The 114443-nt window shown below is 41.8% G+C and overlaps 10 protein-coding genes across 19 annotated transcripts; 7 read left to right on the forward strand and 3 right to left on the reverse strand.

The window, feature by feature from the left end:
• The first annotated feature begins 3180 nt into the window (after nt 1–3180).
• Nucleotides 3181–23635, forward strand: chd4b (chromodomain helicase DNA binding protein 4b). 5 transcript variants are annotated; one of them, XM_041941873.1, is made up of 40 exons: nt 3181–3315; nt 3619–3828; nt 4273–4397; nt 5295–5549; nt 5661–5776; nt 5911–6010; nt 6142–6346; nt 6542–6663; nt 6849–6972; nt 7175–7347; nt 7905–8150; nt 8442–8645; nt 8778–8989; nt 9307–9438; nt 9524–9623; nt 9849–10040; nt 10555–10755; nt 11051–11188; nt 11548–11669; nt 11778–11951; nt 12104–12245; nt 12380–12629; nt 12748–12872; nt 12973–13065; nt 13170–13311; nt 14907–15076; nt 15242–15431; nt 16912–16998; nt 17855–17946; nt 18117–18250; nt 18576–18720; nt 18810–18966; nt 19496–19578; nt 19677–19935; nt 20020–20076; nt 20237–20407; nt 20501–20609; nt 20855–20987; nt 21084–21279; nt 22381–23635. In XM_041941873.1, exons 2-40 carry the CDS (start codon nt 3765–3767, stop codon nt 22581–22583), a joined length of 5943 nt encoding a protein of 1980 aa, XP_041797807.1. In that variant the 5' UTR covers nt 3181–3315; nt 3619–3764; the 3' UTR covers nt 22584–23635. The 5 variants fall into 5 exon arrangements, with proteins under 5 accessions (XP_041797807.1, XP_041797805.1, XP_041797808.1 ...); XM_041941871.1 differs by having other exon boundaries at nt 3182–3315; nt 19493–19578; XM_041941874.1 differs by having other exon boundaries at nt 3182–3315; nt 15242–15419; nt 19493–19578.
• A 985-nt stretch (nt 23636–24620) lies between these two features.
• Nucleotides 24621–44704, forward strand: ptpn6 (protein tyrosine phosphatase non-receptor type 6). Of its 5 annotated transcripts, none has more exons than XM_041941965.1 (16): nt 26544–27083; nt 27479–27504; nt 29474–29596; nt 31802–31996; nt 35709–35892; nt 36808–36924; nt 37233–37361; nt 38605–38701; nt 38831–38910; nt 39003–39149; nt 39452–39583; nt 39674–39828; nt 41761–41828; nt 41925–42076; nt 42377–42441; nt 43831–44704. In XM_041941965.1, exons 2-16 carry the CDS (start codon nt 27497–27499, stop codon nt 43925–43927), a joined length of 1749 nt encoding a protein of 582 aa, XP_041797899.1. In that variant the 5' UTR covers nt 26544–27083; nt 27479–27496; the 3' UTR covers nt 43928–44704. The 5 variants fall into 5 exon arrangements, with proteins under 5 accessions (XP_041797896.1, XP_041797899.1, XP_041797898.1 ...); XM_041941964.1 differs by having other exon boundaries at nt 27482–27504; XM_041941966.1 differs by lacking the exon at nt 26544–27083 and adding an exon at nt 27158–27179 and having other exon boundaries at nt 27482–27504.
• A 604-nt stretch (nt 44705–45308) lies between these two features.
• rbp5 (retinol binding protein 1a, cellular) lies at nt 45309–48270 on the forward strand. Its single transcript, XM_041942134.1, has 4 exons — nt 45309–45716; nt 46058–46242; nt 46956–47057; nt 47943–48270. Exons 1-4 carry the CDS (start codon nt 45641–45643, stop codon nt 47994–47996), a joined length of 417 nt encoding a protein of 138 aa, XP_041798068.1. The 5' UTR covers nt 45309–45640; the 3' UTR covers nt 47997–48270.
• Nucleotides 48271–48278: 8 nt separating this feature from the next.
• On the reverse strand, nt 48279–58548 carry LOC121610115 (tumor necrosis factor receptor superfamily member 5). Of its 2 annotated transcripts, none has more exons than XM_041942061.1 (8): nt 58083–58548; nt 57795–57920; nt 56488–56634; nt 56292–56385; nt 55857–55933; nt 53727–53834; nt 50325–50468; nt 48279–49565 (listed from the first exon to the last, which is right to left on the reverse strand). In XM_041942061.1, exons 1-8 carry the CDS (start codon nt 58156–58158, stop codon nt 49384–49386), a joined length of 954 nt encoding a protein of 317 aa, XP_041797995.1. In that variant the 5' UTR covers nt 58159–58548; the 3' UTR covers nt 48279–49383. The 2 variants fall into 2 exon arrangements, with proteins under 2 accessions (XP_041797995.1, XP_041797994.1); XM_041942060.1 differs by having other exon boundaries at nt 53727–53837.
• Nucleotides 58549–58926: 378 nt separating this feature from the next.
• On the forward strand, nt 58927–64807 carry LOC121610041 (complement C1s subcomponent-like). The gene is made up of 11 exons (XM_041941938.1): nt 58927–59055; nt 59333–59531; nt 59651–59831; nt 61062–61187; nt 61396–61589; nt 62506–62656; nt 62751–62866; nt 62955–63036; nt 63124–63258; nt 63360–63434; nt 63533–64807. Exons 1-11 carry the CDS (start codon nt 59039–59041, stop codon nt 64333–64335), a joined length of 2079 nt encoding a protein of 692 aa, XP_041797872.1. The 5' UTR covers nt 58927–59038; the 3' UTR covers nt 64336–64807.
• A 1041-nt stretch (nt 64808–65848) lies between these two features.
• Nucleotides 65849–83191, forward strand: LOC121610282. Its single transcript, XM_041942317.1, has 27 exons — nt 65849–66007; nt 66782–66965; nt 67061–67195; nt 67283–67488; nt 67607–67754; nt 67957–68075; nt 68199–68277; nt 69251–69456; nt 69548–69762; nt 73923–74136; nt 75505–75618; nt 75723–75870; nt 76529–76734; nt 76822–77036; nt 77240–77611; nt 78379–78592; nt 79341–79518; nt 80411–80551; nt 80715–80920; nt 81025–81172; nt 81273–81391; nt 81545–81623; nt 81745–81867; nt 81949–82020; nt 82112–82317; nt 82400–82614; nt 82825–83191. Exons 1-27 carry the CDS (start codon nt 65849–65851, stop codon nt 83189–83191), a joined length of 4788 nt encoding a protein of 1595 aa, XP_041798251.1.
• A 1641-nt stretch (nt 83192–84832) lies between these two features.
• LOC121610051 (complement C1r subcomponent-like) lies at nt 84833–89237 on the forward strand. The gene is made up of 13 exons (XM_041941953.1): nt 84833–84855; nt 85162–85375; nt 85958–86123; nt 86367–86507; nt 86685–86890; nt 86995–87142; nt 87238–87356; nt 87466–87544; nt 87736–87870; nt 87978–88055; nt 88149–88351; nt 88443–88657; nt 88871–89237. Exons 1-13 carry the CDS (start codon nt 84833–84835, stop codon nt 89235–89237), a joined length of 2094 nt encoding a protein of 697 aa, XP_041797887.1.
• A 1352-nt stretch (nt 89238–90589) lies between these two features.
• Nucleotides 90590–96234, forward strand: tapbpl (TAP binding protein like). Its single transcript, XM_041942014.1, has 9 exons — nt 90590–90731; nt 90856–90933; nt 91632–91853; nt 91943–92212; nt 92354–92554; nt 93359–93526; nt 93609–93706; nt 94019–94244; nt 95145–96234. Exons 2-9 carry the CDS (start codon nt 90885–90887, stop codon nt 95210–95212), a joined length of 1302 nt encoding a protein of 433 aa, XP_041797948.1. The 5' UTR covers nt 90590–90731; nt 90856–90884; the 3' UTR covers nt 95213–96234.
• A 155-nt stretch (nt 96235–96389) lies between these two features.
• On the reverse strand, nt 96390–101130 carry zgc:92912 (uncharacterized protein LOC436805 homolog). Its single transcript, XM_041942139.1, has 5 exons — nt 100994–101130; nt 99935–100079; nt 99409–99567; nt 98846–98897; nt 96390–98374 (listed from the first exon to the last, which is right to left on the reverse strand). Coding segments are annotated over exons 1-5 (375 nt in total). The 5' UTR covers nt 100996–101130; the 3' UTR covers nt 96390–98357.
• Nucleotides 101131–103105: 1975 nt separating this feature from the next.
• On the reverse strand, nt 103106–106143 carry mrpl51 (mitochondrial ribosomal protein L51). The gene is made up of 4 exons (XM_041942135.1): nt 105986–106143; nt 105653–105755; nt 104237–104344; nt 103106–103728 (listed from the first exon to the last, which is right to left on the reverse strand). The coding sequence occupies exons 2-4, from the start codon at nt 105741–105743 to the stop codon at nt 103532–103534; spliced, it is 396 nt and encodes a 131-aa protein (XP_041798069.1). The 5' UTR covers nt 105744–105755; nt 105986–106143; the 3' UTR covers nt 103106–103531.
• Between the last annotated feature and the right edge of the window lie 8300 nt (nt 106144–114443).

Below are 114443 nucleotides of genomic sequence, written 5' to 3' on the forward strand. Positions count from 1 at the left end.
AAACAGAACGCAGTCATTAGCAAATGGATTGTGTTTACCAACAATGGTCCCTAGCCCATGTAGCAATATCATTTAAATCAGTCATTTGTTCACAAAGTGTTGAACCTCGCTCCATCCTCACTTGTGAACGGCTGAGCCTTTTGATGCACCTTTCATACCCAATGATGACACTATCACCTGTTACCAATGAACCTGTTTACCTGTGGGATGTTCCAAACCGGTGTTTTTGGAGCATTCCACAACTTTCCCAGTCTTTTGTTGTTCCTGTCACAACTTGTTTGAACCCTGCTGCTGCATCAAATTCAGAATAAGCAGATATTTACAAAAATCAATGAAGCTGATGAGGTCAGACATTAAATATATTGTGTTTGTGCTGTTTTCAATTGTGTATATGTCAAAAAGGATTAACAAGTTATCACATTCTGTTTTATTTATGCTTTACACAGCAACCCATTGTTTTTGGAATCAGATTTTTACTATATATGATATTGACAGTGTGGGATGAAGTAATTTAACTATCTAAGAAGCCACTTAAGGAGAGCCACAATTAAAGTCAAACATTTTTTGTTAAGGTTTTTTTTTTTTAAAGATTTTGTTTGATAGCAGCCAAAATGTCCCTGTATAGACAAATGTCTCTTTCTCTCTCTCTCTCTCTCTCTGTGTGTACGTGCGTGTGTGCGTGGTGCGCACACTGTACATGTCCAAATCAGATTCAGTGCGATTAAGAAGTGCAGTTCAAAGAGGTATATTATAAACAACTGAATGCCTCTCACAGTGTTTTATTATGCGGCATCATGATTAGACTCACGTGTGGCCTTCAAGTGCTCCTTCTAGGCTCTTATTTGAGTTCAAACGCTTGAAATAGCACTTGTTGAACATTCAAGTGTTTTCTTTATATTATAGGTAAGAACAAAACAAACCCTGCAAACCTGCAAAGTTTAGAAATCAAGCAGCATTAAACTACGATGTGCTGCAGCACCAGAACAAAGGATCCAAACAGTAGGCCTGTAATGGGCGTTTTAGTTAATTTATTAAACACTTTTTCTTTTGTACAGTATGATTATCTCCTGTAGTTCTATATCATGTCTTGGCACTTCTAGTACCATAGAAAAAAACATTTAATCTCAGTTTACTGTTACGATCCAATGTGCAGCAGCTCAAGTCTTATTTAATGTACCCCAAACAGACCCTGAAGGCAGCAGTTGTGTATATGTCTTTTTGCATCAACTTTAGCACTTTAGAGAAACGTTTGACCCTGTTATGGATGTTTTCATGAATTCATTTTGTACAGTATATGTTACTTATGCTATTAGCAGTTGACATGGCTTCTGTGCTGTCGGATCCTTCATGCCACATTTTGCCAATTTTAGTACAGTGAACAAAAAAAAACATTCATATTTACTGTTTTGATATGTATCTTGTGTGCAGCAGCTCAAGTCTTATTTACTGCATTACAAACTCAAATTGAAGGCAACATTTTGCATCCCACAATATCAGACCAAGATCCTGCTATGATGTACATCTGCCATCACTCTTGTGCCTTTGCACCCCTGTTGGCTTTTGTTGCACTTAAAGGACTTGACCATGGACAGTCCAGTCCAAGTCCTCTTGATCAATGAGACATGCAGTATGTGTTGCCGTCTATCTGTAATAACACCATTGTGACAGAGGGCCTCAGCTTACTTCAGGGTTGCTGAGCAGGGTTGTAAGCATCATTATTGCACACACCTAAATCTGATTTAGTGTGAGGAAGAAGAGCAATTCACAGAGGGGAAAACGTGTGTGCCTCTCTCACTGTGTATCAATAAATCTGGATTCAGAATGAGGAGACTCACGTGTGGCTTTGGCTCTCATTTCAACTTGTTGCACGTTCAAGTGCTTTTCCTTTGGAATAGTGGTATGAACAAAACAGACCCTGCTGAGCCAAATGACCATTTAGCCCATTTTTATTTTTAAAAGATTTGAGAAAGTAAGCAGCATAAAGCTACAGTGTGCTCCAGCACCAGAACTACGTGTAGAAATATGCGGCTGACATAGTCATGTAATGGATGGTTTAGTTGATTTATTTGACTTTTTTTTTCTTCTGAACAGCATAATTGCCATCTGCAGTTGATGTGGTGCCTCTGTTCAGATCCTTGAATGTCACATTTTGGCAGTTCTCATACCATTTCAGTCATAGTTACTGTTTTAGCAATATCTATTTACTGCATTACAAACTAAACTTGAAGGCAACATTTTGTGTGCTTTTTTGTGTGGATCCCTTCATTCACCTTTGACCTGCATCCCATAACATCAGACCAAGATACTGGTATGATGCACACCTGCATTCACTCGTGTCTTTGCACACCTGTTGGCCTTCGTCACACTTGAAGGACTCAACCAAACGTAAACAACCTTCTTGGTCGCGGAGACAGATGTGGTGCAGTCTAGCTGTAACAACACCATTGTGACAGGAGGCCTCAGCCTCCATCAGGGATGCTGAGCAGAGCTGTAGGCATCATCAAAGTATTTGACACACATTCAGTTGTGTTTGCCGCCAGGCTCAGCAGACATGTTTGGCCTGCGCACAGCACAAGTAAGCATGTAGTCTACCTGCGTGTGGATTGCATGGGAACAAAAGTATTTGACTTCTTGGCATACTCCTGCTCACTCCCAGGTGGATGCTCAGTGAGTATTATGGTCTGTCACCAGTGGACTTGAGCTCCCTTGGAGACCATGTGACTGATATTTTTTCTTTCTTGTCTTTTTAGGAGTTGTATATTATGGGATGTATGCGGCTCCTGCTGGAGTATTATGGTCTGCCATGGAGCGCAGGGAGGGGGTGTCACCATGACAACGGGGTTGCTAAGGGGGCTGGGACTTCTAGTGGAAATGGGAAGAAGTGTGCATGCAATGAGCCTGGTGCATGCATGTCTAGTAGGCTAGTGTACGTGCGTACGTGCGTGCGCTCGCGCGCGTGGTGGAGGGGGTGGGGGCAGGCCGAGTATTATGGTCTGTCCGTTGCGAGGTAACTATGCAGAGTCCTGTGTGAGTGTGGGAGGGGGGATTATTATGGGATGTCTGCCCCCTTTGTGTGTTTGTGAGGATGTTAGCTAAGCTCTGCCTGTAAGGTTGGGAGAGAGAGAAGAGGGGGACGGAGCAACGTGTTTTGGGTCATTTGACGGCTCATTTTTAAAATTTCGCTGATCATTGATTCAGTCGTCCTTTATGAATGAACACTTACTGACAACAACTGACGCACTAACAGCCTGACTTGTATTAATTCTTGCACCGAGAGAGAGCACACCTCGATCCGGGACTATTGCACACACTACAGTAAGTTTCTAATCTGTGAAGGTAAGGTTTCAATGCTTAAACTTTTCTTTGGTGCATTGTTTTAACTCGACAGGGCGAATTTGCCGCTCATACTTGAAATAATGATGGATGCCATACTTAACTTCATTCACTCCTGTGTAGAGAAATGCCTGCAAGTCAACAACAGATCATGTCAAAGCGTAGATAATCTAGTTATCCAACTTGTTTGAACACGCAGGTGGTCAATTAGATGCAATGTAAATAACTAGAAATAAGCAAGGGATAGCTACCAACCAATGCCATTTATTTATTTATTTTTTTCAGCACCCACCACCCCCTCCCTTCCTGGACACCCCCGGTCCATTCTCCAACAGTCCCACGTCATTTTCCCTCCTCCCTCGCCGACCGAGGAGCAAGGTTTAGGGGGGATTAATTCGACCAGCAAGAAATAAAATTAAAACGCAGGGAAAATGTCGGGCAGCGAGGATGACAGGGAAGACTTTGGAGCCGCGGACGAGCACTCACTTCTTCGCGGTAAGCTCGCCGTTTTCCTCTGAAGAAGGTCCATCTCTGTCACTTGAGCTCGTCGAGGCTAACGTTAGCTTAAGCTAGCCAGGAGTAGTCGGCTCGGGCCGTCCGTTACTCGCCTTAATAGATTAGCTTACTTAGCTAACTTGTCGAGCAAGTGTCGATAGTTATGTCTTTCATTTTTTTAGCCCCTCTTATTCCTTAAGCCTCACGTGTGTGTTCCCGAGTGCGGGCATGAACTGTCAAAGTTTCAGAGACAGAGAACAGACAAGTTTCAACCTGTACTGTTGTGGCTATCACCGTGCATGTGTGTGTGTGCGTGCGTGCACGAATATTTGCCAAGTCGTGCCAGCACGCGGTCTTGCTCTCTCCCCCCCCCCCCCCGGCCTGCAGCAGTGACTCCTGTCCGTTTGTACTCTTCTCTTACTAATTAAAGCATGTCACCCGCAGGTGAGGAAGAGCCGGAGGATGCTGTGTCTGAAGTAGACGAGGTACCCAAGTCGAAGAAGAAGAAGAAAGCCAAGAAAAGCAGCCGAGAGAGCAGGAGCAGCAAGAGGCAGAGACCCATCAGAGAGGTTAGTTTGCTGGGTTTTGCCAAACTTTTCATGATGAAATTAGATTGTTATGGCTGTTGCAGGAAAGGCCATGGTATGAGATTTTTGTCAGATTTGGCCCAAGTAAAACAGTTCTACAACTGTCAACTCACCACTTGGGGTCACAACTGGGGGAGTTTATTGGCTGCCTATTGGTGCACGCTAAACCAATTACAAGGACCCCTGTCAGTCATTGGGCTCAGTTTAGGATCCACATATAGACAGGACTTTTACAAAGCATCCCAAAGTGATGTTCTTTTTGCAGCTACACATTGAGCTGGTACACTAGTTCACAGTGAAGCAAAAACACCTGTGAAAAAGAACCATTAATCACTATGTCTGTGCATATATGCCTTGTATGTTTTCCCAAAACCCAAGATGACACATGCAAAATGCTTATTTATCTGACAGGTCAAGAGTCCAAAACTCAAAATAGTAAGTTTACAGTGATATGATATGATGTGATATAGAGGTGCAACGATAAGTCAATCAACAGAAACTTAATCTTGAACTATTTTAATCAATTCAGCATTTTTTTAAGAAAAAATACCAAACTCTCCTGGTTTTAGTTTTTCAAATGTGATTTTTTTTCCCTAGTCGGTGACAGTAAACACATTTTTGCTTTAACAGTGATTAAAAACATGAATGATTAAAATTGTCGTCAACTAATTCCTGTCAATCGACCAGTAGATTTAGGGACTGATTTGAGGTGAACCATGCACTGACCAATGCAGCCCCATGGATGACTTTCCCATCTCAATAGACTGACCTAATAATCACTAGAAAACAAAGGATGACACTTTACTTTATGATCTGTATGAAACGTGTATATGCACCAGTATCTTCTTGTTATTTTCAAAGTGGCTCTATATCTTGCAGGAGTTGCCAGTCAGCTCCCCAGAGCACCTGATTGGAGTAGAAGCAGCAGAGAGAGATGCAGATGAGGGAGGTGTGCGGTCAGAGAGTGAAGGAAGTGATTATGCTCCTGGGAGGAAAAAGAAGAAACGCTCCAGCTCTGCCAAAGATAAGAAGAAAGGAGGTGCGGCAGCAGAGAAAGGAGGCACGTCCAGCTCGAAGAGCAAACGCAAAGACCCTGAACCAGAAGATGATGAGGATGATGACGATGATTGCCAGGTAAAGATTCATTCAGACTCACCTGCAGAGTGGATAGTTAATCCCTTTAAGGCTAACATGCCTAACTAACCCCCCTGGCTGTTCTTCTCAACACCTCTCCTCCTGCCTCAGCCTAAAAGCTCCACCCAGCTGCTGGAGGCCTGGGGCATGAAAGACATCGACCACGTCTTTACTCAGGAAGACTACAGCTCCCTCACTAATTACAAGGCCTTCAGCCAGTTTGTCAGGTGAGAAAACCCCTTTTATGTTAACAGTAGATATTATTATTTTCCTCTACCTGATTATAAATGGTATATGGTAAACTGTGTATATATGAAAATAAAAATAATCACTGTATGTCTTTTAACTTTTATGTCCTTAGGCCTTTAATTGCAGCTAAGAACCCCAAAATTGCTGTGTCCAAGATGATGACTTTAATGATGGCTAAGTGGAGAGAATTCAGCACCAACAACCCTCTGAAGGTATTACAGTTATGAACAAGGTTGGAAGTCTGACTTATAATGAACGAGGCTTGTCAATCATAATTGCTGTCCTCTTGTGAGTTTGACAGCAGAGAGCAGAATTTCTCAATCTGTGCTGTGTCCTCTTTTAGGGTTGTGCCACTGCCAATGCAGCCCTGGCAGCTGCCAATGTGGCTGCAGCTGTGGAGAGCATGGTGGTGGCCGGGACAGACGGAGGGACAGAGACCGGTGCTGCTGCTTCACCTGCACCTACTCCTGCCACTGCTCCTGCACCTGCTCCCCCTCCAGCGGCCCCAGCACCTCCACTCCGCAAGGCCAAGACCAAAGAGGGCAAAGGTAAAGCAGTATAAATGTGAACATGATTATTAAGCTTGGCATGATCGTGTGTGAGGATCAAGGTGGTTCTGTAAGAACAAAATAGAAATGCTAATTATATTATTGTGTTTATTATATGGAAAGCTGCTATTTAAATATTTGTCTAAATACTTACATTGTTTTCTTGATTTGACTTAAATTTCCGTGTCTTCTCAGGTCCCAACGCACGCAAGAAGTCGAAGCCTGCACCTAAGCCTCCGCCAAAACCCAAACCTAAGAAAGTGGCTCCACTCAAGATCAAGCTCGGGGGCCTTAATAGCAAGAGGAAGCGCTCCTCTGTAAGATAATTTATGTGCCGCCCTATTTTTCTGTTAGGCAGTTTTTGGGTTCTCTCTCTGTTCAAGAATTAAATGATCCTTAAATCTGAATATATATTATGTATAGTACATTTTATTGTTATTATTATTGTAGCCAGGTATTCCTCTCGTTTTCATCGTCTTCTCTCTCATCGTTTCGCTGTCAGAGTGATGAAGATGAACCAGATGTTGACAGTGACTTTGACGATGGGAGTTTCTCCGTATCAGATGGCTCCAACCGCAGCAGCCGTCCGAAGAAGAAGCCCAAGAGTGCAAAGAAAAAGAAGAAAGGTTGGCGAGGAAACAGTAGCAAAATAAAAATTCTGTTCTGTTATCAGAGGATCAGTGCTGGACTAAGCTTTAAGACCAGACGGCAGCTTAATGCTGGAAGATTTGTTTTGTCGATTAATATCTAAATCAATGCCAAAATGAAGGCCACGTCCCGGCCTCTGAATCTCATTTTCTCTCATTTCCTATGGACACGTTCTTCCAGTGGAGACGGAGGACGGCGACGGCTATGAGACAGACCACCAGGACTACTGTGAAGTGTGCCAGCAGGGAGGAGAGATCATTCTGTGTGACACCTGTCCCAGAGCTTATCACATGGTCTGTCTGGACCCTGACATGGAGAAAGCACCTGAGGGCAAGTGGAGCTGCCCACACTGTGTGAGTACCGTAAGCTCACCCCTCAGTGCTGTGCAGGGAAGGCCATTATATTGTGTGTAAGAGAAGATTGGGCCTGATTCCTGGAGAATGAAACAGCAGGCCAAAAATTACACCTGTCCGTAAAATACTGTTGAAGTGCATTACTGGAAAGTTGTGCTGACAGGGGGGTCGGTTGTTGGCAAATGGACTTGGTTAATGGTGATTTTAACAAATGTTCATGTTCTCTTTGTCCTCTGCTGCCCCCCCAACCCTTTTACTCATGTTCCTGTCTATCCTCTCCTATTCCCCACCACACGTCTCACCGACCCCCCCATCCCCCATTTCCTCTTCTTTTCCCTCCCACTCCCTCTCTCCCTCCACTATGGCTCCACACGCAAACATGCACATGCACGCAATGCACACCCCCCCACCCCCCTCCCTACTCCTGGCGCTCTTGAAAATCACCCCACACCCCTCCCTTTTTTTCCTTTCATTCCGTTCCGCATACCTTCCCTGCCTGTCTGCCCCCCCCTCCCCTCACACACACCACCTCCCTCTGTCTGTAATTCTGCCACCAGGAGAAGGAGGGGATCCAGTGGGAGGCCAGAGATGATCTCTCTGAGGCCGAAGGGGAGGATGATGAAGACAGGCGGGATGAAGGGGTGGAAGAGGAAGACGACCACCACATTGAGTTCTGCCGGGTGTGCAAGGATGGAGGGGAGCTGCTTTGCTGTGACACCTGCCCCTCCTCCTACCACATCCACTGCCTCAACCCTCCTCTCCCTGAAATCCCCAATGGAGAATGGATCTGCCCCCGCTGCAAGGTGAGCGGTGTGCACTGGTGCATGTGAGTCTGCGTGTGCACATGCTCACGTGGGTGTGCGTGGGGATGCAGATCCCATCTTGTGCACACCTACAGTATTTTAGATAAACCACGGCTATGTTTTATTATTATTATTGTTTTGCTGTTTCCTCATGTCACTAAATAATGTAACTTAAATCATGACACTTTTTAATTTTTTAGAACAAAATTTGTTATTAGTGGCAAATTGCTTCTGTTCGTTAATGAGCATCCTATCTGAAATTATTTCCTCACCTTTCCTACTTCCTACCAGTGTCCACCGATGAAGGGCAAAGTCCAGAAGGTTTTAACATGGCGATGGGGGGAGCCGCCAGCCCCCACGCCTGTCCCTCGGCCTGCTGACCTCCCTGCTGATGCTCCTGATCCCCCTCCGCTGGCAGGCCGCAGGGAGAGGGAGTTTTTTGTCAAATGGTGCAATATGTCCTACTGGCACTGCTCGTGGGTGCTGGAGCTACAGGTACCACACGCTTTCTGAAACTATCCACCTGTAGTTGAGAAGGTGGATTTTTCTGTGCACTTACCTCACACACACAAAAGACACACACAAACCCTCTGGTCCTTTCTCTACCTCCCCGCCGCTCCTCCACAGTTGGAGCTGAACTGCCAGGTGATGTTCCGTAACTACCAGAGGAAAACTGACATGGACGAACCTCCTCCTGTGGATTTTGGAGGCGAGGGTGATGATGACAAAAGCACCAAGAGGAAGAACAAAGATCCTCTCTTTGTCCATATGGAGGAGGAGTTTTACCGTTATGGAGTCAAAATGGAGTGGCTGATGATTCACCGCATCCTCAACCACAGGTAGGACACATACCATCTCATATGACATACACAGTTCTCCGATAAACAGACTTAAAGATACGTTTAATTTGAAGGTGTGTAATTACTGGTTTAAAGATTTTATGCTTTGTTACTAATAATTCATAAAATGAGAAACAGTATGGAAGACTGAAACAACAAAAACTACATTGCAACATTGCAATAAATTTGAACTCCATAAGAGAGACTAATAAAAATATCACAAATATCATCTTATCAAGACAAAAATGCATGTTTGAAAACGTATTTTGGCCACAGTAAGAGTGCTTTATCATAACCCCATATTTTTTTCATTATAGTGTTGACAAAAAGAACAATGTGCATTACTTAATCAAATGGAGAGATCTGCCCTATGACCAGTCCACCTGGGAGAGTGAAGACATGGACATCCCAGAGTTTGACACCTACAAACAGACATACTGGAATCACAGGTATGGAGAGATTTACAAAATGTGAGATGATTCTTCTCATGGTACATACAAATGCAGTTTAATGTACGTCTTTCTTTTTTTAAAGAGAGTTGATGGTGGGTGAGGAGGGTAGACCTGGTAAGAAGCTGAAGAAGGCAGTCAAAGTCAAGAAAGCAGAGCGACCTCCTGCTAATCCTGTTGTAGATGTAAGTATACTGAAGTACTGAATAAAACGAAAAGAAACTTTATTTCCAAACACAGCCCTGGTTAATGTGAACCTGATTCTGCCATATATCATTTTTGCAACAGACAAATGGATTATTAATGATAAAATGAAGCATTGCTGTCAAGCCTATTCCCTTGGCAGAATAAAAGTAGCCTGAATTAGGACAGATGTGGAATTGATATTCTTCTTGGTTTCTTGCTTCCAGCCCACCATCAAGTTTGATCGGCAGCCCGACTATCTGGACAGCACAGGAGGCACTCTGCATCCCTACCAGCTGGAGGGGTTGAACTGGCTGAGGTTTTCTTGGGCTCAGGCCACAGACACAATCCTGGCTGATGAAATGGGTTTAGGCAAGACTGTGCAGACTGCTGTCTTCCTCTACTCATTGTACAAGGAGGTAAGAACAGTATATATGTTTGTTTTGCATACTTACTTCCTTACTTTTGTGTAATTTTTTAGGCGAAAACTTAATTTAAGACAACTTATGCAAAAATGTAAAATATAACATGAAATGCAATTTATTGCCTGCCACTATTTTGTCCAGTCTGCCCTCCCCTGTCAATCAGTGTTAGTGGGTTTGGTTTCAGACATGTGACACAAAGTAACTGTCCATAAAAGGGGATGAATTCCAAGGAAGGAACTCAATCCTAAAGGCAGGGCAAGACAAATGCAGTTGTTCACATATCTCGTAGTTTATCTAATAAACTGCAGCTGTGGCTCAGAAGGTAACCTGGCTTGTCTGCTGATCACAGGGGGGTTGGCTGTTCGACCCACACGGCAAGACACAGAACCCCAAATTGCTCCCAATGGCAAGGCCAGCACCTGTAAAGCTGTTTGGATAAAAGTGCTATATAAATGCATCTATATATAGCATCTTTACTTGTTAATGCTGACTGTCTTTCTTTTTATAGGGTCACTCCAAAGGTCCCTTCCTGGTTAGTGCTCCTCTGTCCACCATCATTAACTGGGAAAGAGAGTTTGAGATGTGGGCCCCTGACATGTACGTGGTGACCTACGTAGGAGACAAAGACAGCAGGGCTGTCATCAGAGAAAACGAGTTCTCCTTTGAGGGAAATGCCATCCGAGGTGGGAAAAAAGCATCCAAGATGAAGGCAAGGACAAAGTAGAAAACAAGGATGACATCAAAAGAGAACATTGAAGAGAGTGATGATGTACTTTGAATTGGTGCTTTGCATCCCAGCGCTTGCTGTCTTGTAATGTATTAATAGCAATGTAGGAATTTGCATTACAAAAATGTGAACGCTGCCAAATTCTACAAACGCTCAGCAAAACGTTTTCGTTTGTGGCACCAGTCTAAACAATTACTTGTCGCCCTGGTAATTCTGTTTCTACTTATTTCTCTGTTTGGCAACTTAACTGATGTCCTTCTCTCTCTGTTCTTTACAGAAAGACTCACCGGTCAAGTTCCATGTCCTGCTGACATCCTATGAGTTGATTACTATCGATCAGGCCGTGCTGGGCTCCATTGAGTGGGCCTGTCTGGTTGTGGATGAGGCTCACAGACTAAAAAACAACCAATCCAAGGTGATAACGTACAATATTTTGTACAAGTGGTTGTTTGTCCAGTAATTCCGATCAAAAATTAGTTTGTGGATGTAAGATTCTAGATTGATTTAGGATTCAAGATTGCCTTTATTGTCATTGAGCATGGACATGTCAACAAAAATTTGCATTACAACCCCTGTGTTAGGAACAAGATAATAACAAAGATAATAAAATAAAATAAAGATAATAGAATAAAATGAACTAACCTGCATCACTGTTGTGTTGCACATTATAACACAAACCACTGTTTCTTTTTGTGTTTTTGTAACTATTATTATAAGTCCAGTGGCCAAAATATAATGTTTTCTTTCTTTGTCTTTGTCTGTGCCTGTTCTTAGTTCTTCCGAGTGCTGAACAACTACCCGTTGCAACACAAGCTGCTGCTAACTGGCACTCCTCTTCAGAACAACCTGGAGGAGCTCTTCCACTTGCTGAACTTCCTGACTCCAGAGAGATTCAAGTCAGTAGCCCCATTTGTGGCCATAGCACATGTGGCTGTATTACAGATAAAATGAAAACATCAACACTGACCCGATATTTATGTTTTGTTTTTCTTTTTTCTCTTCAGCAACCTGGAAGGGTTTCTGGAGGAGTTTGCAGACATTGCCAAAGAGGACCAGATCAAGAAGCTCCATGACATGCTGGGACCACACATGCTCAGGAGGCTGAAGGCTGATGTTTTCAAACACATGCCTTCAAAGACGGAGCTCATTGTGAGAGTGGAGCTGAGCCCCATGCAGAAGTAAGCTAAGAGACGATGAGTAGCAATATATTTAACAGTTGTTAAGTGTGTTCTCATGAAATATTGAGCAGTCTGACTTCTGAACACTTGTTTATTTTCCTTTGTCTGATCTCTGAAATTTATTTTGCCATTTTTTCTGTGTTTTAACTCAGGAAGTACTACAAGTTCATCCTGACAAGAAACTTTGAGGCTCTGAACACTCGTGGAGGAGGAAACCAAGTCTCTCTACTGAACGTGGTGATGGACCTGAAAAAGTGCTGCAATCACCCCTACCTCTTTCCTGCAGCAGCCACAGTACGATCTAAGTCTTTTTACACAATCAAACTGTAAAGTTTCCTTTGGAGGTGCATGTTGTGTTGTAGCACTAAACGGTGTCTGCGTATTGAAACATGCAGTCAGTTTATTTAGATTTCTTTTCTGGATTGTAGGAGGCCCCGAAACTTCCAAATGGCATGTATGAGGGCAATGCTCTGACCAAGTCTTCAGGAAAACTGATGCTGCTCCAGAAGATGATGAGGAAGCTGAAGGAGGGTGGGCACAGGGTTCTGGTCTTCTCCCAGATGACCAAAATGCTGGACCTGTTGGAGGACTTCCTGGAGAACGAGGGATACAAATATGAGAGAATTGATGGAGGAGTCACTGGCAACTTGAGACAGGAGGCCATCGACCGCTTTAATGGTGAGACATTTATGTTCATACACATTTTGTATTGCTTAAAAACAGCTGCTATGGTATGCCATCAGTGTTCTAACTTTTCTTCTCTCTGTGCTTCTTTTTCTGTTGCTCATCCTAACAGCTCCTGGTGCTCCTCAGTTTGCTTTCCTCCTCTCTACCAGAGCTGGTGGTTTGGGCATCAATCTCGCCTCTGCTGACACTGTCATCATCTACGACTCTGACTGGAATCCCCACAATGACATCCAGGTTTGCAGACCCCAGGCATAACCTAACATCCATGTCAGCATGTTTGTTTATTTGGATGATTTGGTGATTATGTTATTTGTTTCGTGCTTGGGCTCTATAGGCTTTCAGCAGAGCTCACCGAATCGGCCAGAACAGGAAAGTGATGATTTATCGCTTTGTTACCAAAGCCTCTGTGGAGGAGAGGATCACACAGGTCTGTTGAGGGGACACTGCAGGAGGTGACACATTGACCATGTCAGGATTTTGTGGTCACCTGCTCACCGCTTGTTTGTTTTCCCACCTACTTACCTCTACCAGGTGGCGAAGAAGAAGATGATGCTCACCCATCTGGTGGTGAGACCCGGTCTCGGCTCCAAGACAGGCTCCATGTCCAAACAGGAGCTCGATGACATCCTTAAGTTTGGAACTGAAGAGCTGTTCAAGGATGAAGTCGGAGACGGTGAGTCAACTTTAGCCCACATTAATCTGTTTTCAATCATTTCTTTTATCTGCCTTTTACTATAAACATTTTTCAAACATTGGAAAGGCAGCTAGATAATTTCAGAATGTTGTGAAAACAAGAGGCTTCAATTTGTAAATCAGCGTTTCCCCTATATATATATATTCAACAGCAGTGCAGCACCTTTGCTAAATGATTAGTGCCGCTGTTATTTAAAAATCTCCCTAAAATGCAGTATATTTGCTATCTTAAGCATCTGTCTATCTACATAAATCAGCCACAGTTGGGGCTGAGTTACTGTTTGCTTGAAAGCACACCTGTAAGTAATGAAGGCTTCGCTACCAACCTATTTCACACAAGTTCAGTGAAGACACAGAGACGACATGGAACAGTTCAACGGTCGGCCACTCCTCTTTATCAAAGGGACTGCCATACTTTTATTTTATTTAGCTAACTGTATAGTAAGGGAGATAGTACATACATATCAAAAGGATCAGATATCTTAAAGGACCAGTGTGTAAGATTTATGGGAATCTATTGACAGAATATCGCAGAAATGGGGTATAATAATTAGAATTAAGTTTTCTTTAGTGTATAATCACCTGAAAATAAGAGTCATTGTGTTACCTTAGAATGAGGTCTTTATGTCCACAGAGGGAGCGGGTCCTCTTGGAGTCTGCCAGGTTGCACCACCATGTTTCTACAGTAGCCCAGAGTGGACAAACCAAACACTGGCCTTTTGTGTTTTTTGTTTCATGGCCACCGTAGGGAGGGGTATTCAGTTAGTTGCAATTTACAGCCTCACCCTAGGTGGCACTAAATTCTTCACATTTGTCCTTTAAGGACCACTAAACTATAATCTGAAAATATTAAATTCACGCACACACACCCCCCAAACGACGAGTTCACCATTCCCATCAGGCACATCAATAATCTTCACCAATTTCCTCCAAGCATGGCTTTTCTTGTCATTGTTGTTGTATTGGGAAAGGTAGATCAAATGGTTCAGAAACCTGAAACTGCTGTAGTATGTTGAGTTGCCCAAGGATTTTGGGCAAGTTACTGAACTTGGACCACCAACGCTGTGATCAGTTGGCAAACTGCTCTCCTGAGGCACAGCCACCCCACTCATTTGTCCCTAAGAATGATTCGGTCGTGGATCCAATCATGGCAAACTGTAGATGTTATTAGCTGTATCAAGCTAATTTGCTTATTTTACACCATTTTGGTGTGTCTACACCAGCTGTCAGTGGTAAGCCAACATTATTTGTGAAAGTAACTACTAATATTTTAATGTTTGCTTGAATTTGTGAAAAAAAAAAAGAAAAAACAGTAGTAAAAATCTGTAAAGCACATTGTTTTGTCAATGGACATATGCAGTTGTTTGAGACATTGAACCTAAATTTATCCACCAGGTTTTACCCCCTGGTTTTCCCACTGTTTGGATGAGGAGTTGGAGATAGAGGCTGAAAGAGACACTGAGGTGGAAAGATCATTCCACCGTTGGGACGCCTGATGTCTGATCTGACAGATGTTACAGGGAGTAACCATAGCTTATGCTTTCTTCCTTTTTGTTTGACTCATCCTGCTTTCAGGGGACAACAAGGAGGATGACAGCAGTGTGATCCACTACGACGACCAAGCAATTGACCGTTTGCTAGACAGGAACCAGGATGCCACAGATGACACTGAGCTCCAGAGCATGAACGAGTACCTCAGCTCCTTTAAAGTAGCCCAGTACGTGGTCAAAGATGAAGACGATGAGGTATGATCATGTCTACAAAATGCGTCTGGATGAACGTATATCTTAATGTAACTTAATTGTGTTGTTTCAACTTTTTGACACTTAGGTAGGACATGTCTGCCTAAAAAGGTCCTGAAATTGTTGCATTTTAGTCTTTTCAGCTTATTACTCTTCCCTTTCTTTGAGGAGGAGGAGGTGGAAAGAGAGGTGATCAAGCAGGAGGAAAGTGTTGATCCTGATTACTGGGAGAAGCTGCTCCGTCATCACTATGAGCAGCAGCAAGAGGATCTCGCCCGAAATCTGGGCAAAGGCAAAAGAACTCGAAAGCCAGTCAACTACAATGACGGCTCCCAGGAGGACCGAGGTATTAGACAGGGTACAGAACAATATATAATGCAACCTCTTCTTGTGTGCACGTGCTGTGCAGTGGTGTTGGTGGACTTGTGTTTGTGTGGTGTTGGTGTAGGAGAGCTAGTGAGTGCATGGCATGAAGTTTTATTTTTGTTTTGTGTTGAATGTTGAAATTTAGATGTTTTTCTCAGACCAAGCATGTTTAAAACAATTAGAAACCAGGGGACAGTCTCATAAAGGAACATTACAAAGTTGCCTGAGTATATTTTGCTCTATAACCCCAGAATGTCCTCAAGACTGGAACATAGAGAGATGAGTCAAGAGCTGGTTGGACTTTCTTCAGTACAGCTATCCGGCTAACTTTGTAATCGTGCCTTATGAGATGAGTGCACACTAAACAACTAGAATAAGACAGACAATTGTGGTCCTACTTGAATGATCCAAACCAACTACAGAAAGGACACGAAGTTAGTTGATAATATAGTGCTGCTGTTAGCTTAGCCTGTTTGATTGTTGCCATCAAAAACAACAAGGAGCAGTGCCAGATTTAGCAGATTTCAGAAAGGGATTCAGCATCAGCCCACTAGTTGGTACAGAGATTGCTGATTCACTTTCAAGTGCTTATCTTAAATGTGTGGTAAAGTTTGACTTCAGAAAAACATAATGGCAGGACTCTTCTCTAAACCCAAAGCAACCAGCCATTGCATTTGGCTTTTACCAAGGCTTTGCTCAAATCTGTAAGGAGAATAGGTCTCCATTCACTTCTAATGTGTAAAGATTCAGTAATACTGTGCAAAAATATGCAATGCTGCTGGATGTTTATATGTGCTCTAAAAGTCGAGCAATAAAGTAGGCCTGTGAAAGCATGTGAAACTTTACTGATGAAAACCCAGAATGAAATAAAACAAAACTAAACCCTCTGTCTCCCCCATCATCCCCTTTGTTCCAATTCATACACACTTACTGGAGCAAAGTGAAGACAGTTTTACAAGTACAGCAGCAGTGCACTATTAAAAGATATTTATATCTTAATATATATACAAAAATATCAGATCCTTAATTGAAAAGAAATCAAATCGTCAACTATAAAGACAGTACTGTATGTTTTTTGTGTTATGTTGAATGTTGTGACTTGTGATTTTTTTTTTCCATTCTGTTTTATTTTTAACTGGGCAAAGAACCCATATTAGGCAAAAATCACTGTTGTTCAGATCAAAGGATACAAACAACAGTCGTAATTGATTTCAACATGTTAAGAATAAGTTCTGCCGTTTTATATATTTCGTTCAGTCTCAGCCCATCAGTTACGCTGGATTTAAATGATAAAACTGTTCCCTTGATCATGAAATATTTAGTAAAAATGTAGATCTGAAGCAGTGGCTCCCCCTCCTGGCTAAAAGTTTGTTTGGCATGAATATAGTGGCTCCACAGCAGCTCTTCAAGGAGTTTGGATACACTATGTCTCATCTCCCCCCTCAAGATGTCTCTGTCTGTGTTCCCTTTAGACTGGCAGGAGGATCAGTCTGACAACCAGTCTGACTACTCGGTGGCCTCGGAGGAGGGTGACGAGGACTTTGATGAACGGAGTGAAGGTCAGGCTCACTGTTTTCATCACTGCTCCATTTAAGTTGTTTGAAGTTAGTCATGAAGATGTATTTGAGTTTAAGAGTTGGTCCCAACAAAGCTTGAGACACGGCTGTACACCTTCCTGTTAATAAGGAATCTCTACTGTTTGAGCCACAGTTGTTTCGTCCACTAACATCCCTCAAACCACTTCTGCCTATTCAGATGACAGCGATTTTATCCTCACTGACAACTTTGCATTGAGGGTACTGAGGCAAGAAACGACAGAAAGAAAAAGAAAAAGGAAGAAAAGAGAAGGAAGAAGTAAAAGAAACTGGAAGAAAGCAGTAGGAAACAGGGAAAGAACATTAAATCCATGTCTCAGTTGCAGCACTGTCCGCTTGCACTTGAAATCGCGTGTGTGCATATGTTGATGTTGATTAAGTTGTTGTGAAATGCACTTAACGTTTGTTTTAGAATGAATTGTTTTCTTACACAATTTTCATATTCTACAGTTCATTTATAAGCGCATAGTAATGTATATGTTTTGATTTAGCTGTATTTTGGTTTTCTTTATGTATGGCTCTGTTACTTCAGTTTCATTAAATGTTCTATACCATAATACTGCTTTTAGTTGTTAATGTCCTGAAAGCTTTATGCTTCAAGATAAAGCATTTAATGTAGGAGTGCTGACAGGTTGTGAGGACGGATAGCTTCAGGATCAGAGTGTGCCGTGATGAGCTGTAAGTGGAACATCTTCATGGAACCACTTTAGGATGTTAAGAACACACATGACGATACATGAGAATTTCCACGGCTTCAGTGAAACTGCCTATAATGTGCATTGAATCTCAGGTGGACTAACTGTGGGCATTTCGTTTTTAGCTAACGCCCGCAGACCAAATCGTAAAGGGCTGAGGAACGATCGGGACAAACCTCTGCCTCCACTGTTGGCCAGAGTGGGCGGGAACATCGAGGTGAGTTCCTACAGATGAAAAATGAGTCAGCACCGGAAGATAAATGCCCTGAAAGTGACTGTTTATTAAATATCCATTTTCATGACCTTTCTTTCTATTGTTTCTTTAAAGCACTTAATTTTCAAACATCTCAACCTCTTTCTTTTTTTTTTTTTTTTTTAACCTCTCAGGTTTTGGGCTTCAATGCACGACAGAGGAAGGCTTTCCTGAACGCAGTGATGCGCTATGGGATGCCTCCCCAGGATGCTTTCACCAACCAGTGGCTGGTCAGGGACCTCCGAGGGAAGTCTGAGAAAGAATTCAAGTGAGTCTCAATGTGACATATTTAACCTCAGTGCTTTTTGGTATTATAACATACAATGGGTTTGTAGCACAGAGTACTGAAAACTGTCAAGGACTGAAAATTAGCAAAGGTTAGATTTGAAACCTTTTCTACTCAGTCTTCTTATTCTTCATCAGTAGTGTTACAGCTTACTTGTCTGGACTGTTTGCTCTAGAAGCCCCTTCACGCTATTTAGCATTCACAAGTTATTTTGTTTGATTTGCAGTGTATTTTCTTTTGTCTTTGATGTTTTTCAAATATATTTTTGGTGACATCCCTCCGCTTTCTCCTTCACACGTGTTTGCAGGGCCTATGTGTCTCTGTTCATGCGTCACCTTTGTGAGCCGGGGGCTGATGGAGCTGAGACCTTTGCGGATGGTGTCCCACGCGAGGGTCTATCAAGGCAGCACGTGCTCACCCGTATTGGCGTGATGTCACTTATAAGGAAAAAGGTTATGATTTACCAGTCACAAAAGAAACTGAACAAAAGTATTTAATCACTTATAGGCTGATTGGTAACCTGATAACCTTTGGTTAACAGGTGCAGGAGTTTGAGCATGTGAACGGTCAGTGGTCAATGCCCTGGATGGCAGAGCTGGAGGAGAACAAAAGGGCTGCAGCTTTGGCTGCAGGAGAAGACCCAAAGACTCCATCTACTGGAACCCCTGCAGATACACAGCCCAACACTCCTGTCCCAGGTATACACACATACACATCCACACTTCATACTTGATTATTGATTATTAACATAAAATATAAGATTCCCTTTTATTTCCTACAATTTCATCTCAGCTTCATGATGCAGTTAGACTCTAGGAAAGAGACTTCTTCGTAATGAGAACCATCAAAGACACATATACTGTATGTTGTAACACTGACCTCTTGGGGATCTTTTTCCTTTTACTCTGTGCTCTAACCCCAGCACCACATGTTTTGCCTCAACTTTTACCCTAACCGAAGCTTAATAACTTGAAATTTAAATAATTATAATCATAAATCCAGAAGTTTTGAGCAATTTGTTTCTCTCTGTTGCACTGAAAGATATCCTGTTATCATTTAGTAGTATTTCTTTACTGGCAGCTTATTTACTGGCCATAAAAACATGATACAAGTGATAACTGGCCATGAGACACACTTTTTTAGCTTATTCAACCACCAAGCTTCAGAGACAGAATATAAATACTGTCTTTGCATAGCTGTTGTTGACATGTGTTTGTTTTTCAGAAGATTTGTCTAAATCAGAGGACAAGGAAGACGTGAAGAAGGAGGCTGACGATGGCAAAGGAGCCAAGAAAGCAGATGATCCAGAGGTATATTCTGCTTTTATATTCATCGTACCCATTTTCGTTTTTACAGTACAGTCTAATAATTTGATAATTTGAAACTGGCTACCCCCTCTCTCCCCTAGATTATTGAAATCCCAGATGAGTCTGAAAAATCCCCTGTCCTTGAAAAGAAAGAAGGAGAGGTAGACTCCGCTATGGGGAAGGAGGAGAAAGAGACGGAGACAGGAAATGGACATGAAGGGAAGGAGAAGGAAGCTGAAGATGGGAGCAAGGAGAAGGACGAGAAGGACAAGACTTCAGAGACGGAGAAGGATACTCCTGCTGAGGTCAAGGGTGAAGGTTCGGAGGGCAAGATGGATTCAGAGGAGGACAAGACTAAAGGTGGGGCAGCTGTTCCAACTCTTTTGCATTGTGTCTTTTTTTCCTTTATTTTCTGTTATTCAAACAGTGCTTCTCTTGCTGCAGCTGAAGAAGGAAAAGATGAGAAGATGGACACCAGTTCTGCACCAGAGGAGAAAAAAGGTGCACACTTTGTAAAATGTTTATCTGAGTGAAGGAGCCATCCCCAATCAATTTGTGAAGTAAAGCTAAATGTCTAAATGTAAATTTACTGAACATAATTTAAACAATTGAATTTCACTCATGTCTTAATTGGTGACATGTTTCTGTCGTTTCCTCACAGAGCAAAAAGAGGAGAAGGAGGGCGTGAAAACAGACGAGTCTGGCAAATTGCAGAACGGAGAGAACACCAAAGAAGGAGCAACAGCTGCGCCAGTGGTTAACGTCAGTGAAGAGAAGAAAAAAGCCACCAAGCAGAGGTTTATGTTCAACATTGCTGATGGAGGATTCACAGGTGGACGAACTCACACACTCAAACACATTTTTTCCTCTCTTTCTTTTTTGTCTTTAGCTTCTGTGTTTTGACCTTTTTTGTCCTCCTTTCCAGAACTCCACTCTCTCTGGCAAAACGAAGAGAGGGCCGCCACCGTCACCAAGAAGACCTTTGAGATTTGGCACCGTCGCCATGACTACTGGCTGCTGGCTGGCATCATACAGTATCCTTTGAAACTGACAGTTTCTTAGATGCATAGATCCTGTTAAATTCTGATTTGTGATTGCTGTTTTCCCATCACATTAAAGAAATGACTACTTGACTAATCAATGAGTTGGTTGTCTGTGTTATCCATGCACAATAATCAGCATTTACTGTCCTTAAATCTTGCTTGAAAAATGCCATATTATAATCCTCAGACTCTCACAAGACAATAATGTTGTTACACTTGACCCCAGCGCCTCTCAGACACGGCTACGCTCGGTGGCAGGATGTGCAGAACGATGTGAGGTTTGCCATCCTCAATGAGCCCTTCAAAGGGGAGATGAGCAGAGGAAACTTCTTGGAGATCAAAAACAAGTTTCTGGCCCGCAGGTTCAAGGTGAACTGAGCGCGCTCACTATCATCACGCGTTTCCCCTAAGCATATGTGTTTCTGTCCTCACCGGACATGTTGTGTTTCTCTGTTTCCCGTGTAGTTGTTGGAGCAGGCTTTGGTGATCGAGGAGCAGTTGCGCAGGGCGGCTTACCTGAACATGACAGAGGACCCGGCCCACCCCTCCATGGCCCTCAACACTCGCTTCAGTGAGGTGGAGTGTCTGGCCGAGTCCCACCAGCACCTGAGCAAAGAGTCCATGTCTGGAAACAAGCCTGCTAATGCAGTTCTGCATAAAGGTAAAACATATGGAAGATGTAGTGATGGTTCTTATGGACCTGAAATATATACAAATTGGTCATACTTTGTTGTAGCATTATGAGATTTTCACAGTACAATAACTTAAAAATATCAATATACTCGTTTAACAGTATATGCTATTACACAGTTATTATTACCAATTAGAATGACCCTAAAGGGAGTGAAAACAGAACGCTTATAATTTCACAAAATACTATGTCCTGACAGACATGAAACCTTCTTTTAGTAACACTAATACAGAAGAATTCATTAGTGTTCATAAGCAAATGTACATGGTTTTACAACTGTCAATTTTCATACTACTCTGCAAGCTTACTTTATTTAGATCTTGGCAGGAGAAGAGTTTTAGATATTCTGTCCTGTCGTCTCACAATAGTCCTTTAGCTTGAATTTTAACAATCAGTCATGTGTAAGGCAACAGTTTCTATTCCTGTAAGAAGCTGCTGAACAAGAAGAGCTTGTGCTTGTGTCAGAGAGAACAAGATGTTTGCCGTCATTAGGAGAAGAGAAAAGGGAGCTATTATGTGAACAAAAGTGTTAAAATTTGTGGGCCCTAATTGTGGCTGCTAATGTAACGGGCAACAAACAGCAGCTTCCATGTTTGAACAAGGTCAGCTTTTCATTACCTCCTCAGGAAACAAACACTACAACCACCCGGCACAATCTAAAACACAAACATCTTCACTTTGCAATAGTATAAAACAGAGAAAAGCAGAAAATCAGCACATCTGAGAGGCTGAAACCAACAAATGTTTTGCTTGAAAAATGACAAATGATTAAATAAATAAACAATTAAATAACTGCTTTACAACTTTGTGGACTGCTCTTGTTAGCCTGTTAGCCCTGGTGGCTGCCGTTGTTTACAACCCTGCCCACACTATTTCCTGTCCCCTCCGGCTTTTTGCTACACCACTTGAGTAACACCAGGCAGAATCTGGTCAGACTGCAGCTTGATGCTAAAATATGGTTATTTTCAATCCTTAAATTTTACCAGACACAAACTGACTAAAAACCTAAAACGATCCTTCATTTAGATTATCACGGTGGTGCTCATAGCAAATTTATGTGTTGTACACCAGTTCTCAAACAGCTCGAGGAACTCCTGAGTGACATGAAGGCTGACGTCACACGTCTCCCGGCCACCATCGCCAGGATACCCCCTGTTGCTGTGCGGCTGCAAATGTCCGAGAGGAACATCCTCAGCCGATTGGCCAGCCGGGGCCCAGAGGTCACCGCTCAGAACCAATCACAGACCTCACAACAGATGCAGGTGCCGCGCTGACCAGTCACCTCGCACGTTTCACTCTTACTGACTGAGGCCAGCGTTCACCTCACCGCCATGTAGCAGACGTCCTCCCCCTCAACCACCATGTACAGCACAGTCAGGTTAGTCCTCCTCGTTCTGCACCCACAACCCATCTCCGGACTCAGAAGAGCATCAGGTGTGCTGCTGAACTTTGATTTGAAAAGACTGGAACTGTAGATGTAGGATGGGAGTGAATGGAAGAATCACTTCTTCCTGTGGCAGACTTCAGACAAATCCACTGGGATTCAGATTTAACTCCTGTAACCTCAGCACTGTCGAACTGCGGGAAGCTCCACTGACCTGTCCTGGTCTGTCTTTACAGCAGGGTCAAACGTGTGTATGTAATTATCTGTAACATGAAGCTGAAGAAGCTAGACAGGAGAAGAAGCAGCATGTTTGGAGTCTACTGGTGCTTTGTAGTAATTTTTTGGATTATTAAAGAATTCAAAGGATTTTATTGTGCTCATTTTCACCTTTAGAAAATTGTGAAAGTTGTTTTTTTTTAATAATTCAACTCTAATGTCCTCACCTGTATGCGTGTGTGTGGAGAAAGAATGTGTGAGTGTGTGTTTCCTGTATGTATGTTTGTATAAAACAGGGCATATTAATGTGCACCTCTACTGCAGAATGCCCCTGACAGTGAAAAACTGTTACTGTCACTTTTCTATCAGTCTGTCAGATCTGTTACCTCCTCCTGCATCATTACACTCCATCCCAAACCTCCACCTCTCTCGTCGGGTGTCCCGATCCAGGATCAGCTCTCTGTGCTCACGCCCCAGCCAGCACCTTCACATTCCTAAGTACACCACAGATTTGCTCCCTGGAAACTCACCTGTGTTTGCCCGAAATACAGACATGCAAAGCTCCACAGCTTTTAGGTACATGGGATGGTTCTGAGAATGATGGCAATCTTAAGTTAATTTAATTTCTTACTGTCCGTTGTTATGTTGTTTTACATTATTGAATATTATTACCACCTGTTGTTTTTATCATTGCTGTTTGTTTTTATGGACTACAATAAAAAGTCAGCAGTTTTTCAAGGTTTTTGTCAATTTTTTAAAGCACTTCTGAATGTATGTTTAGCCATGCTAGCGTCATAACCCTGGGGACGTTTCCTCTAGCTGGGTTAAATGGTAAAATCCCACCAGCCTCAGCTGTACTTTGTGTTTAGTGCAAATTAGCGAATGTTAGCATGCTATCATGCAAAACTAAGATGGTGAACATGATAAACATTATACCTGCTAAACAGCATGTTGCATTACCAGTATGAGCATGTTAGCATGCTGATGTTAGCATTTAGCTGAAACCACCACTATGCTTAAGTAAAGCCTCATCGAGCTGCATCTTCAGACTTTTTTCAAAAATATGAGGTGACAAAGGAAACAAAAAGTGTCTTGATAGGCTGTTGGGCCCCCTTTAGCTGCCAGAAGAGCTTCAACGCTCACATCATAGAATCAAGGGATATGCCCTCACTTGATGTTTTAGTGATGATAGTGGCGAGCACTGTCTAAAACACTGCTCCTAATCTTTCCCATAGACGTTCAAGTGGATTGTGAGGTGGAGGCTGTGATAGCTATGACATATGAATCATATAATTCTTACACTTGTCAAGCCTGCATTTGCGGTATTTTTGTGTATATTTAACGGGTCTCCCTTGTTTATGTAAGAAAGATTTCTGTCTGAGATGAGTTTAGGAGAGTTTAGCTGTTCAAACAAAACAAATGACGAGCATAAAGAGCGTGGCGTACTTTGCATGCAGCCTTGAAAGACAAGGTGGAACATTTACATAGAGGCAAATGTTGATTTTCAGGGGAAATGTGAACACAGGAGATCCTTTGCTCATGGAAGGGGTCGTGAGAGGAGGAGCAGGGGAAGAAGGGGACAGGAACAGGCACATTTTCTCCCATAGATAGTATGGTAATTAAGAAAATTGGAGTAAATTACAGGGTGGGACGATTGGCTGGGCTGGTAAAGAAGCCTGATATCTTATCATGAGAGAGAGTTGGAGGCTAATCACGAGCAAGGCTGGGCGCAAGTGAACACAGGAAGTAAGAACAAGGGGAGCAAACCTGGACTGGAGAAATGCATCAGCTGTTGCCAATGTAACCTGAGTCTTTCTGTGACTTTTACTGAACATCATCAGACAACAACACAGAGGGGAGGCTGGATTCAGCCCATCACTTCCTGAAGAGTGCAGAAGAGTCCAGACTGCCAGTGAGTCCCTACAATGTCTTTTAGGTGAGTGTCTTCTATTTTTTTTTTTTGTAGTGTACACTATGTAAAACTTCCTGTGGCGTGTATTTCAACTTGGTCAAGTCCTTGTCTTCAGTCTTTGTAAATGTTTTTTGTTAGAGTTTGTTATTTGCTTCAATGTTACTTTCTTCATACAAGCCTTATTAACTTTGCACGAATATAAGGAAGTTTAGCTCACATATCCCACGTTTGTCTATGCGTATGTGCATTTTGATGCATCTGTAGATGCAGATTTAATATTTCCAAACATCACTACAATAAAACCAAAGTTAGAGTGATTGATAGACATAAAATCTTCTATCACAGTATGTGTAGTTTTATTTTGTGATATTTCTATATATCATGATACAGTTTTTTTGGAGACAAAAACAAATGGGAATGTTTGTTTTTGTCTTATCCAGTGACTTAAATGCCTAAAGAATCCTTAAATGCATTGATGCAAAAATAACACTAAAATCTAGACATGCCATAAAAATATTATCTGCGCTGACTTGCAAAAGTCCCCAGAATGGCATGATACACCCAGACATACTAAAATGAAAGTTACCAGGGTATAAGCAGCATGAGAAGATTTCTGATGATAGACAAGCTCAAATTTTCTCATGGTCATATTACCCCATACAGCTCTAAACATGCCAAACAATGTGCTCAAAGCTATTGTTGGGAGAGGTGCAGCCTAAAGGCCAGAAAACCGTGAAAAGTGTCTTTCACAATATCCTGGAGCCTAAGTGACGTCCTCAAATCACTGATATTTCAATTTATTAATTTCATTATGGTACATCAGAGGTGTGAACAGAGGAGGGAAGGAAGCGAACAACATGTACAGTACATTCCTCTGAACAGACACAGTTTGGTGCACTGCAACAGTCTCCTGAGTTGCATTCTCATGAGTTTGTTGTCACTCTGAGGCTGTGATGTATGCCTGTGTGTGTATGTGTGTGTGTCATTCGCCACGTTGCTACATGAAAAAGTGAAGCTCTGTCGCGTCAGAAGGGAAGAGAAGCCAAACCAGACTCAACTGTTAAACGGTGATAGAGTGGGTGATATTCGCTGTAAGAAGAATAATGCAAACTGCAATAGGTGGTGTTAACCACCATGAATGACACCTGCAGTGCTGTGTCTGTGTGTCTGTGTGTCTGTGTGTGCATATTTGCACCAACACTAATAATGCCATAGTCTATAGTGTAGTGAGGAGAGTGTGTTTATAACTGACATGCTGTGGTAATCACAAATTCAAACATCTCTTCTCACGCCCCTCGCAGGTAAATCTAATTTGCAAGTTAAATGGAGATCGTCCCTGTTTGTTTCACAGGTTGTAAAATGTTCATGTCTTTGTGGCTTATGTTACTTTTTGCAGTACAGCCAAGCCTCCCTCGTGGTGCAGTGGGCTTGTGTTGCATAACGGGGAAACTAGTGTCTCTTGCAAGATTAAAATTAAACTCACACTTAGAATAATAATAACAGTTTTAGTTCAGAGTTGTCGCCTCGGTAATCTGATGATGCGTTCACAGTTGCAAATAGTTTACCAGATGAAAGCAGCTCACACAGACACACATGTATAGAGAGGGGGAAGGTTGAACTGCGAACAAGGAAGTGCTCTGTGACCTTTGTGTGTTATAGTCACACACACACACACACACACACACACACACACACACACGGAGACACCTGGAAGTAAAGAACAAACGGACAACAATAGTAGCAGACAGGTGGGCAGGCAAAGGGGGAAAGCTTTGCAAATGGCTCATGAGAGGCAACGTGTGGCTTTGTTTCGCGAAGGAACTTTACATTTTGGGGATTTTTATGTATTCCTGTAACCACCGAGGTGGAATTACTGGACAGGCGCTCACGCTCCACATGATGACTGGAACAGTTTGAATTATCTCTGCTGAGCTACTCATGGAGACCTGCACTTTAGAAAACGGCGTGATGGAACAAGTTTCCAGAGTTTAAACTTACTCTGCTCTTAAATATGATGAGTTTTTGTTTTGGTTGCCTCTAAAAAAAAAAAGAAAAAAAAAAGAAGTCTCTATCTGTTGGAGGAATTCCGGCCTGTCAGCTATTTTGGTTCCTGTCTTGCTTTCACTATTTTGTGAAAGGAGATGTAAGAAGGAAGGAAGGGGAGAGCAAAAGAGAGAGAGAGGAGGAGGAGGAGGAGAGCGAGACGTATACACTTCAAGCGTCTCGGCGAGCGTCATTTGTTTTCAGAGGCAGCTGAGAAGAGTAAGTGCTTACCTGCTTTGCTATTGGGACGGAGAGGGGCTGGATAGGAGGAGGATTGGGTGGAGGGAGCCGTAGAAGGAAAAGAGGAGAGTGCAGGTAGTTTGAGGTTGCTTTTGTGAATGTGCTGTGATGCAGAGAGGTAGAGCTTTCGTATCAGATGGATATATGTAAATGCTAGAAGCAGAATCAGTGTGAAGGAGCAAAAACATGAAAATGAGAGTTGAGTTTTCTTCTTTGTAAGCGAGTGTGCAGCTGTAAATAGAGGAAGTGCTGAGGGGCTGGCTGTCTCTTTATAAAACCAGAGATAAAGAGCTCTGTGCTTAATGCTTTTGAGTCTGTACATGTGCAGGCTAGAGGTGACTCTCGCCAATCACTCTCCTTCTCTTTGGTCCCAGAAGAAGTGAAGCAGCATCATGGTTCGGTGAGTCAAGCCCCCGCCGGACAGCACAATGCTCCGTTAGTCAACTCTTGTTGTGTACTCTGTGCTTTGTGCAAGGCGTCACGACAACTTCTCTGTTTCCATTCCTCCTTCTCTTTCTTTCCCCAGCTGTCGACTCATCCTGCCCTGTTCCTCCATCATGTGATTTTCGATGCGTCGTGTGCTGTTCAGTGTCTGCTTTCGTGTGTCATAAATGATGTTTTAGTTCAGCCTTTGAGTGAGGAACACTATGTTTTTTTTTTTGTATCCTCAACATTTAAGCTGTTTAAAGGTTCCCTTACAAGGTTCCCTTTACCTTGAGTTGACGGGTCTGTCCTTCTGTGACTGAATATGAACATTCGTTGTACAAGCCAGGTTCCAAAAAGCTGGGCTGCTGTGTAAAGCACGAATAAAACAGAATGAGATAACTTGTTAATCCTTTTTCTACTATACTTTGATAGAAAACAGTACAAAGACAATATTTTCACCTCATTAACTTCATTGGTTTTTGTAAATATCTGCTTATTCTGAATTTGATGCAGCAACACATTTCAGACAAGTTGGGACAGGAGCAACAAAAGACTGGGAAAGTTGTGGAACGCTCCAAAAGCACCTGTTTGTATCATTCCATGGGTAAACAGGTTGATAGGTAACAGGTGATAGTATCATGATTGGGTATGAAAGGAGCATCCTGGAAAGGCTCAGTCGTTCACAAGCGAGGATGGGGCGAGGTTCAACACTTTGTGAAACACATGTTGTATAAAGGATGTTACTACATGGGCTTAGGAACACTTTGTAAGGCCGTTTCCAGTAAATATAGATCATTTGTAAATGACTGCGTTGTGGTTTTACTCAGGTGTTAGATGGCGTTCCAGCTTTTTTGGAATCAGGGTTGTACAAAAGCTTTTTTGTGGCGAGCCAAAGTTGAAGGTGCAAACACAACCTAAATGTCAAAGTGCACATACAGGATTTCCCACATTTAAAAGGTGTGCTCCATAAGATTTCAAGCTCTGAATTAGACATTTTAACGCTGCAGTCTTTATCACTGACTACATGTTGAATCACGCCGGCACGTGTTGTATATTTGGGTGATATGTTTTTGTATCACTTGCTCCTGTATAAAAAATAGGTCTTCATGTATTTTTTTTTTTTTTTAGCTCAGAGGCTGTGAGCCAAGTTTGACCACAACACACTTTTTCCACTCTCAAAAGGCTCCAGGAAATGATAAAGTAGTCGATAATCGGTCTGAACTGATGCAGTTCTGAGGAACTGAAGGCCGCGGCGTTGCTGAAAAGGCTTTCAAGTCACAGCTTGATTTGAGCTGGATTTGTTTGGGTTATAGTTGTGTAGATGTGAGGATTGCTGTTATTGTGGTGTTCTGTCCTGAAAGGCAGGCCTTGATTGGGTCATTGATGAAAGTGTCTACGAAGGTGTTAATATATGGGTTTAATAATGCGGTTCAAAGTGAATTAAACAATCTGTCTTCTGGTCTATAGTCAGAGCTATGCTGCAGAATGAGAGCAATGAATAAAACAGAATTTACAGTTTTACAGAATAAATGAGATGATTATTTGATGAATTAAAATGTCAAATTCTCATCACAAGATCGCAGTGATTTGTTTAAGCTAGTATTCAAAGAGGCAGAAGAATGTTTAACCAGCAAATAACTAAGATGATGCGAACTGATCATTTTCCTTCAGTCGCTGATTAATCATTTCAGAATTAGACAAGACTGTGGCGAGACCTGCTAACCTGCTGTTTGCTTTCTGTAAAGAAAAGACTCAATGTGTTTCTTCTAACTTTATGCTCAGTGTGTTTCACTCAGCTGAATGTGTGTGTGCATGTATAAAGGTGTATGTATTTACATTAATCTGCTACAAATCTCATCTGCCGCACTTGCGTGTGTACTGCCTTGCAGTTGTATTCATGCCGGGTGTGTTTTGTCTTTGTACGTGTGTGTGTGTTGATGCAGGTGGTTCCACAGAGACATCACAGGCCTGCAGGCCGAGGAAATGCTGAAGACGCGAGGTGCTCATGGCAGCTTTTTGGCTCGACCCAGCAAGAAAAACGTAGGAGATTTCTCCCTGTCTGTCAGGTAATAACGTCGGCGGAAACGCCCCAAACCCCTCTTTTACTTTTCTGACTCCGCACCTGATCAGAAATCTTACTTTCCCTTCATCTGTGCTATAAGCGCACATGTGTGGCTCTTCCACTTATCAAACCTTACAGCAGAATGTAAATGACAAGAAATTCTGCTGATTCATAACGTGGAGAACCCGATAGAGGATGACAAGCCCTGATGCAAACACTTACATTTACTGCATTTTAAGTTACTGCTTTACAACGATCTGACGAAGATGTGCTGATAATATGAATATTCCGACTGTGTGGAAATCAAACTTTCCACTGCTCTGTGTGTGTGTGTATTGATGTGTTGCTACTACACTGAATTACACAGATAAATGCTAATGCTTTTTTACTTGTCTAGCTTTAAGATTTAGTTGATTTGGTTGTCGTTCACAGCGTGAAAGACTACATTAAAATGAAAATGCTTTTACGAATGACGATAAAATAATTTGATGGGCACCTGAAAAGAGTTCTTAGCATTAATCATAATAATTAGATTTGGCTGATAACATGTTTAGATGTTTGTTTGGGAAGTTGAATTAATGTGAAGCATGCAGGCCTGGATGTCACGCTGATCACAGTACTGCGTATCTGTTGTTGCAGTTAACTGAAAATATCCCCGTCTGTATTAATAGTAATGTATCTTATACTGAAGCCAAGCCCCCACAGACACATTTGGGTTGCACTGTTCATGAAGATGTGCAGCATATTGTGAGAATTACTATGTTAATATTCCTGTAATATTCCTTCAGGGCATTAAGGCAGGCAGCAGTGTAGGTGATGATTTGGTGGCTCTGAATGCTTGAATGAAATCAGTAAGTTATTGATCACAGAACAGCAGTGGACCGTTTCCTGCTGATTAGATTTTCTGAATAATTGACCCTGCTGTGAAAATAGATAGCAGCATTTAATATGCGCCCAAGTTAAAGAAACAGTGTCCGGGCTTTTCTCTGGAGCCTTTAGCTGCGTGAACATGACATATTCGTATTCGACTTTATGTCGAATGAAGTCGACTAGATACAGGAAGTGCTGACATCGGCTCTAAAATGACTCAAACATAAAGAAGAATTCTGAATCTTCCAGGTTTGCAGATATTTTTTATGCATTTTAGTGTTGTTGTTATTACTGAATGTTGGATTTTTTACTAGTTTTACTCCAAATTTTTTTTCCCAAAAACTACATGCACAAAAACTTCCTGGTCCGACATGATATAGAGGAAGTTGAGAGAAGCTCTTTAATTAATCTGATAAAAGCAAGAGAACTTTGCATGATGGAGAACACAGGGTGGAGATACTTAAAAGTTCACATCTGTGTCATAGACTGTTTTGACTAATACTACTTTTAAAAATATCTTATTACATTACAAGATTACTGCCATTAAAAAGTCACTTGTTACCTGCTGAGAAGTAACTCAGAAATGAAAACTCCTTTGCAATTCCTTATGCGTTTTGGTCATATGGGGGCTCGTAACCTACTGTGCAGCTACCTTTCACAAACTGACTCTACTGTTATTGCATATCCTAGTTTGTAGGCTAATAAAAGGCACAACAGATGCAATATCCCTTTTACAGCTCTTTGTCAATGATTATGTTTAATGACGAGTAAACATAAGATCAGGAGAGTACTGGGGCTCAATGCATACAGCCTGACAAGTTCATTCAACGTATTTTTTTTGCAAGCTACAATGAAAAAAGCATGAAAAAAAAGCATGAAAAAATGCATGAAAGTAAATAGAAACTGAGGCTGCTTAGCCCGCAGGTACTTCTTCAGAACTGAAGTCGAGCTCTTTGCAGCTGACAGACGCATATCAACCAGGCACAATTTGCATTTCAGTGTGATTGTCACTTTCACCCACATAATGCAGGTATTATCCATGATGATAAAATTCTGGTCATAGACAAATACAGCTACTATATGCTATGTGTAATTCATGCATGTGGTTCAGCTGCATAATCTGTGAAAATCAAACAAAGCTCTGTGAGGATCTGATTTGTGTCCTGAAGGATGAAACATTTCTTGTCGTTTTGGCTTCGGAAGCAAATGTTGAAGAAATATTTTCGTGCAGCTTCAGCTTTCATACCCAAAAACTCCTGAGATAAAGATCTTTTCTGTTATCGTCATCATCGAAGAAAACTTTGACGGTTGGTGTGACCTGACTGTTTCGTCTCCTCAGGGTGGGCGAGCTGGTGACCCACATCCGGATCCAGAACACAGGGGACTACTACGACCTGTATGGCGGGGAGAAGTTTGCCACCCTGTCAGAGCTGGTGGATTACTACACAGCGGAGAACGGCATCCTGCAGGACAAGGACGGCACCATCATCGAGCTCAAATACCCCCTCAACTGCTCCGACCCCACCACAGAGAGGTCTGTGTGCTCTTTATTCAACCTCTGGGCTCACTGTTCAACCTCCAGTAGGTTAACGTGGCCCACGCCCCCTGGCTTCTCTGAGCTGCCTCCACCTACACTCTCCGGTTAAGAGGCACACTGTTTGGTTCGGTGGTTAGGCCAACTGTAGCCAGCTATGATGAGTGTTATTTCCTCTAACAGTTGTTTATTTACTGTGGACAAAAGGCGTCATTTGTAGGTTTGATATTCCATGGGGTTTAAGCATTTTCCTCTGGGGAAAACAAAGCAGCTTTTGAGTAATTTTGGTGTCACAGCATCTTTGTCTGAATGTGAGTCAGTGAAAATAAACACCTACACTTCAGACAAAAAGAGCCCACAGCTGTCGAGACTTCATCTGCTTCACCGCTGCGTCACATGTCAGCAGGCTCGTCATCATCATAAGTACATCTGCTCGAGTGCAATTCCACACAGAAATACTTTTGTAGTTTTTTTTAAATCAAAGATCCCCTGCAGACATGTCTAAAGGAATATAAAAATACGCTGCTCGGAATAATTGTTTGATAAGGTTTTTCTAATGTTGCTCTCCCTCACCGACAAATCCAAAATCTGCATACATGCAAATATTCATTTCACAGGTTCAACTAATGAATACAAGATGTCTGTTTCTTCAGCCGAGGCACCTGAATGAAATATTAGCATTGTACCTTTCTGCAAGCCACGATATGTCAGATTTATACGTTTCATACATATCATATCAGTGTTTCTACAATATGTATCTGTGCTGTAGTTCAGATTACCATTCATGTACACGAGCTGACTGTGTCATCAGGAGGAGGAGGGGATGGCAGGTGTGTGACAGCGAGGTGAGATGACTGAAGTAGCAGACCATCGTTTGGGGTGCGACACTTTTGAACCGTGTTTGTGGTGACAAAACACCATCTTTCCCGAACACTTATTGGTTTCTACATCATTTATATTACACCACGACTGGCTACCAAACTAGCTGTGCTGGTACAAGGCTGGAGGCTACACGTGTGAAAGGCAGCTTTAAGGTGAGCAAGGAGAAACTTTCCACCTTCGACAGATGAGTGTGAAACCAGCTTTCTGGTATCGAACTCTGCACAGTGAAGGTCGAGCGTCACATTGAAGTAATATAAGCAACATGCTCTTTTTGGATGGAGTTGAACTTTTACAGTATAGGAATGAAGAATATAATACAGAACAAAATCATTGAAGAGCAGGCAACAAAGCAAACCTTTACACATAAAACTAGCAGAAACTGATAAACTGAGGCCAACCAGTAAACAGAACCTTTACTCACTGTTATGTTTCCATCTTTATATAAATGGAAAAATGAGACCAAACTTCACTGAAATTCCTTTAATGATTATTAGTCCTTGTCATCATTCTGCAAAATCAGGTGTTTTCTGTCTCTTCTTAATGATGGAGACCGATCGTTGAAGGGATAACAAACATGCCAGTGAAAGTCCAGCGATCCGAGAAACCTGTTTCCCAGCAAGCACAGATGGGGGAGATTCTGGAAATGATTGATGCAACTACCGGCCACTTGATTACTAATTTCCGAGCATTTCCACATTGAATGAAGTACTTGCTTTACTTGCAGTGGTCCCAGTTTATTTCTCAGAGGGAAATTTTGTGTTATATTGTTATATTGTTTTATGTCAGTGTGCTTTTGCTATCTGTCGGCTTGTACTTACTGCTCGCCTTGCAGATTAGGATTTTACATTCGACATTAGATTAACACATCAAAATGTCATCATGACGGGAAGTTCTCTGTTATGTCTAGAATGTAAACTTTACAGGAACAACCTTGAACAGCAGTATCGAGGAAACTGAAAATATATATATACTATATATACAGTTGAATCTGGGATATTTTAAACAGTGACATCAGTGTTTAACAGGAGCTACTTCACAGTTATTAATCTAAATTTGTAAAATCTTCACTTAAACTTAAAACTATACTTTTTGAATACAGGACTTTTGCTCTAAACACTGGTTAGCGTCTATATTTAGTTTCACTGATAGCAGCTATCATCACCTTGGGAGCGTCTCTCTGTTGGCTAAATATAGCCACCAGATAACTTTACAGATAATTTGCTAACGTCTGTGCTTGCGTGCAGAGCAAAGACTCCCCCAGACTGTTTATCAGATGCAGGTTTTTTTAAAAAAAGGATTCACATTGGCGTGTGCACCCTAATTTGCCTACATTGTGGTTTTGACTCCCATGACATTGCTGCTGGAGGTGGTGTTTAGTTGTCGATGGAGTTTTTCTCCCAGCTGGAAACCTTGTGTAACTGTAGGCCACTTAAAGTGGTTAATATCTAACTAGTAGTGATAAATAAACTCATATGGTTCCACCTCTATTATTAGTCAAGGAGGACACTACTTTCTATTGTGTGTGTGTAATTGTGTACTTCACCCTAGCTGGAAGCTCTAACCCCCCCCCCTCTCTCTGTCAGTTGTCAGTTGTCTAACTTCCCTTTTGTTACTGCGGTTGGAAACTTTAAGTTTTGACACTTTTGAGAGCAATGGCCAGACCCTATTTGTCTTCCCCTATTGCACACTTCATCATGTTCTTGCTCACTTGCTGCCTTCCTCATCTCACCCAATCTCTCTCTCTCATCTCGGAGCATGCTTACACACAGCTCAGTGGGTCACGGTTGCTTGTTCTCATGTATTTGGCACCTTAATCTCTTCTCAGAAAACAGGTCACATATGATCACCTCTTTAAATTGTTGTCTTAAACTTGTCCACTTACTGCACAGTACACCGTCAGTTACTCCTCTGCACAGGCTTGCTTCTGCAGACCTGCACGGGTGCCACCTTCTTTTTGTTTGTCTTTTTTCTTTTTTGCTGCAGGTGCTTTGTGCAACTGTAAAATCTAAGTCTAATTTCAGTTGGTGTAAAAGCATAAACTGTGTCTTTTCAAGTATGTAAATCAAAGAACTGAATCATTAAAAGCATGTGCAACAGGGAATAAAGAGAGCAGACATAGTGTGTAGCAGAGGAGGGGAGGGGTGGTGGTGGTGGTGGAGGTATCTGTGGATGTTACATATCGAAAGGGGGGCGGGGGGATCAGACTATAAATACTTTGTCCTCTTCAGCCACGAAATCTGTCATCAGAAATTTTCCGACCGCAAAGCAGGAAGTTTAGAAGCAGAAATCGAGAACTGTGCCTAAAATTAAGTCACAACCTAAAGCGACCGAGTGTGGATTCACTAATTCACACACTCTCCACAAACACACACACACACACGCAGAGTACAGTGATGGACAGATATATGACCTGCAACAGCAACATCTGTACATGCTGTTTTTAACCATCCACCATAATGCACCTGATTCTGTTGCGGCTTTCTATTTCTACTCACTGTGTAGTGTGCACAACAGTCAAGCGCACCACATCAGTGAGTGTCTGACAACCGCTTAGCCTTGAATAGACTGGTACGCTGCAGTAACGGTGCTGTGCTCAAACAGGAGGAGGTGGTGTTTTCTCCGTGCTTACTTTTGGTTGCTGTGTGCAAAATGTCAGCGTGACAGATGTTTGCACGAGACAGAGGATGTTTTTGGTTGTCTGCGTTTTTGCAGGTCACAGAAGTGAAGTGCAAAAAAACCCCCAAATTTAGCTGAGAGTGTGAATGTTATTAAAAAAGTGTACGTGTCACTGAGGCTGCATCACGAACCATCAGTACCTCTTGTGTGTCAGGTGGTACCACGGTCACCTGTCTGGGCCCAACGCAGAGAAGCTGCTCGTGGCGCGAGACGAGCCGGATACCTTCCTGGTCAGGGAGTCGCTGTCCAAGCCCGGAGACTTTGTCCTGTCGGTCCTGACGAACGAGAGGACCAAAACTGGAGCGAAGAGGGTCTCTCACATCAAGATAATGTGTCAGGTGCGTGCCCCTCCTTGTGTGTGCGTCTCAGTGTGTCACCGCAAGATAATGCATGAAACTGCAGGGTTGTTTCTGGTCCACCTTTGGCTTTGAATAGTTAGAATTCACATCATTTAGAAATACTGAGGGGCATTCCCAGGGTTGTGCTCTAGCTTTACTCTCATTTCCCCTCTTATGCAATAAAAGACTGTTGCTCATATTTCAACTGTGCTATTGTTCATAAATGTCAGGCACAGTTTTATTTCAATCTGTGAAACCAAAAACTGCACCCTGACATTATTAGACCCGCTGTGCATGTCTGCTAATGATCTCCACAGTGCAGCAACAGGTCACACCGCCTGACCCATTTTCATAGTCATCAGTCACCATCAAGGCCTTTGCATTTTATTTCCATCGGCGGTTCACTTCATAGAAAACACAGTTCAGGCCTCATTTAAATGGGAGCCATTGTTTTTGTGCAGATTAGTGCGAGATTACCAGAAGGGTCACAAAGGCCTTTTCATGAGCACGTGGAGAAGATCAGGTGAGTTTCCCGCCGGAACTCAGCTCTGAACCTCAGGATCTGTTAGCTGCTGTCGGTACCACGTGAATGTGAATACATGACTATACATTCATGCCTTTTACATGAAGAAATTAATTTTACAGCCAGTAGAGTGTGTCATTTATTTGATTAAAATATACCTTTTTTGTACATACAGTTTTATACTTGTGTGCTATTGTTCTATTTTGTATGTACAAATTAATGTGGTAATGCAAATATTTATTTACCCTCTTTTATTTAAGTACCCTTGCATTTATTTTGAGCATGATTTCTTCTCAGCTGGTCAAAACCTCTTTAAGAAATTTGGTCTCTATTTTTTTCTGTATCTGTGTGTTTATCCACATACCCACTGTTTGTGTATTGCGTGTGTTCAGAATGACAGGTATACAGTGGGAGGTTCAGAGATGTTCGACACACTCACAGACTTGGTGGAGTACTACAAGCGCAAAGGCATTGAGGAGATGTCTGGGAACTGGGTGCATTTCAAACAGGTGAACTGCGCTTTTTCTTGCATCCAAGTGATGTGCATAAAACTCATATCACATTTAGTTTTGTGCCACAGATTCAACAAAGTGAATGCCGGTGAGCCGTGAAAAGAGATCTTTGAGGATTATTTTAAAAGACGAGAGAAGCGTCGCCCACAGATAGGAAATATTACTCATGTCTTTGAGCTCGTCTTAATTTGGCCTGGCTGATGATGATGATGTTGTGCGTTGCGCTCATTGGCTTGTCTTGGTCTTTCATCTCTATTATAAGATTGTTCCTCTCTGTGTGTTTGTCTGTCTGTCTGTCCTGGCAGCCCTGTTACTCCACCAGAGTGAATGCAGCAGATATCGACAGCAGGGTGAAACAGCTGGACCAGACCACACAGCAGCAGCAGGAGGGCGAGGCAGAGAAGAGCAAGGCCGGCTTCTGGGAGGAGTTTGACGTAAGATTTGACCGGGCCACCGTTATGTTCACCATGACTGTTTCATACCTGGATGCTCTGTAAGAACCACAGGGATGTTCTGGCGTGTGAAAAAGTTAATGTCAGAGAGCCTTTAATGTCTCCAGACTTACTTCCTTACTGTGAGCTAAACTAGAGGTAGAATACTCCCATCTTGTGGCGATGAAACATATCTCAGAGCTTCAGTGTTTGCAGTAGAGGACTGACCAAATGAATTAAAATTAAAACACTCCGGATGAATTCTTAAAAACACTTTTGAGTGAAAGGAAGTGGAAAAACTACTATTTGCCGAGGCCAAATTTGATTGAAATAAACTGCAGGTGGTGGTGACAAGGGCTGAAACTAGTGACTATGATTCTTTTCATTGTTTTTTTAGACCATTATTTTCTCACTTGTTTGGTCTATAAAATGCAGTGGTGAAAGAAGGACTCAGATATTTTGCTTCAGTAGAAGTAGTGATTACCACAGTGTATAAATACTCGGTTACAAGTGAAAGTCCTGCATTCAGAATCTTACTTCAGTGAAAGTACAAAAGTATTAGGATAACATGTTATTGGATTCTAATTAATATGTAAAGCATTACTAATGTTGCAGCTGGCAAAGGTGGAGGTAGTAATTGTAATTACTTTATATACTGCGCTGCAGCTTAATCCATAATAATGCATCAAAATGTGTTAATTGATTAATATTTTGTACCTAACCATTTGACCTAACTATTAACTAATGTTGCCAAATAAATGTAGTGGAATAAAAAGTACATTTGCCTCTGAGCTTTGGTGGAATAGACCTTTAAAGTAGCAGAAAATGTAACGTCCAACTACCACAAAGTCAAGTAAGTCTTAGTTACATTTCACTACTGATAAAGTGTCAGAAACAAGAGAAAATGGCCATCATCATTTCCCAGAGTTCAATGTGACGTTTTCAGAGTGTCTCTTTTGTCCTACATACATATAAAATATATGTAAAAGAGAAAAACAACAAATCCTTGAAATCAGGAAGCTGGAACTGGAGAATTTGGGGCATTTTTGCTTAAAAAATATCTGTCAATCAGCTAAGCAATTAGTCAACTAATTATCTAATTTCTATTGGGGAACCAGTTTCGACTCTTTGGGTATTTTCATATGTAGTTGCCCCATAAAATCACATAATAGTCTAGAGCACACTGTATAATATCAGCATGTAGTCGGGAACTGGGTATGAAACAGTCGTCTCTTTGTCCCACCAGGCTCTTCAAAAGCTGGAGGCAAAGGTGAAGAAGAGCAGAGAGGAAGGGCAGAGACCTGAAAACAAGAGCAAAAACAGATACAAGAACATTCTTCCCTGTGAGTTTCTTAATTTTCTCAGATTCATTATTCTCTAAATTTACCAAAACTTATGAATCAATCCACATTTTGACAGTAATGACAGGAACCATTAATGCTCTCTTCCCTCCGTCCACTTGTTTTCACAAGTCAATGACACCAGGGTCATCCTGCAGACCGCTCATCCTGACGTCGTGGGATCAGATTACATCAACGGCAACTACGTGAGAGTAAGTGTCCACAGTCACTGTCCAATAGTAATAAACACAACTGTCAGAGATTCTCTGCGTCACCATTCATGCCGTTCACTGTGTGTTTACAGAACACCCTGTGGGAGTCCGGAGATCAGAAAGTTTACATCGCCACCCAAGGTTGCCTAGCAACAACTGTCAATGATTTCTGGCAGATGGTATGGCAGGAGAATACGAGGGTGATCGTCATGACAACAAGAGAGGTTGAGAAAGGGCGGGTTAGTATCAAAGCAAGCAGATTTGGATTTTTTTTTTAAATGGCTGAAAGCATGAAACTCAAAATGCCCAAAAATGGTCAAACAGGTTGATTGGTAACAGGTGATAGTATCATGATTGGGTATGAAAGGAGCATCCTGGAAAGGCTCAGTCGTTCACAAGCGAGGATGGAGCGAGGTTCACCACTTTGTGAAACACATGATTTTATAAAGGATGTTACTACATGAGCTCAGGAACTGTTTTGGATCTTTTGGAAATCGGGATTGTAAATAGATAGATTGATCTGTTCTTTATCTTTGTGCAGAATAAATGTGTGCCATACTGGCCAGACCCTCTGAGCTCCAAGGAGGTGGGTCCATACGTGGTGACCAATACGTCAGAGCGGGAAGCTACTGATTACAAAGTCAGAGTTTTGGAGATCAGTCCTGTGGACAAGGTAACCTCCAGACACGTGTCAGTGTGCGTGCCGTGCTGACGTAAAGCTTTCACCAGGACTTGTATTCACATAAGTTTTTCTCTTTCACAGCCAAAACATTGTCGCACCATCTGGCACTACCAGTACATGAGCTGGCCTGACCACGGCGTCCCTCAGGAGCCAGGTGGTGTCCTCAGCTTCCTCAACCAAGTGAACGCTAAACAGGCTGAATTTCCCGATGCTGGACCCATGATCATCCACTGCAGGTACTAGACCGCTGCAGCCCCAGTGCCTCAATGAAGCCCTGGGTGGAGACCTAATACAAATACTGTGGGGCCCCAGAGCTGAGTGCATCAGGGATTAACAGTGTTAATTGTGTCAGAGCTGTTGTTGAGACGTTGTAGCACCACCCCTGCATGAAACTTATAAGCAGATGCAAACTGTGGAGGTGTGTGATTCATTGGAGCATTGATTACAATATTAGGGCTGCAGCTAATGGTCATTTTCACTGATTCATTTGTCAACCACTCTTCAAACGTTCATCAATCCGTTAGTCCAGTGGTTCCCAACCTTTTTCTTTAAGGAACCCCTTTTCTGTTATTATGTAAACTGAAAACTCCTGACTAAATTATATAATTTATGGATGTTTCATATTATATTCAAAGCATAGCAGTAAAAGAACAGCTGATAAACTGATAAGCCAACGCAAAAACTGCAGGAAGTTTGTAAAATTAACAGTTTGGATGATCTTGAATTTTGAGCAGATTATTTTCTGTGAATATTCATGTTTTTATTGTTTTCCTGGTATTTTTAGATACCTTTTATACTATCTTCTGTCTGTATTATGTTTTTTTTAATTGTGCATACTAAATAGGCCTGTTTTTTTTGACAAAATCAATGTTTTCTTCTCCCTTGCTTGCTCTTTTATTATCTCTTCTTTAGTTGTTTTAAGTGTGTACTTTCCTAATTAGAAATTTTCTGTTTAGCAGAGAGTGAAGGCTTTGTGAATGTAGCTTGTGTTCAGGTCTTCATTGTGCCCTTAAATAATATCTAAACTTTAAAAATGACAATTTCATTTAGTTTTCTTAGAGATTTAGGCCTACTATATACATATTTAAGTTTTCTTACACACTTTAAAATAAAGAAGGCCTTGCGACCCCCCTATTAAGCTTTGCTGACCCTAAGTGAGGGGTGGGACCCCCAGGTTGAGAACCAGTGAGTTAGTGGGTGAAAAGTCAGAAAAGAGTGCCCAGTACAATTGCCCAGAGAGGACATCTTCAAATTGCATCAGAATATTCAATTTGAGATAATGTAAAAGGCTGGAAGCAGCAAATGTTTAGCTTTTCTTCTTGATCAATGATCAGTTCAACAGTTAATTGATTATCAGTGTGTTCCCCAGATGGAGGTTTTGCCAAATGATGGGTCACACCAAGTGTCAGGGAGGTCGTAAATCCTTGGATTTTAAATGTCTGTTGTGCTGCTAAATGCAGAAGACATCTGCACACAGCACCAAGCTCAGATTTTATAAACATTTGTTCGGTGATACAACTTAGAGGTGTAAGATTAAAATATCCTAGTTTCAGGATTAAGATTAGTTGTAGCTGAACAAAAGGTTTTGAGTCAACTGACAGTTTATCCTTTTGGAATTTTGCCCGTGTGATGTGAGGAATACTGAGGCCGCTTGTGCTTCTTTTGAAAAAAAAAAAAAAATGTGTTGTTTAAATGATTATATGATGCTTGTGTAAGTATTTTGGTATGTAAGCATGTTCACAAAGCTGCACAGCAGTAATAACATGTCCCATACTTTCCCTCAACACAACTGTTCCCTACACTTTGAACATGTGACGCCTTGAACCGAGCCGATATTTACTGATGGACCCTTGTCACAGGTTGCATTTGACTGAGCTGTGAGCAGAGTGATGTTCCCTTCTCTGAAGCGCTATAACTAATAATTATATGATAAAAAAAAGAAAAGAAAAAAACTGATTAGAGAAGAGTCAGAAAAAAATAAATATGAGGAGGATTTTTGCCGTGTTTTCTCTCTATTTGATCACCTCATCTTCCCTCAGAATTATTGGATGGATTAAGATTTTGTCCACACATTCTGTGGACTAGACTTGGGCAGTTAATGAAGTTCAGTTTTTAAGTCTTACTTATTAAAACACATATTAACTTTGCTCTTCTGTGCATTTGTGCAGTGCTGGAATCGGTCGAACAGGCACGATCGTGGTGATTGACATGATCCTCGAGACTATTGACACTTTTGGTAAAACATTTATTAAAGAAATCAGCTTAAAGTTGCTGTTGTTTTTTCCTCATACCGCCTCCATCCAATGCTTTCCCATCTCACTTCCCTCTGTAGGCCTGGACTGTGACATCGACATCCCAAAATACATCCAGATGGTGCGAGAACAGCGCTCTGGCATGGTGCAGACGGAGGCCCAGTACAAGTTCATCTACCTGTCTGTGTCTGAGTACATACAGACCACCAAGGCCAAAGACTGCGCCTACTTGGTGAGCAACAGGGACAGAAAATCCAGGAAAAAGACAGGGACAGACGATCAAACACAGGAATTAGTCTGCAGACTGATGAACAGGAGCGAGTCTCAAGTACAGACAATAGATATATGTATGTCAATAGGCCTTTGCACTTCTGACTGCTGATTTGAACACCAGAGCCGATGAGTTCAGTGCCACCACAGTGATACGTTATCAGAGAGCAGCTCGAAAAAGATGAACGTTGACCCAGAGGCAGAAAAACATCAACCACAGAGACTAAACCAGTCGCATGTCTCTGTTTCTCTCTTTCCCCAGGAAACTGAGACAGAGTATGGAAACCTGCAACTCAAGCACCAACCAGCGAGCAGGAAGGTCTCAAAGTGAGTGGGCGGGTGTGTGTGTGTGTACAGTGCAGGAGTTGGATGTCCCTGATAAATTCACATGGCTCCTCGAAACGTCACACTGCTGCCCTACTTTCTACTCAAAAACATGACTTAGCCAGCGTCCTCCGTAGTATGTCAGCAGTCTCATTTGGTAGAGAGGAGCTGTGGGTGGAGGGAGGAGGCATTGTAGTTGCAGCTGGACTCCACGTCAATTTCATTGTTTTTTTTAATATCCTGGGGACATTACTGCAAAAAATGATTCATTTGAACACATGATTTTGTTTTCATTTTAATGATAAAATCTAGTCATAGCCACTAAACTGGGAACGCAACTGGAAAATGAACTCTAACCTGATTAATGTGTGAACTATAGAGCCTTTCCCACAGTTCCTAGCTGTCACACGTCGGCTGGCACTCCCTCTGTAAACTGAATCCAACAAACAACCAAAACAGTCCACAGCTAATGTAATTTTTTTTGCGTGACACTGTCTTTTACTGTTGGTAGGTATGGATTTGTTTTTATTACATTTGATGTTCCTCCAAAACAAGTCCCATCCCTAACCTGGACACCAATCTGCAAGCGCACCGCCACTTCGTCCTGAGTTTAACACCTCCAAAAATGATTGTGATTGGTTTAAAGAGGCACTCCTATACCAGAAAGCTAATGGATGCACCAGACCTCTCTCTCCAGTGCTAAAGCAAAGTGTGGGGATAGGTCTGGCTGTGCAAGACTAAAATCAAAACAACAGAGGGTGAGATATCCAGACTTTTAGTCTCTATTATGGGTCAAGCTCCAAAAATTGCTGGATCCTACAATTCCCATAATCCAGCTTAACACATCAAGTGACATCATCTGGGCTATTTTTCAAACTCGAGAAAGCATCAGCAGAGATTATAAAACAGCTGACGAGTGACCTTAACTTCATGTATAAAATTGGCGGAATGTCCCTTTAACGGGTCACAGAGGTAAACAAGTCAACGTTAGATATTTTTTACAGTGTACAAACAAATTCATGACACCCGGCCTCTCTCTGATCTGCTGTCTTAATAAGGTTTTTGTGACTCTGCCCCTTTGAACTGAGCAATGTTCTAATTAACCAGTTAGAAAAGATGAAGCCGCACACAACACTGAACAGCTCAGCCCCAGCAGCTGAAAACTTTGACCCACTTGGAGCGCTGAATAGTTGGCTGCCAGCTTTGAGTGACTGATTCATGGCTGGCTGGTCTGTTTAAATCGTTCTCATGCAGCAGCTCCGCTCATTAACCTCTCCAGTGTCTGTGATTCACCTCTAACAAAACCAGTGTCTAATCGATGGGGGCTGGTGTATAAAAATATACAGGATGGAGGAAATCGCTAACCAGCTTCTTCTTTTTGTCTGTTTCCAGAAACAAGGAGGACGTTTACGAGAACTTGTCGAAAGTAAAGAAAGATGTGAAGAAGCCCAAGTCCGACAAGAAAAGTGGCTCAGTGAGGAAAAGATAGAAGAGGCTGAGAGAGTTTATCAAAGTACGTCATGTTGTTATATTTATACAGGCACTGTTTTTTTTTAACGTTTGTGTTTTAGTGGAGATCTTATACAAAAGAAGAATTAAGGTGTAAAATCAGAGACGAGATAAACATCTGATCTGTCACAGGAATGCTCGGTTGATGCGTTTGTTGAAAATAAAGCGAGAACATGTGAAAACACTTTTTAGTCCTTCGGCTTCATATACTTCAGATTTTAATGCAAAACAATGAACAGACATGCATCAACAGCAGAAATGAACATGAGTGTGTTTGACTTTAGCATTCAGAGAAGCAGCTCAGCTGCAGACCTACATCAGGCGGTTTGATGATATTAGTGACAATTTGAATGGAAGATAATAACGTCCAGCCACACGGATTCCCTTCTTTTACAAAAACACTGTTTGTTGTTGGATTCAGTAACAATAAAGTGGAAACAACTGAACGTTTTCTCTTTTACAGCCACATTTTCATCGCTCACACCTGAAGTACTATTACTACTTCTTCCATGGAACTTTGTGCCTTCCTTGAATTCAAATAACACGTATTGGACTGTTATCAGCTCTCAAGTTTGTTTAACACTAACAGCAGACAGTGAGGTGTTAAAGGTCAGATTACATCAGTGTTTCAGACAGTCATTTAGTGCTTTCAGTGTTTTCATAACTGCTGTTTCCAAGGTCAAGAATGAACTCTGAACTCTGTGCCCAGAACAAAATTCACAAAATCCCAAAAATAAAGCTTTCTCTTTTGCCCTGAGATAACCTAGCACTGGAAAGTAACCAAGTACATTCACTCAAGTATTATACTTAACTACAATTTTGAAGTACCTGTACTTTACTTAGGATTTTCCATTTTCTTATACTTTATACTTGTACCCCACTACAGTACAGACATTGTGTTTGTGATTGTTTTAGTTACTTTGCAGATTCAAATAATAACACATAATATAATCAATCAATAAATAATGATGTATTATTATTGATAAAGATTAAACTTTATTGATCCTTTGCTGGAATTCACAGCTACCCTGCATTATATTCAGTGAAAAATAAGCTCTGCCTTGGGCAGCTGCAACATTAAAGAACTGTAGACATCAGTGCATCCATCATTATAATTCAATAATACAATACACATTATTCTGAAATGAGCCTAATGCACAATGAGTACTTTTACTTTTTGTACTATAAGTTCATTATGATGGTAAATCTTCTCATTTTTTTAATTTGAATGCAAATTTGAATTTGAATGCAAATTGTGAATATTGAGCACTTCTTCCACCGCTGAGATAACTCCTCTGAGGCCGTTGACCCACCCACCACAGCACATGTTCCCAGGATCGCAAGCACCGCCTCTGGCCGCAACTGATCCCTCTGAACAACGCATTAGGGAGGATGCATGTACCTCCCCCTGCATGTGGTCCTGCAGAAAAGCTCCGGGTGAGTCACAGCTGATTGGAAACGGTTTCCTGAATCCATTGCGTCTCCACCGGAGAAGATTTATACACCGTGCAGCTCCAAACACCGTGCAACAAGACGGACTCATTTTACGCGCATTCCCGTCCAGCCCAGGCAACGTTGCGTAAGTGAAACTGATCTCAAACCAGGCGGCAGCTCATCTGTTGGACTCGAGAGAAAAAAAAAAACAAAAGGGAAGCAGACATTTCAGCTCGTCTGGACTTTTTGAAGGAACAAAATGTCTAAACCTAATTACACTGGCACGTATAATATGGTGGAGCAGGACAATATGGACGCGTACCTCGCAGCTTTAGGTAAGACTCGCATCCGTGCACCTTTTTCCAAGAGTATAACACTTTCGACAAATCGCAGAACAAAAGCAGTTAAACCTTCCTCCGTGACATGCACAGTCATCCGTTTTTTGCCCTTTATGTTAAACACGCGTGTGTATTTCTGTTGCTTTGCGCTCATCTTTTAAAGTAAGCTTCAATCAATTCATTTCATGATGTGGATCAGTTGCAGATGTTAGAGTAATGAAGTCACCACCTTGTCCTCTGTATGACCCGGACACACACACACACACACACACACAGGCTGTATTCTCTGTGTGACAGACCCCTTTTAATACTCTTTCTCTTGATTTACCTCCTCTCAGATATTAATTTCGCTCTGAGGAAGATTGTGTGTCTGTTGAAGCCCACCAAAGAGATCACCCATGACCCGGCCACAGGGGCCATGAAGATCCGCACCCTCACCACATTCAAGAACTTCAACATGGATTTCACCATCGGGCAAGAATTCACTGAAGACCTGGGGCCAGTGGACGGCCGTACCTGTCAGGTGTGTATAGCTGCAACAATCAAGCCATTGGTTTCTTTACTCCTCTATGATTTTAAATTGAATATCTTTGGGTTGAGGACAAAACAAGACATTTGAGGATGTCATCTTTGGCTTTAGGAAACACTGATCTACATTTTTCACCATTTTTCAGAATAAATTAATCGAGTAAATAATCAACAGGTTAATCAACAGAGAACATAATCAGTAGTTGCCGCCTGTGACGGCACGGTGACGGTGACTTGTTTGGACACGTGAACAGGCCTGCTGATACAGTGAATAGACAGTATCATTACTTCATTTGTGCTTTGTGTGCTGGAATGTGAGAGGAAAGTCGTTCCACCTGTTGCTGTGATTTTTGTGTTGTAGTCACCCCCTGCTGCTTAAATCCTGGCTTCAGCCTGCAATGTGTGTGTGTGTGTGTGTGTGTGTGTGAGAGAGAGAGAGTGCAATGATTAAAAAAACTCACTTTAATAGTCCACAGCTTAGAAATCCATTCAGGAAACTAGTGCATGAATCAGAATTAGCAGCATTATCTCACAAAACCCAAGAGAAAAAGCGCAAACGGAAGCGTCAGAAAAGGAAGATGAAAGGCTTTGAACTCTCGGCCACCCTTTTCGCCCTGCACAAAGACTCTTGTCCGCGTGTGATTGAACGCGTGAGCTACTTTACATACTAATTGCACACAGTAACACAGCATCTCTGTGCTTATGCAGACTACAGTGAGCTGGGAGGGAGACAACCTGGTTTGTGTACAGCGAGGCGAGAAAGAAGGACGAGGCTGGACACACTGGCTGGAGAACGACAAGCTGCATTTGGTGAGGATGTATGGATGGAGTGAAAAGAGGAGAGGAAGAGGGAGGCAGGGGGGATACGGAACAAGGAAAAGGAAAACGTGAAAGGGAAAAGATGCCAAAATTGATATGCTAAATGAGGGAGAACATGCAAATAAGACAGGTTTGGGAGTTATTCGTGGCCTTATTCAGAAGCACTACTCTGTCTTTGTGGGAATAAGTCCTTTATTAAAAGGTTTGTGGAGCTCTGTGCATGTCTGAAGGGGAAAACCCCCAACAAAGAAAGGCAAACACAAAAGAGGCAGAAGATCTTGAATGCACGTCTTATTTAAAGAGCGCCACAACAACGGGGCCAAGGGAGAGGATTGGTTCCTCACATTATGGTTGTAAAAGAGTTCAAGCTTATAGATTATCTGTCAGTGCCGATTAAGATTTCAAACAATCAGTATTGTTCCACTAAATAGCTCTCACAGGATTTCTAATACCCCTGCTGCACCAAGGACAAAGCAACGTGTTGTTGTTGTCGTCATGTCCCAAAACTCAGGAGAGAATTGGGAAAGAAATGCCGGCGAGGATCAGGCCTCTAAAATGTTGGATTTTAAAGGTTACACAAAGCAGGAGCGGGGAGCTGAGAGTGGCTAATGAAGAGTGAGTGAGGGGGAGCTGGAGGAGGAACGGGGGAAGATAAGTAAATGGTGGGAGACGGATAACGAGGTCAAAGGATGAGGAGAGGGAGGGAGGGAGAGGAAAATGAGATTGTATTTTGGAACCAATCCCAGGTTTGTGTATCACTCATTTAACCCTCCTTTGATGTGCCAAACTGTCTTATTGATTCTCACTATTCATTAACACCCCCTCCTCCTTCTGTCTCCTCTGCCCCCTCCTCATTGGTCTTTTTCCTCTCTGCAGGAGATGAGAGTTCAAGGCGTGGTTGCCAAGCAAGTCTTCAAGAAGGCTGATTGAAGTAACTGAAAATGTCTTATTAGTGAATAACCACATTTTTCTCTGAATAGAATGTAGTTACAGACTTGGCACAAGATTTGAATAATGTCTCTAGTTTTTTTTTTTAAATTATAATCAACATTTTGACGTGAATGTCTGTGAAATTACTGATCTGTACACGGCCTTGTTTCTGTCTGATGGTACTAACTGAGAAGAGAGCAGCTGAGCAGAGTCACTTGTGTAAACATTCCCAACATGCTTCCTCATCTGTCTTCACCATGTTATAAACAAATCACACATCTGTCTGGCGTCAGTGCTGCATCTTTAATTCATCACAGGTTTTAAATGTCAGTAGCATGTGTGGTATTGCTGGTGCATATCCTATAGTCTTATAAATTCATATTACAGGGTACTTCAAAAGAAGACTTTTTCTTGGCTTGTTCCAGTCTTCATGTACAGTTCACAACTGGGCTGGAACACTAGGATAAGTAGTATAAATTAGATATCCTTTAAAATATAATTACAAAGACACAGTTTACATTAACAGATAAGCCAAGAATTCTTTTATATTTCTCTCATCAACAAATCCCATGAAAGGACCATCAGTGGGTCAGTCTGGCTCAGTTTCTGACTCCTCCTCCTGGCTCTCACCCCCAAAGCCATTTGTTCTTATGAGATAAGACATTTTAAAAAACTGGTCATAAATATTTAGATTCATTAAAAAAAAAAAGAAGTTATTTTCTAAAACAGCTGGGGACTGTAGCTTTTAGCAAAAATGTAATCCCAACAGGAATAAATAGAGCATTTCTTGGGGACTATTTTCTGCTGCGGATTAATGAACATTTACAGAATGTATTTATAGCAGCAGAACAAAGGATTGACTCCTGATAAACTACAGCGCCCATGTTTGTGATAATGAAGAAAAATGTCACCCAGTGCAACAATATGTCTCACTGATGTGTTTTCAATTGTTTTTGGACAATGGAGGTCTATGGCACAGAGGAATAAGCTCCACCAGGCTGCAACTACGCAGTGGTCCATTCATTGTTGGATTTGATCTTGCCATGAGATTTGTCTTAAGTAAGAAAATATCAACACAGTTATACTTAAATAGAGACACCACTGAGCCGTAGCCAGAAGCCACAGACAGCGCCGCCTTCACTTGTGAAGCTCCTGTCTCAGACTAATTCACATCAAAGGAAATTACCCTAGTTCACAGCTGCACCAGTGGGCTCCACTGGATATGCAGCACATCACTTGAGCTGAAATTCTCATTAAAGTCCTGCAGGGGGCAGCAAACTTTTTGGTTTCTATGGTACAGTGTAAATACATAGGTCCAGTTTAAAGTCTTAAAAATAGTTGTAGCATCTCCAAGCGACAGTATACTGTCACAGCAACAATAACTTAACTATGTCCCGCACCACTCGTCCTCCTGTGGCTCTGAGTAGGTCCTGAGGAAGTTGCTGGTGCAGTATCCAGCGCTTCCGTTCTTGTGGCTGGATTCAGAGAATGAAACTGGAGGCTTCAGTGGAGTTATAGGAAGGCAGCTGTCCATGCTGTCGTGTGTGCGGTCACTGACCACATTATCATCTGAGGAGGATAATAAAATCTATGGTCAGTGTTACCATCCTTCACAGCAATGTTACATCAAATGTGCTTTGCACTTATTGATTTATGGCCATCTTAATGGGGCTGAAAGCATTTAGAATACGGAAATATAAACTAGTACTGGAAAAAGGAATCAATTTTTCACTCTAATATACAGATGGTTGACAATGTAATGGCTAAACCAATATGAAGTATCGTAGCTCGTGGTTGGGCCACCACAAACTGCCAGAACAGCTTCAGCACTCTTTGGTATAGATTCTCAGTCTTGGAATCTCAGCAGGAGGATGAACGGCAATCAGTCAAACCCTCCGCCCTGTATGGAAGCTTCTGCATCATTTATCTGAATCCACTCCTTTATTCAGGTTTACTTTATCAATGCAGAAATTATAACAATGGCAGCAGAAGGCTGAAGAAGTGTGACAGCTGGTAGAAAAAGGAATATCAGTGACTTTGTGAGACACACATGGCTGCTGAGCCCTAAATTTCTCCTGAAGTGTGCATACTGTACATCCATTCATGTGTGACTCAAGAACATTTTGGGGTGCACCTGTGGTTTAGGGGCAAAGGCACCATGATCCACAGTGTCCCTGGCTTGAGTCCAGCAGGGGACCTCTCTACCCTCCTGTCCTCTCATCTCTCTACTATCAAAACCTCTGATGAAGGGACACAAACACTTAAAAAGAACACATATACGCACAAACATTTAGTCGAATATTGCAATCTTGTTCAGTAATTCATCACCTGGGGTAAAAAGTGTTAAATCGCAGCCGTTCACGGTGCAGCTCTCTTGGCAGTAGCCATTCCGCTCTGTGGACGGTAAGGGAAGATCCAGCGGACTGTCAGGTGCAGCGGGAACCATTTCAACCAAGGTAACAGGAAGAGTGGCTGTCACACACAGAAGGTATCAAAGGGTCAAAAACAAGATAATTCAAAATCATTCTTATAAGGATGCCTCTTCTGATCATGATGCATAGTTTGAATTAAGCCAAATATATCAAGTGCAATACAGATTGGCAACTTTTATTATTATTTGGAATGTAGCGCTGGTAACTTGTAATCTGCAATGATGATGATTGACCTATAGGTGGTGCCGTAATCTCTCCAAAATGACGGGTTCAGCACTGAAGTCAGTTAGATGTATGATCCTGATAACTCTCTGGACGCTCTGAGAACTTTTGTTTCCAGGAAAAGTTCGTCACACTTCTTCATTAATAAATCTTGTGAAATCCAAGCAGCTCAGTGTGACTCAATATTAGAGTGATACTCCTTAAATGTATCTTTTTTGAGTATCACTCACACGACTGTAGACTTGAAAGGCGGTTTTTAAAGGTTCGTAGTTTCCTTTTTCACAGAGAAAGATGCTGTGGTAAGATTTGACTCACAGCAGTTACGACAGATTCCAATGGTGTCAGGTTTTTAGGGCGAAAAACATGTCAGTCCACCCCTGCAGCATAATTCATCATTTTCTGATGTTTATACTGCATGTATGCTCAATATCTTCCATACAGTCATCAATTTACCATTACATGGATAAAATTACAGCTTTTTATGTACTTTTTGTGTCAGTATTGGATTCCACTGAAGCCAAAGCTGACGGCTTTCCGGGTGACACTGTTTCAGACTGTTCAAGTCCAGCATCATTTAATGTAGCACTGATGTTGTTTCGCATCACAAACCTACATTCTGCACTACTCTGTTATTTATGTGTAACATTTGCTAAAATCCATTACATCTGTGCAAATATCTTGTACAGCATTACATATTTCTTTACTGTGATTATATATATGTGTGATTAATATATATATATATATATATATATATATATATATATATATATATATATATATATATATATATATATATATATATATATATATATATATATATATATATATATTACTGTGTTATATATGTTCTAATGTACAATAGTACAAAAACACTGTATTTTACTATCCATATTTGACCCATGTGCAATTCAAAATTTTCCATTGAGAAACTGAGCCATCCTTGTTATATTATTTTTATACTCTTTTTGGATTTAATGTCCATAGAAATAGCTGATTTTTTTTGTATTCCTTTTTGTTGTCTATTTCTTCTTTTTCTTCATCTCATCTTTATTCTTGCTGGCTGTGACCACCTAATTTACCTGATGTGGGACCAATAAAGTTTTATCTTTATAGCAACCTTTCAGACCTACAGGGAGCAGAGCTCTATTACCAACTAGCCAATCTGGAATCTGACCCTCAGAGGCCCCAAAGACCCTGCATTCGCTGTGTGTCAGTTTGTTTGTGGTAATTTGTTTAATTGCAAATTTGTTTGCTAATATGTGACAGTAGAGTAAAACATAAGGGGGTTAAGGAATGCCCTGCATCATTATCTGCCTTGTCTAGCAGCCTTGTAGAGACCTTGTTGGGTCTAACCACATTACAACAAACCTACAACTAATCTGATGGCCCCTAATGGATACATTTGGCCATCATCACTATTCCAGAGCTGCCCAAAGCAGGGCCCATGGGCCAAAGTTGGCCTGCCATAAGGTTTGATTTGGTCCATCAGAGGTTGTGGACCAAGTGACCCAAGTGCAGCAAGTCAGCCAATCAAAGGAAGTTGGGATTTTAGTACCATTTTGTAAAAAAAAAAAAAAAAAAAAAAAAAACCCTAACCCACCATTAAGTTTTAGTTTTGCCCCTCCAAGGGAAAAAGTTTGGGCACCCTTGCATGATTTCTCCTACTCCTACTGAATATCCCATTCTCAGTGTGTGTGAACTGGAAGTTTCCACGTCACACACGTGTAAGTTGCACTTTGGACCACACTAGTTGTGATGTCACAAAATCCTGCTCATACGTGCACGTCTGGAACTTAAGGTGAGCGCAGGGAAACTTTGAGCACTTTGAAGCTTTGAATGTGAAAACCGACTTCTGCTGCCTCGCTCTGCTCATGCATCATCCTGCACAGCGGAGCTTTGTCTCACCTGTAGAAAACTCAAGATAAAAAGTCTTAGTTCCTCTCTTTAATCCACATCCTTAATCCTTAAGCAGTTTTTCGATGGAAACGATTTGTTGCTGAAAACTAGTGCTTTCAGCTGACAAACCAAAATCCGTTCACCTCTGTTGTCTTGGGCTGGCAGTAGAAGTCTCACATCTCAAAACCTCAGCAGATAAAACAAAGAGTATGTTCATGGCACGTTACTACTATGAGAATGTAACCTTTTGAAGAAACCTGCATTCTGACGTGTTTAGATTTGAATAAAATACAGATACACTGTGATGAGAACAGAGACTCTTTCTGGGAATCACTGTCCTCGGTGTATTGTACTCATGCTGTAATCACCTCACAACCGACGTGACCACAAATTTATTCTAACGCTGATGCCGTTTTTTTTAAAACTGACAACTTCTGATTGGAAGCACAGATCTTGCTGTCAGATTGGCAGAACAACACACTTGAAGCCCAGCCTTCTCTCATTCATTGTATTTCATCTGTAAATTCCAGTATTGGCACACTGCTTCGCTGGAAATACAGTAAATGTCAATGAAATACAACATCAGCCAAAACAATCAATTATGGGACTGTGCCTCATACGTAGGCCCTGTTTCTCAGTATGAGTTAGCTGCCTGTGAAGCGTGCGTCACATTATACCCAATAACTGTGTCAGTCTGAATATGCACAGGATGTGGTTTCCTCATTCATTTTGTCATGTACGTTGAGCACATTACATTACACACCTCCTTAGTTAACCTGCTTGGGTAATACTCACTCATAGATTTCCTGCTTTTGTGCAAAATACAACCCAACGTACACTTTCTCTACATAAATGAACTCCAGACCACATTTTATTCTAATCTAAATTCGAAAATCAGGTTCAATCAAGAGAGTTTTTCTTTTTTTTAAATAAATTCACTGTGAAGGAAACAGTGGGTGGGTGTGTTTGCAAGAGATAAGCAGTGACCTTCAACTGTATGACTTCAAAGCAATCTGTGTCTCACAGTTGTGGCTAACAAGATGCATAGACTGCCAGCACGTAGGCAAGTCTGTACACTGCTCCGTCGCCTCTTTGGGAGGACTTTTTTAAGAGTACAAGTACAGAAGTGTGTGAAAAACAATGATGAAACACGCCTATGCATGTAACACGTTGTACTCACCTGCTTTGGATGACTTGCGTTTTTCTCTCCACCAGATGAGCCCAAACAGGACGAGCGCGGTCAGCACGAGTCCTGACCACAGGCCTGCGGGTAATATCCAGTGACAGTCTGCTAAACAAACAGAGAGGGGTTTTCACAGGCACCCAAATGCATTTTAATTAGCCTGTTCTCCTGATTACACAAGGAACTTCTGGTAAATAGTGATTACTGAATGATGCTCATGTTTCCTCATTAAAAATACTGTCAACAAGGGAGTGAAGGGAATTACCATATTGTGATTATTTCATGCAGTTATTGGTAAATGATGATCAGAATGATATCAAAGCAGTAATACCAGATCTAAAATTTTAAGCAGTATATAAACAAGCATTCATTAACCATATACACACATACAAATCACCCAAATTTTAATTACTATGTTCATCAGCACGATGTAGATTTCAGCCAGCTCTTAGTGTTCATTCTGTTGTCTGCTCTGTCCGTCTCACTCGCCTGTCATCTCAGATCCAGACACTCCCTCCTGCCCGGCAATAAGCCCCTTTCCTGCCATTCCCACCACCTGACCTTCCCCGCCCAGCTGCTCACCTGTTTCTCATTCCCCTCATCAGCCTCGCAGTATGCACACGTATGTCGGCTTATCCATTCCCTCCCTGAACACTGGACTTCTGCATCCCTGCCTGACGCCTTTTTAGATAAATTTGCCTGTTTTGGTCTTGCCTGTTTATGACTACAGGTAAATGTGAACATTTACTTAACCTGCCTGTCTTTGTGTTAAAAGACAGTTTGGGTTCAAGCCTGTCATTCTCTGGGCCTTCACAAGATCATATATATTTAAAATGTGGCAAAAAATTCTCACACCTATTCACTTCTGGACACTGACAAACAAAACTCAGCTTCTGTCCCCTGAGTAAACACTTTGACCTTTGTTGCTTGTGCTGGCCTGATTTTGTTGGCTGGGTTTTGTTTTAGTATTTGCTTAGAGGGGAGTCCACACTTTTTCCATCGCAGGGCCAAAACTGAAACTTAATGGTGGGCCACAGGTCAAACGCAAACACCTATTGTATTGTGTTGTTAAGATGTGACATGGTACTAGGATCCCAAGTTTTCTTGATTGAATCACTTCCTGCACAAAGTGTCGCTCTGCTTGCCATGCTCAGATTATGCGAAATGACTAATAAGTAAGGATATTTAAAGAGCATTTTTAACCCTCCAAAGAATATAACAGCATAGACAGTGATATACATTCAACATTTTTTTCACTAGAATCAACTGGTGGGAAACCTCACAGCAGTCCAACAACTCCACTTTGGGCAGCCCTGATTCAAATAAATAGATTGTGGTGCTTGTTTGCAAATCATGAATGCTTTATATGGGCATGTATTAACTCTTATAGGACCTGTGTTCTATTTCTGTTGTTTGTCCTCGTTACAGATGACTTGATACACAGAACCATCTGAAAAGTCATCCTTGGAAACTGTTTGGAAAAGGGCAGACGCTGTCAAACAATGTTTAACTGTCCGTCACCGTCTATCACTAACTTCAACCACTCAGATCAGTGAACAGTGTGGTGTAGCTGAAGTCAGTCAGGAGAAGAGCGCAAACATCTTTTCCATCAGGAAAAGCTGCCATTGCCGTTCTTTGCCCTTCTTCTTCTTTGATGCTGTAGCAGCATCTGGGCTAACCCCTTCAGTCTGCCAGTAGTTCCTCATAAGATGCTGATTGGTCAAAACCACTGTGATTTGGCCACAAGCACAAAACCTGGAGCTCCTTATTGCAGCTTTAATATTTAGTCTCTAACGAAGAAATGATCCTTTACTGTCAGTCAAAATGACAAAATCCCCCCATCTCCTGCCAGAGACGCACTCATTACAACAAGTGTCTTACATTATTACTCTGTTCCTTTGGAATAGCTTCTCATCTGTACTACTTCTACTTCCTCTCTTAATAACTTGGTCATATGACATATAGAAACTGAAGGTCAGCAGGAGCCACTCACTGAGTCACTTAGAGTATCTGTAACTTGTGCAATGTAGTGCACAAGTTACATTTTTTTTAAGCGAAAAGATTAAAGATCTGAAGAGATGATATGCATTTGAAATAACAGCCTAAAGGTAAAAAATGGAGACCTACGAGATTTGAAGTTGCCACAGATGGCGTCAGTTTCTTTGGTTCCTGAAGTTTTCAGCCATCTTCCGATGTCGTCACATCTGAAAGCAACACAGAGAGACAAACAGATAAATATCTACATACCGTAAAGCATCTTTACAAACTGAAAATGGGAACATACCTGGGCATCTTTGTCCCAGTAAAATTTTTAATGGCAAGCGCAAGAAACAGTTGTAGCATTTCTGCAGTGTGGCTGACATACAGTTACAGTAGGTGTGCTGTGGGATGTTTCGGGTTTGTCGACTGAGGATGTCAACCGAAACAAGGACAGTCATATCTGCTGAATGCCGATGGATGACTAATGAATGATTCAGCCACATTCGATCACATTACATACATCGGCATCCTCCTTCAGCCTTGATAATAGTAATAACAGTAATAGTGGAGAGGCAGCCTGACCTGGTATGTGTTAAGCAGGGCGAGTGGAAATCTGTGACATTGCTGTAGGTCCCTTTTTCACACGGAGCACAGACGGTGTCACTGGTGCGAGTGGCTGCAAAGAAGGAACGAGATGTGGAGTCTTTCCAGTTTGCACTGTATTTTGGCAAGTTAATATGTACATGATGTGCATTGCATTTTATAAAAGGAGGCCTACCTCGAACCTTGACCCCTTCACCCAGTTTGCAGTGGGTCACTGGCCGGCAGTGGTCACAGTGTTCATTGCTGCAGTAGAAACCAGTCAGACACTCACACACTGCGTCCTCCTGAGCTGTGCAGTCCTTTACTTTCCTCTGGTTGTTACCTGAAAGAGTCAAAGAGAGAAAATAGTCTGTGCTGGAGGAGTGATCTATCTTCTGTTACTCCTACAGTGGTCTCTCCCATATTTTTCTTGGTCTTGGTCATTTGGCATTGGTGGGGTACACCTTGGACAGGTGACAAAGAAATATTCTGGCTCATAGTCTCACCTATAGGCACTTTAGAGTCGTTAATTAGCCTGCATGTCTTTGGACTAAGGGAGGAAGCTGGAGCACCTGGATGAAGCCCATGCAGACACGGGGAGAACATGCAAACTCCACAAAATCTTACTTGAGTAAATGTACATCAGCATTAATAGCAAAATGTTCTGTCAGTGTTATAGTGTAAAATATTTGATTATTTTGGCTCTAGCTGAGGAGCTAGCTACAACTACAACTGCAAAAGCCTCAACCAGCCAGCAGGTTTGAACCCAGAACCTTCTTGCTGTGAAGCAACAATGTTAACCACTGCCTCACTGTGCCATCCATATATGAATAATAAACTTGAATAATCAGTCCAGATTCTTCTTGTTATTTGTAAAAATGTAAAGCTAGCGGAGTCGGGTTGATTTGCAGATTCACACTCTCAGTTTGAAAAGTCGTTTTTTCATTTGACACCAAGGTTTTACAGTTGTCTCCACTACTGCTGGAGCCACTTTTGCACCAGAATCGCACCAGAAGTGCAATAGCAATGCACAAGGCTGCACCCAGTAACTGTTTCATCTTATTCCGCATTGACAGCATCATATTTTTTATGTACAGGGTTGTTCCAGCTCTTCATTGAAACCACATTATACACAAGACTCACTTACATTTCATGAAATCAAAAATATTCCAGATATCTTGTGCATAATTTTATACTTTCACACATTCCCCAAAACAGCCTCATATACATAACCTTTCAAAACTAAAGTCTGGCTTCACAGCTGACCCTGACCGACCCCACTGGCAGGTTAGTGGGGTTTAATTTGTTAAGAATGGAAAAGAGGAAGATGTGAGAAAAGGGGACTTGTGATGGTGCTCAAATGAAGAAACCACTGCAAAACATATGTATATGTACAGTCTATAAAAAGACAGCAGGGGGGGAGAAGAGGAAGGAACGGTTTGTGATTTGCAGTACAGGAAAAGTGTGTGCGTTCATGCATCTACAGTACTGTGTGCGACTTACTGGAGCTGCAGTCCTTGCAGACGTGACAGTTACTCAAGTGATTTTTTGTGGCCGTGTAGAGTCCATGTCCACATTCGGCACACTCGGTCGCCTTCGTGCCAGCACACTCAGCTTTCATGTACCATCCTGATGAGAACAGAGATATACGGAAAAATCCAACATCAGGCTGTAATGCAAGTACAGTTTGTGAGTAATGCTGGAAAGCTGTTTATTCCTATAGTCCTGTAAAGAAGTTTGTTATCCAAAGAGACAAGAAGCGTTCTCAACTGAGAGTCTTTGTTGACTGACCTGCACGACAGCGATCACAGCATCTCCCATCTTTACTGGTGTACTTATCCTCGTTTGTGCAATTCATCTTAGCCATTTACCCATTCGATTACAGTCCTCCACCTGTGTGTGAAATAACTAAGCCTAAGTCCACAGCAACGGTCTTCCTGTACACTCTCCCCTTAAATCTGCTCCTAACCTTTGAAATGACAGCTCTTTAATTTATCTCAGCTCACTGGGCATCACTCAAGGTGCAGAATCTTCTCTCCTTCCTCTTTGTCTGATGTTCACTCTCCTTCTCGTTCCACTCTTTCTGCTGTCTGATCTGTCTGTGACTACAGTATATGTTTCCCCTCCTCACTCTGCCTTACCTACTTCTCATCCTTTTCTAATCCTACACAGCGGAAAACCCCGGTGACCCTTGACTGCTGCTTTCCCCTCTCTCTCGCTGTCTCTCTCTCTCTCTGTCTCTTTCTCTGTCTCTTTCTTTGTCTCTCCTCATTTCCTTCCTGTGCTAACCCTCTCGCTGCGAGACAAGCTGTGTGTGTGTTTCCGCATAGCTACAGGAGCAAAGAGTGTTACTGGGGGACACAAAGCAAGGCAGCACAATGAGACATTTCCTCTCTCCTCTACACCCTTTCCTTTCACTCCGTCTCCATTGTTTCCACTGAACCTTTGTACAGATGGTGCAGGGATGTTGCTGAGCTAGAACTGCAGAGAGATCATGTAGTGGCTCTGAAAAGTTTTTGGCCCAGTCCGTCTTCCTGCCGCTCCACTTACCCACAGCTACCCCTTCGTTACGGCAAACGTACAAAAAACAATCTAAAAATAGATTTATAAAATGCCTGCGTTTGCAAAATATGAGTGAGAGAGAAAGGGGGGCAGCAAGGAAGAGCGAGGGATAGAAAGTAATTTATTATGAAAAAGGGAAGGAGGGATGTCGAGGTAGTTTATTTCTGAGGAGATCTGATCGGACCATGATGTTAAGATTAAGGTGGGTTAGGATTTTTTTTCCTTTTGCGACTATCACAAAAAATTCATCATATATTATAATGATTTGCAATAGACAAGTCGAGATGGAAGGATGGTCAGGAACTGGTTATAGCATTGTGATTTATGCATCATCGTCTTTGGCTGATACTGTCATTTTTAGTGTCTCTCTGGATAAGACCTTTTCTCTTACTTAACTTTGTGTGCCTTGCATTTTCTCCACCTCCTCCTCCTTTCCCCCTCACCCCCTCCCTTGAATTATCTTCCATGCTTTCCACCAGCCTCCAGCTTCTCCTGCTCTCCCGCTACGCCTCCTCGATGCTGCTGGGATGGGTCGAGTCTCCAGGGTATCCCAGTGGATACTTGCCTCACGCCAGTCTAAACTGGAGCAGGTGTGCCCCCAAAGGCCACGTCCTGTCCATCAGGCTCATCCACCTGGACCTCGAGGACAGCCAAGACTGTGAAAACGATGCCGTGAAGGTCAGGGGTCAGGATAAACTTCTGAATGCTTCTACTTTAAGAAGTCAAGGTTACTAACTGATAAACAGGACTGTATCCACTAAAACATCTTTTTTTTTTCTGATTTTGTCTTTGTCCAGGTCTTTTCAAATGGAAACCTAATTTCCGTGCTATGTGGCAACAGGGAATTTGAGGAGCTCCAGTCCACTGTGAATCCCTCGCTCCTCTCTTCCCCGGGCGGCTGCCTCTCGCTGTCCTTCCACTCCGACTACTCAAACACGAAGAGGCACACCGGCTTCAGAGGCTTTTATACCGATCAAGGTGAGACATAGAGGAGGAAAACAAGTAAAATAATGAGTTGTATAAATCCCACCAAACTCCATTGTCTTTGTGCCCATTTTAGTTGTCCACAATCCCCAGGTGAGCCCCGTTTGTGCATACATGTATTTCATCATTTCAGGAAGGTCGCAGTTTTAGGCAACAATTCACAATGGTGGCAGTTTATAGCTGTGAAAACGGTAACGGAAACAGTCTGACATGTTTTTCATGTCATAAACGAAACAGAAATGATCAGTCCGTGCCTCTGAATAGTGTTTAGCACTGAGACTATGAGTTTCACTTCACATGGCTGCAGTGACTAATGTCTCATCTAAACCCTAACTGCCTCATGAGCATGAAACGATTCAGCTCAAGGTGACTGATTAAACCTAAAATTTGTCACTCCCACTCCTGAGTGCTACATATGTTAGCTAGTGCACAAACAACAGATACCATACTGCGATAGCTCTCACATGCATTATTTGGACATCAAGTGGAAAAACAGAGAGAAAAAGTTTTTTAAAAAGTCTGTTGAGATAACTCAAATTTAGATCTAGAAGACTGGAAACAAGGGTAAAGAGCTGGCTTTGCTCAGTCCAGTTGTAACAAAAAAGAGATGTAACATGTTTGTCAGTGAGCTTTAGAGGTCCTGGAAGGCAGATTTTTTCTAACTTTCGGAACCAGGCTAGCACTTTACCCTCATTTCCAGTGTTTATGCTAAGCTAAGTAACTGGCTGCAGAATACATATTTACTGTAAAGACATGAGAGTGGTGTCGATCTTGTAATCTAACTCCCTCCAAGACAGCCAGTAAGTGTATTTTCCCAAATGTTGAACTATTCCTTTAAGACGTCAGTTTCATGGAGTTTCGTATGTTGCTACATGTGCACGTTTTGGGTTTAAAGGAAAAGCAACTTTGAACAAGTGAATCATTGCCACCAGAACAACAGATTATGGTGAGAAATATGTCAAGAAAATAGATTACACAGCTTGATACTAGAGCTTCTAATGAAAACTGTAATAACTGAAAGACCTGAGTCACAGCAAAGAGGTCTTTCTGGGCTCAGTTTCAGGTTAATTTGATATCTCCTAACTATCCCCCAACCCGGGATAGAAAAGGACAGTCATGGTCAGGAGACCCAGAAATGATCAAAAGTGCAAACAACGATTCCTTTAAACTGTGTTGTGCAACATTCTTTTCTGCATCTGACCTTTAACTAATTTGCTCCCTCAGACTTCAACGAATGCCAGGACGACCCTGACAATGGATGCACGCAGTTCTGCCACAACTTCATCGGAGGGTACCACTGCTCCTGTCGCCACGGTTACCACCTGGACGTGGACAAACACACTTGCACTGGTACAAATAATCTTGTTTTCGCAAACAGTGTTCAGAATGAGACAAATCAGTTAAAACGGAACAAAATTGAAACATGAAGTGAGAACAGGAAAATAGAGGAAGCAGAAGCAGGGAAACAAAGGTTACACGAGAAGGACGCTGATTGTGCAATACTTCTGCTGATTAAAATGATGATGGTGATGACGATGAACTCTTATCTTCAACGCAGTGAGCTGTACTGAGGATCTGTCAGGGCTGAAACAAGGCGACATATCCACTCCCTCCTGGCCTGCTTCATACGCAGAGAACTCCAACTGTCAGCACACTCTGTCTGTGGAGGACCACCTGCAGCTGGAGCTGCACTTCTCTGAAGATTTTGATGTTGAGCAAAGCCCTGATGGTCAATGCATAGACGCACTGAGGGTAGGTGTTGAGTCACAATATGTAAATACCTCGTGGAGGTGTGTCTTTCTGAAATGCATAAGAGGAAGGTCAGACCAAAGTGTTGAAACTGTGGATCTGGAACTAGTACACCTCCTCTTTTGGTCTTCCTATGGCGTATCAGTGTGACACATTTTGGATTTTTTTTCCTTTGCCTACAGCATCTACAAAAACATATTCACCCATCAGCTTCTGGTCTGTTGGTTTGGTCTCTATCAGCACATCTGGACACTGCAAATTTTCTCTCCTGTATTTCTCTATTGTGTTTAACTGTTGTGGCTTTGGCTTTATGTTTGAGCTCATTGTCTTGCAGATTTCTTTCCTACCACATTGTCTTTCCTTCAGGATTTCCCTGTATTTTGCTTCGTTTATAAGCTTCATTTATTTCTTAGAACCTGCTTCCAGCTGGCTTCAGAGTCTCCCATGTACTACAAACTCTCCTGGTGGCCTCCCTCATTTGTCCCCTTCTTGCACAGTCAGTCAGTCTTTGAAGACGCCTGCCCCAGGCAGATTTACAGCTGTTCCTTCCCCTTTCTTAATGAGTATTAAACTGTACTCCAAGGGATGTTCAGTGATGTGGGAGTTTCCTTAGATGCACCCCTTTACTAATGCTTTTCCATTGCCTTTTCACAGAGTTGTTATTGTGTAGGTTTTGCTACAACAATGACTCACCAAAAGTTGAATCCTGGTGAAATCCACCTGAAAATTCATCTCCCTGGTGAAACCAATCATGTTTCGGTTTAGGAGTGTCCAATTAAAGAGAATGACTTATGCAAACATGTATTTTCTATTTCATATTTGCGGTGAATAATCTTTATCAGCACTGCACATACTGGAGGACACACGTACATATCTGGAAACGTACGATTGTGACAGTACTGTGTTGTTTTGTTTGCAGATTGAGACTCCTTCTGGGACTCTGGGACCATTCTGTGGCCACACGCCTCCCCCATCTCCCTTCCTCACTCACTCACATCATGTCCACATCCGCTTCACCTCTGATGGCTTCGGCACCAACAAAGGCTTCACTCTCCACTTCAAGACCAGAGGTACTGCAGCTTCCTCGCCTGCGACACAATGGGAAAAGAATGTTTGTGATGAAACTGATCACAAATTATCGTTGTTTTCATATGTGAAATGCAGACAAGGTGTGTCCAGCAGTCGTAACCCCACACTCCAGAGCAACTCCTCAGCAACCACAATATTCTCAGGGTCAATCCGTGACAGTCACTTGTGTACTCGGCCATGTTGCGAATACTGTGAGTGAGACAGAAAACCAGGAGCTTTAATGCGTTTTTTGTATTTAAGCCACTATCAAACTAAGTAAGTTCTCTGTTTGCAAAGTAGCAAGGCACCCAGACCCTGTCATCACAGTACATGACGACATGCCAGAGCACAGGAATATGGACTCCCAGTTACGTCTGTGAACGTAAGTTTTTTCTACAAATTTTTTGCATCTCTTGTTTTTTTTTCACACACACTTTCTTAAACAATGATTTTTTCACATCTTGTGTAGCGGTGGATTGCGGTTTTCCTAACGTCCCCGAAGATGGCATCCTTCAGTTGGTTGGCTCAGATAGCCCCCACACTCAGTATAAAGACCAGATCCAGCTCAACTGCCGTTCAGAGCACTACACACTGGAAGGAGATGGTGATTATACGACCGCTTGTCTCCCTTTTCTGTTTCTTTTTAAGTTTTTTAAGCAGGGAAATTTTTCTTCCTTTACTTACATGCTTTCTTCGATCTTTCAGACACCTACACCTGCAATGCAAATGGTGAATGGGTATCAGGCAGTGGCAAGACGGAGATGCCGAAATGCACTGAAGGTACCGCTTAAAATTTGCATTTCTTAATTTATCCATAATTTCTTTAGGGACATGTCCTTTTTCATGTGTATCTGTTGATAACTCTTTGTGTATTTCAGTGTGCGGCAAGCCTGAGAAACACCCAGCAAGTGCAGGCAGAATTTTGGGAGGTAAGGATGCAAACATGGGAGAAATACCTTGGCATCTCCTGATAAGAGAGCCGAGAAGAGGAGGAGCATCGCTGATCAATGACCGATGGGCTGTCACAGCAGCTCATGTTGTGGAAAATGTAGAGGAGACCTCTTTGCGTCTGTATGGTGGGCTGGTAAATTCAAGAACAATATCAGATAGGTTGTCTAATGTAGTGGTCATGGACAGTGAGAGGATCATAATTCATCCCAACTACATCAAGGGCGTTGCACACCGCACCAGTTTTGACAATGACATTGCTCTTATCAGATTAGCTTCCAGGGTGAATTTAGGCCCAAACCTGCTTCCTATTTGTCTGCCAGAGGCAAACAGGACCTTGGTGGAAAATGAGCAAGGCACAGTGTCAGGCTTCGGGGTGACAGAAGGGAGAAGGGGGGCTTTTGTCACATCTGCCATGTTAAAATACGCTCACATTGGCATCTACCCCCGCTCAGCGTGTGAGGACACACCTTCCACATCAACTAAAAAACGCATGATTTTCACTAATAACATGTTCTGTGCTGGAGCAACAGGAAAGGACAGCTGCCAGAAAGACAGCGGGGGTCCGTTTGTTTTGCCTATGTTGGCTGAAGGCAGAGAGCCTTATTATCTGACCGGCATTGTGTCCTGGGGACCCCCCTGCAGTGACAGGCAGTACAAGGGTTATTATACCAAGGTAGAGAATTACGTAGACTGGATTAAGAAGACAATAGACACAACAGAGAAATCTTAGAGGAAAGATGAGGAAGACAAATACTTTGCAACTAACCATAATAATGTAATCAATTTCAGTACTGACACAGATCACCAAGATGTATATGAAAATAAAGACTGTAGCCTTGTAATCAAATGTACCAACATCAATAACATTAAGCTCTTAGGAATTTGCTAATTAACTGCAGAGAATGTGTGTTTTAATCAACTTAACAATACACTGTATTTTAGTCTTTTAATCATTAACAGCTTAGATACACTCAGGGTCTCCATATGCTGGAATGCTTAATTTTTAAATAATTTATAAATTTGTCTCCACTATGCTGCATTCAAACATATAATGGCGTGAAGCCTACAGTGCCTTGTATGGACCCATAGCAATATGGTTGGAATTAGTATCATCTTTATATGGAACTTTTCCCACTGTTGATATATGTCACGATGTAGCACATGTATGGAAAAACACAAGCAAATAAAATAACTACAATGATCCTCAGTGCACTGTGTTTCTCTGACAATGTACAATTTGTTCACACTCAACAGGCTTGATCAGCTGCTTCATCCAATGTTATGACATCTGAATGTTTTGCCAACATGTTGGCCTGGTCTCAAGAGAAAGGGAATAGCTTGTGTCTGAGGATGCTGAAAAACATCTAACAGCCCCCTCTGGTGGTAACATGAGGTTCATGGGTGAATGAGCCACAGTTTGAAATACTGGGATACAACTTCAGAGCTGTTCGCAAACACAACCAGGCTTGTTCTTTATGAAGCTATTCTCAGTAGATAGTAATCTGAAACAATAAGATGAGCCTGCATTTCACTGGCAGCGTCTAGTTCACAAGATCTTCCTAATTCTCGGTCTTAGAGAAAATATTTCTAGCATCGACCCTGTTTTCTCCACAATTCAAAGGCAAGCGCTCGTCAAACAAGCCAAGTCAAACAAGGAATATTCCTGGCATTAACGCAGCGAGTTGCTAAACACTGGAAATGACACACTTTGTGGCATTAATGTTTCACTTGATTGTGAGACATTTGGTCCTGCAACAGCGGATCAGTCCACTCACAGGTTTAGTATTTAATGCAAAGATGGGGTGGACCTTCTGTATCATCTGGTGAGTTTAGACTGGATTTTAAACAGATTTGCATGCTGTGCTTGAATAGCTTTTTGTCATGAATCAGAATTTCTAGCTTCAGTCCAAAATCCAATGTGTATATCTGCTATAACTAGAGCTGCATCTCATACCATTTGTACTACCGTCTGTACAACAAATATTACAGACAAGCAGTGTTTTATAGGTTGACTGATCCGTCCCAGTATGCTATATGTGAAGCCATGTCAGTATTATATGGTTGCAACAGCTGTGCTGATTGTGTCACTGTGTTTGCTCTTTTTCTGTTTGCATCAACTTTGGACCAGCAGCTCAGACACTCAAACTGATAAACAGATCGAACTCTCTCTGTTCATGCACCTTTCCAGGTTTCTGTATGTGTCAGTGAGCGAGTGCAGACGGCTGCCTGAGTCAGAGCCTCTAATGCATGGGGAGGTCCATTCCCCCCAGTATCCTCAGCCTTACCCTCCGAACCTGCTGGAGCAGTGGGACCTCAGCGTGCCCGAGGGCTACCAGATCCGACTCACCTTCACACACCTGGACATTGAAGCTTCTCCAGGCTGCCATTACGACGCCCTTACAGTCAGAGCCACATTTCAACACATGATAACAGACCAGTGTTGTGGTGTTTGAGTTCTAAACTGAAGTATAATTTGAGTGCCAGTTTTGACAACCTGACGCTTCAATAGTGATGACTTGAACTTAACCTGAAACACACACTACATACCCACCTATTCATGTTTCGCTCTTATTGCCAAGATGTGCTTTGGTGTATCCCAGTATGATGATGGGTACTGCAAAATACCTGAAATAAAGTAGAACAGCACTAGATTAGTTAAGCGCAAACACTAGTCTCGAAGAGGACTTAAACCTATAATAATTTAGATTTTTATTTGGTTATTTGGACGGAAAACCAAACCAAACAATGACCGAAAGATGCAAAAAACCTCTATGGAAAATAAATTACAGTGACATTTAGAAAAACGCTACCATCTGTGATGTTCCAATATTTTATTTGTGCTGTCAGCTCCATGTCACTAACTAGCTTGCTGTTGGCAAATCACTTTATCAGTCTAAGTCAGGCAAGGTCTAATTCTCTAAGTTACATTACATTGGATCACACATTGGCAACACAAAGTGATTCATACTTTGCTTCACATTCTGAGATATTGTACCTTTAAGTAATGAGAGGACTTGAGACTTGAGACCGAGTCTGGACGGGATGCAACTTTGACTCAAGGTTAGGTGACAACAGACTCTGCTGCTGATGAGCGCTGTGCTGTGTATTATATTTGCATCTCGTTTGCATGTTTTCCTCATCATGATTAAGATTTCACCTCTTATATGATCCTTCAGGTTCTCTATGATGATAAGGTCCTGGGAAAGTTTTGTGGCAATGAGAATTCTGCTGATGGGAATCACCCAGGCAACCACCCCATGTTGTCTCCAGGCAACAGACTCACCCTCATTTTCCAGACAGATGACAACAACCCAGAGCGCCACCAGAATGTGGGCTTCTCTGCCCAGTACCAGGCAACAGGTAGCAGTCGTCCATCTTCTGTCAGCTTTTCTGGCACTTCACTCCATCTACTGGTCCACCTCCCACTGACTTAGTGTCTCTCTCTCTATTATCAGACATAGATGAGTGTTCTGCACCAGAAGAAGGCTCAGGACCACTCTGCTCTCAGATCTGCCTCAACACCCTTGGCTCATACCTCTGCTCCTGTCACCACGGCTACGAGCTTCGCTCAGACCAGCGCACCTGTTTGTGTGAGTATTGTGCAAAGTTGAGGGATGAATACTGACTCTTCATTTGGGGGTGAACCTGAATGATTTCCTCCTTTTCTGATTTCCCAGTATCCTGCAGTGGTGGTATATTTGATGAGCCAGAGGGACACCTATTCAGTCCAGGATACCCTAACCCCCCACCTCATGCTGTGTCCTGTCAGTACATCATTTCTGCAGGATCTGGCTTCACTGTCTCTCTTAACTTCACTGACAACTTCCACATCGAGAGCGTGGACACTCAGCAAGGCCCAAGCTGCCTCCATCACTGGTTGCAGGTAATGACAAACTCCTTCCACACATTATATATTTTTATATAAATAACTGAAAATAGATGGAGCAGTAAACAGACATGCTATAAAATAAATGAGCTGTGTCCTCCTCCTCTTGTAAAAGGTAACCATTCCAGGCCAAGAGCCCATGAAGCTGTGTGGTGGAAAGAGTCCAGGTCTAATGACCACAAACTCCAACACTGTCACGCTGGACTACCACACTGATGATGACGGCCTGAGCAGCGGCTGGAGCCTGGACTACAGCACACACCGTGAGGGAGAGAGCACTGAGACTAGAAATAAGCCAATAAGCAATTAAACTGCAATTACTGGCCCCGTCCAGGTCACAGGTGCCATCGGCAAAACATTTTGGCACTCAGTGAAATACACTTACCAACCCGAGTGTGAGTTTTAATTGGATAACTACAGGTCTGCAGCTGATGTTTCATGTCTGTGTGCCTATGGTGTTTCCAGGAGTGAAGTGTCCATTTCCTGGGACTATAGCTAAGGGCAGGGTCACGCCTTTCTTGACCGAATATCTCTACAGAGACTACATCTTTGCACGCTGTGACCAAGGATACAAGCTGATGATGGTTGGATGAAACTGATATTGTCTAATAAATAACATCAACAAAGGGCACTTGTTAATTTGTCACTGTTTGCGATACAAAAACAAATCCTGGGCTGATATGTGATTAGTTCTCCTCTTTCCTCAGGATGGGCAGGAGATTGAGAGTTTCTCAACCATGTGCCAAAGCAATGGACAGTGGCACCTTCCTCTGCCAGAATGCCACAGTATGTTACCTTTAAGCTCAAAAATCGTAAAATTAAGGGAAAGTCATGTTTATTTCAACCACAACTGACAAATATTAATATGCTCTTGTTTTTCTCCAGTAATTGATTGTGGAGAACCCAAACCTTTGCTGAACGGGGGGGTGACGTTCCTGTCTGGCTTTCAGAATCAGTTCCGTTCTGTCGTTCAGTATCACTGCAATGAGCCATTTTACTCTCTCTTTGGGGGTTTAACTGGTGAGATATTTACATACAGTGTTCTATGATGTACTGTTTTTCTGATACTTATTTTTCCTACCATTCCTACCAGCCATTGGTTTCCAATTAGCTGACTCCTGAAACGTGTTTGAGTTGTATAATCAATCATGGTGAGCTGCATTCACATGTTTAATGTGATGAATGTACAATTTAAGTGAGATTTATGAGTTTGCTAGATTTTCAATAGTGCGGTAATTGATGAAAACCAATGGAAATACACTTAATCCAAGGTACATTTAAAAAAGCCTTTACAGAAACACATTTTTAAAGCACACTATTAGCAACATGGTTAGCTGTGCAGAAATGTATATATGATTTGCAGTAAAAGGGCTAAAACATGCCAAGCTACTGATGCCTACAGAGAATCTAAACACCGAACTGAAAAACATAACCGCCATTGAAGCATCATGATTAGGTGTGCTCAAAAGTGTGATCTGTCGCTCCTGTAACCACACCCACCGGTGATGTCACAGTGTACTGACACACCTTCCACATCAAGCTATATTGTTCTTTTACCCTCTCTCTGCTCTTCAGTTAGTTTCACCTGTGAAGCAGACAGAAAGTGGAGGTCCAACAATGATGTTGTTGACAGTCCAACATGTATTCCAGGTATTTAGCTTTAGCTAATCCACATCATCATCTAGAATCTTTTGTTGAATTGTAGCTTGATGTCTTGTGTGAAACTTTACATGTACATATACATTTGTATCCTATTCAGTCTGTGGCCAGCCCACACAGCACATCTCTGCCTATCAGAGGATCATTGGAGGCAGAGAAGCTCCAGAAAATACCATCCCCTGGCAAGTGCTACTGAGTATAGACGGACAAAGAGCCGGAGGCATGGTGATTGCAGACCGCTGGATTATGACTGCAGCTCATGTTCTAAAACATGATGGAAGTACAGCTGCAAACGAGGCTGTTCGGGTAAGTGGGCTGCTCGCGCTGTTATCCACATGCCCATTGCCTCCATGCCTTTGACTTGACATTTATTTCCTCCAATGCTGTTAATTTGCAGATATACATGGGACTCACTGATGTTAAAACCCTGTATAACTCTCCTGTGTCGGCTGCCTCAGTCCATATTCACCCTGAATACAACAACCCCAACCTCTTAGACTTCAACAATGACATCGCCTTGATCAAACTGCAAGACCCAATCACGTTCAACTCCTCCGTTATGCCAATCTGTTTGCCAGCAGAGGGTGCCACATACACCACTGGCATGATGGGGTAAAGAAACAAGTGCTGGGTTTCATTTCACAATGTAATATAATCAATTTTATGCTATATATACTTGCTTTTGGTTCAGTGAACTGAGTTCAGTCGTTTTACACTGTTTCCATCCTACCATCTTAAAGACAGGAGAGTCTGATTTGCTTTTTCTAATGAGTTCACAATAACTGTTGATTTTTTTTTGTTATTTCAGACTGGTGTCAGGCTTTGGCCTCACAGAAATTGATAAACGACGGATTCTAACAAATAAGCTGAAGTACGTACAGCTCCCTGTGGTGCAACATGACATATGCAGGAGTTCAATCACTTTGTCAAAGAAGACAAGGAACAACGTACCAAGTCTGACAAATAACATGTTTTGTGCCGGAGTCCCTGAAGGTGGGAAGGACTCCTGCCAAGGCGACAGTGGAGGCCCCTTCACCCTGAGTGATGACGGACGGTTCTGGGCTGCTGGGATTGTCAGCTGGGGGGTTGACTGTGGACAGCAGGGAACATATGGAGTCTATACCAAAGTCACCAACTACTTGGGCTGGATCAACCAGACTATGCAGGAGAACTGAAATTTATGACAATGACAACATGATGTGAACAAAAACAAAAACATATTCAATAAAACAGGGAAAAAGAGCACACATGTTGCTCTAAATATACTCTTTCTGCAGTGCCAATGTATTTGTGTCACTAAAAAGGTGCGGATCAAAGATAATTATCCAGAGTATAAAATGATCAACTGCAAATTTCTGCTTATTATGATTAGTACCATTTCCAGACTCCCTAAAATTATTGAATTAATGCAATTTTGATTGCAAAATCACTGCATTGTATTTAAATCTCCTAAAAGCATTTTTTGAATAAAGTGACATAATACAGACTTGCATGTGCCTTTCATACATGCACCTCACATATAAAACACATCTCTGGTATAGATGATAAATGGATTAGTATCCACTTCAAGTCCCTCTCACACACTTGGTATTTGTCAGTCTCTGTCACACCTTGCGCTATGGCTGAGGTTGCTGTGTTTATTATATACTCCAAGTACTAGTTACTTCACGTCCCCTCTTTGGGCATTCCCTGCACAGTACACTGTGCTCTTACCCTAGAACCTTTTACTGTACACACACTGTGTTGTGTTAGTCAAACATATTGAGCGATTATTATCCCTCTTCTTTTACAACCTATACCTGCATTTATTTTCGCCAAGACAAACAATTCCTGGAGGTTAAATTCCATCGCAAAATACTACAAACCTCAGCCTGTCTGACATTAGTGGTCCATTTGTGGATGAGACATTTTGCCTAAAGTTGCAGTCACCCTGGGATAAATTTATAACAAACATGAGATGGAGCTACTCTGTTATATGGTACACTTGGTCTCACGCCTTCATGTGTTTTAATAATTTTTTTGTTTTTTATGAATTTCTACCTTAAAAAATGCAGTAAATATTTACTGTTAGTGTGGAACTACACTACAGCAGTGTCTATAAGCAGTGTGTGAGGCAGATTAGAAGTTAATCGGAGTATCATATGCAAAACTAAAGCACTATTATGTGGTTGCAAAAGTAAAAAAAGTGACTGTGTTTGTTCTTTTTCTGTTTGTATCTGCTTTGGACAAGCGCCTCAGTTCCAACTCTCTGTGTTCATGCACAATTCCATACAGCGAGACACAATTCCATACAGCGAGACTGTAATGTATGGAGAGGTCCAGCACCTCCGTATCCCCCAGCCACCTTCCCAACCTGCTGAAGAAATGGGACCTCTGGGTTCCTGAGGGTTACCACACCTAGCTGTCTTTAACACACCTGGATATCAAAGCTTCTTCACGCTGCCATCAAGACTCTTTGACCGTCACAGCGACATTGAAAGCAAATATGCTGCAATATTCCAAACAATAGATCAATGTTTGTGTTTTCAAGTCCAAAACCAGAATTGTTGTCTTATATTTACTACTTAACTTTGACTTTACAACTAATGACCTGTACAAATTGAGGTATTGAATTTGGACCAGGAACTGCATCACTTTTTTCACAAACTACAAATCATTGCAGGGCAGTTCTTATCATGTGTTTGTCTTGTCCTCCTTACTGATACAATGTGAGAGGGCTGCACCCTACAAATACTTAATCTAAATCAGAGCTGATAAGATAAAACAAAATAATGCAAGGTGCACAATAAAGAGACCCAAGCTGAAAAACAAATGACTGAAATAAGCAACTTCAGCAGTAGCAATACTACTGAATGTCACACATTACTATTTTTTAATTATTCTTATTTGTGTAGTGGCACAAATAAGACCCATGAGGAACGCCATTTCGTTCGGCTGTGTACTATGTAGATGAATGAAGGACAAAAGACAAAACTCAAAATGCAAAATACACAAATGGGCAATTCGTGAACATCCATTGACAGACATTTGTTGGAAGTCTACACAAAAATGTTTTAACAAAGTCAAGCAAACTGCACACTGTGACCGACACAACTAAATGCAACTTGCTCAGAAGCCCTAGAATATTAGCATTAATCAGACAAGTTAAGTATGTTATGGCCTCCAGGATGTAGATGCATCAGTGATACGCAAAGCACGTTGCACCTAGTCACCTGATTCATTAATATAAAATGACAAAGTTGGTTTATCTTAGTGCAACAGATGAGTGTGGCAAATACTCAAAGTGGTCATTTGGACTTGTTGAGGACTTGAGTATTAAAACAGACCTGGATGGAAAGTTGTGTATCATCTGCATAGCTGTGGAAGTTGATGCCGTGCCTCCTGATGACATGTCCAAGTGGTAGCATGTATAGGTTAAAAAAGTTTGGACCTTAAATTGACCCCTGGGGAACCCATGCTGACATAGAATTTCCTGTCTGTGAGATACAATTTGAACGCGTTAAAAACAGTACCAGAGATGCCAATTAAATTCAAAGTCTATTTAAAAGAATGGTATGATCTACTGTGTGAACCGCTGCACTCAAATCTCAAAGCACAAAGACAGACGACATTTTTGTGTCCATGTTTGACCTGATGTCATTGACAGTTTTCACTAGTTCTGTCTCTGTGCTGTGATATTTTCCAAAACCAGATTGATATATTTCAGGACTGGTTGTTGACGTCATAAAATCATTTAATCAACAAGTTTTTCTAAAATCGTACTTAAAAATTGTATCAAAGGTTTGAAACAGTATGTGGTATGCTAATGTTTCAATTGCTGGTATGCTACAGTTTTTTTTTTGGAAATTGTTTGCTGCATGGAGAATATTGAAGCTTGATGAGAAGTCTTGATAGTCTAAGTTTGGTAGTTGTAGATCTTGAAATTCTTACTGTTTCGACAAAATTTGTAAATTAAGTTAATTTATGATTAGTTAGAAATAATTTGCTGTTAGGAACTTTTGAGAGGAGTTTAAAAATAGGCCTAAGGACGCCACTGCCTTGCACTATGGAACATACCACTATTGTACTGTACATTGTTGTTAGTTACTGTGGCTCCTATGTGCTCTGAGCACTAGTTACTTAATCTCTCTCCATGAACTCACAAAGACAGCAGACTCTCCTTCCTCTGACTTTTTTGGGTCCTCATTGTACTGTACACTGTGCTCATACTACAACTTTTTACTGTACACACAGTCTTTTACTCCAAATACTTCAAGTTCAGCTTGTCAAACTAAATGAGCCATTACTGCCCCTGTTCCTCTTCAGTTCATACTTGCATTTCTTCTTGCCAAGACAAACAAACCCTGGAGGTTAAATTCCATTACAAATACTACAAACCACAGCCTGTGTGACATTGGTCCATTTGTGCACGAGACATTTTGCCTACAGCTGCAGTCACACTGAAATAAACTTACTGCAGATATGAGATGGACTTACGTTCTATGGTAAGCTTGATTTTTTTTTACAACCTTCATTTTTCATGAAGCTTTCTTTTCCATGAATTTTTATCATGAAAATAAAAGTACAGTATATACTGTACATACTGTAAGTGTGCTGAGGTAAACTACTAATGGTTAGTTTTTAGTCAGTTGCCACGTACCATTTAGAAAAATCAAGCAACAGTCTGTGATTGCAAAAGGTAAAAATTGTGTCACTCTGTTTGTTCTTTTTCTGTTTGCATCAACTTTGGACAAGCACCTTAGTTCCAACTCTGTGTTCATGCACAATTCCAGGTGTCTGTGTTTGTCAGCGAGCGAGTGCTGGCAGCTGGCCAGTACTGAGACGGTAATGCATGGGAAGGTCCAGTCCCCTCAGTATCCACAGCCTTACCTTCCCAACCTGCAAAAGGAATGGGATCTCTGCGTTCCTGAAGGATACCAGATCGAGCTGTCTCTTACACACCTGGATATTAAACCTTCTATGGGCTGCTATCAAGACTCTCTGACGGTCAGAGCCATATCATACAATATTTAAAAAAAATAGATCAGTGTTTTTGTATTCAAGTCCAGAACCCAATTTTTAGTCTAATATTCATTATTAAACTTTGACTTTAATATTGACGACCTGCATGGACTGCGGTCCGGGGCATCACTTTTTCCATCTATCCATCCATTCATTTTCTGACACTTATGCAGGTAGAGTCGCAGTGGCAGCAGACAAAGCAAGGTAATCCAAGCATCCCTCTCCCCAGCAATGTTTTCCAGCTCCTCCCAGTGGAGTTTAAAGTCTTAAACAATAAAACACACCATTATCCAATTCAATACACTCAGTGGTTCTGTTGCTATGGCTTTATTTGGTCTGTTATAACCAAAAACTTACGGCGATGCTAGCTAATGTCATCGAGGTAAATATTGTTGTAAAACACTGAGTCACTTTGCTGACTTTATGACTGTTCTCCACTTGTGCTACTGTCACAGAAGTTAAGCGTTATCTAAATACTAAACTTAAGCATTATTCATTATTGTCACTTACAGCCAATATGTTCAGCAAAAAAAAAAATCTCTTTTTTTTCTCTTTACACATTTCAGGTTGTCCATGATCAGAAGGTCTTGGGGAAGTTTTGCGGTCAGGAGAATCCAGGCAAACAGTCGATCTTTTCACAAGACAACAGACTGACTCTAATATTCCAAACAAGTGACTCCACCGCAGAGCTCCAACAGCACATTGGCTTCTCTGCTACCTACAAGGCAATAGGTAGAGCTGGTCACTTCAATCTTCTACACTCTGCATCTACAGTGCATTATGTCCCCACACATGTGAGAGAAATTCCACCTTTAAACATAATTAGCATTGAACTTTTCCAGGGATTTTGGTCACAATGATTAACATCAGTAAACATAGTAATGAGGTAATAGCAATAATAATGTAAATGTTGATAAATAACCCACATTCAACTTTAAGTTAGGTTTTTCCTTTAATGATCTTCTCATTATCAGACATAGATGAGTGTTCAAAACATGGCCCTGGAGATGGCTCTGGTCCACTCTGCTCTCAGATCTGCATCAACACCCCTGGTTCTTACCACTGCTCCTGCCACAATGGTTATAAACTTCATTTGGACCAGCGCACATGTTTGTGTGAGTACTGTGAACAGTAAATGCATCTTTGCATGTTCTTTAATGTATGTCATGGTGTGAAGCTCAGTAGTTATGTTGGTGCATTTTCAGGTGAATGACTGAATCTCTTCTTTCTACAATAACACTTGCTTTTACTCCACGCCCAGTCTCCTGTGGTGGTGATATATTTCAAAAACATGAGGGACATCTATCTAGTCCACGGTACCCTCGCCCCTCACCTCCTTTTCTGTCCTGCAAGTACATCATCTCTGTGGAGCCCAGATTCGCTGTCACTCTAAACTTCACCGACAACTTCCACATAGAGAGTGTGGACACTCAGCAAGGTCCCAAGTGTCTACATCACTGGCTGCAGGTAATGGCAAAGGCCTTCCCTACAACAAATGACAATTAGCAGAGGCTGATTCTGATATTCCTCAGTTTATATCAACAAACTTTCTACTACTCCTCCCCACAAAGGTGACCATCCCAGACAGAGAGCCCATGAAGCTGTGTGGTGGAAAGAGTCCAGGTCTGATAGCTACAAATTCCAGCACTGTCAGACTGGACTACCACACTGATGATGAAGGCCTGAGTCTCGGCTGGAGGCTCGACTACAGCACAAACGGTGAGGGATGATGGAAGAAAGACATCATGTTTTGCGTGGTAGATGGTCTGATCTGCGATAATCATTTGGTTACCATGTCCCTTCCAGAGGTCAAATGTCCATGTAATGTCATGTAATGTAGTGTAGCTTCAGGCAGAGTGACTCCAGTCTTAACTGAACATTTCTACAGAGATTATATCTATGTGACCTGTGACCAGAGATACAAGCCGACGATCTGAAGCTTTTTTCACTGGCAATACATTAAATGTCCTTGTTTTGCAGTAAATGATTGTGAAGAACCCAAACCTCTGCTGAACGGAGGGGTGACGTTCCTGTCTGGCTTTCAGAATCAGTACCGTTCTGTTGTTCAGTATCACTGTAATGAACCATTTTACTCTCTCCCTGGGAGTGTAAATGGTGAGATATTTACACATATAATTCCAAAATTACAATTAACACAATTTTTTTTCTATATCTTAACTAAAACTAAATGCCATTTTCTTCCTCTTGTCTTCAGTTAGTTTCACCTGTGAAGCAAACAGACAGTGGAGATCCTCCCACAACAATGTCACCCCAACATGTACACCTGGTACTGATACACCCTGCCATTCCAAATCTATGTGTGTTTTAATTAAAACATGAAGTCTGTGTGAACTGAATTTTTGTCTGTCTCATCCAGTCTGTGGCCAGCCCACGAAACTCATCTCTACCTATCAGAGGATCATTGGAGGCAGAGAAGCTCCAGAAAATACCATCCCTTGGCAAGTGTTAGTGAATATAGCTGGAATAAGAGCAGGAGGCACGGTGATTGCAGACCGCTGGATCATGACTGCGGCTCATGACCTAACACAAAACAGAAAATTAATATCAAAAGAAAGAGTGCGGGTAAGTGGCCTGCTATAGATGTTTTCTGCATGACAACTGCCTTCATGCTTTTGACTTGACATTTCCTCCAATGCTGTTGATTTGCAGGTTTACATGGGACACACTGATGTTAAAACCCTGTATAACTCTCCTGTGTTGGCTGCTTCAATCCATATTCACCCTGAATACAACAACCCCAACGGCTTAAACTTCAACAATGACATCGCCTTGATCAAACTGCAAGACCCAATCACATTCAACTCATCTGTTATGCCAATCTGTTTGCCAGCAGAGGGTGCCACATACATCACTGGCATAATGGGGTAAAGAAACAACTGAAAATTTTACTTTCATGATTCTATATAATCCATTTTAAATTATATTAATTAATTTCAATCATTCTATCTTAGCCCTTTTCTCCTTCTTGTCCAAACATGTGAATCTTGTGCAGTTACCTGACAGCAGACTCTGATTTGCTGACTTTACTATTGCTGCCTCTTCTCATTTTTGTTTTTTCTACTTTCAGACTGATGTCAGGCTTTGGCATTATGGAAATTTACCCCCCACGGACTGCAACGAAGCTGAAGTATGTGCACCTCCCTGTGGTGGACCAAGAGACATGCCAAAATTCAGTCAATAAGCTGAAGAAGACAAGGAACAACGTACCAAGTCTGACAAATAACATGTTTTGTGCTGGAGTCCCTGAAGGCGGGAAGGACTCCTGTCTAGGCGACAGTGGAAGCCCCCTCGCTCTGAGTGATGACGGGCGATTCTGGGCTGCGGGGATTGTCAGCTGGGGGGTTGACTGTGGACAGCAGGGAACATACAGAGTCTATACCAAAGTCACCAACTACCTGGACTGGATCAACCAGACTATGCAGGAGAATGGACATTTACAGTAATTCACTGTGTGATGTGAAAATATAAAAAACAAAAACAAAAACATTAAAATAAGGAAAGAGAAAACCAATTTGCTTTACATCTACTCTATCTTCAGTGTTCATTGTAACACGTTGAACTATGGCTGATGACACTATTATATATTGTTGTTCTTAATGTCTATTATGTACTCTGAGTATTAGTTACTGTCTTTATGAACTGACAAAGGCAGTAGGGTCTCCTTCTATTGAATTTTTTGGGGCTTCACTCATATTCTTTTAGTTCTTTTAGTCAGACTTATTATATTGAGCAATAACTGAACCTGTTCTTTTACAATGCACACCTTTATTTATTTTTGCCAAGATAAACAAATCCTGGAGGTTAAATTCCATTGCAAAATACTACAGACCCCAGCCTGAGTGTCATTACTGGGTCATTTGTGCATGAGACATTTTAACTGAAACAGAGATAAACTTATCGCAGACATGGGATGGACCTACTGTGTTATATGGTAAGCTTGGTCAGTTTTTACAACTTCATGATGCACGTTTAGTGATTTTTTTCTTTTCCATTAATTTATATCTTCAAACTTCAAATTGAAGACTTGGAACTACACGACAGCAGCGAGTGAGCAAGTGATCAATTTCTCAAAGTACCATATACACGTAAAGCAATACAACGTGGCTGCAAAAGTTAAAACTTACTGTGTCATTTTGTTCTTTTTCTGTTTGCATCAACTTTGGACTATCACCTCACTTCCACCCCTCTGTTTATGCACAATTCCAGGTTTCTGTGTTGGTCAGCGAGTGAGTGCTGGCACCTGCCCAACTCTCAGCCTGTAATACACTGGGAGGTCCAGTCCCCTCGGTATCCACAGCCTTACCTTCCCAACCTGCTGAAGCAATGGGACCTCTGGATTCCTGAGGGCTACCAGATCCAGCTGTCTATAACACATCTGGATATTAAAGCGTCTTTGGGCTGCTATCAAGACTCTCTGACGGTCAGAATTATATGGAAACCTAATATTAAACAATGGTCCAAGCAACAGATCAATGTTTTTTGTACTCAAGTATAGAACCCAAATTTTAGTCAAATATTTATTATTTAACTTTGATCTGAGTATTGATGATCTACATTAACTGGGGTCTGGAATTAGAACCATGGGCCCCATCACCTTTTTCATCTGTCCATCCAACCTTCCATTCATTCCTTTTCTGCTGCTGATCTGGGGATGGGTGTCAGTGGCAGCAGGCTAAGCAAGAAAACTCAAACATCCCTCTTCCTAGCAAATGTTTTCAAGTTCCCAAGCCAGATGAGATTGGGTTTACCAGCTCTGTCCGGCAGCCTCTCTTGCTATCTGATCCAACTCATCACCAGGTCGTTGTCAGTTAACTCTGCTCCTCTCTTCACTAAGAGTGGTTGGCTAAAGGTGTTCTGTTACCAAGTACAACAAAGTGAAACAAATGCTCCATTACAGGACTGATGTGTAGCATTTAGCAGCACATAGTATGTGTATCCCTCCCCTCACCCCTCCCTTTCTAAGCATGTAGGAGAACCTAACTTAGGGCAATGTAAAAACATGAAAAACCCTATCTAGAGCCAGTGCTCAGTCTGTCTGATAAACAACTTCAGCAGAAGTAAAAATGTCACACACCTTGCCCAGGGGCAAAACACTGTAACTGACCTTTGAGTGCCTCGTTGTGATCTTTGGTTTTGCAATGTCCCTTTTTTCTCTTTGCACTTTTCAGGTTCTCCATGATCAGAAGGTCTTGGGGAAGTTTTGTGGTCAGGAGAATTCAAACGATCACCCAGGCAAAGAGTCGATCCTTTCTCAAGGCAACAGCCTGACTCTCATATTCCAAACAAGCGATTCCATCGCAGAGCTCCAACAGCACATTGGCTTCGCTGCTACCTACAAGGCAATAGGTAGAGCTTTTCAGGTCACTTCCCTCCCCACTGCAAAGCATTATATACGCCAACCCTGCAAAAGAAATTCCACTATAAAACATATTTACACAGTAAAATTAACAATCATAAATAATAACAATATCTCTCTAAGATGGAGATGAGAGTGTCAGAACCAGTATTGTAGTGAGTTCGTCATGACTTGTCATTTTGTCCCAGGATTTGTTCAGTCATTAAGAGTCTATGGAGCAGCTCCAAGATGATGTTGTAACCAGGGGTGCACATAACTGGCACAGAAGTACAAATTACAATTAGAAACACATAATCTCAGTTGTTTGCAAACATGCCTTTGCCTACCATGCGGCCACTGGGTACACACAGTTTCTAATGCTTATGCTGAGAGGGAACAATTTACCCTGGGGATTAACTGAAGAATTTAAAATCAGATATGAGTCATTCATGTGATCATTTTTCAGTTTTTGATCCTTCAACTTGGCCTCAGGAAATGCCATTTTGGCAACACATCGATGTGCACCATTCTTCAGAAATATGAGACGGACTGTGAGAAAACGGATGTGCTAACAGCAAGCAGGAAAACGCTTGGCAGTGTCCTCTGTGTATGACTTGGCCAAAATAGGAAATACAAGCAATCCAGACTGTTACTCCAACATTAACAAGGTGGTCAAATGATCTCTTACATTGCCTTTGAGCAGCACAGCACCTGAGAGGGGATTCTCACATCTCAGCAAATTAAAAAACAAGTACAGATCTCATCTGTCGACACTCGTCTCATAGCCCTGATGCAAATCCACCTGTCAAAGATGAGATTTGACCCAAAGCCAGCTGTTGATATGTGAATGGAGACAACTAATCAGGGCTATGTTTTCCCTGTAATCCCCTTCTTCATTTTCAGATGTGGATGAGTGTTCAAAACAGGACCCTGGAGATGATTCTGGTCCACTCTGCTCTCAGATCTGCATCAACACCCCTGGGTCTTACTACTGCTCCTGCCACAATGGTTACAAACTTCATTCAGACCAGCGCACATGTTTGTGTGAGTACTGTGAACAGTAAATGCATTCGTCTTTGTAAGCAACGTCTCCCTGTGAAGCTCAGTAGTTACAGAATAGCATTAATGCAGAATAGCGTTATTTTGAGGTGAAGCGTTTAATCTCTTGTTCTTGCAACAATAACACTTGCTTTTACCCTCTGTCCAGTGTCCTGTGATGCTTGTATATTTGATAAGCGTGAGGGACGCCTGTCCAGTCCTGGGTACCCTGACCCTTCACCTCCTTTTCTGTCCTGCAAGTACATCATTTCTGTGGAGCCCAGATTCACTGTCACTCTAAACTTCACCGACAACTTCCACATAGAGAGTGTGGGAACTCAGCAAGGTCCCAGGTGTCTACATCACTGGCTGCAGGTAATGGCAAAGGGCTTCCCTACAACAAATGACAATAAAAAGAGGCTGACTCTGATGTCCCTCACTGTATATAAATTAACTTTTTACCACTCCTTCCCACAAAGGTGACCATCCCAGACAGAGAGCCCATGAAGCTGTGTGGTGCAAAAAGTCCAGGTCTGATAGCTACAAATTCCAGCACTGTCAGACTGGACTACCACACTGACAATGAAGGCCTGAGTCTCGGCTGGAGGCTCGACTATAGCACAAACGGTGAGGGACGAAGGGACTTGAGGGACTTTTATTTGATGGACGGAAACAGTTGCACAACTGTAGATACGTGTTTAATGTTTGGGTATCATGTCCCTTCCAGAAGTCAAATGTCCATTTCCTGGAAATGTGGCTAAAGGCAGAGTGACTCCTGTCTTGACTGAATATTTCTTCAGAGATTACATTTACGTGTCCTGTGACCAAGGATACAGGCTGATGATGGTTTGATGTTTTCTTTCTTTCACTGTCCATTTGTTAGGACAAAGAAAAAAGACATTGCTTAATATCATTTTCTGTCTATTTGTTTCAATGTGGGAAGTTGATATTAACATTTTTCTAATATATTGAATTCAAACACACCACTTACTTTTGTAGGACGGTCAAGAGATCCAGAAATTCTCAGCCAAGTGTCAAAGAGATGGACAGTGGCACCTCCCTCTGCCAGAATGCCGGAGTATGTCTGTTTTGAGCCAAAATTATTATTTCAGGACAAACAAAGAACAATAACTACAGTCAAACACAGATCCTGTGTCACAAGTCAAATCTGATTATGTCCTTGTTTTGTTCTTCTCCAGTAATGAATTGTGGAGAACCTCAGCCTTTACTGAATGGAGGGGTGACCTTTCAGAATGAGTACCGCTCCGTTGTTCAGTACCACTGTAATGAACCGTTTTACTCTCTCCCTGGGGGTGCAAATGGTGAGATTCTTACATAGACTTTTCCAAAAAATATTGTTCATAAAAATGTGCGTTTTGATATATGTTCCCTCTTGTCTCCAGTTAGTTTCTCCTGCGATGCAGACGGAAAGTGGAGATCCAAACACAACAATGACACTCCAACGTGTATACCTGGTACCTCCTCTCTGATACTTAGTCTAGGATGCTTTAATTAAACCATGAAGCCTGTGTCTGTGGGAACTGAATTCATGTCTGTCTCATCCAGTCTGTGGCCAGCCCACAAACCTCATCTCTACCTATCAGAGGATCATTGGAGGCAGAGAAGCTCCAGAAAATACCATCCCCTGGCAAGTGCTACTCAGTGTAGATGGACTGAGAGCAGGAGGCATGGTGATAGCAGACCGCTGGATTATGGCTGCAGCTACTGATTTAACACGGGAAGGAAAACCAGTATCACCCAAGGTTTTACGGGTAAGTGGGCTGCTCTAGCTGTTATCCACATGCCCATCGCCTCCATGTGACATTTATTTCCTCCAATGCTGTTGATTTGCAGGTTTACATGGGACACACTGATGTTAAAAACCTGTATAACTCTCTTGTGTTGGCTGCTTCAATCCATATTCACCCTGAGTACAACAACCCCAACTTCTTAGACTTCAACAATGACATCGCCTTGATCAAACTGCAAGACCCAATCACATTCAACTCATCCATTATGCCAATCTGTTTGCCAGCAGAGGGTGCCACATACATCACTGGCATAATGGGGTAAAGAAACAACACCTAGATTTCATTTCATATTGCTGTATAATTCATTTTCCATGATGCCAATAATTTTCTTAGAAAGACAATTCATTTTGCATATTCATGTATTTCATTTTGTTGTTCCAACATTTAAGTTTATTCCTGCTTCTAGACAGATTTGCTGATTTGCTTTTTACTACAGAGTTTCTTATAACTGTCTACATTTTTTGTCAGACTGGTGTCAGGCTTTGGCCTTACCGAATCTGGCAAACGACGACTTTTAACAAACAGATTGAGGTACGTGGAGCTTCCTGTGGTGGACCAGGAGACATGCAGCAGTTCAGTCGATAAACTGAAGAAGATGAGGTCTAACTTCCCAAGTTTGACAAATAACATGTTTTGTGCTGGAGTCCCTGAAGGAGGGAAGGACTCCTGCCAAGGTGACAGTGGAAGCCCCCTCGCTCTGAGGGATGGCGGACGCTTCTGGGCTGCTGGGATTGTCAGCTGGGGGGCTGACTGTGGAGAGCCGGGAACATATGGAGTCTATACCAAAGTCAGCAACTACCTGGACTGGATCAACAAGACCATGAAGGAGAACTGAATTTACTATATTTAATTTTTAAGTTAGGTTAATAAAACCTGGTGTACTGAACAAACCAGGGACAAGCATGGCAAAATAAAAAAAAAATGAGGAAGACTAACTTGGCTCATATAGTCCATCCTTAACCAATTTACAATATAAAGACAAAGGCGTAGCATAAGCTATAGCACTTGAGCTTCAGGTAAACAGGTTGATCAAACCAAATAGTCTGTTTTGAAGCATTTTTTGCATTTGTGTTACAATGAAATTATCCAAAAATCTAGAGCAAGTACGTCATAAGTAAATTCTTCTTTTTGCACAATAGAGCATAACAGTGTGCCTATCAATAACCCCACAGCCAACTGTCACAAATAGTAGGCTACCACTTGCATCAGAAGTCATTTGGCTGCACACTTCATGCTTTAGAAATGAAAGAAGGCAGCATTATTTGTCTTTGTTGGGCCACTTTGAGGCAGCAGAACAAGCTGCAAACACAACAGTGATATTTCCACCTTATAAAAGTCTCCAACATTAGCAAACAGTTTATTTACGTGCAGATATGGTGCTATGGCATTCATCTGGAGTTGTGTTTGTGTATTTACTCTCTAGCTCTGGTGTGCTCTCCACCAAATACTGGGCAAATATGTGGCCCCAGTGGTTTATCCTAGTTCCTAAAATTCCCATGAACGAATTTGGCCTTACAGCCACTGGTGTACCTCAAGAGTTCACTATTAGATTTTAACATGTTAATTGCTGTACAGCTCTTGTACATTATTGATGGGATTAATGAAACATTTAATGCAATGAGCCATTTGTCATAGTGAAACTGCGGTGGTGCTTTTGTGTTCTCAGCTGTTATTTTACTTAATTTCTCTGTTTCGCATACGCAAGTACAAAACACAAGAAGGAAAAATGGAAGTATTTGTCGGGGTGTGGTAGAAACTTGTAATGGCTGGTGTGAAAACCTCACCCAAAAGCCATATAAAAGGTAAAATACAAACATACAAAATCACCAATACATTTTGAATATTAGTTTTCAAGTATTGCACAACTTAAGCTGTGCAACTAGCCGACTTAAGCACACAAAAGCATTTTTGGAATTAAGTGACGTAATATGAATTTACATAATGACTTTTCATGCATGTATTTTAGATTAGTCACAGATCTCTCTATAAAGATGATTTGTATCTGCTTCATCTCCCTCTTATCAACTTGGTATTTGTGAGTCACTGTAACACCTTGCACTATGGAACATACCACTATTGTACTGTACATTGTTGTTAGTTACTGTGGCTCCTATGTGCTCTGAGCACTAGTTACTTAATCTCTCTCCATGAACTCACAAAGACAGCAGAGTCTCCTTCCTCTGACTTTTTTGGGTCCTCATTGTACTGTACACTGTGCTCATACTACAACTTTTTACTGTACACACAGTCTTTTACTCCAAATACTTCAAGTTCAGCTTGTCAAACTAAATGAGCCATTACTGCCCCTGTTCCTCTTCAGTTCATACTTGCATTTCTTTTTGCCAAGACAAACAAACCCTGGAGGTTAAATTCCATTACAAATACTACAAACCACAGCCTGTGTGACATTGGTCCATTTGTGCACGAGACATTTTGCCTACAGCTGCAGTCACACTGAAATAAACTTACTGCAGACATGGGATGGACTTACGTTCTATGGTAAGCTTGATTTTGTTTTTTTTTTACAACCTTCATGTTGCATGAAGCTTTCTTTTCCATGATTTTTTATCTTGAAAATAAAAGTACAGTATATACATACTGTAAGTGTGAAACCATGGGCAGTCTTTTGAGGTAAACTACTAATGGTCAGTTTTTAGTCAGTTGCTACGTACCATTTAGAAAAATCAAGCAATAGTCTGTGATTGCAAAAGGTAAAAATTGTGTCACTCTGTTTGTTCTTTTTCTGTTTGCATCAACTTTGGACAAGCACCTTAGTTCCAACTCTGTGTTCATGCACAATTCCAGGTGTCTGTGTTTGTCAGCGAGCGAGTGCTGGCAGCTGGCCAGTACTGAGACGGTAATGCATGGGAAGGTCCAGTCCCCTCAGTATCCACAGCCTTACCTTCCCAACCTGCAAAAGGAATGGGATCTCTGCGTTCCTGAAGGATACCAGATCGAGCTGTCTCTTACACACCTGGATATTAAACCTTCTATGGGCTGCTATCAAGACTCTCTGACGGTCAGAGCCATATCATACAATATTTAAAAAAAATAGATCAGTGTTTTTGTATTCAAGTCCAGAACCCAATTTTTAGTCTAATATTCATTATTAAACTTTGACTTGAATATTGACGACCTGCATGGACTGTGGTCCGGGGCATCACTTTTTCCATCTATCCATCCATTCGTTTTCTGACACTTATGCAGGTAGAGTCGCAGTGGCAGCAGACAAAGCAAGGTAATCCAAGCATCCCTCTCCCCAGCAATGTTTTCCAGCTCCTCCCAGTGGAGTTTAAAGTCTTAAACAATAAAACACACCATTATCCAATTCAATACACTCAGTGGTTCTGTTGCTATGGCTTTATTTGGTCTGTTATAACCAAAAACTTACGGCGACTAATGCTAGCTAATGTCATCGAGGTAAATATTGTTGTAAAACACTGAGTCACTTTGCTGACTTTATGACTGTTCTCCACTTGTGCTACTGTCACAGAAGTTAAGCTTTATCTAAATACTAAACTTAAGCATTATTCATTATTGTCACTTATAGCCAATATGTTCAGCAAAAAAATTATTATTTTTTTCTCTTTACACATTTCAGGTTGTCCATGATCAGAAGGTCCTGGGGAAGTTTTGCGGTCAGGAGAATCCAGGCAAACAGTCGATCTTTTCACAAGACAACAGACTGACTCTAATATTCCAAACAAGTGACTCCACCGCAGAGCTCCAACAGCACATTGGCTTCTCTGCTACCTACAAGGCAATAGGTAGAGCTGGTCACTTCAATCTTCTACACTCTGCATCTACAGTGCATTATGTCCCCACACATGTGAGAGAAATTCCACCTTTAAACATAATTAGCATTGTGCTTTTCCAGGGATTTTGGTCACAATGATTAACATCAGTAAACATAGTAATGAGGTAATAGCGGTAATAATGTAAATGTTGAGAAATAACCCACATTCAACTTTTTAGTTAGGTTTTTCCTTCAATGATCTTTTCATTATCAGACATAGATGAGTGTTCAGAACAGGACCCTGGAGATGGCTCTGGTCCACTCTGTTCTCAGATCTGCATCAACACCCCTGGGTCTTACTACTGCTCCTGCCACAATGGTTATAAACTTCATTTGGACCAGCATACATGTTTGTGTGAGTACTGTGAACAGTAAATGCATGCATCTTTGTGTACACCGTCATCCTGTGAAGCTCAGTAGTTACAGAATAGCATTAGTGCTGCTGAGTCAGCGGAAAAAAGACGTATAATTTTGAGATAAACTGACTCTCTTGTTCTTGCAACAATAACACTTGCTTTTACCCTGTGTCCAGCCTCCTGTGGTGGTTGTATATTTGATAAGCGTGAGGGACGTCTGTCCAGTCCTGGGTACCCTGACCCTTCACCTCCTTTTCTGTCCTGCAAGTACATCATCTCTGTGGAGCCCAGATTCATTGTCACTCTAAACTTCACCGACAACTTCCACATAGAGAGTGTGGACACTCAGCAAGGTCCCAGGTGTCTACATCACTGGCTGCAGGTAATGGCAAAGGGCTTCCCTACAACAAATGACAATAAAAAGAGGCTGACTCTGATGTCCCTCACTGTATATAGATTAACTTTTTGCCACTCCTTCCCACAAAGGTGACCATCCCAGACAGAGAGCCCATGAAGCTGTGTGGTGCAAAAAGTCCAGGTCTGATAGCTACAAATTCCAGCACTGTCAGACTGGACTACCACACTGACAATGAAGGCCTGAGTCTCGGCTGGAGGTTCGACTATAGCACAAACGGTGAGGGACGAAGGGAGAGACTTTTATTTGATGGACGGAAACAGTTGCACAACTGTAGATACGTGTTTAATGTTTGGGTATCATGTCCCTTCCAGAAGTCAAATGTCCATTTCCTGGAAATGTGGCTAAAGGCAGAGTGACTCCTGTCTTGACTGAATATTTCTTCAGATACAACATCTTTGTAACCTGTAAGCCAGGACACAGGCTGATGATGGTTTGATATTTCTTTCTTTCACGATAAGATATTTTCTTTTTTGTTTACTTGTTTCAATGTGTGAAGCAGTCAAAATTTGTCCAATATATATATCCACTATATTTTACAGAATGGTCGAGAGCTCAAGACATTCTCAGCCATGTGTCAAAGTGACGGGCAGTGGCACCTCCCTCTGCCAGAGTGCCAGAGTATGTCTGTTTTTAATTCACACTGCTTTCTGATAGTCTTGAACCTACATGATGTACTTATAGCTACTCTCCTACAACTACGTCTGTTTTTAGCCCATATCATCTTAAGTAAAGAAAAAATCACCAAAATCAAATACACTTCCCGAGTCACCAGTAAAATATTAGTATGCCTTTGTTTTGTTTTTCTCCAGTTATTGATTGTGGAGAACCCAAACCTTTGCTGAACGGAGGGGTGACGTTCCTGACTGGCTTTCAGAATCAGTACCGTTCTGTTGTTCAGTATCACTGTAATGAACCATTTTACTCTCTCCCTAAGGGTGTAGATGGTGAGAAATTTCCATATATTATTCCAAAAAAATAATTATTTTCTTTTTTTCTGATAAACCTTGAGTAAAAATAAATAATAAATTATCTTGTTCCCCCTGGTCTTTAGTTTTCACCTGTAAAGCAGACGGAAAGTGGAGATCTAACCACACCGATGTCTCCAACACGACTCCAACATGTATACCTGGTACTGAAACTCTGTGATGCCTAAACTAGGATGCTTTAATTAAAACATTAAGTGTGTGTCTGTGTGAATTTGATTTATGTCTGCCTCATCCAGTCTGTGGCCAGCCCACGAAACTCATCTCTACCTATCAGAGGACCGTTGGAAGCAGTGAAGCAGTGAATACCATCCCCTGGCATGTGCTCCTGAGTATAGATGGACATAGAGCCGGAGGCACGGTGATTGCAGACCGCTGGATTATGACTGCAGCTCATGCCCTAACATATAATGGAAATGTAGTATCAAATGAGTCTTTACGGGTAAGTGGGCTGCTCTAGCTGTTATCCACATGCCCATTGTCACCATTCTTTTGACTTGACATTTATTTCCTCCTATTCTGTTGATTTGCAGATATACATAGGACTCACTGATGTTACCAACCTGCAAAGCTCTCCTGTGTTGGCTGCTTCAATCCATATTCACCCGGAATACAACAATCCTAACTTCTTAGACTTCAACAATGACATCGCCTTGATCAAACTGCAAGACCCAATCACATTCAACTCATCCATTATGCCAATCTGTTTGCCAGCAGAGGGTGCAACATACGTCACTGACATGATAGGGTAAAGAAACAACTGAGATTTCTCATTTCATAGTCCTGTATAATTCAATACTTTAAAGCTATTTTTCTGAACTTAATCATTTTATCTTGCATTTTGCTCATCTTTTGCTTTCTCTCCTTTTGTGCCAAAATGTGAATCTTGCGCAGCTTCTCAGTTTCTGATTAGTTTCTTTCTATTGAGGTTACCATCACTGTCTCTGCCCCTTTTTTTCAGACTGGTGTCAGGCTTTGGCCTTGCAGGCGAACAGCTGATTTCAGCAAATAAGCTGAAGTATGTGCACCTCCTTGTGGTGGAGCAAGAGATGTGCAGAAGTGCAGTTGAAAAACTGAAGAAGGCAACGGACAACTACAACTTCCCAAGTCTGACAAATAACACGTTTTGTGCTGGAGTCCCTGAAGGCGGTAAGGACTCCTGCCACGGTGACAGTGGAAGCCCCCTCGCTGTGAGGGATGAGGGACGCTTCTGGGCTGCTGGGATTGTCAGCTGGGGGGCTGACTGTGGAGCGCCGGGAACATATGGAGTCTATACCAAAGTCAGCAACTACCTGGACTGGATCAACAAGACCATGAAGGAGAATTGAATTTACTAGATTTCATCTCTACTTCAATAAAACCTGGTGTACCTTTTTGAGCAGAATAAAGAATAACACATGGAGGCTACCACTTGTATGAGAAGTCACCCATTCACACAGTTCATCTTTTAGAAATTAATGAAAGCAGCATTATTTGCCTTGTTTCTTTTTGGCCACTTGGGGGCAGCAGAACAAGCCGTAAAACATTCCCATATTATCACCCTATGAAGATGTAAGAGTTTATTTAAACATCCAGTAGTCATGGTGCAATATTATCATTTATCATTTCATATTATTTACCAATATCTTCTCTCTTTCTACCTCTGGTTTGTTAGCCACCAAATCCTGGGGTAAATATTTGAGTCTTTACTTGCTAAATGCTCCATTTGTAGTCTCTAAATTTGTCTTTCTTTTTGTGTCTGCAGGTGGCAATAAGTTGGTTTATCAAGATTTTTTAGTGATAAATCTTGCTTGTGGTTGGAAAAGAAGTTGTGCAGAGCAGTGAGATTCAATCAGACAGCAAGGATATGGACTGTATAACCATAACACTAAATTGAACTAAAATGGTTCCTAGAGCTAAAGAACAACTGCAGTTTGGTGATACTTTATTGTGGATTCATTAGTACAACCAAGCACTTTCACATTACACGCTATCTATTGTCATAGATTCAGGTCTTCTTTAATGAGGGGGAAGGACTGGGTGTAATTTTAAGGGTTTTAACAACATAATAGATATGTTTTGTGGAAAAACATATCATAAACACAGTATCAGTCAAAGTGCAGTGTTTTATATACATCTTAAAAATGTCTAGAGGGAATCTTTAATCCTCAGCTACGTTTCTTGTGATTTTGTACCTGAAAGAAGAAGATTGCTAACACTCGTTTCTGTACTGTAAATCTACAGCCTCCTTCTCTGCTTCTGTGTGAACATTGAACCAAAAAAGCAGCCAAAATGTAGCTTCAGATACCTTAAATATGAATATAGGCCGCAATAATTAGATTTCATGCATATAAATATAGATATTGATGAAGATAAACAGATTTTTAATTGTTCTAATATAGCCAAAATATAAATGCATATACCTTAAATATTAATAAACAAACTTAAAATGTATCTTTCATGAATATAAATATAGACATTGATGAAGATGTACAATTATTTAGGCGTTCTGTGATCTCAAATGGCTTGAAAAGTAATGCATGGAGCAACTTTAAATGGGAAAATTTTTACATTACATTAAAAATGTCTTAGGGCGGGATTGACTGACAGGCGGACGTTAGAACTTGTTTCCATAGTGACCCATGACTCCTCCCTCCTGCTCCGTCATTGGATCCTCCTCTCTGCTCGCTTTCACTTTCACTCCTCCTCCTCCTCCTCCGCTCCAGCCGACGGCGACACATCTCCTCTATTACCTCAAGCGTTTACTATTAGATAAAGTTATATTTATCGCTGTTGTACAGCTACAACGTATTACCGCTCGGTTAAAGAAAAGGCTCTGAAATGTGTGTAGTGACATGCTGAGCGGTTGTTCCTCTTATTTGTTGAAATCAAAAGTGAAAGTGCATTGAAGTTCTCCGCAGTTATTTCCCTTTATCTTGTTGTTCTGACGTTAAACTTTGCCCACAGCACTAAAAACACGGAAACCAGACTCCACGATGATGATTGAAGTAGTTTTGTTTGGATGCTTCCTGACGTGCGTTTGTGGTAAGAGCTCTCATCTTGGCCGTATTGATGTAGCACTGAACGGTGGACATATAAGTGGGCTAGTAGTGCCAATAAATAGACCGACTATTTACTGAGACTATATGCTACCTTGAGACGTATTGATTTCACATTGCCTGATAGACCTTAGACCTGGAGAGAACCATGCCCCACTAATTATAGCTTAAATACACAGTATTGATTTTGTACGCCTCCAATTAAATGAGTCAAATAAATAAATACTAATAATTATAATAAATAATCCTTCAGCGCGTAGCAGGTCAGATGAACATGCAAACTGCTTGCAGTTCAGCACATATGACGAATAAAGCTTCCAGTAATAAATGAATGATGAATGAATATTTACTTGGGGTTAAATGGAGCAGTTTGTTCATGTCAATTCCTTTGGAAATAAACTGTTGCTTTTAAAGACTTTTAAAGACAGAACTAAACAAACTCAGTCTCAGAACTCTGTTTCTGTTTGCCTATTATTTATACCAAGTTCAATTATATTTCCAGGAAACTTTTAATATATTTTTAGGAAACAATAGATCCATAAAAGGCCTTATTTTTTTTACTTTTGTTTAGTAGTAATCTTCTTGTGCTTGTTTATCTGATTACGTTAAAAATGTTTTTAAGTATATATAGTATGCAGGTAAAACTAAGATTTTTAGGTTTTTTTTCTGCCCCTTGATTCTCAGGTAATGGGGTTGCAGATGTGGTCCTTTCCTGCACCCTGGTGGAGGAGGGAGCCGGACTGGGTGGAATGGGTGGAATGGGTGGTGGCGCCCTTTTCACACGGACTCCAGCCACTCTTGTCTTAAGAGACATCCCAGTGTCTCCTGACGAATCGCTGGAAACGCTCACTCCGTTTGTCCCGCCTTCAGTCCCTGATCCAGATGCCATCCTGTTAGAAGCCAAAGGTTTTCCCTGCTGCCTTCTCTGCGTTTAAAGTTTGGTGTATTATATGCACAACCTGTGTTGAACCTCTCCTCTCATCCCTCTGTGACAGTCTCATCACCTGAAATCCCCAAAGCAGATGTGCTGCTCCATGCGGACTGTAATGAGCAGGAAGTGATGTGTGAAATCAGCAGTTACACCCCCCGTGGAGCCCAGGAACATTCGGAGCCAGCCTACTTCATGGTCTCCCTTAATGTGGAGGGAATTGAGTTTAGCACCGCGTTGATCCTGCAGACTCTGACGGTGAAGAAGGACCAGTCAACCCTCATACAAAACAAACTGGGTCTGCCTCTTAGCCAGTCCGGAACTCTTCTGACTGAGGGTTAGACTCACACTTTAATATCCCATTTGATCTTATTGTATTTTTTTCCATTTTTTGCTTTGTGAGACAGACAACAACATCAATCTCACTACTTTTTCTTTTTCTTTGTCATTGTCATTGTCTTTGCTTTCTGTATGTCAGTGATATTCCTGGTGTTTTCCCACATTACGTCCGTAACTGCCCCTCTGAGGGGTGATGTTCTCCTCAACTGTGGATTCAGGCAGCAGGAGAGACCCTTAGCACAGGAGGTGGGCATTGAGTGGCGAGTGCAGCACAGGGGGAAAGGGCGGAAAGTGCTTGAAATGAAGACAAGGCTGGATGGTGCAGAAGAGAGCACAGAGGGTAAGTGCTGTGTGAACAGGTGTACCTGGCCTCCTCTGCTTATCCAGGGTCTTTAGGAGGGTTTAAACTCTGCTTCATGTAGCCCTGAGAGTGCTGATGATGGTACATTAGTGCAGGCTGGCTTCAGTGGTCTGGAAGTTCATGAATAAATAAAAGAAAACGGACTCTCTGTGCTCATTTTAAGTGAGGTTTTGGGGACAGTATTTTTTAAATTTCACAGTTACAAAAGCAGCCTTGCCGAGCAGCAGTATCAGCTTTAAAAATGATCAGCTGTAACTCTACATATTTATGCTACAAACATTTCATTTCATTTCAGATGTTGTGTGAATTAGGGTGACATACTATTGTGATGTATGTATGATGTGCATGATTATAGTATCTTGTTATCAACATCTTGAAGACATCAGTTTGTGTGGTGTTTTACGAATCAATCCCTCCTAATTGCACGATAAATGGGTAATCCATCCCTCATTTCCAATCCAAAAGCATTGAAATGTTTTGATCTGTTAGACCACAAGCTCTGAGGCTATGGAGACTACTTTTAACAGCCGTGACTACATGTGAGAAAACAGCATAAAACTTAACAAATAGAGAGGGCATGAAGAGCCATGTGTATGGTCAAAGGCTCTAGAACAAGAGAGGAAGTGAAGAGTTTGCTTTTTCCTCAACCATGCTCAGAATCATTTAATATCTGCAGATTACTGACATCTGAGCCAATTCATTCTTCTTATGATGACCACTGGATATGGATAAACCAACAAGAAAATAAGAGGATCTTGAGTTGAGTTGTCTTTTTGTCCTCAGTGAATGCAGAAAGGAAGGGCTCAAGCATGGATGTCGCCAAGGTTGTCGGCGAGGGCGACGTCTCTGTGAGTCTGGCCAAGCTGAAGGTTTTGGATGAGGGGACCTACATCTGCACTGTCAGTACAGGCCTTTTCCAAGCTCAGCAGATCATTCAACTCAACATTATTCGTAAGTTTCACTCTTATCCCTCAATTCAGAAAAATCCACCTGAACGTCTGTCAGCTCTTCCTCTGTTGCTCTTTCTTCTCAGAGCCACCCCAAGTTTCACTCTCAGAGGAGAAACTGGTTTTGAAGACACCCCAGACACTGAGCTGCCACTGCGCTCAATACTATCCACTGGATGCTCAGGTCTGTGACTACTACAGTATGTTCTTACAGTAGATGCTAACCAGTATGGTTTTCTATGTTTTTAGCTTTTCTGGCACTGAACAACTTAGCAGTGATTAAAATCTTGATTGTCTGGTAACATCATAAACTGACCTGAGTGGATCCTCCAAGCAGAGATGGGAAATACATAATCCTGCCTGACTATGACCAACAGATTTGATTTGAAAATTGTTTTTCTTGTTATTAAAGCATTTACAATACATATGATTAAAGTCTGATTGACCGATTGATTGATTCACAGGTCATAATCCTCTGCTTTCTTCTGTCTGTCAGATGGAGTGGTCCTACCACTCTCCCACAGACGCAGAGCCTACAGTGTTTCCAGATCAGGGCTCTCTGTCCAGCCATCGACAGCATGGCGATGGGACCTATTCCCTGTCATCTCACCTCACTGTGCCCTCCAGCATCTCCCCTGGAACCACGATCACCTGCAGGGTGTCCCACCCGGCCATGAGCGCTCCTCTCTCAGTCAGTCTGGTGGTAGAAACCCCACAGCCAGGTATTACATACTGCATGTGTGGCTGTTGTTTGTTGCCGTTTTATTTGGAAGGATTAGGTTGAAATTTTGGTAAACAAGTTCCATCCTGCCGAGAGTTAGTTTAGAAGGTCAATAGCAGTCTTATGTCTGTACTGAAAACATGAAGCCACAGGAGCTGCTTAGCTTAGCTTAGCATAAAGACTGGAAACAGGGGCAAACAGCTAGCCTGGTTCTGTCTAAGTGCAACAAAATCTACTTATCAGCCCCTCTAAAGCTCACTAATGAACAGGTTATATCTCATTTATGTAATCTGTACAACAAACGAAATGTAAAGACATGTTGTGGCTTTACTTTATGCTTATGTTTCCTATAATATTAGAGTGGAATATAATACACATTTGTTTGGAAGTTATAGTTTAGGTCAAATCACACTCTTTTGGTTTACATCACAGCAGACAGAAGTTTTTCACCCACTCACCCAACATAATCTAAAAACAGAGCAAGCAGTAGGAAACAGAATAATGTTTGTTTTGCTTTGCTTTCTGTGTTCAGTGTCTGTCGTTTTTCCAACCCACTGTGGATGAAAACTCGCCCACTTCTGTTTGAAGAAAGCCTCAACAGCTGCGTTCCCATTACGTCCCTTCTGCTGCTTTCATGCCAACACCAGCAAGCTAATTCTCGACTAATTTGTGTTCTGATAAACAGTAAATTCATCAAATTCAGTGTCCCATACCATTATTTTGCTCACTACTGTTGCTATCATATGTTGTGAGACCCATGTGAACGCAGCCATCAGGGCTCTCGTCATACAGAACTGACTCTAAAGTGGGTTGAAAAGTGATGGACACGTCTCGTGTCTTGTGCTTGATGTCAGCCCTGTATAAAAATCCTTAACTGTTGTCTTTGTTTTTCGGTCTGCAGATTCCTATTGGTTGGTGCTGGGTTTCCTGGTCGTCACTGTGATTTTCTTCTACCAGGTCATGAGATAAGTTAGCAGATATTATAGTAGATAATCCTGATTTGAAACTGAGCCCAGAAAAACTTTTTTGTGTCATTTGTGAGCCTGTAAGAAATTACTGATTTCATCAGACGCTCTCACTGCTTCTGTTAACTCTTCCTTGCCTTGCCTTGCCCTGCCTTCTACTGTAGCGAAGAACATTAATTTTTGTGGAAAAATTACTGTATTTAAATATTTTGCTGTATATTTATTTGCTTTTTAAATTTGTTATTAAGTATTGACGGTAGCAGTTTTTATAAAGATGAAGTAAGCTAATTTGGAGGCTGCATATCTGTAACCTGCAACATATTAAATTCTAAGCATTTGGCATAAAACCCACTGTTTAAATAACCAAACTCTGCTTTTTAAAACCCTTTTCACACACAAATGACCCACTGCAGTTTCATTATTCCTGTAACACTGACTTATTGAAATAGTGTTGTGGGAAACATAACTTGCTTTCTTCCATCACAGTATTCAGTTTGTTAGCTGTCACGTCATCAGAGGACTAAAGTTTCTGTTTTACTCTCCAGAGTTTGCAGGTAGCAAAGATCAGGTTGAATCACATACGTGTAGGCAGCAGGCACTCTCAGCTTCTCCAGTGTCAGTTTACAAACGCCTGCTTCTGCTTTAATGTGTAAACATGTTTTACGGTGTAAAATAAAATTTCCAAAGACCTCATATATGGCAGGCTAAATTTTGGGAAATTGTATAAAATTTGCACAATACATCCAGAATTCTTCCATTTGGTGGAGTGATGCAGCTATAAAAAAAGTTTTGGGTTTGAATGACTCATAGTAAACTTCATGCCGCTTTAGTGCAAAGTTGCAACAAACCAATGTAGGTCATGGATGAGGGAAATCTGGATGATAGTTTCTTTTGTAGAAAGGCTTTTTCTTGCACTCGTTTCATTGGTACTGATTTGAATGTAGCCCGTGTTTTTATGTTTTTGGGTTGATGTTGTTTACTCTCGTTGTAATTTACGTTTTAACAATGAAAGATTTTGTGACTCTGCAGTGTCGTTTAAGTTATTTGACATCATCAGTATGAGTACATCTCTTAAATCACATCTGAAGCTCTGTTGAAGACAAATCAGTCAAAGATTTAAATTGGCTCGGTATGTGAAAACACAAAGGTCAGCACTCAGTTCTGTTGATGATTTGTTTATTGGCATCAGCAAAAGTGTTAAGCATGCATTTGTTTTCGCAAATCCTGTTGCATCTCTTACTGCATTTTCAGGTTGTAAATCACAAAACAGGTTCTCATATCTCACGTGGTAATTACCTGATAATAATGTTGCACAGTACTATCAGATAACTTTGGCTAACTGCTACAATTATGCATAAATGCATTTTGCACATAAGGTTGTTCATGTTTTCTTAATGTTATCAACTCTCAGAATCAGTCCAAAGAGAGGAAAACTAGCCTTTCTTTTATATCCAACAATCCCCCAAGAAAACCTGAAAGAATTTATATACACATTTTCAGGACCATAATCTGACTGATGTGTACTACAATACCACATGTTTGTAACAGTTTACTACAGTAGCAGTGTTTTGCAGTCTCTGAATATTATTTTTCTCTCAAAAGCAAGTGAAATTAACAAAATTTGGCAAACTCTTGAGCATCATTGCATTGCATAAGCAGTAATTATCAGATCAGAAAGACATTATACACAGGTCCGTTAAACCACTAACAAAAGAAAATGTACAATCGGCAGTTAGATTCAGAAATGGCAGATACACAGGTCACACAAAGAGGCAAAACTATGGACACCGTTTGCCATGCAAGTTAGAAACACCTCATTTTGGCCATGACCATATTGCAGGTGAGTTTGTTTTTATGTGAGTGAGGGGGGGAGAGGGGAGGGCCAGGTGGCTTTGGGTTTTTTAACTATGTCCTTTCTCCCATTTTCCCGCTTGTTGAAGATCAGGTCAACTTAAAGAGCAATCAAAGAAACACTTTGTCTGCAAAACTTCCCAAACAAGTTGGCATTTGTACCTGTTTGAAGTGTGACGCTACACATTCATCTGTCTATGGCTGTGACGCTGTCCACCTCAGAGCTCAGAGACCTGCCTCTGGGTCTGAGCCGTCAGTTCATGTATACAGTAGATTGTCTGTTTGTGGCTGCTTGTCTGTTTGTCTTGCTGTGCATATTACTATGTCACCACCTATGGTGCAAAAACCAAGGTGAAATGAAGCATATTTATAGAAATACTTTATCAATAATTGCCTATCAGTCCAGAATTAAGTTTGTGTTATTTATACAGGAAAGAAATGCTGCAGTACACTTACTACCGTTCCCTGAATCACTTCTTCCTTTCCTGATACTGTCACACAGTCTCTTTCATTTTTCAAATTCCTTTCTCTTGCTGTCATTACTGAACAAAAATAAGAGACCACGTAAGAGAAAGCCAGACAGGAAAGGAAATGAAAAGGTTAGGAATTAAAGCCTACCAGCTAAACTTGGAAAAAGCTATTGTCTACGATGCTTTGGATCACAAATACACACACGCGCATACAACAAAAATGTTGGTAATCTTAATCTAACATGACCTCGTGTTAGTAAGTAGCAATGATGGTAGCAGTTGTGACAGAAGGAGTGTGTTAGTTGGGTATGTCAGTATCAATTTACAAATGTAGGACTCTCAAAAAAGGTATTATGAACAAGCTTTGGCGTACCTGGGGTAGAAAGGACTGCAAACTCTCATTCACCTTCCTGTACATTGTACATTTCCCCCCACAGCTCTGTTCTGAGGACTGAGCCCCGTGTGTTCCCCGTGTCACATGAATTTTCTCTCTCTCTCTCCCTCCTTCCCTTTCTTTCTTCCTCCTTCACTCTGCCTGCTGCGCCCTTCAATAATACATGAGGTGCAGAGACAGGAGAGAGTGAGCGAGACTTGACGCCAAACCGGTGGAAGAAAGCAACAACAAGAAGGGAGGGAAAGGGCGACAAAAGAGATCAGAGACACCTAGAAACACTACTGTCATGTATAAGTGCAAGATGGTTTGATGGAAGACTGTGTGATGAGAGGAAGGAGAGGACGGATAAAAGGAGGTGCTTGGGTTTCTTTTTTTTTTCTCTTCCCTCTCATGTCATTCTCAAGTCCATATCCATCTGTATTGATGGGCTGAGCTCAGTAGAAGAAGTACACTGCAAATGAAGGGGAGAGGGAGAGAAAGTCAGTGTCTTGGATCTGCCAATGCATCACTTCAACAGATAGAGAACAGTCAGCTGAGCTCTCCTTATATGGTGTTTGCAACTTTATTTTAATAAATTGGTATTATATCTATAATTATAACAAAATAATACAAATAATGTGTTGGTGCTGTCTTATAACTGCCAGCATCCGCTCACTAAGTCAAAAGAACAATCTCCGTATCTTTATTTCCTGCAGAAATAACAGCATGAATACATCAACACTACTGCATACTGGCTGACTAACAGCCAGAGGACGCTTTTTCTCATATAACTGTTCCTCTGCAGCAAAGAGAATAAACTGGTAAATACTTAACTATCATGTGCTTTATCTAATTTGTTAATAAAAGCCTATATATCAGCCCATCTGTCATTCTATCAATAGTCAGATCAATCTTTGCATCATTATCAAGATCTTCTACTCACAGAATATTATTCCAACCACAATGACTCCAATGATACCCATCATGATCATCATCTGCAAGGAGAAAACAGCAACATTTACTATGGATGTACTTTTATTAAGGAAGTCAAGGTGCACTGTGAGTGTGTGTGAAGTTCAAAAAGAAACACATCTGAACAACAAAACCCTTGAGATCCTTTGCGTTTGTTGTGCTTAAGATGGGCAGCCTCTTGAGTATTTCTGAGCCTGGATAGTGAATACTGCACCACAACAGACCTCTTTTCCCCATTTTCCCCAAAGCATCTGCTCAGTCTTCCACAGCAGCTCATTAGCAAATTAGCGAGCGGAGAGCAGAATGACGGCGTCCAGAACGGACACAGTGTGTTCGCCTCAGCACGAACAGTCGTCTGATGCTTTCAAATAAAAGAGCTGAAGATCTGGTTCACACTTAATTTTTAATTATTTTCTAGCTCTGTGCACATGCTAAACTCTATGAACCACATCACACACTAACAGGCTCAGGTTAGATTATGAGTTTCTTTCAGTGATAACAATCTGTTTAATGGACCCACACAAATGTGCCCACCTTGCAGTTCTTCCACCAGTACTTGTTCTTTAACTTGGCTGCGCAGCTTTCAAACTGGGAGGCTCCTGCTTGGAGAGCATCCGCTCTGTCATCCAGCTCTGAAAGCTTCTGGTCCCTTTCCAAAACCTTGTCCACGTTCACCCGCATGATATCCACCACCTAGCCCGCGGCGGCGAGGATGAGAAAGCATTTGGCAGTAGTGGGGAGGAGAGACAAAGAGGATGACAAGCACGGTTAAAGGAGAGCAACACAGGGGACAAAGGGTTTTCTGCAGCCATACCATAAATGAGTAATTGCAATGCATTTGCAAATTGCAGCAGAGACCATTATGCATTAACGAGACCAGACATTTTCAGAGAACGTAAGACCAGCAACAAACATTTTACATGCTTGTTTGTCCTGTATAAGCACTGTGCATATGATGCACATATTTCACGAGTAAGCCATATATGTGGTTCCTCAACTGCTTTAATACTGACACATTGCTTGGATCATCAAACTCTTAGTCTGGCCCTGTCCAGCTCACCTCCTCGACTTGGGCCTGTGTCTGCTGTAGCCTGCGGTTGCTGGAGGTGTTGGGTGGGGCGGGAGGGGCCCCAGCTGGGGCTCCATCTGCACCGGGGGCTCCTGGAGCGCCGGGGGCTCCAGCTGGGGCAGCATCTGGGGCAGACCTGAGAAGAAGCACGAGGAATTGAGATCGGAGTAAAGCAGAAAGCTCTAAGAGCAGCTAACCGGCGCCATAGAGGGGGGCATAAAGCTGCCACATAGTAAAATGGAGAAAACTGCATAATATGTACTGGAGAGTGGAGATGTAGGGCAAGGAATGCAGAAGATGGGATGTGAAGGGGGAAGACATGAGGAGAGAATGAGCAGGTGAAGAATGGGATTGGATGAAACAGAAAGTCCTCTCCAGGAAGATGCTGGCTGAATAATGGGGGCAGGAGAGGAAAAAAAAGATGGGAGAAGTTCTTGTGATGGATTGCAGAGGAAGGAGAAGGTAAGGCTGGAAAGTGATGTGCGGAGAAAGGGTTTAATCCGGCAGGGGCGGGGGGAGGAGGAGGAGGAGGAGTGGGTCCAGGAGGTTTCAAACTGAGCAAACAAGCTCCTTGGGGGAGCAGCCACTCACTGGCCTGATGGACAGTTCAACAAATCACTGCAGCAGGACAAAAAAAGGTCTTCACCTCATGAACCATCAGTCATTTTAACACGAATGTTCCTGGTGATGATGGTAACCTCAAACCCTCTGAACCGCAATGCATTTAACAAAATTTTACTTTGACTTTTTTAGATATGTGGTATATAATAACCAAAACGCTCCAAATAACTCTACCCCATGCTTCAGAGTGGCAGCAGTCAGTCCCTGCATGCATAATTCAGAAAATTTTACTTGCGTCAGCAAAATCCATCAAGCTGCGAGAAATTCAGCAGCAGTTCAGTTTAAGACCCCCAAACCCCCCACAGCCATGGAAAAACATGCAAGGAAATAAACTGCTTTCAATATATATTCACCCAGAGCAGCTTGAGGGAGATTTTTCGTGTAGTTATAATGAAAAGAGCGCAGCAGAAAAGCCGCATTAATACTCACATCTTCTATGCAGCTGTTTGAACTGACTCACGGGCAGCAAAGGAGGAGGAGGGGTGACGGGCTGTGAGGCAGGAGAGGGAGGGTCTGAAGTACAAAATAAAAAAGAAAAAACAGCAAGATCTGAGGGGAAAAAGATCAGACGATAATTTGTAGGCACTGGTCCAAACGAAAGTCCAAATTTTCAATTAGCAAAGTGATTAAAGTGCCGAGCTGACTGTAAACTGAGGCGGGGGGCTCTTGGCGCAGTGCAAGTGATATCCTAGCGGTGCATTTATACTGCAAGTCGTCAGCAAAGTACCGCAATACCGAGGCACGTAAACGGGTCGGGCGATAATTCACTGTGCAACTGGACTGGAGAGCAAGAAGTGAAGGAGAGCTCAGGAGAAAAGTACTTGTGAATGATAATCCATTCGAGGGAAATCCGCGGACGCTTGGATCCCTGCGGGGCTGCCTCCAGCTCCTCCAAGTGATGCCGAGTCCTTATAGAGCTGCTCCTGGATGCGGAGGCGCAGCGGTGATTGGCTGGTTCCTTTGTTGTTTCTTCTCAAAGCTACCGGCGAATGCGTGCAATTTCAAAATTAAGGAGGAAAAAAAAGTCCAGTCATGAGAAATCAGTTGTATGTCTTTGATTTCTGTCACCCCCACCTCTCTCTCTCTGTCTCTCTCTCTCTCTCTCTGCGCGGACGGATGTGCGTCTTGTGCGAAGTGCGGTAGTTTCGCCCGTGGAAAGTGCTGTGGCACTGTAGGCTACTGCAATAATGCGTCTCTCCTCCTGCCTTCTCCACTTGGACTCGTAACGACAGTGCGGTACCCCCCTCCCCTCCTCTCTCTCCCGTTACACTTTGCAGTACTGCAGCTCGGTGTCGGATAGGGCGGCAGGACGACACTGCGGTACAGTGGATGCCTACAGAGTGTTGACTCGACTGTTTCCTCCTGGCCTGGGATTCTCCCATTTCCCTCCGCCTACTGCTCCCGTACAACGTTTCCTCTTGCATTTTCCTCTCGTTTAATTCCGGATAGACTCCTTCCTTCATGCAACCTCTGCTCTTTTTCCATTTTGACTCTCAACCCTGCGCGTTAAGAGAGTCAGTCAGTAAAAACAGGAGAAAGTCTCAGGACAAAACGGTCATTCAGAGGGAAAGAAAACGTGACATAACAAAATATGATCCTCTATAAAGAAAGAAATACCCATCCATGTCTAAATGCTTTTGTGCACTAGTCTGGGGCTGTTTTTCATGTTTTGGGCTTGGAGCTTTGGTCCCATTAATTAACATTTTATCCCAGTGCTTCCAAACCTTTTTTGACTTGTGATTCTTTAAATCAAAGCATTTATTTTTCTCATGACACCTCATGACAGGCTGCAAGTCTGAGTTATCTATCCAATCTCTCACAATAAAAAAGCAAAGATTAAAAACACAAAAATAATCCCAGTTTGTGGCAGATACGTGTATTTTTTCTTTGTATTATCTTTCTTTATCATCTCATGACCATTCAGATGCATCTCTTGGCCCCAGATTGGGAAGTATTGTTCTAGCTTTTCAACTCTGCACACAAAGCAGGGTTCAAAAGGCAATGACCTTCCAAGTTTTGTATGTAAGGACTTGACCAGCCTGCATAGAGCCCTTACCTAAATCACACCCAACATCTTCAGGATGAACTGGAACGCCAGGTGGGAACCAGCAACACCACACTCTGACCTCACTGATGCTGTTGTGATTGAATGGGAACAAAAACTGTTAAAGCAGCATGTCTTTTAAGAATGAGATGTTCCACATTCACATCTGCTCAGCCGTTAACATAGTGTACGTCCTCATGGAGAAAAGAATATTAATGCACAGACCTGCCACAACATTAACACAACTGCCAGCTGAATAACACTGTTCACCTTTAACAGTGCAACGTTCAGCTGGGAATCCTTGACTTTCGTGTCCAGGCCTTGAAGGGTCAGAGCTGCCTTGGTGGCCCGCGGGGGACCCACACAACCTTAAGCAGGCAGTTTTAATGTTGACGATGATCAGTGTATATCAATTCGATAATGGTCTCACTGTCTTTGGAGCAAACTCATTAACACTATTAATTCTTGTACTGCAAATAAGCAAACTCAGCAATTATTTATTCTTTCAATGGTTTCTTTCATTATGATCTCCACTGCAGACCTTTGAACTCTATGGGAGCTTATTCTCCATTCTGTGATACAGGGGAAAAATAGTCATAGCATTTGTCCACAACTACAGAGCAAAGATAACCTGCTTGTCACTGTCTGGGAGCCAAAGGAGTTTATGTTGGTTAGAGAGAATAAAACAAGGCTTCTTTTCCAGTCCTTTTTCATAATGTATTTTCAGGCTTTTATATCATGTTAATCATTAAATGGAAGTACAGGAAGTGTGAATCTCTGAAACACACACTCTCTTTTTATGAATACAATAACTTGGAAAAAATGGCAATATACAGCATTTCGACAGCATGTAATCACACAGATAGACTAAAACAGTCCTCACTGGCTGCTCAGATGTTTGTGCCAGTACAGTTTGTTCAATGTTAGCGGTGTTTGCCAACACGGTTGAAGCGTCTGTAGAGGAAGCGGATCCTCTTCTCCAAGTTGTGTCTGTCCAGAGTCATCATTCTGTCTCCCACCATCTTCTTCTTCCTAATTAGACGCTGCAGTTCATTGCCCCTGAAAGCCTTCAGCCAGCAGGGAGCCACAATGAGGTCTTTGGGATGAGCTTTGAAGTCCCCTGCAGACACAAAGTAAGAGATTAGTTTGTGCACAGTTTCTGTGCGATGAAGGGGAGAGACGGCAAGCCAAAGTATGGGCAAAGCACAGCTGGTGAAGAGTTTGGGAACTGGAGTACAGATCAAAACTCAGCAAGGTGCCATCTGGGCTAGGGTGTTTTTATCTGGTCTCTCATTTATTTGCCTCATGTATGCACAATTGATCTTTTCAGCCTCATTAGGACTTCTTCGGCATTTGAGAATATAGTAAGACTGTATGCATGCTCACTTATTCTTAATGAAAAAAAAAAAAAAGAAGTCTGGGAACTCAAATCATGACCCAACACAGGGCTTTAGTTCTCTGGTTCCCTGACACTAACAGGGAAACATAATCAGATCACATAAAAAACACATTTGAATCATGAATCCATAGTTGCATAACACACTGAGACAGTCAACCAAAAACTTAATTTGACAAAACCAACAAATTTCACAGTCTCTGGTGGGCACTAACTGGTTCTAGACACTTACCTAAGATGCCTACGTTATCATAAACTCCATACATGCTCCTCTTCTCTGTCCACCTGTCCACCTTCTTCAGCTGAGGGATGAAATTCGTCCTCATCTGGCAGCATGTACCTGAAGAAAGCACATTGTTTCATGTCAGTATTCAGCATCTGAGTATCTTTTGCACATACATTTAGTGCTACTACAATTAGTAGATTAATAGCTTAATATATATATATATATATATATATATATATATATATATATATATATATATATATATATATATATACAATGTAGCAATATTCACTGGTTTCCAGGTTCTCCAATTTGGAGGTTTGCTGCATAAAATGTTTTGTGTCACTACTGAACATACTGGGTTTTAGAAAACACACTTTAGAAACACAGGAAATTGCAATAGGCATGTAAAATGATCAATTGATTATCTGAAATAACAATGAAAACATTAGTTATTTGCAGAACTAACCTGCATAACTCAACCTTGTGATGTTTATAAATTACTAATTTGTATTTATTATACATATTCCTTCTTATTGTATACTCTCCTCTACTTGCATACCTGCAAATATGTGTGGAGGAGGGTTGGTTGGTATGACAGTATATGACAGATACTAGAAATGTGTCCACTAGTGGAGATTTGGCAATACTGTCTCCACTGCAGGAGCTATCCCAAGAGCTGTATTTACACACTGCCAGTGTGTAGTTTAGCTTCTTCGTAGTCTTTTCTGCTTGCCTGCATATTGTTTTCCACTCTTTCATTTATATTTCCTATACGTCAAAATACATGTAGTTTTGATATGAACACAAAAAGAGTCATTATTACAGATGAGTCCTCCTCCTCCTCCTCCTCCTCCAGACTCTACATTGCCTAAACCAAAAGGATTTCCAGTATTTCCAGTGAGTGCAAACATGTCTGACAGGGACAAGTGTGCTACATGTGTGAAAGGGCAACTCTGGACGTTGTCCAGACCTGATTCTGCAGACATTGTCTGGAGTTCATATGAGAAAATGGTTTTAGTGTCTCTGCTATATATTCGGGGTGGGTAGCATAAAACAATTTCTTAATTGAATTTACGTAACAATTACTATACTGTGATATATTCTGTTACCATAACATAAAATGAAATATACTGGGATGGAAGATTCTGGCCATATTGCCCACCCCTGGTTTGGAGTTTCGATTTGTGGTGTAGTTGTACTAGTTTTGAATCCTTATGTGGTCTGCTTCTGGTGCTGTTGTAAAACCGTATTTCTTCAGGGGGGAATTATCAAGTCAGTCTGTTTTTATTTAACCCAGTGAGCATGCATAGTCGTCAAAAAGAATTAACAGGAGCATGCAGTGTAGGCATACACAAATAATACTGTTGATAATACTGCTGTTGCAGTATAAGACAAGCTGATTCAGGCTACAACACTCACCAGTAGAAATGGTCCTGGCTGTGTGGAGCAGAGTCCCAGCAGATCGACAGAAGGTCGCTCCAGCTTTCAGTAGCCCTCCCAGTGCAGACATGTCTCACGTTTTCTACAATAAAACAACAACTATCAACTTCACATGGAAGCTGTTCAGTTTCCTAACGTGAAGCGGTTACTCAACGCGTATTAAATGTTTTTTTAACGTGTCAGCTGGTCGTGTTTACTTTCTATCAAACACACCTTTAGCTTCGTTAGCTTTTCGAATATCTCTACACTGACCCTTAGCTTTAGCATTAGCTAGCACATTAGCTACATCAAACGCAGCATTACAAGCATTACCCGTTTCCGCGTCCAGCAGCGATCTTGTGCCAGTTGAATCTTTCCTTATTATTGCAAGAAAGCATAAATTATAGCCATATGCGGAGATATGACACTCAAAACTAGCCTTATGTTATTGAGACTTCAACATGTTGTTAATGGCCGCGTCCATGTTACTCTGTGTCCCACAATGCATAGCGTCGGTACCGTATTACTGTTAGAGCAGCGCAAAAGCAATCGTTTGACGGCCTTAGCACCTTTTCACTACCATTTTTTCACCCAGTAGAGGGAGGTAACGATAACAGAGGACCAAATCCACCAAGTACATGGGAATAAATGAAAAAGCGCAGTTTAAGTTACAATTGCAAATACTCAAATTCAGAAAAGTGTTTGTAGTTCTGCAGCTTCAACAGAAATATAGGCTAAGTTTAATCAAGCTGAACCACAATCTAGTAGTTCTGAAATAGAACAAATATTATAAGTAAGAAGTAGCAATACAGTGAAAATAGGCTTCTGTAGTAAGTTAAAGTTCTGCATTCAAAACTTTACTTAAGTAAAGCTAAGTAGTATCCCTGTCAGTATTTTACTAAATGATGCTTGAATTATAATATTAATTATTGAACTCATATTACTGCTACATTAATCTGTATGTATCTTCCGTAGATTTTTATAGTTGAGCTAATTTTAACTGCTTTAAATACTGCTGGGTACTTTATTCTACTGTGAAGCATCATATTCTATAAGATCACCATATGTTTGTAGCGTCGGCGTCCTGTGAGGACCACACACCTCTAAAAACTTTTCATCAGCTCCGAAGAACAGCCTGTTTTGAGCTTTGTGGAAATGCATTTTCCATCTAATCCAAGGGGGTTAAATAGTTTATTTATCTTAAGATGTCTGAGAATTTTCTTAACCCACAAAGGAACGCTTAACCCTTCAGTTTAGCAGAGAAATTCACACTCATAATCACCACATGTAGGAAGGGCATGAAAAATGCAATCTGAAAAGTAATTTGTAATCGTAGCTGTCAGACAAATATAGCTGCGTACAATAGTTTATACATTATATTGTACAATATTGTATATTGTTCAATATAATATATAAAGTTGCATTAAATAGAAAAAGTCAAGTTTAAGTAGGCCTCCCTCAAAGTATTTGAGTAAATTTACTTAGTTACCTGCCACCATTGCAAGCTAGTGAAACAAAAAATGGCCAATTGTGTAACAGAGTTGGCTTTCTTCAGACTATCAAATCACATATTTATCTCACATTGTCCCTTACAAGGGAGGGACAGAGAAAATAAGGCAAGTGACCCCTTGGGCAATGAAAATCTTGCACACATTTTATGCTTATGTGTATACTTCATGCTTTAAGTACTTGTGTACTTAAATTAAGTACTCTTTGATCCAATATCAGCTTTTAAATCCAATATTACCTTAGAAAAGTGGGTACATTATTGTTACATTTATGTGTTGTTGTTTTTTTCATCCTGCCTGGTTATGATGTACAGTATTTTAGTGCTGGAGAAGTGGGAGTTTTCAGGGTTTCATTCCAACAAAAATAGCTGACTTGGCTGATCAGTTTTAATCACCAAGATCAAACCTCTATAGCTGGAATGAAAACATGAAAACCTGCAGACATCCAGGCTGTTATACTCTCTCTCTCTCTCTCGCTCCCTCTTCTCACACACACACACACACACACATACACACACACGCACACATGCACACACACACCAAAAACACTCAGATGCACAGACACAGACTGATACTTTCAGTCTTACTGTTGTAAAGACTTGGATGGAATATTTTGTCATTTTCGAAGAAACAAGCGCACCAAAACTGATCTTTGTCTTTATTTCATTATCGCAAAGACGTCAGCGAGTGTGTGTGGAAATTTAAACCAGACAAAACATTTTCAAACGTTAGATTCCATTCAACTTTGACATACACCACACTGCAATGGCCTGTGCAGAGAAGGGTTGCTGTCTTACTGTAAGTGTGCACAGTGTGTTTAATCTACTCTGTATTAAGATCATGCTTTTGACTTCCTTTTACATGTGCAAAAACTCCTGTGCCGAGACACTTCGGAGCCACAGCTAAATAAAAAAGAAACACAACATACAAATATTATGAATCAATTTAAATGTGCAGATGAAGAAGGGAGTGTCTGTTGAAGGGCGAATAAAAGCCTAGCATGTAAAAGATGCAGTACTTTTCACCATATAATTTCCAAAATAAACATTTATGGTGCACTTTGATGTGCATCACAGATACACAGTCATGTTTCCATGTAGCGCTCAACGCAGCGCTGCGCAAAATGCTGACTTAACAAAATTAAAGAACTTCTCAGCAGAGCAGCATTTTTTATCTGTGCTCTGCTTCCTCTGCCAGTAAAACTCAGTGGAACATTGTATTTCATCACCTACACATATGCATGTAATCATATCAGTTATTGAAATTAAACCACTGCAGGGTTTACAATAAGTCACAAAGTCTTACACCTGATTATTTCATGTGTTTTATTGCTTATTCAGGGTTAATGCTGAAAAAATGCACCCTTGAAAAGAACAGCTATAATGCAGTGACACTTGACACAGGAACAAACTACTCACTGGCTGAACTTCTACAGAGGCAACCTGATTTGACTATTTTCCAAGCTCATCCTTATTAACATAATCATCTGCCTTCCCTCAAGCTCAAAGCTCAACTGTTTCCACATGAGGGGCATTTTCCTTCACCGTGCTTTCACCTCATATTCAGATACAGTGGAGGTGAACAAACACAAGCTCTAGGAAAGACCACCTCACAATGAGTGACACGCACATGCCCCCCACACTGCGCTTCACAGGCACAGTTTGTTTTTTTTTCTTGAAGCCACAGTCTGAAACAAATGCGACAGTGATTTAAATTCGAAGGCAGTGCTTCGATGTGAGGAAGACACTTTAGGTGGATGAGATGAAAAAGATGTAAGACTCACAGAATCACTCAGCCAACAGTCACATGGCTGTTACCAGGGAAAAAGTCTCCACAAGATGATGAAAAACAGTTCTGTGGTTTCACCCACACATTCTCAGTTGTATATATCACTCTCTATCTATCTATGTATCTATCTATGCATCTATGCCTCTGTCTCTATCAATGTGTCTATCTTTTAAGCTGTGCTTTCATCTCACAGTAGGCTTTCCAAACCATTTTAATTACAATGTCTTCAAGTCTCTTTGTTTAGTGAAAGATGCAAAATACCTGAAACTTGAGCTGCAATCCATTTGCTTTCCTAAGTTTATTGTCTGTATGCTTTCATTTATCACAGTGAGATCAGCTTTGCTTATCTCTGTCGCGAGCGTCTTAAATTGTTAAATCAATCTTTGCCTCTCACAAGCTCTCATATTCTAACAAGACCCTTACAATAGATAGAGGATAGATAAATAGATAGATAGATAGATAGATAGATAGATAGATAGATAGATAGATACATAGATACATAGATATGTGTATACACACACAGGTAAGTATATTACAGAGATAAAAAGATCAAAAGGTAACACTAAGCAGCATATAAACAATCAATGAATGCTTACAACACACTATAATATAGTTGGCCACAGATACAAGAGCATTTTAAATGTAAAGTATTCATCAACAGTTTTAACTTCTCCTTGGCAGATATATTTCATATTACCCATGTTGTAATATATTGCCGTTCATTACCTGTTTGTACTGTATATCAGCACAGGAGGAGTAATAGTTCTTGACATAGACATTAATAAACACTAATATCTGCTTACAATTGCATCCTTGTGTTATAGACCATATATTAGTTAATTTAAACACAAGATACTTGTGCTCAAAAAGAGGATTCATTCTCAGTGAAGAACCTTGGAGCTCTAATCTGCCTCTATACCTGCCAAAGAGCAGTGATTCCTAACACGTCTCTGGGGGTCATCAGGTGGAAACCTCCCTTCAACAGTGTTTCGCCTACTTAGTCCCACTACACCTCCAGGAGGTTAGGCAGTGAACTCCGGCGTCCCAGAGTCACCCCCCCTAGTGCCAGTTCACACTGCTCCTACACAATCCAAACAGCACCGCCACGTTCAACTGACCCAGAGATGCTCCAGGTAGTGGCCAGTACCGATGCTACCATTTAACTATTGCTAATGCTACTGCTAACCGCTAGGAAGAACAGAAGAAGACAATACAGTTCCGATGCTACCATTTAGCTAATGCTATGTGCTAACCGCTACCTGCTAAGAGGAACAGAAGAAGACAATAACGCTAGATTCACCTATACTGTTAATGTTAATTGCTAGCTACCAATACTAACTGCTAAGATACTATCATACTCTCACCGCTTTAGCTATTGTTAGCTGCTACAATGCTACCACAGGCCTAGATGCCACATGTAACTGCCGATTGCCACACTACCATCATCTACCCCTGCCTCTCACCAACTGCACCAAGAAAAAGCGGGGTGGGAATACAAACCCTGGTTCGGGTAGGGGATAGAAAATAAAGAGGTAGAGTCAAAAGATGAAAGTAGGGATTGGATACAGACCCTTGTTCGGGTAGGGGGTGGAAAATTTAGAAGGTGCTGAAGGTGGAGGCCTAAACCACAGACTAGATTTAACAGCCTCTTCTAACATTTCCTTCAAGAAGCAGCAAACCCTACCATTTCCTTCAAAAAGCAAACAGAGCAGGAAAACAAACCCTAACATTTCCTTCAAGAAGCAGACAAAACAGGAAAACAACCAAAAAGATCAAAAAACAAGCCAACTCTGTGTCTTACCACGCAAACTCACCTGAACAGGCCGCATGGTCCCAAAGAGAGACTCTAGCTGGCCACACCCCCACCTTATCTAAACTTCCTGGTTCTCTTCCTATTGGCAGAGCGAGAAGATGGGGCGGGGAAAGCAGAGCAGAGGAGAGGTGTCTTGTTCAGACTTTAACCTCTTCTCTTGCCGGGTTAGGCATGCATGTCCTCTGCCCCCCCCCCCCCCCCCCCCCCCCCCCCCCCCACTGTCCCTATTTCACCCCCCAACTACTATTATTTCGCCTGATCCATATCCACTGACTAGACCTAGCAGCCTCATCTGACATCTCCCTCACTGTCTTTCTTAAATTTTGCCCATGCACTCCCAGCTCCCTCAACAGTGAAACAGCTGACCCTGCAACAAAACCTCTACACCCCACTTCAACCGGACAGACCCTGGTCTTCCATCCCCTCTGCTCAGATTCTGTCTTTAAATCTGCATACTTAGTCTTCTTCCTTTCATAAGCTGCCTCCACTGAATTTTCCCAAGGGACTGTTAACTCAATAAAATACACAGTCTTTTTACTCATGGACCATAAGACAATGTCTGGCCTCAGATTACTATAAACTATTTCCTGGGGCACAACTAGCTGTCCTCCCAAGTCGACCTGCATTTGCCAATCATCAGCCCCTACCAGGCAGCCACCTCCCTGCTTTCTCCCTGACTTAGCAGCTCTATTTTTCTCCCCCTCTCGAACAAACTGCACATCTAACCTCTCCTTTCTAGAACTTCCAGAATTCACCTGCTTCCTTCTCTCCTCAATGCCTGCGGCTAAGCTTCTCAGCACCTGATTATGCCGCCATGTAAACCGGCCTTGTGATAAGCTAATTCTACAACCTGACAAAATGTGCTTTAAACTTGCTGTACCTGAGCAGAGTGGGCATGATTGATCGCCCTGTACCCAGAGACTTAGGTTCTGCGGGGTTGGCAACACATTGTATGTCGCCCCTATCAGAAATTTAATACGGCCTTCCTCCATATTCCACAGGTCCCTCCAACTAAGTTTCCTCTTCTCAACACCTTCCCAATTCAACCATTGTCCCTGTTTGGCTTGACCAACTGCTTTTGCCCCTCTTAACAACTCCTCCTGCCTACGCACCTGTTCCACTACAAGCTTTCTTTTCTCCTTTAGACCTGCTTTATTCCACACTGGTTTGCCTGGGCCAAGCCCCAAGCCTCCCCGGCCAAATTGAACATTTCCTACTATTTCTGCATGCCTAAGAGCTGCCTCTGCCTCCTGCACTGCTGCCCTTGGGTTCCATTTCCTCCCCCCAGAAGGATTCGGAACCACATTGCTAACTAACATGTCCTTACTCCCAGATAATAAAAGTTCTGTCCTAACCTTAGTGCATTTAAACTCCTCTGTTAGACTGGATACTGGCAGCTGAAGCATTCCTTTCCCATACAAAGCTACATTGCTTAAGCACCTGGGAGCACCCAACCATTTTCTAATATAAGAGCTAACTAGCCTTTCCATTCTCTCTGCTACAGATAATGGGACTTCATATACTGACATTGGCCACATTAACCTAGGATACAAGCCAAACTGCAAGCACCACAACCTCAGTTTTCCTGGGAGCCCTGATTTATCTATTCTCTCCAGCCCTTCTGCAACATCCTTTCTAAATTGCACAACCTGTTCAACATCATTCAGGTCCACATTGTACCACCGTCCTAGACTCTTAACTGATTTCTCCCTAATTGTTGGGATTTCCTCACCATCTATAGCAAACTTTCTATCACTTACTTTCCCTCTGTATATTGAAATACTCCTTGACTTACTAGGCTTAATCTTCATACTAGCCCACTTGAGATTCTGATTGACTTTATCTAACAACCTCCTTGTACATGGCACTGTTGAAGTTAGCAGTGTCATATCATCCATATAAGCCCTAATTGGTGGAAGACGCATTCCATTCTGCCGTCTCTCTCCACCTACGACCCACTTGGAAGCCCTAATAATTACCTCCATAGCCATTGTGAAAGCTAGCGGGGACACTGTACATCCTGCCATAATACCAACCTCCAATCTTTGCCAGCCTGTTGTGAGCTCTGCGATACTTGCACACAGTCTGATGTCTTGGAAATATGCTTTCACCAAGTTAACAACTATCTCCGGCACTTTAAAGTAGTCAAAGGAACTCCAAATAAGGTTATGTGGCACTGACCCAAACGCATTAGCCAGATCTAAAAATACAACATTCAAGTCTCTTTTCTCCCTCTTAGCTGTCTGAATCTGATGCCAAATCATGCTAGTATGCTCTAAGCATCCCGCAAATCCTGGTATCCCTGCTTTTTGCACTGTCGTATCTATCATACCATTCCTTTCTAAGTATTTAGCCAGCCTCTGTGCTACGATACTAAAGAAAATCTTTCCCTCAACATTTAGGAGAGAAATCATCCGAAACTGGCTAAGGTCCGATGACTCCTTCTCCTTAGGGATGAAGACACCTCCTGCCCTGCGCCATGCTCTTGGAATACTTTGTTTCTCCCAAACTATTCTCAGGTATCTCCATAGTGTCCTTAAGATGCCAGGTGCACTCTTATAGACACGGTAGGGGACTCCATTAGGCCCTGGGGCCGAAGAAGCCTTTGCACGCCTAACCACCTCCACCACTTCTCTCCACCTAGGTGGGCCCACATCCATCTCCTGCTCCACTTCCCCTAATGGTGGCATGTCAGGTGGAAGACCTATGTTCCTATTCTCCTTTGAATCTGAATACGTCGACTTCAAATACTGTTCAATCTCTGATTTCGTTGCCTTAAGTTGCCCTCCTTTTTCTTGATTAAACAAGCCTTTCACAAAATTAAAGGGGTTCCTAAAAAATGCTGACCTTGCACGTTCCTTCTTCTTTCTCTTCTCCCTAAGGTGTTCTGCCCTTCTGAGTACTGCTAACCTGCTTCTCAGTTCCTCCTGCAACACCTTAATTCCCTCCCTTTCTTCTTCTGTCGCCTTCCTCCACTGCTTTCTTAACTGCCTCCTTTCCTTTACTAACTTCTCTATTTCTCTTTGCCGCCTACACTTGCCGACCTGCACCCTCTCGCCTTTCCTTTTGACAAGCACCCCAAATCTCTCTCGACCATAGGAGTAGATCACATCTCCAATTTTATCCAATTTCTCCACTACATCTCCTCTAAGCCTGCTTAATATGACTGATAAATCTCTATCAACTGCCTCCCACTCTTTGCTATCATTAGCCCTCGGCCACTTAACTCTAGCTTTCTGCTCCATGCTTCTCTCCTTGGCTGGCCTGTTGCCCTCAACACCAACTGCATCCCCTCTCCGTACCTCCTCCTCTCCAGGGATAGTGTTACTGATATCCTGCGAACTGTGGTTTTTTTTTTTATTAAATGTTTATTGCAGCTTATTAAACGATAAATGGGGGCTTTAAGGTAAATGTTATCAGTCAGGGTGAAAAAATGTAGCTGATTATATAGATGATTATGTCAGCAAATACTGAAAACACAAACAATACTAGGACCAGTTGTAAAACAAGATAAAGTTCAGCAAAGTAAAAACATTTTGCTGTTAATTTCAAGCTATATCTTTCGATCTTAAAGTATTTACAGTGAATCCCATTGGTAGTCAGTGATATATGGTAAAAAACAGGCTGCTAACCAAACGTTTGACAGGCAGTGTAGGCCCGTTTCTGCTGCAGCGACACTGGT

Source organism: Chelmon rostratus, chromosome 8 (genome assembly GCF_017976325.1).
Source record: "Chelmon rostratus isolate fCheRos1 chromosome 8, fCheRos1.pri, whole genome shotgun sequence".
Classification (NCBI taxonomy): domain Eukaryota; kingdom Metazoa; phylum Chordata; class Actinopteri; order Chaetodontiformes; family Chaetodontidae; genus Chelmon; species Chelmon rostratus.

Bases quoted from the DNA above. Each gene is read 5' to 3' on its own strand.
- chd4b (XM_041941871.1), top strand. From the start codon at position 3,765: ATGTCGGGCAGCGAGGATGACAGGGAAGACTTTGGAGCCGCGGACGAG. The intron at 4,398-5,294 runs GTTAGTTTGCTG...TATATCTTGCAG, and splicing joins GGCAGAGACCCATCAGAGAG to GAGTTGCCAGTCAGCTCCCC. The intron at 6,973-7,174 runs GTTGGCGAGGAA...ACGTTCTTCCAG, and splicing joins TGCAAAGAAAAAGAAGAAAG to TGGAGACGGAGGACGGCGAC.
- ptpn6 (XM_041941962.1), top strand. The intron at 39,584-39,673 runs GTAACCTCCAGA...TCTCTTTCACAG, and splicing joins AGATCAGTCCTGTGGACAAG to CCAAAACATTGTCGCACCAT. The intron at 42,077-42,376 runs GTGAGCAACAGG...CTCTTTCCCCAG, and splicing joins CCAAAGACTGCGCCTACTTG to GAAACTGAGACAGAGTATGG.
- rbp5 (XM_041942134.1), top strand. From the start codon at position 45,641: ATGTCTAAACCTAATTACACTGGCACGTATAATATGGTGGAGCAGGAC. The intron at 46,243-46,955 runs GTGTGTATAGCT...GTGCTTATGCAG, and splicing joins TGGACGGCCGTACCTGTCAG to ACTACAGTGAGCTGGGAGGG. The intron at 47,058-47,942 runs GTGAGGATGTAT...TCCTCTCTGCAG, and splicing joins AGAACGACAAGCTGCATTTG to GAGATGAGAGTTCAAGGCGT.
- LOC121610115 (XM_041942060.1), bottom strand. From the start codon at position 58,158: ATGGCTAAGATGAATTGCACAAACGAGGATAAGTACACCAGTAAAGAT. The intron at 57,921-58,082 runs GTCAGTCAACAA...TGTTCTCATCAG, and splicing joins CTGTGATCGCTGTCGTGCAG to GATGGTACATGAAAGCTGAG. The intron at 56,635-57,794 runs GTAAGTCGCACA...TGACTCTTTCAG, and splicing joins CTGCAAGGACTGCAGCTCCA to GTAACAACCAGAGGAAAGTA.
- LOC121610041 (XM_041941938.1), top strand. The intron at 59,532-59,650 runs GTCAGGGGTCAG...GTCTTTGTCCAG, and splicing joins GTGAAAACGATGCCGTGAAG to GTCTTTTCAAATGGAAACCT. The intron at 63,435-63,532 runs GTACCGCTTAAA...TGTGTATTTCAG, and splicing joins GATGCCGAAATGCACTGAAG to TGTGCGGCAAGCCTGAGAAA.
- LOC121610282 (XM_041942317.1), top strand. From the start codon at position 65,849: ATGCATGGGGAGGTCCATTCCCCCCAGTATCCTCAGCCTTACCCTCCG. The intron at 69,763-73,922 runs GTAAAGAAACAA...GCACAATTCCAG, and splicing joins TACACCACTGGCATGATGGG to GTGTCTGTGTTTGTCAGCGA. The intron at 76,735-76,821 runs GTAAGTGGCCTG...GTTGATTTGCAG, and splicing joins TATCAAAAGAAAGAGTGCGG to GTTTACATGGGACACACTGA.
- LOC121610051 (XM_041941953.1), top strand. From the start codon at position 84,833: ATGGGATGGACTTACGTTCTATG. The intron at 87,545-87,735 runs GTATGTCTGTTT...GTTTTTCTCCAG, and splicing joins CCCTCTGCCAGAGTGCCAGA to TTATTGATTGTGGAGAACCC. The intron at 88,658-88,870 runs GTAAAGAAACAA...CCTTTTTTTCAG, and splicing joins TACGTCACTGACATGATAGG to ACTGGTGTCAGGCTTTGGCC.
- tapbpl (XM_041942014.1), top strand. From the start codon at position 90,885: ATGATGATTGAAGTAGTTTTGTTTGGATGCTTCCTGACGTGCGTTTGT. The intron at 92,213-92,353 runs GTTAGACTCACA...TCTGTATGTCAG, and splicing joins CGGAACTCTTCTGACTGAGG to TGATATTCCTGGTGTTTTCC. The intron at 92,555-93,358 runs GTAAGTGCTGTG...TTTTGTCCTCAG, and splicing joins TGCAGAAGAGAGCACAGAGG to TGAATGCAGAAAGGAAGGGC.
- zgc:92912 (XM_041942139.1), bottom strand. The intron at 99,568-99,934 runs GTGAGCTGGACA...GCCGCGGGCTAG, and splicing joins CACAGGCCCAAGTCGAGGAG to GTGGTGGATATCATGCGGGT. The intron at 98,898-99,408 runs GTGGGCACATTT...TTCTCCTTGCAG, and splicing joins ACTGGTGGAAGAACTGCAAG to ATGATGATCATGATGGGTAT.
- mrpl51 (XM_041942135.1), bottom strand. From the start codon at position 105,743: ATGTCTGCACTGGGAGGGCTACTGAAAGCTGGAGCGACCTTCTGTCGA. The intron at 104,345-105,652 runs GTGAGTGTTGTA...TGCTTTCTTCAG, and splicing joins AGCCAGGACCATTTCTACTG to GTACATGCTGCCAGATGAGG. The intron at 103,729-104,236 runs GTAAGTGTCTAG...TTGTGTCTGCAG, and splicing joins TGATAACGTAGGCATCTTAG to GGGACTTCAAAGCTCATCCC.